At 48.3% G+C, this 144,179-nt stretch overlaps 1 protein-coding gene across 1 annotated transcript; it reads right to left on the reverse strand.

The window, feature by feature from the left end:
• Positions 1-45,080: 45,080 nt before the first annotated feature.
• On the reverse strand, positions 45,081-120,911 carry LOC144167282 (uncharacterized). Its single transcript, XM_077696604.1, has 5 exons — positions 120,716-120,911; positions 105,389-105,536; positions 86,930-87,190; positions 52,531-52,553; positions 45,081-45,314 (listed from the first exon to the last, which is right to left on the reverse strand). Exons 1-5 carry the CDS (start codon positions 120,724-120,726, stop codon positions 45,266-45,268), a joined length of 492 nt encoding a protein of 163 aa, XP_077552730.1. The 5' UTR covers positions 120,727-120,911; the 3' UTR covers positions 45,081-45,265.
• Between the last annotated feature and the right edge of the window lie 23,268 nt (positions 120,912-144,179).

Below are 144,179 nucleotides of genomic sequence, written 5' to 3' on the forward strand. Positions count from 1 at the left end.
CGCCGTGCGCGAAAGAGAGGCCGAAGCATCTCGTCTAGAAAGTCGCGCTTAAACCGCGCGTCGGCAGCTTCGGGCTGAGCTCACTTGATGCGTTTTGCAGCCGCCTCGCGAGCTCTCACTGCATCGGGGTTTGCCTGCCGATACGAGCGCTTGCTTGCAGCCTCACGAACCCTACAACAATAACAACAAACGAACAAGAACAAAATAAAAAAACAAAATAAAGTTGATTTGTACAATGTACGCACAGTCTTACGTCTTTCTTAATGATGTAATTGGCAAACTTTCACGGGAGAGTTACGGTTACCGATGATCTCCCCCTCTCGAGCTTCGCCCCACTTATCATCATTCATTCCGTGTATATGGCGTGACTTTTTTGTGAGAGGGTAGAGTTTATGAACACGCCCTCCAAGGAGACAGCTCAATGCTGGCTAAAATTACAGGCTAACTATTACTGCAGGCCTTACTTGGAGATGTACATGGGCAAAAACTATTTCACAGAGCACAATGGATTTCAACGACTGTACACAAAAATGAAATTTTCCTTAATTCAGATGGGGCAATTTGTGACTGACAGCATGCAAAAACAGGTGTGCAGCTGGTATCATTGCAGGCAGTTGCAATCTGGAAGTTCATGTCGTACGTCGACGAATACATGTCAATAAGTGAGGGAGAATTTTACACTTGCTCCTAGACTTTGTTGCAACCACCTCGGCATTTTATTCTAAACACAGTTGGCTCACCAGCAGATTCAAAGGCCAGCTGATGTGACGACCCAGGCCTCTACCTCTCCGGTGAGAACAACATTTGATACATGTAACTTGAGCGTGCTTTGAGAAGAACCTCCACACAGCCACTTGTGTGTTACTCAAAACGCAGATAATTCACCAGGAGAATCAAGGGTCAGCTGTTGTGATGACCCGTGCCTCTACCTCTAATGTAAGAAGTATGCGGGATCTGAACAGTTACATATAGATGGTGTATGTAGCTAGGAAAAACCATTAATATCGATGTTGTGTCACTTCATTAAAATACCACTTTTGTTTTATATTGCTACGCCGGCTCAGGTGCGGGTGATGCAAGTGCCTGGAGCAAGTGTGAGTGCCGCTGCAATCGGCCCTGCCAAGGTAAAAGCAGCTCCTCTGATGCCGCTAGCCTTACTGCCCTCAATGGTTTGTACCCCCGATCGTACCCTGCCCTTCATTTTTTGTTCAACGTACTCAATCTAGCATTTCATTTTCTTCGACTCCCAAGTTTCTGAAGTGTGTGCTGCTAAATGGAAGACAGTGTTCGGGGTGTGTACTAACTGCCCAGTGCCTTGTCAATCAGAGGGGAGCGCACATATGCCCATTGTTTTGGAGGGACCATTGCGGACATGCACATGCTTTGCCTAGAGGCGCAGTGTGGGCACCCAGACAACACCAGAGCGTCGATCCATCGGTAAGCTAAAAAGCGTAAGAAGCCTTATGGCAAAAAATGTCATATGGTGACGGAGAACTCTTACTTTGCATTACACAACAATAACAGCACCCATTAGTGCCCGTAATGGAATTTAAGAAGTAGCAGCATGACATTACAGAGATATTTCCTGGTTTGAACAAGCTTCTAGACACAAAGGAAGGAACAGCGCACATTTTGACGAAGGACAGGCAGAAACACATACCACAAGTGCTGACTATTAACCGATCGCTTTATTAGAAGTTGTGGATAATAAATATTACACTTACTGGGAAAGCTCCAACAAGCGCGTACAGAAGATAGAGAAGGTTGCCTAACCTGCCAAACCATTATGATATCACTGAATTTGACATATTGGCTTGACAGGTTAGGCAACCTCCTCTCTCTTCTGTACGCGCTTGTTGCATCTTTCCCAGTAAGTGTGCTATTTATTATCTGCACCTTGTAATAAAGCGATCGGTTGATAGTCAGTCAGCACTTGCGGTGTGTGTTTCTGCCTGTCCTTCGTCGAAATGCGCGCTGTTCCTTCCTTTGTGTCTGACCACCAACTAGCCCAACATGGTACCCTCTTCAAGATACAAAATATTCGCAGCTGAATGCAAGTGTTTGTGATGAGTTTGGTGACGCAATCTAATTCACCCCGTGTGGTAATGCACAACTGCTGAATATCTACGGGGACATTTTGCAGCCACACAGGCCAACACCACCTTGCAGCTTCTCGTGTCGGCCAAGACACAAACTGATGCCCCTGTTGTGGCGGCAGTTCCTGGAGAAGCTGAGCCCGATCTTGAACCTGCCAGAATTCCACGAGTGGTTGCGGCAGTGGCTGTCACCCTTCTGCCGGCGAACTTCAGGCCAGCCCGTTGTTCATCACCTCGATTAGTAGATGAGGCGACGCAAGGCACCAGAGGACAACACATGTCGGGCGACACTACGTTGGCATCTGAAGGCGATGAGATGTGCACACAGATGACCCAACGTACGACCCGTCGGATTTCTCCTTGGATGCCGACCTCCCCGTGGGTGCCACCTTCAGTAGGTATACAAGATTATGCGTTTATGGCTACTAACAGCGCACACAAATGAGGGAAGAACAAAGAAGCAACAGGGAAAGTGCTGATTCACAACCAACACTATTAAACAATACAATTGAATTTATACTACGGCAAACCAAACTCTGCGTGGGAGGCGAGTGCAAGCCAGCAGGAGCAGGACCTTGTTTCACCTCACTAATTTTTGTTGGCTCAGCTCAGTCGATGGTCAGTTTATGCACATTGTTCCCAGAATATGGAATGCCTCAACCACCTCATGCTTTGACCTGTCTCTGAGTGAAAACAGCACTTTAGTTTCATTAAGACGAGGATTGCAGTAACAGTTCTAAAAGTGCAGTGAGAAATGTTCCTGCATGCATTTCCCTAGGCCACTCCTGTGCTGCATAATGCGCACGTTCAAGCAACGGCCCATCTGGCCCACATATTGACCGCTACACATCAATGGAGCACTGTAAACCACACTTGTTCTGCACTGAAAATATCGCGCTTTGTGGCTTACGTCGCAGCCCTGACACCTGCTTTCTGCTGGAATCTTTTACACAGCCCAACAGACAACTTAGTTTAATGGGCACTTTTAGTCTGTGTGAAATTCTAGGCACATAGGGGACCACAGCTGGGTTTTTTCTTTCTGTAGTGGTTCTTGTTGTGGCTGCTTGCCACACGTGGCAGCTCCATCTATGTTCAAGGTGGTTCCATTCGATGTGGTCTGCAATAGGTTTTTGTTGTGAGTCAGTGCTTGTTCTGGTACTTCTTTCTTCAACCCGCATCTATGCAGGGATTTTAGTAGCCATGAACCAGTCCAAACTCACCCAGTTGTCCATTCTGATGCTGGTTTAGCTAGCATTGTGACTGTGGGCTGGTAGTAACAAAAATGTGTTAACAAAAAGATCATGCTTTTTATGCATGCCGAAATGCACTTGTCGCAGAAATTGCTGCTTTGCCACATTCTCAAAATTATGTCTTTTATGATGTCACTTGCACCCTTGATTAAACATCTGAAGGCTTTCTTCTGTTTGAGCACATTTTATTTCAACAGTACCAGTTTCCGTGGTTCCAGAACAGCTAAGGCAATGCAAAGTAACAGAGAAGTAGCGTTTTGTGTATTTTAGCATTTGCAGCAAAAATGAGAGTAGTACGTGTGAGATTGAAAGGCATTAAAGTTGGTGTGCATTTTCATGCAGCAGCCACCAGCCCCAGGCGCTTCCTGTGCACTCGGAACGAAAATTTCTGGTTTTCGAAAGGTACCTGCAGAAGCTTCTTGCACACTACCATGCCTGCTGCGAGAGCTGCACAGTCTGCCGGAAGAGCACACACAAGTTCACTGTCACTGGCACGCAGCTGGAGATCGTGAGCCTCTGCTCTGTGGCCCACTCGGCAACCTGGGAGAGCCAGACAAGTGTGGGTGGCAACCCCGCCGGAAACCTCCTTCTGGCGTCGGGCATCTTCTTCGCGGGCTGCCTCGCAGCCCCAGTGCTCCGCTTGCTGGCATCCATCAATATGCAGATTTTCGCGGAGAGCACGTTCTACAACTACCAGCGAGCATACTTGGTGCCTGCTGTGAATGAGGTGGGGCAATATTGCAACTTGTCTATCTCGGGCTTTTGTGTCTGGTGACATTAACTTTAAAGCAGTTTTGGGGCGAACCCCTTCGCTATGTGCGAGAAATACAAAATACACTAAAACCCCTTCATTCCAAATTTTTGTTAATTTAGCAAAGGCATCTGGTCTCATCCAGATTGTGCATTGCCCTACGGCTGAAAGCTCTCATTTATTTGGACAGATTCAGCAATAACTCAATTAATTTGAGCTTCACTCCGTTCGGCTAATAGGGATTCACAATTGAAATCAAAGACGCACCTAAAAATAATGAAACGGGATGCTATCAAGCTTGTGTACTTCTCGGAGGCACAAAAAAATGCGTGGCATCAGCCTAGCATCAGCCTAGCGGGCAACCATGGATTTCTTTTTTTCTTTTGTTTTGAACAATCTCGTGTCAATTTATACATCGTCACCTCCGCAAAGTAAACGACAGTCACTCTTATTTCAAAAGAGCAAAAGTTTGGTTATTTAACAGCTTTTTACAGTTGTTATGACAGTACTTGCGATAATTCGGACACTCAGGTAATCCAAACACTCGCGCCACTGCCCTGCATAATCCAAATAACCGGAGTTTTACTACATCTGCATACCTTTTTGGGCAGTTGCTTGATCCCTGCTCATGACACGAACAGTGGGTGGCAGCATGGGCGTCTACAGGATTTGGTCATGTGGGGGGCAAACCCATCGCATTGAGGGGTAAGAGGGAAAGGGCAAGGGGGCGGGGCATTGTGTTCTAGGGTGGCTTGGGGGGGGGGGCAAGTGCTCCTTTTGCACCCCCTGCCGATTCCCACGGGTGGCAGTAAATGTAGCTTCTGTCTGCATAAAAGCTAACTATTGGAGAACAGTATCAGTTCTGGCAGTCGCTGGCTCCGACGTGTGTGTGTGGTGCCCTTGAATGCAGGTTTTTCAAGAGCACGAGTCCAGGCTCATAGATGACCTGGCAGGGACTGAGGTGGAGCTGGCAGGTGACGGCCGCTGTGACTTTTCCGGCTTCAGTGCAACGAACATGACGTACAGTGTGCTGTTGTTCCTTTATTCTTCCTTATGTTTTCGTCGGTGCGTTTGGTTCGGGCTCAACTAACCTTACACCAGAGCTCGCCGTGTTCATGTTTCCAGAGTTCACGGAAACGAACATGGCAGACGTAGGAGGCAAAAGCGTGTCTTCGATAACCACGAACACTCCTCGAATGATTTCGGTAATATCATTGACGCAGGCAGGCATCCGCGCGTTGCGCACTCCAATACAATAAACTCAGTTCTGAAGGTGCCCCCACCAAGCATAAAGTTCTCCGGAACAATTACATCCTCCCGCAAATATACCTCTATGTTATTCTGAACAACAGAGCGAAAAAGACGTGGACGAAGGCAGCAGAGATGACGGCGCTTGTCTTGTCTCTTCCCTTTGTCTAGGCCTTTTTCGCTGTGTTGTACAGATTGACCCCATAACAACTCGCCCTGCTCATGATTCTATTATAGCTGTATTTTGAAGGCGATCTCTAGCCGACAGGCGCATTACTGGAACACCAACACAGCTGGGTTGACAGAGTCCAAACATATAGGTACCTTGTTCTTTACCATCATTACTGGCGGTATAGTTTAGTAAAATTGACCCTTCTGCGACTTCACTTCTCTCTATAAGGGGTGAAGACGCTGACGCTACTTTCCCCCTCTCGGACGCACCAGCTAGTTTCCCAGTGGAGGGGGGCAATGACCGGAAGTGAAATAATGGCGACCGGTCCTGTCACGGAGTTTCCGGCGTGATGCTACAGTCAGAGGCAGGTGAGAAGTTGCGTTTTGTGTGCGGAGCCGAGCGGTCGAAAAGTAGATCCTGGTGTCCTGCGCCGACTAGTCGGATGGTGAAGGAAGACCAAAGAACGCAGGATCCTGCTGTTGGAGGTTGCGACAGAAGCGAGCAATATCACTAGCGTGCGACATTGGTCGCACGTGGGACATTGCAACAGAATGTCCGGAATCGTTCCCATTGGCTTTAGGCAGGAAACACAAGCACACATAGTCCTTGTAACAATCTATTCTGTGTGCGCCCACCACATGTGCTGGTCAGTTTGAGCTGGCCCGGGGTCGTCGGTCCGGTTGTCTGCTCCTTGCTGCTGCCATCCTGGTTCCGCTGCCTGCGAGCTGTTCCGTCCGATTCCGCGCTACCGCTCCCGTGGGAGCAGTATTTATACCAGACGGGGCCGTTGTGAGCATGTTCAGGGCATGGTACGCACCACACGTGCTCCTTGTCTGCTCACTGTTTATCGCACGAACACGCACAGGGCTCATGACACATAGGGGTTGACGTGCACTTCTGTGTTCGTCCAGTAAAGCTTGATGTCGGGCTAGTTGGTGTAATATGGTTTTTGAAGGTACATTGCGCTTGCTGTGAACACAGAGACGTGCACGGAAAAAAACGTAGACTTTCACGGGAAGATGGAAAGTCTACGTTTATTTTCGTGCAAGTCTCTGTGTTCACAGCAAGCGCAACGTACCTTCAAAAACTGTGGAGTACGTTCACTGCGCTGTCACAAGAGCGTGCACTATGCGTCGTAGGTGTGTCCCTACAAACCTCTGAGATGTGCTCTGGCCATCCTTTTTAGCAGACGCGCAGTAGCCCAAGACAGATGCCGGCGTCTGTTTGGTGCTTGGTGATGAACCATGCGGGAGAACATGAAATTGGTAGCTGCTGGCACGACTTCCCGAACACATACCTCAATTGAGTCCGCCTCTCGTCTACTTCGCTCAGAGTCTTGTTCCTCAATAAGATCCCTCGAAAGGGTTTAGACAGCGAGAATCAGCCTACCTTTGACATAGACAACAGTGAACTAATAGCGCACGAGAGAGATTCGCAAGCGCTGAATTGTAGGCTGAAACATGTCAATATCTGCTAAAAGGACGATTACCTGTTAAGAGTTGAAATGCGATGCCCCTCAGAAACGGGTCGAACCTCTCGACAGCTGAAGTTATAGGCAAGGTTGCTTTTTCCGTTTGACGGTGGCTGATTGCAGTGTTCGTTAGAGATAGTGAGGCATAGGCAGCCGCCGGCTGTTCTTCACATTGTCGATCTTGAAGCAATACGGCTCCGAGACCGTATAAAATTCGCCGGCTGTCGCACCCGCGGGGTACGATGGGTGATATTTAGCAGTGCAGACCTTAGAACGGAGTTTTTGAGTTGGTTGGAAGCCGCTTGCTGTCACGGTTCACAATGCCACGAGTTTGTCTTTTGCAATAATGCCCTGAACGATACCGTGATGTCAGAATGATGGCAAATAAAGCGGCTCCGACACTTCGCCATTCCCAGCAATCTTCGGAAGAGGCGACATCCGACGGTGTTCGTAGCTTGGCCAAGACCTCTACCTGTTACCGGTCGGAACTGATGGCTTTCGCGCTAACCGTGACTCAAAGAATCTTCACTTGGTTTGCAGTGAACGTGTATTTTTGTGGTTCAGTTTCATTTCTGCTTTTTCAAGCACTGTAAGGCCTTGTTAACACGACGTTCGTGCCCTTCCTGTGATACTCCGATTGCAAAAATGTCGTTCATCATGCTCGCAACACCTTACCAGCTTCCTAGATTTATGCTCCTCTGTCATTCAAAATATTCTGCCACTGGGAAGATTTCAAAATGTAGCCATTAGAAACACAACTTTCCCATTAATATTCTCACGATAGTTCATAACGTTCCTCATATAGCTTCACCTGGTATAGGGTAGCAATACCATTGAGCTGAGAAAATATTTTGGCGGATCTAAGGCGGCCCAAGATGTTCTCGACTGAGGGCGGTATGTGACGTTCCCACACTACGACTTTGTTGAGTCGAGTGAGGTCAACGTATGTTTGGTTGCCTCCCCCAGGTTTTTGAACAGCTACCATACCAAAACACCATGCTGTGGGACGGTCCATCCTTCGGATAGCTCCCTGAGATTCGAACTTTCTGAGCTCCTTACAAACTGTTTGGTGATGTTGAAACGGTACTCTTCTCGGCATGCTGAGTGAGAACGATTTGTTCGGTGGTTTCCCACGTATCAGGTATTAGTCTTCCCGCTCGTCTAAGGCATGGAAGAGAAGGTTCTTCAAAGTGACAGTGGAGCATATTACACTGTCCACGAACCGTATAACTCCGAGAGCCTGTATAGCTGGATATCTAAGAAGCAGTGGGTCTTGCGAAGGCACAACATACATCGTTTGCATTGCAAACTTGCCTTTCTGGCTTTATTTCGCTTGGAATGTTTCGAAAACGATGAGACAGTAATTTTCGGGAAACGTAAGCTCACCTTCTGTGTTTTCCAGCTCTTTCGGTATGCCGGGAAACGAGTCCAGTATTACTGCCCCCTGCTACCCTAAGTCAACCGTGACACTGATGTTGTCGCAGTTGGCGGTCGCTCTAACGAACTTCGTAGCAGTTATGGCTGTCACAGAGTGAAGTATCAGAGCTCCCATTTTCTCCTTACCTATAGTTTCGCAGGCTGCTTCAAAAGGTTTCATTTATACACCCTTTGCACTTGGCCTGTCTAGTCAGGCATTATTCTCGAGAATTCGTCGGTCGACCGCAGTATCTGTAGCTCTTTTAGGGTCGCTTGTGTTGGAGTTGATAATATTCTTCGCAGACCTCCCCTGAGAATCCGAGCCGTGTCGCGGCTTTCGGAAGCAGTTTGGAACTTTGTACTCGGCGAAAACGTGAGCAGGAACCGGTTTTCTTGTGACACCGTGGTATGGGCGTTTAGGGCATCTTCGTTGATGCGACCTTGTAGCATTGCTTCTTGGGGTGGTGTTCGGCCAAGATTTTGTGCTTTTGTGTTTCAGTTTGTTCAGACCCGGAGACCCATGACGAAACTGCCTCGAACAAGTCGTTCTTTCACTTCCTCTGAGGCGTAGTTGCAGTTGTTGACAAGAGTATGCAGTGCAGTGTTTAAATCGTCCATGGGAAGACGAAGAAGACGAATCGGAATAGGCGGGCCCTACTCAACTCTGGTGATTTCCTTGTTCTTCACGAGTTCTAACGAACTGTCGTTGCTTCGAGATTTACAAGCGATCATCTGGCACCTAGACTTCACGTTCGGACGGCGCTGCGGCGCCCCCTGGCCTCTCCGGTGAGCATCTTGCCAAGTGCACGGCAGTTAGGCTTCGGCCGCCGCGACCGCCTCCATGCCCAACATCGGGCGAAGATTGAAGCCGGCGCAGCATCAACAGCATCTACGTCACTGCCAACGATTGGTATGTCAACTGCAGTGCCTGCACAAGTCACCTCTCTACTACTTGGAAGTGGTTAGATGGACACTATGGCGCAGTCCTCCGAACAGTGGCTAGCCTCGGCGCCCCAGGAGGTGTCTGTGCCGCCTCCTGATGATTGCCCGATGGACATAACAGTGCTGACACCACGGTCACCGTCAGAGCCTCGGACGTCAACCGCTTCCTAAAGGCTACCAGACCCTCCAATCTCAGGATGGCAAAAGCATCGCCATCTCACCCGGGGGGGGGAAACGACCTCGTACCAGTCCTCGTCCGCTGGAGTCCATGTCACCCCATTCATCATACAAAATGATAATCAAGCACAAGGGCACCTTCGACATGTCCAGGCTCCCTAATCGCATCATTCAGCGCACCTTGGACGCCTACCTTCATGTAAGTGAATTCAAGGACTGCCCTACACCGCTCCACGAACACAATTTCCGTCAGCGTGCATAGTATGGATGATGTCAGCCTTCTACAATCTCTGCAAACAATTGAGGTCTTTAAAGAGCTCACTGTACCGGTGCAGGCTACCTCTCCTCAGGCACAGACCTTGGACGGTGCGTTGTTTATGGTGTGGATGCTGGAGAAGACCCGGCCACCCTTTTACAAGACCTGAAGTGCTCTACGCACCGCGTGGTGGCTGCCCCTTACCTTGTAAAAGGGCGCTCTTATATTGTAACACTAAGTGGACCCTCCGATCAACCACCTCGCATGTAGTACTACGGATGCGTCTTTCACATTCGCCAATACCATCCATCTGCAGTGCACTGTTACAAATGCCTCGCTCTGGACAAATGAAGCCTTCATGCCCATACACTGCTGCAGAAGTGGCGGAGATAACGACATCGCAGTTCACTTGTAGACTTTGCAAGTCAAACGACCAGAAGATTACCTCTCCCCTTTGCCCCACCAAGCGGAGGGCTACGGAGCAGATGCGACAACGCCAGACCCTACAACTCGCTACTTAATGTCACCAACAGAATATCACAATTGCGGTATCAAATTGTTACGCAGCGCTGTCGACCGACATTACAGAAGAGCAATCGTATGAAATTGACGAACCTGACACACAGTTCAAACCGACTTACAGTGAAGTCACTCGTAGTAAGAGTCGCCCTTCGCGACCCGTTTGGACTCGACCCTGACCGAAGAGACTGAAACACTGGACGCGTTAGATCAGCGCCTGTCAAAATTGGAGGCCGAAATTCAGCGCATCCGGAGAAGACGTGCCATACTGTCTCAGCGACACAAGAAGCAGCGCTCACCGACTCCACCTGCCCCACAATCGTCTCTCACGACTTCACCTGCCACACCACCGTCTTTCCCGATGCACACAAGAGAGACGCCGATGACAGCACAGCAGCTCCTGATGTTCGTGTACAAGCAGCTACAGCATTTGCCTTCGGTGCTCGCGGCTCATCTCCCGTGATGACTAGCACCATAGGGCCTATACACCTGTCTTGTGTTCCCCAATAGAACTGTAGGGGCTCAACGAGTAACCTCGGTGAACTGAAATACCGCCTGCGGATTGGTCAATTATCTGCATGGGCCTTCCTGCTACAAGAAACAAACTGCGCTCCGCAAATATCGGAGTTCAGTGTACATACGTCGCCAAGCATTCGGAACCGCCAGGGTGTGCGTCTGGACATCTCCCCTGGCAAAGCAACCGTGTACGTACGTTCCCACTTGCCACAAGCCCAGGTCCCTCTTCCCGCGTGGTGCACCGCTTGGCAAGAGCTGGTAGCTGTGCGAGTTCGCCTATCCCACTCATGGTGATTCTTTTACCTTATAACCCTCGACCGAGCAGTGGTCATGCCAGTCGAATTCGGTTATGCTGGCTTTCACATCTCCGCCTAAACTTCCCAGGAGTCCCGATTCTGGTGTGTGGAGACTTTAATGCTCTGAATGGATCCTGGGGCCACCCGAGGAACAGCTCTACAGGTCAGCTGCTTGAAGCCACATTTAGGGGGACGAATTTTCTACTCCTAAATGATGTTCTTAGCCCCACTCGTCGGCAAACACACCCTCGTGCACCGTCTTACTCTCCGGACCTCACTTGGTGGCTTGGGCACGATGCGCAATTATGGCACTTGGAGCTCGACTGCAGGGCGAGTGATCACCATCCCATTTATATTAGGCTTGCTGCAGAACCGGTGCCGCGAATTCATCGACGCTGCCGGGTCATCGATTTTTGATGAGTTCAGATCACAGCTCTCCCCACTCGAACAAGAGACTGATACCCGATTTCTATCGTACAAAGCGCACTGCACGCATCAACGCACATCTCTTAGGTAGATGAAGCCGGACCTACGCCTGACCTTCATCTGCTCCGATTGTGGGCCGCAGGCCGTCGCGCGGAACTGACTGCGGCCCGCCAACCATCATCTGAGAGTGCCAAGATTTACCTCAATCACCTGACAGCCAAAGCGCGATTACATGAACGACGCGTTTTCAGGGCTGGCTGGATGGATTGGTGTGCTTCACTCGGTCCCTCAACAAACACAGCCTCGATATGGCGCACGTTTCAGGCAATGGAACGAGGCCGCGAGATACAGAACCCCTCGGACAATGTTTACCTTGCATCGGGTTTCTCCTTGGAAGAATTTGCGGAGGAAGCAATGAAGACTTTTTACCCAATTATGACACGCCTCCTCCGATCTTTGGTGGACCTTCACCCCTTCCCTATGAGGCAGGCCGACCCCTTACTATGCAATAAGCAGCTGGTATTGTTTCCCCTTCTGCAAGGCGGAACTGTTGGCAGCTGTCGATGCAGCGAGAACACATTAGGCACCGAGCTCCGATGGTATGCAGTACGAAGTGTATAAGAACTGCACAGAGAAGTTTCTTCAGGTCATACTGACCACTATAAACGAAGCTTGGGCCTCTGGATGCCTACCCACTTTCTGGAACCACGCAGAAATCATAGGCGTCCCGAAAGCAGGAAAACCACCGGATAGGCTCAGCAATCTACGGCCGATTGCTCTGACATGTACCTTATGCAAGCTGACTGAGCGTATGCTAACATCAAGGCTCACATGGTTGCTTGAGGGCATGGGTTGGTACCATCCCTCTCAGGTCGGCTTTCGGCCCCACATCGGCGCTGAAGACGGCCTTGAAGCGTTCTCTACTTCCGTACTCATAAGTGGACGCACTTGTAGTACTTGTTCTATTCTTGCCCTAGATGGGAAGAAAGCGTACGACAATGTGAGCCATCAAGCAATCCTACAGATACTACGCTGGCTTGGGTGCTCGGCGCCTGTGGTTTCGTTATAGAGTCGTTTTTAACACACCGCCCATTTTCATATAGAGTTTCAGGACAGGCGGTGGGCTCCTTTTCAACATGCCGCGGAGTACCACAAGGCTCGGTCCTGGCACCCATACTGTTCAACCTTGCTCTTCTCCCACTCGCTTGGACAGTAGGGGCATTAAAAGATCTAAAATGACTCATCTATGCGGATGACATCACGCTCTGGTCGACACTTCTAGACATTGCAAATCAAGGACACGCTCTTCAGAGTGCTTTAAATATGGTTGACACATGGTGCAAACGCGTGGGGCTCATGCTATCCCGAGATAAGACCGCATTACCTATCGTCGGCAATCGAAGGGCTCGAAAAAACTGCAAAACCAACCCATTTCACTAAATTTTGATGACGAGCCAGTGACGGAAGTGTCTTGTCACCGCATCCTTGGCCTGGGCGTTGCGGCCTCTGGCAAAGCTACGCCATGGCTCCGGGAAGCTCACGGGCGCCCTTCAACGGCTACATCTAGTTCGCCGGATTTCCATGAAATCGAGAGGAGCTCGCACAGAGATATCTCGGCTTCTGGTACGTGCAATCTTGCAGCCACGTGTCACATATAAGGCTCAGTTTCAGTACATTACAAACGGAGTGGGATCGTCCAGAGGCCATCAATAGAGAAGCCATGAGGACTATTCCCTGCCTTCCTCACTTAACGCCCATCTCTAAACTACAGGAAGAAGCTGGCGTTAACACGATAGATGAGTTGGTTCACCAGCAGCGACAGGCACGATTTCTTAAAGCGCAGGTGTACACATCTGTGGCTGCTTTAAGGTGGGATATGGGCCTCCAAACTAACAGGCCCCCAGATCGCTCTCCAGAACCCTCGCCTTGGACCCGAATATTAATTACTGACTGCAAGCCTATGGGCTGGGTAAGCCGTGTTGCGCCGCAACTCTCATCCAGTGCTGGCCAAGGTACGTTTTACGTAGACGCCAGTATTTCAGGAAGCCCTAATACCACAGCCATCGTAAACCCAGCCTTGCAGTTTTGTCAAACCTGCCATTACTACGCCCCTCAGAGGCCCCCGTCAACACTTGCTGAGCTCAAAGCGATTTTCGACGCATTGACGGATACAGAGCTGCTGAGGCCAGACCAATAACAACCTGTCAACATCTTGACAGATTCAATGAAAGCAGTCCAAATCTTCTAAAAGTACTTCATCAAGTGCCCATGTCCAAAACTATCCACGCGAAGACTACGACTCTTAGTTTCAGAGTGAAGATTACTTGGTCCTAAAGGACGTCGACCCCTGGACAGCAACAGGTGGATACGGCGACTCACACCTCCCACGACGCATACACTGCCTTTATTTGCAGTCGACGCAATGTCAAAGTTGGCCACCGACAAAGAAGACCTTCGGCACTCCACACGCACACTTATTCCACCGTGTGGATCAAACCTCACTGGTGGGCTCACCCGCCGTGAGGAGGTGGCGCTACGAAGGATTCGCGTCGGGGCTGCTCTTACACCAGCTGTCACCCACACCTGTCCCCCAGATCTACGGGCTGCGTTTGGCCGAACATGTCCCTTTTGCACCACGTCGGTATCGACCGCAGACATTCACCATCTTTTGTGGACTTTCCGTTGCCTCCAAGGTTCCCGACTGCAAGTACTACATAGCGTAGGAATCAACCCAGGCCGGCCGCCCGACTACAGACGCTGGCTCTTTGGGCCGTATGACCGGAGCCTTTTAGACTCTGAGTGAAAACTTCCTGTTCACGTACATATAAACACACTCGCCCCCACCGCTTTAGGCTGCGCAGCAAACTTTCGCAATAAAAAAAACTCGTCTATGGTATTGCCTTCGCTCTGTGTTGGATGGTAGATGCGGACACTTTCGTAGACCCCCTTGACCGGTGGATGCAGTAATTGGTGAAGTTCTTGTTGACCGCTTGAAGCCAGCTCCTGTGTTCGATGGCCAAAGTTACACTGTCGAGACCGATGCGGGCGTCTTGAAAGCTCATGGCGCAAAGCGTTCTGACCTGTACTTCTTCCAGCGCTTGGTGCATAGCACTAGTCGTCAGATGCATAGCAGTATAGTCGTCGAATTGACAGACCCATTCTTTGCATGAGCTGGGGTTCGGAAAATTGCAAAACCGGGGTTCGCGAAATCGTGGCAGTTGAAGCCCTTCGTCCCATACCTGTATACCAGGCTTGATGTGTTCGTTCGCCATAGCGTGTTTTCCACGGTACGCACCTTAAGACTTATCGCTTGCAAGAATTGATTGAGGTGCCGATCGCTCCATCCCACTTTAGACGCCAAGTATCGCCGTTTGGCTAGTGACGAATAAAGCTGGCACACCGATCGGTTACTGGGGCTCAATTCTTTATTAAGCAAAACGAACTGGCGAAAGCCCATCACGCGGCGGGCGCAGACGCAAAACAAAATAACTCACATCACACCCAGTGCGCTGCTACCCGAACCACCCAAACGCAGGTTGCAAAGTGCCCCTTCAGCGCGCGCCGTCAATAAGCGTGCGTCCACTGCTATTTTAACAGATTCGCGGGTGGCGCTTCAACAACTAGGGTCATTTTGGCGTGAACAACTGACCCAAAAATGCACGCTGTGCATACAAAGGAGGCCTGCTTGCCCAAGACGTAGTTTTTCAGTGGCTAGCTGCACATTCTGGGGTGATCTGAAATTTAGTGACCGATCTTGCGTGGCCCAGAGACAGTCAGTCTAGCTTCATCATCCCCTTTAAATTAACTGGACGTTATGCCCCGACGTTCCTATACTCTGTGGCGATGCAGTTGCAACTATCAATATGGGCGAACAGATCAAAACATTATCCCCCTCTGTATAGAAAGGATGCCGCCTGCGCCTTTTGGTCCCGACTCGCTGAATGGGAGCTTGTAATCGTGAGTCAGCCGCGTCGTTAACAGTTACGGAAAGTGCCGGGAGTCATGTCGCTCCATGGGAGGCTCAACATCTCCATCGCAGCCAATCAACATCTCGAACGCCGCTAGGAGACCATGCATTTGGGCGGAAATTCTAGGCACGCCGAGTTCGATATGTCAGATGTGAACTTCGTTAGAAGGAATACGTTTCGCGTGCATTTTTACAACTGATATTTCTTTGTTTGATGTATAGCATAATTCTCTCTCTCCGGATTCGTTATAATCGGGTTTCACTGTAACCCTGCACATAGTCAAACAAACTTTTGCAGCACAGATCGTGCGGGGCCGTACCCCTTCGGCCATAATCATTCCGCCGTACTCGACAACCGCCAGGCCGCCACCTACGGATCCTTACCACGGGCCCAAAACTGCTCCTTAGACGTTGCGATTGCCACCCAGTGTGCGATCTCGGCTCGTGCGCCAGAGCACGAGGCGTACGACCACCTCGCATATATGCATAAACCACGAGACCCCCTGAGGCCAGCATCGATTACGTGCAGTCATGAACGAATGGAACGCAAACACGAAAATATGGAGAACACACGAATATTATTCGCAAATGAAGCTCACTGTTCTCACCAGTGTCGTGAAGATGTCATCCCCTCTTTCATGCACCAAATAGGGCAGCAAAAGAGGAGCACTGACACCTTTTGCATCTCAAAGAGAACGACGAAAACTGAAGTGGTACAGTCAAACCCAACTGATAAAAACCATTTGCATCGAATTATCTTGTACGTCGAACTATTTCTGGCAGTAGTACATTGGAAGTGAGAATATATGGCAAAAACACTTCTATATCGAATAAAAATGCCAGCGAAACCCTATATCATCACCATTATCATCGTCACCAGCCTATCTACGCCCACTGTCGGACAAAGGCATCTCCCATTCATCTCCAATTATCCCGGTCCTGTGCCAACTGCGACCAATTTTTCACACGCACACGTCTTGATCTCATCTGCCCATCTAACGTTCTGCCGCCCCCTGCAACGCGTGCCTTCTCTAGGGATTCACTCTGTTACCCTTAACTACCAACGGTTATCTTGCCTTCGCATTAAATTACCTGCCAACGTCCATTTCTTCTTAATTTCTACTAAGATGTCCTTAACACACGTTTGTTCCCTGACCAACTCCGCTCTCTTCTCGTCCCTTAATGTTACACCTATCACCATCCTTTCCATTGCCCGCTCAGTCGTTCTCAAGTTGAACCCTCTTACTGATCCTCTATCTTTCTGCCCCGTAGGTGAGTACCGGTAGGATGCAGCTCTCATACACCTTCTTCAGGGACAATGGTGGGCTTCCATTCATTATCTGAGAATGTCTCCCGTATGCACTTCAACCTATTCTTATCCTTCTAATTATCTCTGCCTCATGGTTGGGATCCGGGGTGCCAACTTGCCCTAAGTAGATATATTCGCTCACCACTTCCACGGCCTCGCCACCTATCTCAAACCGCTTCGCTGTCCCGAGGTTATTGATCATTACCTTGGTTTTCTTCCTATCAATTTTCAGGCCCACAGTTCTACTCTGTTTTTCCAGTGCGGAAAGCATGCTCTGCAGCTCGTCCCCCGAGTACTTAGCAAGGCAACGTCATCAGCGTAATCTGAGGTTACTGAGGTATTCTCCATTAACCGTTACTCCCACCTGCTCTCAATCCAGTGTTCTTAATACTTCTTGTAAACATGCTGTCAATAACATTGGTGAGATTGTGTCTCCTGGTCTGACGCCCTTTCTTATAGGTATTTTACTGCTCTCCTTATGGAGGATGATGGTAGCTGTGGACCCATTGTAGATATCCTCTAGTATTCTTACGTAATGCTCCTCTACCGCATGGTTCCGTAATGACTGAATGACTGCTGAGGTTTCGACCGAGTGAAATGCTTTCTCACACTCTATGAAGGCTATATATATGGGTTCAGTATACTCAGCGCACTTCTCTAACACCTGATTGATCGTGTGAATATGGGTCATTGTTAAATAGCCTTTACGGAACCCAGCTTGTTCTTTAGGTTGACTGAAATTCAAGGTTGCAGCAATTCTGTTAATGATTACCTTCGTAAGTAGCCTGTAGACGATTGCAAGTAAGCTTATCGGCCGGTAATTTTTCAAGTCCTTCATGTAACCTTTCGTATAGATTAGGATGATGTATTGGGACGATATATATGAAAACCAATATATCAAACGGCAAATTACGCACGAGTCCCCCCCCCCCCCCCCCAAGTTGGCTTTTCCTTAAGGTGTCCGAGAAATTCCGCCGGCACACCCCTTAAAGTGATTCAGCCCGGCCGCTCATGGGCAGTTGGCGGCTCCTTCCTTCCTTCTCGTTCTCCCGGCCTATCGTGACGCCCTTGCGCGGTATGAGGCGAGCTGTCGCACCCCCGTGCAAAAAATGATCATGGTCCATCCGTCATGTGTTTTTTTTTCGTTCGTTGTGCTTGTACCGTTCACGCTTTGCAGACTTTTTTCCGAAGAGGAGCTGTGGTGGCTGGCGCTAGAAACGTTTATTTGACGGCTCTAGCTAGCGCCAAGCAGCCGACTTTGGTTTTCGCCGTGACGCTGGCAATCATAAATCGAGCTAAACGCGGAGTGGTGCAATAGCCCTACAAAGCAAATGTCATGTAGTGCAAGATAACGCTCTCGGTATACTTAGGTACAGCTGGATAAGGCTGGCACACACATTTTCTTGGCTGCTTCGTTTGTGTCTATTTTCCACGTACAACGTGTGCTCCTTGAAGAGGCGATTATCCGCCTTTTGCTCACGAATCTGGTCTTGCAAACGCTCCACCACCGCCCTAATGCATAATAAATGATTTACACTCAGGTTACCTCATTTGCACCACTGCCTCAAGTATTTTAGAATAGTTCAATCAAAAGCCCACACATTTTAATATACCTTTCGTTAGACTGGCGGCCTACGAACGAAACGCTTACGGTTTCGCCATGTCAGCGAGATCACAACGCGCGCGTCAAAATGTGCGCGGGGTGATCTCGGAGGCCATGGGTGGGCAAGCTGAAGCAGGATGGTGCGGCATAAGAAGGTTCTACAAAATAAAACATCTACGGGTTGCTGGGACAGGCAAGACCGCACTTGCGAGCCAAACATAGAAATGGTTTCATGAGGACCAGTTTCTACGCAAGAATCAGCCACAGGATTAGCATAAAAGCGTTCTGCGCACCACCTACCTCAAGCACCAGCCACCGCAAGCTTACCGACGTGTTATTCAGCCACGGTAACAATCACTTGGTGACATTGCTGGCACTTGTGTTGCGTTTGTACAGAACTGTACAGGTCGTAGCATGCCGAACCTCTCACACGTTATACTTAACTATTTCCAATGTTCAATTTAAAAATCACACCTCTCATAGGATGTGCGTAACGTTAAGTTATTTAGGAGAAACATCTGGTGGCATATACGTTACACAGTTGAAGGAAAAGCATGATACAACGTTTTGCTCAAACATCATAACAACAAATACTGCAACGATATTTTTACACAATTTATGTGGCCTTGATATTAGCTAAGAGACGAGGCTTATGTGAATAAATTTTGTATCTTTTGCGTATCTGTTAACCTGGAATTCATGAAAACTAAAAAAAATAAAATTCTGGAGCATTATGCGCACAAGAGCAGTGGGATATTTAAAACATGTAAATTCGTAAAAATTGCAACATTCGAATTTTTAAGCATTTTTTCTCTAACTATAAAATTCTGAATTTTTGTTTTTAGCACCACAGTGATACCTCGTACCATACTAAAGGAGTACAGGTAAATTTAAACCGCCTAAATGTTATTTACGGGCTACAATTTCGAGAGATGGTCGTTTTTGTTCTTCGCCTCCATTAGAAAATCTGCCGCGGCTGGTATAAAATCGGAATTACGCAGCAGAACGCCTCAGCCGCTGAGCTCCACCGACGGTCCTAGTATTACTCCCAGAGAATGTTTTCCCGGCCAAAAATCACAACTTAATTTTTTTAATGTTTTGAGACGCGGTGATTTGTGACCCAACATGAAGTCCGCTCTGAATATGATCCGAACGTAACCTGAGACGCAGCAACTGAATTGAAGCAACGAGCAAAGTTATGCAAAAAGCATTTCTTATTATAAGTGCATTCGTCGTCACCGACACTATTATTAAACATTTCTTCATTTTGGGAGGAAGATACAGAAGGCTACGTGCTTTTAGCTCACATCATGAACTAAAGGACTATTTCCCCTATTTCACAGCATCAACTTTGTCTGTCAGATCGCGTCATACTTACGAAACATGCTCGCAATGCTAAATGAAATTTTACCGAATAGAAATCCTCGCCGACTTCACCAAATTACTCAGGATGGGGAAGGATGGGAAAAGGCTCTTAACGAAAATGTCTGGCTTGTGAATACAAATCATCTGAAAGAACTCGACCACGGCTTACATATTGCCGCGAACTAGGCATTGGGTTTGTTTGTTTATGTTCTGTTTTTACTGCCCGGCCGCGCTGGCTGTGTTATCTGTGTCCCAAGCGAAGTGCGTGTTCCATTATTTTTATGCCGCACGGGTTATCTCATTTTGACACGGAGAGTGTTTAGCCCTAACTTCACTAGCCTCGAATAAACTTCTTTGATCTACAATGTTCTAGATGTAAATCAACGGTTCGAGAAACACTCGCACCGAAAGATAAAAGCCAGCAGAGCAGACGCCGCCGTATTCCGATCGCCGACGCCCGCTTGCGTACGTCACTTCGCTGACTGCTGCTGCGGCGCCTGTGTATTATTTCAGTTGTTAGGGGAGCACACGTTCGCTACAATCAACTTATTTTCGTTGAAGACAACTGCGTCGCCTTTGGCATCGTGACATCTGGTGGAGGTGCGGGGGACATGCACCCTAAACCCTCTTTGTCACAAACTCGAGTGTACGACGTCTAAAAGTATCGTATAAATTTTTCATTTTATTGTACAGCGCCTAACTCTTCTTCAGTCGTCCGATTCATCCAGTTGGGTTCTATTCGGCCCGAGAAAGGGCTGGAACTTTCTCGAACGAAGCGACAGTAACGCGATCGGCCGCCGGCTCGCCGGCAAGAAAACAACAAAAATAAAACCTCCGCCGCTCCGGTTTCGTCGAAGCTTCCAGTACTTTCGAGGAGGTGCGCGTGACCTTGCCAGTGCTAAAGAGCGGCGATGCTTCTAGAAGGGAGAAGAGTGAAGTTATTCGCTGACGGCGGCGGGCGCGTGGTGTGTTGTGCTCTCCCTCTCCGCGCCGGCGCGCCGGCGCGCCTATAAAAAGAGAAGCCGCACCTAGACCCACCAGCTACGTTTGGACGTCGTGATTGACAACTGCACCTGCCAGTTTGTACATCACACCATCGGCGACCCGCGCCCTGGAGGACTCCAACGTGCTCCCGGGCCTCGAATGACCGTGATCGTCTCGGACGGCCTGGCCTACAGCGAAGCCACGCTTCCCAGGTAGCCGAATCGCCTCCGACAGCGGTGCATCGTCCGGCTCGGTCGGTGAATATGCTGGGACTGTGTCTCTCATATGCATCGAACTGTTCGTTTCTTCTTAGTTAACTGCTCCGATTCGTAATATTCATTTGTGAACGCTCCTGTTTGTATCATTTGGTCTAATTGGACTGTTTCTTGTATTTGAATTCCATCTAAGTTGTCTGTAATTATCAATCCGTTACCTTGTGCTTGTATTTGTGACTTGCCTGTCTAAATATAAGTCTTTGTGTGGTTTTTTGTTCAAGGCTCTTGCTCATTCTTGCCGCTCTAGTCGGCGAAAGCCGCACATCAGACGGCCACCCCCTTTGTCACCTGTGCCCTGTAGATTCGGTGGGGTTTGTTGGCTCTCTTGAGTCGACTCCCCATATCTTCTGACAGTGCACCCTAATTTAAGGAAACGGGTGACAATTTCTGGCGTCCACGACAGGACGTCTGATGTGAGCGGTAGGGAGGAGAAAGAGCCTGGAACTTTTTTTGGCATAGGTTGCTACTATCTTTATAAGTGGGTGCTCTCGCTAACTCTCTCTGCGTAGACATACCTAGGTAGAGGCTAGAGTATTGTGGCTAGATTGCGATACATATGCAATCATGGATTCAGAGAAAATGGTAGCATTGGGCTGCAAGCTGGGCCTCTCAGGGGCCGAACTGCGGAACTGGGTTGCTCAGAAAGAAAAAAAAGAAAACGAGAAAGTTAAGAGAGCAAGACAGGCAGCACGAACAGAAGCTGAGAGGAAAAGAGAGAAACAATTTAGGAGACAACTTCGGTTGGAACGAGAGGAGAAAGCAAGCAAAGAGGAGCTAACAGGAGCAAATGTTGATGCTCAACGTTTGAAGCTCGACTGCTCATCAGCAGATCGGAGCATGACAGGAGATAATAGGCGCCGGTGTCTTAGTACAAACCTTGAAAAGGTTAAGGTAAATTTCGGAAACGCGGTAGCGGACCGAAGTAGGGCCAGCCAAAAACCCCCGCTGAAATGTTACTCTTGTAACAAGTTAGGGCACATTTCCAAGGACTGCTGGAGCAACTTTACGAGAAATAATGTTTCCAGGTGTTTTAAGTGCGGGCGGGCTGGACATAAGGCTGCGACATGCAGGAGCAGCAACGATGAAAGGCGCCAGGATTTGCGCAAATGCGCACCTCTCAGGGCACCTAAGCAGTACGATGCTACTGATAGCTCTGAGGAGCGGAAAAGGGGCAAGAAAATTCACGTCGTGGGTGCCGTTACGGCATTCGGGTCGAAGACAGTGCCGGTGGCTGAGGGAAAATTATCAGGCAAAACCATTACCGTTTTGCGCTCCACCGGCACCAGCACAGTTATTGTGCGAACGGACTTAGTCCGAGAGCAGGAGTTCTCTGGGGAAACAAACCCAGTGTTCTTTATGGATGGCTCAATGCGAGAGTTGCCGGTAGCTCAGATCGAGGTGGACACTCCCTACTACACGGGAAGCGTAACCGCCCTTTGCATGGAGAGGTCCATGTATGACCTCATCCTCGGCAACATCGATGGAGTCAGAGATCCCGAAGACCCGATAACTTTACCTGCCCCAGAAGAACCGCCACCCGTGGAGGTGGAAGAGCCACTTATTGAGGAGCCACACCCCGATAAGTCGGCTATAGAGGCAGCTGTGGCTGCCGTGTCTCAAGACATGAATAAGAGCACAGAGATTGTGCGAAATGAGTTCCATCGGAAAGATGAACTCAATGATAAAAATTCGATTTATGAGAATAGTGGCCAAAGTACTAACCGTGAGAAGGCAAGAGAATGCCAGGATAGCTCCGGAGGTGAAGAGGCGGAAGTATCCGCAATCAGCAAGGAGGAAACACCTCCAGAAGTGTGCGAAAGCGCACCACTTCAGACCTGGAAGGACGATGATCCTACAGGTGATGCGGAGCTTGAGGATGGAGATAACATCCCAGTTGTGGATGCCATCGCGACGTCGGGGCCGAACCCTCTAGACGAAGGGGTACCCGATATTGCGGGGAGAGTGCCCGAGGAAACCGTTGTCTTTCCGAAAGACACGGGTAGCATACTCATTGTGCAGAAAGACCCAGTTCGAGACTGCGAACTCTCTGGGCAGACTAGCGCCGCGTGCGTAACTGACAGCTCGAGGAGCAAAGAGACCGACTCTAAGATCAAGTTTGAAACCCCCGTGCGAAGTGGAGCCGCACTCCGCGGAGGGAACGCGCCGTACATAAGCGTCGGCGACGATCCTGTGACTTCAGCGGTGGGAGAGAAACCACCCGCTGTTTCGAAAGAAGAACCCCGATTCGATACCTCGGATCGAGGCGAAGCCGTGCCCGTCGCAACTCGAGCACCGGCAAAAGCGAAGCCAGCACGCTTCCGGCTCTCAAAATCTGCGGCCCCTGTGACGGTGCCGCTTAGAAAAGAAAGGAGTACCGAAGGGCCTGTGAAAAGCAAGTCAAGGAAAATCGGCCTCACAAAACTCGGCAAGCAGCTGAGCTGCCGAAACAAAGAATGCAGGTTTGGGCGCAAGCTTAGGAGTAAACGTGTGCGCCGGCATTGCAGACAGCGGACAGGTGTAAAGAAGCACCGGTCAGTTACTACACGAGGAAAGGCGAGGGAAGGCCAAGTCGCTAGACGCTCCAATGTTCGCCAGGTGAAGGTCCAGACACTGAAGCATTTTCGCAGGCCCGCTATCACAGCGGAATCGAAAGGGTTTGTCGCTTCGCGCGACATTTGGAAAGGATCTTCTCCTAAGAGAAGAATTCCGCAGGCGCAGTTACGCAAGCGCCCGATAGACACGGGCTAAGCATGAAGAATGCAAATTTAGGTATGCACGTGGGATATCAGTGGAAGTGTGTAAGACAGAGTTGTATTTTCCCGTCGAGTACTCTATACTCGAACGTTGTATTCATTGTTTCTCTGTCGTACTGTACGCGAAAGTTGTACTTATTTTGCCACTCTGGCTGTACAGTGTATATTCACGTACTAGTTGCGTTCTGCGTAAACTTTACTTTCTCTGTTATACAGTACATTTGCTGTGTATTATTGGCGTTACTAGTGGTGCCATTCGTGAACGTTGCGGTTGCATGTTATTGGTTGTGAACAGCATATTAGTTATGGTTCTTATAAGTTTCGTTGTACCAGTACATTGTATGTATTTCTGATTACGGACGTATACTCATTGTATTTGAGCCTACGAGACTTTCGCACTGGAGCGCACGCTGTATTTTCATGAGTTTCGCACTTGTAATGACTACTGGCCAGACATTTATTATGGGCACTGGCGTAATTCGAACGCTCGAACTTTATCCTCAAACTTATGAGTTGTCCCTATGTGTATTTGTTGAGAAATCTGCGCCAAACCGGTGTTCCCTACGCGAATTCTGTACCTGTCATTATTCTTACGAAGAACATTGGGCTGTACTTTATTTTGTGTTCGTAGGCACAGCCTCTTTTTGTTCACTAAGTGTGAACGACGCGTACGCACGACTTTGTGAGTTTTGGGAATATTATTGCATAATATTCTGAAACTGGGGGGCTGTGTCACAAACTCGAGCGTACGACGTCTAAAAGTATCGTATAAATTTTTCATTTTATTGTACAGCGCCTAACTCTTCTTCAGTCGTCCGATTCATCCAGTTGGGTTCTATTCGGCCCGAGAAAGGGCTGGAACTTTCTCGAACGAAGCGACAGTAACGCGATCGGCCGCCGGCTCGCCGGCAAGAAAACAACAAAAATAAAACCTCCGCCGCTCCGGTTTCGTCGAAGCTTCCAGTACTTTCGAGGAGGTGCGCGTGGCCTTGCCAGTGCTAAAGAGCGGCGATGATTCTAGAAGGGAGAAGAGTGAAGTTATTCGCTGACGGCGGCGGGAGCGTGGTGTGTTGTGCTCTCCCTCTCCGCGCCGGCGCGCCGGCGCGCCTATAAAAAGAGAAGCCGCACCTAAACCCACCAGCTACGTTTGGACGTCGTGATTGACAACTGCACCTGCCAGTTTGTACATCACACCATCGGCGACCCGCGCCCTGGAGGACTCCAACGTGCTCCCGGGCCTCGAATGACCGTGATCGTCTCGGACGGCCTGGCCTACAGCGAAGCCACGCTTCCCAGGTAGCCGAATCGCCTCCGACAGCGGTGCATCGTCCGGCTCGGTCGGTGAATATGCTGGGACTGTGTCTCTCATATGCATCGAACTGTTCGTTTCTTCTTAGTTAACTGCTCCGATTCGTAATATTCATTTGTGAACGCTCCTGTTTGTATCATTTGGTCTAATTGGACTGTTTCTTGTATTTGAATTCCATCTAAGTTGTCTGTAATTATCGATCCGTTACCTTGTGCTTGTATTTGTGACTTGCCTGTCTAAATATAAGTCTTTGTGTGGTTTTTTGTTCAAGGCTCTTGCTCATTCTTGCCGCTCTAGTCGGCGAAAGCCGCACATCAGACGGCCACCCCCTATTGTCACCTGTGCCCTGTAGATTCGGTGGGGTTTGTTGGCTCTCTTGAGTCGACTCCCCATATCTTCTGACAGTGCACCCTAATTTAAGGAAACGGGTGACACTCTTCAAGTCGTCAAGGAAGCCCAACTCGTGCCAGCCACCGGCAGCAAGAGCTAAAGCCGGAGTTTGAACTACTGACAGATAAATTGAAGGCGGAAGACGTCGCGGCCAGTGCCATGATCCACGCAACCACGATGACCAACGTATCGAGCCTCCCTGTAGTTCTGCAGCAACCCCGGAAACCACCATCATTTCATGGATTACCTACGGAAGATGCCGAGGAATGGCTAGAGCATCTTGAGATGGTTCAAACGTTCAACCGATGGGATAACGACGAAACACCCAGGCAAGTTTTTTTCTACCTTGAAAACTCCACACGGATTTGGTTCGAGAACCACGAACGTACGCTGACAAAATTGTATTTATTCAAGACAGAGCTTTCGAAAACGGTAACGACTCTCGAACGCAAGGAACGGGCCGAGCAGCTGCTGCAGACATGCACTCAGCATCCCAATGAAAAAGTCCTCGAGTTCGTTGGTGAGCTGAAGCGACGTTTTCGCCGTGCGGACCCAGAATTGAGCGAAGAAAGGAAACTAAGGTTTCTGATGCGACGGGTTAAGAAAGAGCTCTTCGCATGCCTTGTCTGCAACCCCCTGTAGACTGTGTCCGAATATGCGCTTGAGGCAGCCGCGTTGGACAAGACGCTTGAAATACGAACGAGGGAGTACGACCACCCAATCAATGCGCTGGTTTCGAAGACGATTGGTGGCGGTGCTATTAACTCCGACACACTAGGCGGCACCATCCGTGCAGTGGTGAGGGAGGAGCTACAGAAACTTTTCGCTACGACGCAACCACCTCAAGTCTCTTCTCTGACTGACGTGATCCGGGAAGAAGTCCATTACGCTTTGGGAACATCTATGCCGTCCGAAACCCCTCTTGAGCCACAGGCTATGACCTACTCCGCGGCTGTTCGTCGACCCCGCCCGGCTCCAACCCGTCGTCAAGAAGCCCCGCCGCACCGCCATACACTGTCACCCGCACACCCTCCAGCATCCCAAAACCAGACGCCGAGGAAGACGGACGTATGACGAACCCCCGATAATCGTCTGCTGTGCTACCACTGCAGTGAGGCCAACCCCATCTACCATCACTGTCCCTACAACAGGCTCGGTTTTCAAGGGTTCTTCGTCGACGCCCCAGGCCCCCGGCCCAGCCAGCACCCTACTGAGACTGAAGAATACCTCTCCAACACCAACCGAGGACCAGCCCGCTTCAACCGTTCACCGTCGCCCTACCCATACCATTCGCCGAACCGCCATAGCAATGCTGAGTTCGCACGTGGAAGGTTCCCCAGCCCACGCGCGGAAACTAAAAGCAGCAACTTCTGGAGGTAAAGTTGCACAACCGCAGAAAAATGAAAAGCCTTCAACTACGCAGCCACTCACTGAAGACATGCCCACAGGCCAACGACCCGACCTAACCCTGACGTGACTCCCAAAGACGACGACAGCAAAAGGGCGCGACGCGTACCCGACATGATCGAGCCCGTAGAACACGACGAATACGACTACGCACAGTGCCCGACCGTCAACACGCACAAGCCGAGGTACGACGCCACGACGCACCCGGAAGTCGAAGAAGGCAGCGTCCGACGTTCAGCTGTCCACCGACGGCTTTGAAGTAGTCGCCCTCATAGACACGAGAACCGACTACTCACTCATGAGCGGGCCATTTGCGTCTAAGCTGAAGAAAGATATGACCAGATGGGAGGGTCCGCACTTTCGCACAGCAGGAGGCCACCTCGTAACGCCAATTGAAACGTGCACATCACGCGTCACCATAGACGGCACAACGCACTATGCGGCGTTCGTAATTTTGCTTAACAGCTCCCGCGACGTAATCTTTGGAATGAACTTTTTCACAGACAACGGTGCAATAATTGCCCTACAGGCCCAGTCCATAACTTTTTCCTCCGATCAATCCATAACGCCGGATCGGAACCCCGAAAACGTGTTGCTGTAAGGGTCAACGCCGATCACGTCACCCTGTCCCCCGCGCAAGCTTGATGATAACCGTCTTCTGTGAAGATGCTGTTCCTGACGTCAACGCTACCGTAGAGTGACCAAAGGTTGCTCCTCGACCACGGTGTCTCCGTCGGAAGAGGCATTGCGCGGTTTAGGCAACGCCAATCCCAAGTTTTGGTCACTAATTTCCGCGAGGAGTACCAGCATTTAAACAGAGGTGCTGCAATTGCGTTCCTCGAAGAAACGCTAGAAGCAAGTGACGTGATCACGGTTGCCGACTTTAAACGCTCACCCGAAAATGCCTTCAAGCTTCCGAATCTCTTGGACGTGAATCCGGCGCTAGGGCAAGATGAACGGAAAAAATTACTGGATTTGTGGCGTCGCTTCACAGAGAGGTTTTTGTCGAAATCAAAACTACGTCAGACGCCTCTCGCCAAACACCGAATAATAACCGAAGATGGAGCCCGACCCACCCGACAGTCACCGCACCGCGTCTCTTCACACGACCGGGAAGCCATCCTGACTCAAGTCGACGACATGCACAGCGACGACATTATCCAGCCATTGAAAAGCCCCTGGGCTGCGCCGGTCGTACTCGTGAAGAAAAAAGACGGCACACTAAGGTTCTGCGTTGACTACCGGCGACTGAACAAAATAACTAAAAAGGACGTGTACCCCCTCCTACGAATCGACGACGCACTCGATCACCTCTGCCACGCGAATTACTTCTCATCGACAGATCTGAAGACCGGCTACAGGCAAATTGAAGTGGATGAAAGAGACCTAAAACAGACTGAATTTATAACCCGGATGGCGTATACGAGTTCAAGATGATGCCGTTTGGGTTGTGCACGGCGCCAGCAACGTTTCAAAGAGTCATGGACACAGTGCTAGCTGCCCTGAAGTGGCACACCTCCCTCGTATACCTCGACGACGTTGTGGTATTAGCCCGGACATTCCACGAACACCTTCCAAAGTTGGAGTCTGTACTCGAGGACATTCGTACGTCGGGGTTAACGCTGAAGCCTGAAAAGTGGCGTTTTGCGTATGAAGAGCTGCAGTTCTTGAGAAACGTCGTCAACGCCGCGGGAGTCCTACCTAACCCGGCAAAAACTTTAGCCATTGCTAGCTTCCCAAAGGCAAAAAACAAGAAGGGCGTGCGAAGATTTCTCGGACTGTGCGCATACTACCGGCGCTTCGTCGTAAACTTCGCATGCATTGCCGAGCCACGCACACGCTTGACGAAAGATAGCGCCCCTTTAAGCTCGGAAAAGGACCAAGAAAAAGTATTCTGCGAGCTGCAAAAACTCCTGCAAAGCCCCGTGTGCTCATTTATTTCGACGAAGACGCTGAAGCGGAAATGCACACGGACGCCAGTAATACAGGCTTGGTGCCGTCGTCGTCCAAAAACAAAGCCGTTGCGAAAAAGTAATCGCATTTTCTAGCCGTGGTCTCTCGAAGGAGAAGAAAAACTGCTCAGCGTCTGAAAAAGAGTCCCTTGCTATTATATGGGTGATTTCAAAATTTCGCCCATACGTGTATGGTAGATCATTCAAGGTTGTGACAGACCACCATGCGGTATGTTGGCTCGCCAATTTAAAGGACCCCTCAGGCCGTCTTGGGCGGTGGAGCTTTCACCTGGAAGAGTTCGAAGTTAAAAATGACTAGAAATCCTGCAGCAAACACTTCGACGCCAACTGCCTGTCTCGCTCTCCCGTCGACCCACCAGCACAACTCTGATGAAAACAGCGCGTTGTTGGGAGTCGTTACGGAGAGCCACCTAGCCACCCAGCAGCGTACTGACCGCGACTTACGCGTCATAATCGACTACCTCGAAGGATGCAACGTAGCCGTGCCTATGACCTTCAAACACAACCTACCAGAATTCAGCCTGAAAAACTCCGTTCTCGTGAAGAATTTCAGCGACAAAACCAGAACGAATTATCTTCTTTTCATCCCCGCACACCTTTGAGACGACATTTTGGAAGGGTACCACGACGACCCGACCTCCGGACATCTCAGAACAGCCCTCACAATTGGAAAAATCAAGGCGAAGTACTACTGGCCCGGCCTTACATCTGACGTCACCCACTACGTTCGGATCTCCCGTGACTGCCAGCGACAAAACACGCCACCGACGAGAACTGCCGGACTTCTGCAGCTGATCACCGTCCCATCGAGACCCTTCCAACAGATTGAAATGGGCCTTCTGGGCCTGTTCCCTACATCCTGATCTGAGAACGAGTGGATTGTCGTAGCGACAGACTACATGGCGCGCTACGCAGAGACCGCCGCTCTTCCGAGGGAGACTGCACAAGAAGTCGCAAAGTTCTTCATCAGAAAAGTTGTGCAGCAACATGGAGCCTCGGAAGTCATAATCACGGACCAGGAACGGCCTTTACTGCGGAGCTGATGCAAGCAATCTTATGCCACAGCAACACTAATCACCGAAAAATGACGGCGTACCACCCCCAAACAAACGGATTAACGGAACGTTTGAACAAGACGATTGCGGATATCCTGTGTATGTACGTCGACGTTGAACATAAGACCTGGGACGAAGTGCTCCCATATGTCACGTTTGCGTACAACATGGCAGTAAAGTTTTCCTTCGCACTCCTCCCCCAAAGGTGGCTCCGCTGGTACCGCCGTCAGCCGATGAGGACCAGACGAGATGTTCGCCAGTGCGGCCGACGATCTGTTAAGCCGCCGGAGGCGGCCGTCGAGGAGTCGATGGGTTCGGTGGTTGCTGGATTCCGGTAGCCATTAGACGCAGGCTTGGGTACGATATAACTTGGAGTTTATGGGCAGTACTATTTACAAGAGAAATTTACAATATTTACATAAAATGGGGTAACTCGTTACAACTCTCGGCATAGCCGAAGGTACAGGGTACCTACAAACGAGAATGGACCCAAGTGGTGGATCTTAGAAGAACGCTCGGCATAGCCGATGGCGCGAAGCGCCTGCAAGAAGTAAAATCCGACCCCCGGTAATGGGGTTCCTAGCATTTATAGGATTTGGGCAGCGCCCCTGCTGGTGCGAGAGTGCACATGATGTCAGGCGGATATCCGGGCTGACATCAGGGTGACATCAGCTCTCAAAGCTCCGATTGGTCCACTACAAACAAATAAAACACACACACACACAAAAAGAACTAACCAATCGTAAACATGTCACCCCCCGGGGTCACATGACCCGATAATCTCTCTCATGCAACTCCTAGTCAGCTTTCCGCGAACGTTATTGCCACCGCTAAGCCAAGGCTAGGCCTACACAAGTCTAGGCCTACACAAAGTCGCATACAGTGAGGAGCAGTCACCCCACTAGCTTGAACGGGCGGTAACTGCTCCAAAGCGAAAGCCGGACGGCTTAGAATGGTCTAGACTAACGCCTTACAGCAACGTCTTAACGTCTCGCCGCTTCGCCTTTGTCCACGGGCGCTCGCCGGCACAATGAGGAAGTCGGGGCTAATCCCCTCCCGAGGCCAAGGACGGCCGCCGCCCGACCCGCGGGAAGAGCTGACCGCATACCAGCGCAACGAAGGTTCTCGGGAAAAGCACCCCCTCCTCTCGCCGCACAAAAGGAAGGAACGCGAGGCATGCGCTCGCGGCTTCCAACTTCGCGTCTCGCCGGTAAACAAAACGAGAATTACGCAGCGGGCTTACACCCCCATGCCAAGATTCTGCAATAACTTGAACTCAGTATTAGCAGAACAAAAAAAAAACAAAAGTCAGCTGCATGTAGCTATTGTTTTTCACGCAGTTCAGGGCTTAGAACTGAAACTAAAAATGACACAATATAACGTGAGACACGCTACACCCTGACACAACAATACCGCAATGCTAGACAAAAGGAACAGAAAAAAAACACATACAAACACCACAGGTACACTGATTGCCACTGGCTAGACGATTGTTCATACGGCCACTTCTTCAGTGTTTCGTTTTCGTCTACGCGCACACACTCGCACACACACCGGCACCGGTGGCCTCCCCACGCTGTTCCCCGGCCAATGCGTATGTCAGAGCCGTTACTGCGCCTCATTCCAGCACTCGTTCGGAAGGCGGGACAGGGTATCCGCGTTGGCGTGTGCCTCGCCTTTCCGGTGTTTTACCACAATGTTATACCGCTGCAATGCCAAGGCCCAACGCGTGAGCTTTGCCCCTTGCGGTACTGTCTGGGTGAGGTAACTGAGTGGGTTGTGGTCGGACACGACTTGACTTGGGCGCCAAATACCCAAGTATCGAACTTCCTCAGACCCCAAATCACCGCGAATGCCTCGCGTTCAATGGTGGACCACCTCGATTGCGTGGGCGTGAAGCGGTGGCTGACAAATGCTATCGGCAGCTCCTTGCCGTCGTCGGTCAATTGAGCCAAACAGGCTCCCGCGGCAATGGCTGACGCGTCGGTGAACAGCCAAAAGGGTTTGGTGATATCGGGTGTTGTCAAGGAGGTGGCATCACAGAGAGCACGTTTTATCATTTTGAAGGAATGATCGGCTTCAGTAGACCATGGGATGCGAGAGGGAGTGCCTTTAGCCGTCAACTGAGTCCGAGGCTTCGCGATGGCGGCAAAGTTAGGTACATAGTCCCTGTAATATCCGCACAGGCCCAGCGCGCTCCTGAGCTCTTTCTTAGTCTGGGGTACCTTAAGCCCTTTGATCGCCTCCAGCTTTGCCGGGTCGGGGCCATGTTTCCCGGAACCCACCACGTGACCCAGGTAGCGGATGGAAGACTGCGCGATCTGACACCTCTCTAAGTTCGCAGAGAGGTCCACCGAGGCGAGCGTCGCAAACACGGCGTCTAACTGCCGCAGGTGCTCTGGCAGCGACTCGCTGAAAACGGCAATGTCGTCGAGGTAGGCGCAAGCATAATCCTCATGAGGTGCGAGCAGCTGGTTCATGATTCGCTGAAAGCTGGCGGCTGCATTTCGCAGACCAAAAGGCATCACCCGCCGCGCGAACTGTCCCATGTGCGATACGAACGCGGTAGCCAATTGAGAACTCTCCGCTAGTGGTACCTGCCAATACCCGCGTCGTAGGTCGATCAAGGTGATGAAATGTGCCTTGCCTACCTTCAAAACCAACTCCTGAGGGCAACCCATAGGAAAAGCATCGGGCTCGGTGATCGCGTGTAGGTTCCGATAATCGACGCACATTCTTATCGTGCCATCCTTCTTCGAAACGCACACCAACTGGTGGGCGGAAGGACTTTCGCACCTGTATATAAGGCCTAGCTCTAGCAGTTCGTTCACCTGCTTCGTCACCTCTCCCTTCAATGCCTCCGGCATGCGGTACGGACGGTTCCGCTTCGGTTCCGCGCCCTCGATGAGTTTAATCCTGTGCTCTCCCACCCTAGCGATTCTTAAATTTCCGGAAAACAGAGGGGCGTAGCGCTGAAACAATTCGCTTATGCTGACCCTATCCTCCGGGCGTAGGCGCAAGGTTTTCTCCTCAGGGATCACTGCGGCAAACTCAGCCGCAGCGATTTTCCTGGGCACGTATTCGACTTCTCCGAAGTCCTGGTCGTCATGAAATATGACGCCAATGTTCTGCACTCGGCAGGTGTAGGGTCGCAGTCGGTTACCGTGGACCAGCATGCGTGCTCCCTCCGGCTTCTCTACATAGTAGGAATGCTGCCTGTATTTCTCCCTGACTGTATACGGACCCAACCACTTAGGGTATAACTTTCCGGGTCGCTTATCATCGAACACTAGCACCTGGTCCCCGGGGTCGAAGGACTTCGGGGTAGTGCGTAGGTAGTAGTGGGTAGCGTATTCGCGCTGGCGCTTAGCGCTTGTCCCTTCTGCAGCTTCGGCCGCTTGTTGAAGTTTTCGCCTCAAGTTTAGCAAGTATTGCTCGGGACTCTCAGCTAGGGCGATCGGGAGCTCCTGTTCTCCTGTCCACGAGCGTTGGAGAATAGCTAGCGGGCCGACCGGGTCCCTACCATACAACAACCGAAATGGGGACACCCCGGTTGTGTCATGTGGCACCTCGCGGTAAGCCCAGAGCAAAAATGGGACGAACTTATCCCATTCGCCCACGTGTTCGCCTACCACATGGAAAAGCATATTTTTAAACAACCGGTTCCAACGCTCTACCGCTCCGTTGCTCTCAGGGTGGTCGGGTGTAGAGAACCGCGGGGAACACCCGAGCCGCGCCAGAAACTCGGTGGTGAGCTGCGCGGTAAAGTTTGTCCCGCAGTCTGAGTTAACTACTTCCGCGACTCCCGTCCTAGCGAACACCGTCAGCAGCGCGTCGCAGGTAGCCTTCGCGGTCAATGATCTTAGGCAGACCACCTCCGGCCAACGAGTACACAAGTCCACGACGCATAACGCGTATCGGTATCCGCGTCTCGAAGGTGGGTCTATCGGCCCTACCACGTCGATGTTCACTTTTTGGAATGGGTATTTTGGTCGGCTTAGCGGAGCTATCGGCATGCGGTCCGTTATTCGCCGGTCTGACCTCACCTGACAACCATGACAGCTGTTGCAACACTCCTGGATGTCCTTCTCCATGCCTGGCCAATAGAAGATGTACTTTATTCTAGCGCTCGTTTTTCGACAACCTAGGTGACCACCCCAGGGCGATTCGTGAGCCAGTCTGAGTACTTGGCGGCGACGCGCCACTGGCAAAACCAACTGCTTGATCGGCTCCCCCAGCACCTTGTCTCGGTGATAGAGCAAGCCGTCGATAACCAGCATGCCTCCCTTCCCGTCGGCTGCATCGCGCCACGCTTTTTCGAGGGTTGCGTCGCCCTTTTGCTCTGCTCTAAGCGCTTGGGTGTCACTCGCAACAGGCTCTCGCTCGTGAATGCCATCACCCGCGTCGCCGTCAACCTCACCGGTCACCGCTTCGTTCGCGTTTTCCTCAGCCTGTTCCAGGGTTTCTTGGGGAGCGTCAGCTTCGTTCAGCTCAAGCGCGGCTACCAGCTCATCGCGCTTCGTCGGTGGCGCGACCATCCCGGTTGCCTCCTGCTCCTGATCTCGGTTTTCCGTCAGAACGCCCCAATCCTCCGCGGATAGCAAACAGTCTGTACGCGATGTTAGCTTGTCGGTGAGTGCGCAAAGCACTGGAGTCCCTTCCCCGACGTTGGAGAAAATCGCCTGGCCCGCCCTTAGTGCAAGCGGGAGGACTACTAGCTTAGCCTCGAGAGAGAGAGAGATAACACTTTATTTAACAAAGGGTTAGCGCAGCTTGGTGGCCAAAGACCGTAGAGCTTCGGCTACTGTGGCTGCTCGACCCGTTAGTAACTTCTGGAGATCCAGGCTTGAGCATCCCAGTGCTGCTTCCCACTGGTCGAGGGAGGTTATGAGAGGGAAGGGATCGTAATTGCAGGCCCACATATGGTGATGTAATGTGGCCCGTTCTCCGCAGTACTGGCAGAGTGTTGTGGGGTACAGCGAGGGGTGAATGTGATGAAGGACGGCTAAACAGGGGAGGGATTCGGTTTGAAACTGACGCCAAAGGCGTTCCTCTTCCACTGATAGGGATGGGTGGGCGGGAGGGTATTTGCGGCGGGAGAGGCGGTGATGTTCCGTGATTTCTCTATACGTGAGTAAACTATCACGGGTTGATCTGGCTCCATGAGAGGCAGTGTTGGCATCACAGGCCCGGGAGACGAGAGCTCGGGCTGCGGTGTGTGCCACTTCATTTCCTCCAATACCCGTGTGGGCAGGGAACCAGATCAATTCTACAGGATCAGTAGGTGGTTTTTGATTAAGAATTTGGTGGGCCTGAGGCGAGATCTGGCCTCTGGCGTAGTTTACAATGGCCGTTTTCGAATCTGAGAATATGAATCGGGGTGTTGGCCTATGTGTGAGTGCAAGTGCTATCGCCGCCTCTTCCGCCACTTGAGGGTGACGGGTTCGGATAGTGAGGGTCGTGAGTGGGGGAGAATCGGGTGAGTTGATGACTGCCAGGGCAAAAGCGTCCACATGACGATACTCCGCTGCATCAACATACAGTGTGCTTGGGTCAATGGGGTATTTTGCTGTTAATGCACGGGCTCGTTGCGCCCTTCTTTGGGAATGATATTGGGGGTGCATGTTTCGAGGAAGGGGCCGAATAATGATGTTTTCTCTCGTAACGGTATCGATGGGTGATTTTATCTCGGGCTCTTGTAGGTAGCCAATGCGCAGGCTGTCTAGGAGGGCTCTAACGGCTACACTGCGCGTCAGGCGGCCAAGCTGCCCCGTGCGATGTCCTTCGATTAGCTCTGTGGCTGTATTGTACACGCCTGTGCTCTCCAGTCTGGCAGTGGAAGCTCCTGGCGGTATTTGTAGAGCGGCTCGATAAGCCTTCCGAATTAGGCAATCCACGTTTCGAATTTCCGCTTCCGTGAGGCTAAGATACGGGAGCGCATATGTAATCCTACTTATTAGGAATGCTTGTATTAGTTTTAGCCCATCGTTTTCGTTGAGGCCATGTCGTCGTGCTACAATTCGTCTAAGAAGCCCGATTATTTGCGCTACATGAGCCGATAATTTCCTGATGTACGCTGTGTTTCGTCGGTCCTGTTGTAGAGGCAGTCCAAGTATGTTTATTTGCATTACCCGTGGTACTGGTGTACCCCCCAGCTGTATCGCGATTGAGGGGTCTCGCGGAGCTCTAGATTTCTTGGGTGGGAAGACTAATAGTTCGGATTTGGCTGGTGAACAGTGAAGGCCAGCCAAGGCCGCGCCTTCTTCTACGGCTGTTGCTCCAGCCTGTAGGGTGGCTTCAAGTTGAGCATCACTACCTCCCTTTACCCAGAGCGTGATGTCGTCCGCGTAAAGGGTGTAATGCAATTCCGGTATCTGATCTAAGGTGGTTGGTATATGAGCCACTGCTAGGTTAAAGAGCAACGGGGAAATAACGGATCCCTGAGGAGTACCGCACGATGGAAGCTGTATATCGGGCAGTGTGAGATTTCCCAATCGGAGTGTGGCCGTTCTTTGTGTGAGGAACGCGCGCACGTAGTTATATACTCGAGCTCCTGGTCCTATGCGTTCCAGACCTCTCAGGATAGCATCGTGGGTAACTCTATCGAAGGCTTTGGTTAAATCCAGGGCTAAAAGAGCTGTGGCATCCGCTATGGGTGGGTTTTCCAGAATATCATGATGCATCCTCAAGTGTATATCATTTGGGGAAAGCCCTGCTCGAAAGCCGTACATATTGGGGGACAGAGATTGCGTGTTTTCGATGAAACGATTTAACCTAGCTAGAATTACCCGTTCTAGTAATTTGCCAATACATGAGGTTAGCGATATGGGTCTTAAATGATCCAGAGATAGTGGCTTGCCCGGCTTTGGTATGAATGTTACGTTCGCATGGCGAAACTCTTTAGGGAGCGTGCCCTCCTTCCAATGGTAATTGAATACCCAAACTAAGTAGGCTATGGAGGCGTCATCTAAATTTCGTAAAATTTTATTAGTAACTCTGTTTTCACCCGGGGCTGAGGTTGTACGAAGTTCATGCAAGGTTTCCCGCACCTCCGCCTCAGTAATGTCCTCATCCAGAGTAGGGTTGGGGGAGCCGGCATAATCGGGATGCTGGACCTGCTCACCTTCAGGGATGTACATAGTTCTCAGCTTTTCCAGCACTGCGTTCGGGGTCTCTGCCGCTTTATGGATCAAGAGAGTGATTCTGTTTGCCTGTTCGGTTTTGGAGTGATTAGCGTCAAGCAAGTGCCTAAGGAGAGACCATGTACGTTTCATTCCAAGCGCTCCTCGCAGCCGGTCACATAGCTCCTCCCATCCTGCCCTGGCTAGTTTTTGAGCGTATAATGTCGTCTCTTTTGAGAGATTAGCGATGCGCTTTATGAGGCTTCTATTGTGTTTTTGTGTCCGCCACCGTTTTTTAAGGCTGTTGAGAGCTCCCACATGTGTTGTAGCTTTGAGTCTACAGTTAGTGATGGGATTTCCGGGTCTATGACTTCTTGATGCTGCTGGACATCGGTGAGAAGCTGCCTGGTCCAGTCTGAAAGGTTAGGCCGGTCCGTCTGCTGACTGGTTGCCTCCTGTCTTATCTCTCGGAGTACGTGCCAATTTGTAATGGTTCTTTGTGTGCGCTTGAGTGGTGATGGGTGTTGTAGTGTTGTGGTGAGCTGCACTATACGATGATCACTACCAAGTGTATGTTCTAACCTGTCCCATAACGTTTCCCCGACTCTGTGGGTGAGAGTGAGGTCCGGGGTTGTGTCCCGCTGGGTACTCGTTCCCACCCGAGTGGGTAGGTCCGGCGGGGTTTCTAGTGTGAGGTGTTGTGTCTGGACCAACTCCCATAGCAGCCTTCCTTTTTTGTGTCTTTGTGATACCCCCATGCTGTGTGGGGCGCATTAAAATCGCCAACGATAATGAGTGGTTCCCCTGAAGCTGCTTGCTTGGCTGCCATGATAAGTGATTTGAAGTTGTGATTGTGTTCCTTAGGGCTACTATAGGTATTAACAATGTGTATTCTACGATGGGCGGGGTTTTTTGGGTATAGTGTAGTAAAATCGTGGGGGGTGTTAATATCATAAAGCTGTTTGTGTTGTGCTGGTATGTTTCGGTGGACTAGAATGGCAGTTTGATGGTTATCTTGTGTCTTAAATGTCTGATAACCAGTGCATTTCACTCGCTTTCCGGGTTCTTGCAGCGCGATGACATCGGGTGGAACCTCTGTCTGTTCTATTAGGAGTTGGAGCTCTGCCCTCTTACTCTGAAAACCGCGACAGTTCCACTGCCATACTACGAGCTATTTACGGGAGGTTCCCATTCGTAGTTCTTGGCCTCCTGGCTTTGCCATTGTCTCTGCTGTCGTGTGTGCAGCCCGTATTGTCGAATGGCCTGAAGAGGTGGAAAGTCGCTTGCGTTCGGAAATTGCTTCGAAAGGTCTTGTGCCTTGGCTGTCATTTGGGCGTACGTGGTGGGTCTTGGACGTGGTAGGAACCTTCGAGGGCAGTCCGCCGTGCCTGTGAGGTGGGGTACCTCACAGACTATGCATTTCGGGGAACATGGGTGCCCATCCGGAGCATTTGCCATGCCGCAAGCGGCACAGCGGGTGACCAGTGATTGCTGCGGACAGACGTCCTTGTGATGTCCAGGTTGCCAGCAGCTGGAACACGCTTCAGTTTTCCGTCTTCGACTTGTTCCCCAAACGCGGACGCAAGCTTCACGGTGCCGTGAGACTCCGTTAGCGCGTCGGGCACGATGCTCTCCCGCGCGACAGTGATTTCTGCTCCGGTATCCACTATTGCGCTTATCTCTTGGTTCCCACAGTGCATGGTTACGCTCGTTAAGCGATCCCCCACACCTGTAGGTCCCTCGGTGGCGACCCGCGCGATTAGCCTTTCTGTGCGTGCTGGCGCGTTTCTCGCTGCCGTCTGTCGCTCCCGGACACCTGGGCAGTTCGGGCGCCGGTGACCCTCCGCGCCGCATTCGAAGCATGCGTTAGGTTTCCCCTTGCTCTGTTGGTTAAACCTTGTCTTGGGCCCCTGCGGAAGTTTCCGTGCCCCCTTTGGGTTGTCACCGCTCGGCTTAGTCGCCGGTTTTTCCCCGCTGGTCACGTTAGCCTCAGCGCAAGCGTCTTTGTTTCCTGCGGCACCCTCAAAGGTCTGCAGCAGCTTCGCGGACTCTGATGCGTAAAACCAGCGGGCCCCCTCACGCAGCCTCACGTATTTCAAAGCCTCCTCGGTCAGCCCCGTCTTCAGCTGATCGGCCACGAGCAGGTCCAACAGCTTTTCGAAGGTTGACACACCTCTCACTTCCACGTAGAAATTTAGGTAGCTGCGAAGGCGGGTGGTGAAGCTTTTCCACGTCTCCGACTTACGCTTGCGGGCCCCGAGGAACCGCTTTTGGTACTCTAAGGGCGAAAGCCTCAGCTCCTCAAGTACCACCTCCTTCACCGATTCGTAGTCGCGGTGCTGAGCGGGAGTTAGTCTCGTTGAAAGGTACTCGACCCTCTCGGCGATAATGGGAAACACTATCTGCCCCCAGAACTCCTTAGGGACTTCGTATGCCAAGAGTGTGCTTTCAACCGATTCCAACCAAATCGGTACTTCCGCGCCCGTAGGGAATTTTGGGAATGCGCCTGCCAGCATTTTCGCATGGTACCGCAAACAATTGTTCCTACCACGCGGAGACGCACTGCCAGCTGGGCTGGGCTCACGCGATCGAGAGGCACTATTCGCAAGAGCAAGTTCCAGTTTTAGCGTTTTTCGGCGCTCCCTTGCCATTTTCAAGTTGTACTCCATCTGGCGCCCTGAGAGCACCTCACTTTGTACGTCGCTACCGCCACTTACACTCTCGTTATCCTCGTCGCCAGACATGTTAGCCCTTAAACCCGCTATCTCTGGCCCACACACAGCTCTGACACAACAGTGGCAGCGGGGACAGAAATGAGGAGACTCACGCACTTTAGCTGCGCAAAGTGTGGCTAGCGGCCTGTGGTCGCTCGAGGTTTCCGGAGTTACGCCAGGCTTCCTGGTGATGCTGTCGATCGGTAACTCCACCCAGGGTGGTTGTGGCTCTGTCGACGTTCGGCTGCTCCGCAGCCAGGGGCGACGATCCGAGATCTCGCCGCGGTGAAGTTATGCCAAGTTGTTTCGCCCGAGGCGAATCGCCAGAGGCGATGCAGGTGTCGTACCGTTGTTTCCGGATACCAGCCTGTCCGACTGCGCCAGTAAAGTTTTCCTTCGCACTCCTCCCCCAAAGGTAGCTCCGCTGGTACCGCCGTCAGCCGATGAGGACCAGACGAGATGTTCGCCAGTGCGGCCGACGATCTGTTAAGCCGCCGGAGGCGGCCGTCGAGGAGTCGATGGGTTCGGTGGTTGCTGGATTCCGGTAGCCATTAGACGCAGGCTTGGGTACGATATAACTTGGAGTTTATGGGCAGTACTATTTAAAAGAGAAATTTACAATATTTACATAAAATAGGGTAACTCGTTACAACTCTCGGCATAGCCGAAGGTACAGGGTACCTACAAACGAGAATGGACCTAAGTGGTGGATCTTAGAAGAACGCTCGGCATAGCCGATGGCGCGAAGTGCCTCAAGACGTAAAATCCGACCCCCGGTAATGAGGTTCCTAGCATTTATAGGATTTGGGCAGCGCCCCTGCTGGTGCGAGAGTGCACATGATGTCAGGCGGATATCCGGGCTGACATAAGGGTGACATCAGCTCTCAAAGCCCCGATTGGTCCACTACAAACAAATAAAACACACACACACAAAAAAAGAACTAACCAATCGTAAACATGTCACCCCCGCGGTCAAATGACCCGATAATCTCTCTCATGCAACTCCTAGTCAGCTTTCCGCGAACGTTATTGCCACCGCTAAGCCAAGGCAAGGCCTCGGCTACACAAAGTCGCATACCGTGAGGAGAAGTCACCCCACTAGGTTGAACGGGCGGTAACTGCTCCAAAGCGAAAGCCGGACGGCTTAGAACGGTCTAGACTAACGTCTTACAGCAACGTCTTAACGTCTCGCCGCTTCGCCTTTCTCCACGGGCGCTCGCCGGCACAATGAGGAAGTCGGGGCTAATCCCCTCCCGAGGCCAAGGACGGCCGCCGCCCGACCCGCGGGAAGAGCTGACCGCATACCAGCGCAACGAAGGTTCTCGGGAAAAGCACCCCCTCCTCTCGCCGCACAAAAGGAAGGAACGCGAGGCATGCGTTCGCGGCTTCCAACTTCGCGTCTCGCCGGTAAACAAAACGGGAATTACGCAGCGGGCTTACAATGGCTATCCAAGACACTACGCAGATGACACCGTTCGAGCTTGTCTACGAAAGACGGCTGACTACGATGCTTGACGCTATGCTTCCGCACGTAGATGACGGTGACCTCAACGCCCACGTCCAAAGATACCTTCAGCGTGCGGAGGAGGCCCGCCAGCTCGCTCAAGTTCGTAGAAAGACGCCAGCTTGTGGATGCTGGACGCTACAACCTCCGACGCCGAGACGCCGAGTACCACCCAGGGGATCGTCTGTGGGTTTGGGCTCCCACCTGATGATCGGACACAGTGAGAAGCTTCTGCGACGGTATTTCCGACCCTACCGGATTCTACGACGTGTTGGCCAAGTTACCTACGAAGTTTTCCCCGATAGTGATTCTGGCACATCACGACAATGCACGCGACCCGAAGTCGTCCACATGGTTCGCCTCAAGCCTTACTGGGCAAAATGACAAAATGTTTTTGTTGTTTTTTGTTCGGACTGTTGTTTTAAAGGGGTGCATCGACCCTATGCACCCCTCTAAGGGTGCATCGGGTCGATGCACCCTTAGAGGGGGAGTAATGCCGCTAACTAGGCATTGCGTTTGTTTTTTTAGGTTTTGTTCTTACTGCCCGGCCGCGCCCCGCGGTGTTATCGGTGTCCCAAGCGAAGCGTGTGTTCCATTATTTTTAGGCCACACGGGTTATCTCATTCTGACACGGAGAGCGTTTCGCCCTAACAGCACTAGCCTCGAATAATCTTCTTTGATATACAATTTTGTCGCTGTAAATCAACGGTTCAAGAAACACAAGCGCCGAAAGATAAAAGCCTCCAGAGCAGACGCCGCGCTTTTCTGATCGCCGGCGCTGGCTTGCTTACGTCGCTTCGCTGACTGCTGCTTCGCCGCCTGGGTATTCTTTGAGCTGTTAGGGGAGCACAAGGGCGCTCCAATAAACGTGTTTTCGTTGAAGACAACTGCGTCGTCTTTGCCATTGTGACAATATCCTAAAACTAGCTTAGTATACCCTTATGTTTAAACGCCAACTTTTTTTACCATATGCGAACAATGGTCACAGTATTCAAATATAAAAGTTGAAGTGCTTTATCGGGGCTCAGAAACTCAGGTATGGGGTCAATGGTACGCCCCTTGCCTTCCCCCTCGGGTGGGGTGAATTTAGCCATGTGCCTAGAAAAATGAAGATGATAGATTAACTACACATTCGATGAACTGCGGGACCTGGGTTTATGTAATGAACGCCAAACATTAAAGCGGTCCACTTCCTTATTGACGGGATATGCTTAACTGCTTAATCTTGATAAAATAACCAACTCTGCTTAGCTTCGCACATAGATAAAAAATTGGCTCGGGACCTTTGGTAATAGAATAGTGACGACCGTTCAGGCAACTGCGACTGCAGTACCAGCTTGTCAATTAGAATTGTGCACGTATATTTTCTTTTGTAATCTAGTAGTCTGTTAAGATCAGTTACGCAGGAAAAGGTTCAGAGAAACAAATAAAAATAACAGGAGTTATAAGAGCTTTAAGATGATACTGTAGTTTTCAAGAAGTCTGCGCAAAAGTAAAATGCGAGAGTTTTTACAGATGTAGTATGTGCATAAAACGAACGCGTAAAAAGCTGAAAAATAAAAACCACATTTCACTATGCCTCATCGTACCATTTAACCACAAAGCTACACCAGCTTCCTCGAGGTCCGTGTGTACGAGATTTCGGCCCCCGTTAAAGATCCCCAGGTGGCCAAAATAATCCGGAGCCCTCCTCTACCGCGCGCCTCATCGCCTGCGTTGCGTCGCCGCTTTAACCCTTCAATAAATCAAGCTTTCTCGACGCACCGGGCGTTTTCTTTGGTTCATGGCCACGGCAATGGAACAGTTGATACAGTTTCAACCGTTAGCAAACGGAACTTTTTGACACTCGTTCGTCTTCACAAACACTATAGTGAGAGTGAGGGCTGCCAGGTTGGTAACTCATATTCAACACGAGAATCCAGGATAAGTGGTAACTCTGCCTGCTTCATAGCAGTTGTGGTGATGCTGTCCTGTCCATCGACTGCAATGAACACCCACTGGGTATCACCAATCTTTGAGCCTGCATGGTGACAAAATTACTGCACCTGCGTACCAGTTGAATGGGCAATGCAACGATTTTGGGTTTCAACTTTACGTACTTTACGCAAGCACAACCACACGCGAAAACATAGTCTCGAAAAGTATACATGCATGTCAAAGCTGTACGTCCATCAGGTTTGCTCGCCTTCTGCTCTATCAGGACCAGATAACAGTCTGCACCACACCTCTCTCCGCCTAAGCACCATCATAAGCATTGGTACGCGCAAAATTATATTGCACCGATACATATGGGGCCCGCATTTGTACAAAATGACTGCTGCTCGGGCGCCGAAATAAGCCGCTGTCGAACACTGGCTCGTTTCTTTTCACATCGACATTTCGCCCCTCTGTCGGCCTGAGCCGAACTCATCAAAGCCCGCTCGGCGGCGGCTCGCGCCAACGGACTCATGGAGCCCTGTTCGCACACTCAGGCAATCAAAAACCTGCCACTCACGCAGAAATGCGGTTTGACGTTTCCGACCCGACTGTCCGCATAGTATTCAAGCAGCATATCTTACACACTTGAGTGTTCTTTGCAGGAATTGCGCACGAAGGTTTTTATGGGGGAAAATCTCTCGCCGCGGTGAATACTTCACTTACTTCTTTCAGATGCAATTGCTGTGTTGCCGCAGCTCCGTGTATATCTTCCATTATCGCGGGCGCTCCCTTCAAGTAGAGCATGGTAAAATCACTGTATGATGTGTCGCGACACTGACCAGAGAGGGCACGTAATTACGAAACCCACCCTAACGGCCACAACACAAAGCACGCTCCGCTGGCGGAGCACGCAGGCTGCTAAAAAAATTCCACTCCTTCTACATGTCGACGACACGACGCCTCCACACGGGGGACGCCTTACGCGGGATGTCACACCGCTGGCGACCAAAAAGAGCGGTATCTTTTTGTTTTGTTTTCTACACTCCTTGTACCAGCTACCCTCTCCCGCAAAGTCGAAAAAGAGTCGCCGAAACCACGACTCTGATCTGTGACTGTGCTAGACTCACCAAGCGTCGTGATGGCCGTGATGGAAGTCGTGGTGGACGGGACTCTCTTTTGACCACCTTTTTTCTTAGAGTGAGTGTAACGAAGATATTGTTCACCGCATTCACCTCAACGTCGATCTTACCAACCACTTCTCGCAGAATACGCGCGTGGCCTCACTGCCACTCTTGCAGTGTTCGTGAAGACAATAAATATCTGCTGTGTGTATCCTCGTTTCGATACTAACGACTAACCATATAGACAACTTTGGGACTGCGTGGTGAAGCATCACTGAAACTTAGCGGTGCCATGGATCCTTGGTACTTAATTGCCGTGGCAACTCGGTCTAGAAGAGCGTTCAAGTCATTTCTTCGTGCCTCCGAGCCGAATAAAACTGTGAACGTTTGTCTTACTTTGCTACGGTGCGCGTACTGTGGGTCCGTTCTTGCATCTGTCAGTTTCGCTGACCTTGGTGAGCGTTTTCCTGTCTTCATTCGTTTTGCTTAGTTTCGTCCCTCTCATGTACATACGGAGTAGCAAGCCACGCCCTCTACTAGGATGATTTTTCGTTACCACTAAAGCCCCCCTGCACCTCCCTCCTCATCTCAACAAGCTCATTTTCTCCTCTCCCCCCTCAGCCATGCAAACAGCAGAAAAACGTCCCACAATATTTACCACAAAATTACACTTTAGGCTGCACCAAAATAAACCCCTGCCGTAGCATCATTCCAGTAATTACATTCGCGCAGCTTTCGCAATGGTATGTTACGTATCAGTGGCACAGTACAAGTCCATAATTTTAAGTCTTTATTTCTCTAGGAACATAATTTTACCCGCAGCGCTCCTATGACTATACTTGAAACCACTGTGGATTTTTACATTTCCTTTGTTTCCAGCACAGGGACTTCCGCCATTCCGTCCTCGCAAGGCTCCACACGTGCACCGGACTCTTCAAAAACAGTCTTGAGCTTGGAGACAATTACTCTGGTTGCTTCAACCGCCGTTTTGCTCTTGAACACGTCGTAGATCTGAAATACAAAAGATCTTTATTTTTTGCTATGCACATCTGCATACGGCGCTATGGGACATTGTTATTTGTATTATGATGTATTGATTGTATTGAATACCCTAGTTCTAAGAGTGTTGATGGTGAGCAGTTAAGTTCACTTAAAAGTGACTGCGTGGGCGCTAGGCTCTGGAAAAGCTTTTGAGTATATCGGCTTTTCCCCAAGAGAGCCATGATGCGCCGCGAAGGTTATCGTTGGGAAATAACCAAGGCACGCATAAAGCATACGGAGTAATCTTGTGTACGCACTGAGAGAGCGAGAGAGAAAGAGAGAGAAAGAAACTTAAATCACAGTTTAAGTTAGCATATTGGTTGTCGGAGAGTTCAGTCTAAGACTCCGTCGGTACGGCCGGCTGTCTTCGGCCTTTCCGCTAGCAAAAGCTGCGCTTCAGGGCCGGTGCTGGCCAGCGTACTCTCCCACTGCTCGCTTGAGAGGTTGAGGATAAGGAGATCTGGGTTTAGTTGGCCTTACCAGAAGATATGGTAGTGTGTGCGTGGGGGCTCCAAATGAGTACATAGAGGATCATAAAGAGTAGGATGGATGGAGTGTAGTATTCTTGGGCGTAGATAACCTTTTGGGGATATTAATTGTGACTACTCCCAATTACCCGAGCATGCTAGCCCTCTGTCCCCGAGGGGCGAGCATAGCCCCTCGCGTTCTGTCCCTGTAAGGGGTACGGGTTGACCAATGTGCGCCGGTCCGTGGTGCACGTGGGGCGTGACACAGCGGCCCCGCCCAGGGGCTCGCGGCGGCGGGCGCGCGCTTCGGTCTGACCCAGGAGAGACTGGCCGGGTTCCGGCTCCGACGGGTACCGTGCTCGCGCGCATCTCGCTCGCTTCGGCTTGAGCGGCCGGTGTTTTCTCACTTGCGTGAGGTCTGAACGTTCAGGGAGTCGGATTTCCATGCACCCTCTGCTTTCGCTCTCCATGCTTGCGCAGGTGATTTGAGTTGTTATTGGTTGCTCGGTCAGTCTAGTGGTCGGTTGCGGTCCTATCCGGGGCCCATCACCCACAGCTCTTTGGTGGATTACGCCCCTGGATCAACAGCTGCCGATTACCGGAACTGCACGTCAGGCTCTGTGGCTTGAACCGTACAGTCGGCGGGTACCCCCTCTCTGTCCCAGGGCTAGGGGAGTCATACCAGGGCTGGTTGCTGTACCGCGGAAAACCCGGAATCTTTCCTTAGGAACTACTTCGTCTTCTCGGAGTGCACGCGCGTGGCGAGGACTGCCGGTGCCCTTAACGGCTTGGCTGTCTCGAACCCATGGTGGGCATCTTGGCAGGCTGCGCCGCATTGCACAGGTGAGGCCCACAACCTTAGGGTGGGAGACGAATCGTATGAGATTTTGACGGGCCACAAACACAAATAATTGACCGTGTTTGAGCAGTTCACAACGCACCTGGTTTTCTTGAGGGGATTGCGGCAAGACGACCCGTCTACGATGGATTGCCCGCGGGAAAAAAATGCATTTATTGAGTACAACTGGGGTTCGTAATGCGTTGCCACCAACCATGCCTTGACATTGGTTTGTGGACGTTGTGTTCCCAGGACATGCCTCGCCCACCTTTCCTACTGTGGTTCAAGCGGAGAGGACGTTTCCTTCTTCAGTAGCATGCCGCGACCGCATTCCTCAATGCATGAGAAGTGGTGTGTTGTTTTTGGTCACTAACCGAGACTGTTCCTTGTCCACAGTGTGAAAGAGAAAATTGGGAGGCTTCCAAAAAAGGAGAACAGCGAGCCTAATGCACGTAGGATCAACCCCGCCGCTTTTTATACGACAAAGATCGATTGCGGAAGCCACTTCCTTTTGCTAAAACATAAAATGCCTCTTTAATAAAACGTCAGCGCTTGCCGTAGCGATGGCGCCGGGGTCTGTAAAAGCGAAATCTCATTTGGGAAGCTTCCCATAGCAAAAGATTTTCACTATCGCAACCCTAAAGCTCCATCTAGTGGGAGGAAACAATCCACGACGCTGCACTGCAGATGAGGAAAGCTGAAGAATGATGCCCAACGAACCAACAGGCAGGCCGTGAATTTATCATTGTGAGCTCTCCCATTACGTGCGGGAAGGAAGGCACAGTGACTCAATTTGCAGGAGACAGATCGAATTCATTTGAAAGTGTTATGTTGGATTGTGGAGCAAGGCGTTTCCGGCGGCAACATTGCAACACCCTCCTAAAACCGTAAACAGCGTCTCAGGCGGTGCCCTGGATATTCGTCCCCAGCTTTACCGATAAAAATTACAGCCTCTCAGGAACCTAGTGAAACTATTTCACGAAAAAGATATTTGGCATGAAGCAAGAAGTCACCCGAAAGATGAAAACGATAAAAACACTTTCCAGGATTCAGAATATTCTTATGCAATTCGGCGACAAAATTTACTCCCCATGCATTTTTATAGTACAGTTTCCAAGGCCCTGGAGCTTGGTCGCGCAACATGCTGGGCTTGGAAGTGTGCGCAAAGGAATCTTTTGCCCCAAATAGTAGCTTCCCGAAAATATTTCCATTGCCGCCAAAGAACTACAAAGTAATCACAATTGAAAGGACTACAACGACCCGAACGCTGCACCTGCATGGTTTCTCAGTCACAACACGCGAGAGTGATTAGGTGTGCTAAGATTTCTTTGACTGCTTCTTTAATGTTTCCGGTCTACTTATAGATTTTTGTGGGGAACAAGTTCATGGCCCGATTACTACAGGAACCAGGAGTCGTTGTCATCTACGTAATGATCTGATCTCAAAAAGGGTCATCTAGGAACGTCACGTAGCTTCCCTAAGCCATGCTTGAAAATACAGCATCTACGAAGTGGTGTACAAAACGTTTCATGCATCAGTCGTGCTCACGTTAGACCGCATTTTCAGTTACACTTTAGCCATAGCCGTAAAATTTATGTTCGGTGCAACTTTCAACATTATAATCCTGTGTAAGATTTCCATGGGCGCAAAGCGTGGTTATCAAAGTTAAGCCATTGTGCTGGCAATGATGAAAATAAATTTCAACAGATCTGGCAAAACTGCTACACGAATAGATATCGAGAAGTCACAACATAAAAAGTATGAACGATCGCGATTGTTTTGCTAGGTAATATTTCAACCTACTCCATATTACATAATATAAAAATGTAAAATAGCTGCTTAGGTATCTAGCTATAGTGACAATTCCAATTTTCTACCAAAGCAGAATCTCTCGGATTAGCGTTTAGAAGCTTCACTGTACGATGTCTACGCTAAGAGGTATTTCGTGGTCTGGATACGAACACAAGTTACGGGGGCAATAAGGCAATCGCAACAAGTAGATTTTTTCGCCCGTCTAATTTCTCATATAAGAATTTTAACAATTTTGTTTATATAGCCTCAAGTTTGCAGCCAACTAAAAGGCAGCAGCTCGTGGCGCAGAACAGGTACAAGGCTACCTGCGCCAACCATAATCACCTGACGCCGCTTACTGGGGCAGCTGTTTTATTACGCGTGACAACCCGCGAATGCCGTCAAGCAGAGACATTATAAAGCTTCGTTCTGATACGAAGTATTTTCCAGCAAAAAATATCGGAAAAAAGCTGTGAATATCAACTTAAAACACCAAAAATACTTCAGTAAAAGACGATGAGAAAGTAGTAAAGGAATAGGTAGTAGCACGGCTAGGATCGGTGGGCACCTTACTCTTTTCTCTTTTGTTCCTGCCTTGTGCCTTTCTTAACATTTCGTGCTGAGACCAAACCCTGTGTGAAATGTCTTTTTTCTCTATTCCCGAATGGTGGGGCATTATCTCTAGTCTACTACGCCTCCTCGTGGTGCATGTGTAGGAGGAATCATGAGGAACATGTGGCCCTCAACGTAACGCACGAAGAGAAGAAAGACAGCAAGCCGCTGTTCCTAGCTGCTATTTCTTCTTGTTCTTGTTCTACATACTCCCCTTTTGACCCTTCCTCCAGCGCCGCCTAGACAGTGAATATGAATATTAAAGGGGCCCTGAAAGGCATTTTGAGCACACTAAATGAACTAGCGCAATCGTTAGATTGGGTCGTCAACGTCAGGTGTGCCAAGTATTACTCTTTTACGCGCAGCGGAAAGCTCACACTTTTGTTGCAAAGTTTGTCGCTTTTTTTCACACCCTTCCCTTCGTGTTTTTGGACGCCGCCATCTTCACATGTCTACATCATCGATTCCCATATGTTCGTCATGAGCTAGACATCCTGCTATTGGGCGGCTTTTTCACGCACTTCCGGCAAAGAGATGAGTCGTCTGCTCAGCGTCGGCTCGCCGGCTGATCTGCCAGCGGAGTGGAGTGCTTGGACATTTTACGACAAACGAAACAAGTGTAAACAAACGCTTAACCGTTCGTATTGAATGCAACACGGCCATAACACGACATGGATATTCTCTTACCTGAGTACGTTCCCTAAAGAAAGCGTTCAAGCCCCGTGGCACTTCTTTCGTTGAATCGCAGAGAACGCCCTGAGCCGAATGCCCGGGTTTGACGCATACATTTTATTCAACTTCAAAACAAACCAGACATGCGTTTCGAACGAACCAACGTCACAACATGCGTTGCAAGTCTGAACCGCGATTGACAGACGACCGGTTGCTTCCTCCTGCCCGTCGTAAATTCGGCACTCACCTCGCGCCTTGTTTGCGGGGACGAACAGCTAGTCACTGAACTCTGGCACGCAAGCGAGAAGGCTTTTAGCCAGGCACACTACACATACCCCATGCGAGGTTGAGTTGTTCGTCGTTCGAGAAAGATAATCCAGACCATGGGAAGCACTATCCACCCGCAGAAGTACAACTTCGCATTTCATCGCGAAACGAACGCTACACACAGGAGGCGATGCACACACACACACAGCTTCGGTCGCTGCATTGGCTTAGCTGCAAGCTTCGTTGGGACAGTCAGCGATGCTACGACGATACAGAGCTGCGTGTGGGCGACGTGCTAACCACTTCACGTATTTAAAAACACAGGGGCAAAGAACTTGGTTTATCGGAAGCAAAAGATCTTTCCTCCGTTACTGTGCCTAAAATATACTGTGCCGAGGGCGGGCCCCAGGCGGGCGCCGGGAGCGATGTACGCGGCCGGCTGCCGCTTGGGGCGCTGCCATGCGGGAGTGTGCGCGTTCGTCCGGCCCGAGCAGATCGCGCGGTTGCCTCCGCGCTGCGTAGCAGACGGCAGCGGCAGAACTTTCCAATCCCGCTTGCGACGAAAGCGAGCGAAAGCGACGGGAATTCTGTCGCGCGACGAAAATTTCTCCCGACAATTCGACACACACGATCGTCGCGCGACAAAGCGACGAAATTCCCATCGCTTTCGATCGCTTTCGTCGCAAGTGCGAACGGGCCTTTATGCGCAATCTCCGTCCCACATAAAATAAGCTCTTGCTTGTCGCCTGAGCATACGGTTGACATGTGACTACGTTACACTGTGCTTGCGAGTGTATTTAAACGATGTCACTATGTTTGAAACGTAAGCGCTCGGCGTGCAGCTTTGTAAACGGAAGCAGCCTCACGTACGCACGCTATTTTGCTGCTAATAGAGAGTTTTAGTACAGCGTTTGTGCCTTTGCATACGCTAAACGCTAAATTTTTGCGTCCCGCTACGTAAACATCGCGAGGGGAGTTTTAGTACAACGTCTCATCAGTTTTGCGTTGCGACATGCTAATGCATACGGCGCCATCTGTTAAATGTTTTCCGAAATGACTCGCCGGCTGATCTGCTAGCGGAGTGCCGGAGTGCCTGAACATTTTACGACTATCAAAACAAGTCAAAACAGTGCGCGGTGCACCAAAGGGAACGAGCGCACGATTCTCCCTGCGCGGCTGCGAGTTCGCCGCCGATACCAACTGCAGCTACGTACACCGCGAAAGGGCAAGGCCAGGCCGCACACATGCGGCCAGGTCTTTCGTTCGCTTTTCCAGCCTTTAGAGGAGTGTCCATGGTGTCAACAAAGATGAAAAAGCCGAAAGAGCTGGCCCGTAGCAGACGGCAGTCTGTGGGAGCGCAATAGCGGAAGTACGTCACCGCTGAGGAGCGAAGCATCATGGGAGGGGAGGCCAACAGAGAAGAAACAGTTGAAAGGAGGAGGAAATACGGCGCGACGATAATGCGCGGTTTTCGATTTACGATTTCTCAGCTAATACTCATCGCTTTAACAAATTTCTTGCAGGAGGAGATTGCTAATACATTGCTTTATTTGGTTACATGTACATCCATGCATTGGCGGAAGGCATTTCAGGACCCCTTTAATGTGAATGTTATTTCAGAAAACCGCAAAAAATTATAGGTGAGATTTTACCGATTAAACATCGGAAAGAACACATAACAAACAACACGGAAGCGGTTGTCTTCTGGGGACGCCGAAAAGGCAAACGAACTACCTGGCCCGCTTCCCACAGCAGTAGCAGCTCGGAGCGGCGGCCTCCTGCCTCTGTTCTCTTCCCCCGTCCCCTTCTTTAGAAATACATTTACAATTATGCTTTTTTGCTCCATCATGCAAGCCTTCGGTTTTGCTGTGGGTTTGTAGAAATTGAAAAACCAGCACCAGGCATTGTTATGGTACGGAGATTTATAAACATGAGAGTACAGGTGAAGCAATAAAATCAAACAACGCGTAATCAAGGTTTATGTGAACTTTATTGTGACTAAGTAGTCTTTGAAGATTAGCGCGCAACATCTAGTCATCTGCTAAGGCATTCTATACACCAGATCTTGGTGAACTTCACATGAGGACGCGCCAGCACTCGGAGACTTGTGCGGGCACTCCTAAAGGCAGCGGAAGAAAGAGACCTTTAAAAGGCCTCCAAGGCCAAATAACATCACTTCGTCTAATGTGGCCTTGCTCAGTCAGGAGCGCAGGAAATTGTCATACAAGTTGAAGGTTATTGGGGTCCGCTCGTGTCATGTGTTCGTAAACATAAAAAGACAAGTTACAAAATCGTTTTCGGTGAAACATTTGTGCATTCAAAAACACATCTTTCAGGCATTTTCAACTGCCAAAGTGTTACTTGATAATAGTTTTTTTCATCAAAACTTATTTGGTGAGCCAGGAAATTAAAAAAACATGCACGTTCTATTGGGCGCTTGTAATCGCGCGCAGTACAACTACCTTGATGCAGATTATGCCTCACAAGCTTTTCGATGTGTAGACGCGTAGCTTTGTAAAAATAACCAAGGAGCACTCACCTGTTGTGAAATTGTCTTGATGCCTGGAGGGAAGGGAATACACAGCAGTTCAAGGAGATTCACAACCCACGTTTGACAATTGTTGACCACTGGGTCGTACTTGTCACATACTTTCAGAGCCGTCCAAGCTTGATAGATTTGATCATTTCCCAACATGAAATATCCTAACACCACCTGTAATGTAAGATAGGTGTGTGCATTTCCCCATAAATGCATCAAAATAAGTGATCACTGGAAATGAAGCAGTAAAAAGAAGCTTACTTTTAAACTTCTTCCACCTAAACACTCACAGAGAGAGAGAGAGAGAGAGAGAGAGAGAGAGAGAGAGAGCGACGACAGTGCAATTTGCAGCTAGGAAGGTCAGCGCTACTAACGGAAAGGCTTTGTCAGGCTGCAGCAATTTATAAAACAAAAAAATACATTTAAAACATCTTCAAAAAATGCTCCAAACACAATGCAAACAGTAATATAAGAAAAAACACCAGAAATACGAAACCAAAGCAAAATGGAAAGTGAATACTGGAGACACAACATTTACCGCTGAAATAACAAAAACAAAATTGCGGTCAGGACAGCGTGCCTAGTAATATACTGTTGTCAGAAGAGGTAGCGTTAAGAGAGAAAGGTATCAGCTTATAAGCTGTGTCGCAGTTTACAATAGGGCCTAAGCTAGTCGGGTATATATTTTTGATAGGCTGCATTATCCAACTAGAGAAAGCCGCGTCGTGAGGAGCGACCGTGAGGCGCCGAAAGTTCACCGAGTGCCTCATTCAGATACACGTTAGGCTGGCAGCCGCGTTTTTACTGTTGTAATACCTTTGAAGACTCTACACCGAAAGCCTGCTGTAGCTCTTAGAGAAACAAACGAGTTTTTAAAGTTTGCAGCGGTATATAATCTGAGTGAAACTTTTGCCCCTGATGGGTTGATAGTTTCAATCAGAGTGAAACAGTTTAATTGAAGGCAAGCTACATTGAGACCGTTCTCGTAGTCATGTTACGTGCGCACGTTCGTAGAGGTAGACAAGGCTCCCATTTCATTGTTTCAAACAGTGAAATTGTAATCGAGCGATTTGTTTGGTTACTGTGTCGCGTGTGCACCGAGCAGGGGATGATTGCACTCCGCGCTTGAATTTCAGTGTGCATCAGTTGCGTCAATCAGCCAAGTGACATGGCCAATGCGTCCACGAGTACCAAGACAACATGAAACTTTTTTGTGAAGGTCCCGACAGGCCAGGAAGCTCAGTGTACGAAATTGCACGCTATTTTGAAGACGCCAATGGGGACTACAAGATATCAAACGACAACATGTTATCGACATGTTCTCAAGAACGATGTTCTGCGATTCATCATTTTCTGTGTGTGATGTAGCATTGTACTATTTTAATGAAGCGCTTGCTTCACTGCATGTGGAGCTGCTAGTGTATATGCCATTATTTTGTTTTTCCTTGAAGTACGTTACCAAAGAATATTCAGATGTTTTTTCTGTGTTTTAGCCTTGTAACTAGTAGAACGGAGTGCCTTCGTCACTGCATGGGGAGCTGCTAGCCTTTATGCCATTATTTTGTTACTTCTACCATTACTTTGTTACTGCAAACTTCTAAAGGAAATATTAAATGGTACCGAATGGTTTATGTGGTGTTTTATACATGAATGTGTTGTAAGTTGCTACTTATGCAGAAGGGCGCACACTTTTCTAGAACTAGTGTGTATACAAAATTTTTATGGGTGAAGACGTGTTATCATAGGATTCAATGTCATGCCTTTGTATGTTGTAACTTAAGAAATAATTTTTTTTTTGCATATACCAACGCTAAACTCTTCACGTTTGTTCTTCGTCAACTGGCAACTATTCTAATAAGCATCGAAAGTATTAGACCCTGAGGACTATTCGCTTCGAATTCGTTTCGAACTCAAATATTACTATTCGCACAGGCCTACTCTGGAGCCCTTTAAAAACCTGCTAAACCTTTCGTTGCTCGAAATCGAGCCCTGAAAGTATGTTCTCCGACCACGAACGCCGCCGACTGCTCTGAATATGAACTGGCAGCACCACTGAAATCTCAAGGCAAGCAGTCACGTCACACCAGCCACCATGCTGGTCTTACTCGGGCCGCCAATGTCGACAACTCCCGCACCTTCGCTGCCACAGCACCGGGCGCAACCAGCTGCTTGTCGTCGCAGTGTTTAGTACGATGTGGTGCTTTTGCGTTTAACGGAAGAACGCGCCACGCACACTGCGGAAGCAGTGACGCAGCCGCAGTTGCCACCTGCACGGTGCGGCGCTGGCGGCAGCATGAAGTCAGCTGCGAAGCAGCGCAGGTAGTTCGACCTACTGCTTGCTACCAGGTTCCAAAATGAATTGTAAGATGGAATTTAGGTTTCACTTAGGCGAGAGTAACCAATAACGTTGGTAAAATGACATTACCATTATATTTAGGGCTCTTTATAAAAGCGCGCATCAAATATGTCCCATGGTGTGAGCCGAACCATTGAGCGCTTTGTTCAATGTGTTTTCTAAAGAACTTGATCGGGTAATCTTCACTCTCGGTACTTTGTGTGGAGGTGAAATATTTACCTGTTGTGTAAAAGTAGCGAAAAATACCCGGAAGCTATCGGCCTTTCACGCTGCTCGTTATCACCGAGCAACCATGGCACTCAGGAGTATTTGAAAACAACTGAAACATCATGAATTGCCATTGTGGACACTTGCCCGCAATGATTCACTCATCTGGCCTTTCAGCAAAGGTGTGACACCTACTGGCAAAATCCTGCTGACTTCACCAATTCGGTTGAGCCACGTAATAGTCGTTTATGCTGCCATATAAACAAACTTCTTTTAATTCTTTCCCAGTCACGTACCACCCAACTGGCAACAGATAGACAACAGTCACTCTGGGCCCTCTTAAAAGCAAAATTTCTCACACATGTTATCACGGAGCGGCATGAGTAGTGCTCTACGTCGGCTGTTTCTTTCTGCTCCCATTGGGGAACCTATTTACGCAATAGAAACTATGCACAGATCCACATTCGGTTACCTTCTTCAAAACATAACCTCAATTAACGCTTTCATTGCATCTTCTCTGAGATAATTTTTTGTGCTCAATCGAACCATAAAAACTACGACAATATCACCGTAGTCATTACCTGCACGAACAATACTATGGTTCAATTAACCATAGAGTATTCGTTATCATTTTTCTTTAGAGGGACACTGAAGTGAATTTGTCAAGCTCCCGTGTTTTATTGCACTGCGTAAACTGACTCAAATTAACACAGTTTTCATTGTTTATCCGGTTGATAAGTCGGTAATTACTTTATAAAGTCCGAAATAAGAAAAACTACCATGCGCGGTGTGCGGCGGCCGCACCAACTAAACGCTGTGACGTCGGGAGGAGATGCACCGTGATTGGAAGATGTCTTAGATTAGCATTCAAACAAGTTTCGCTTTTCGTTCTGTAAAACAACGTGGTGGACATCCGACGTTATCGTTGAATGGGCATTGTCGATATCTCAATAATCATCATACCGACCTTCTGCCATATTGCCGGCTGTATAATGCCTAAGATAAGCCTCCCAGCATTGCTTGAAATCGTAGCAATCACAAGCCGAGGCCCACGCAGGCGATCAAACGCAATGCGCTTTTCCCCCCTAATCGGAGCTTGCCTTACTCGTGCCTGTATCTAAAAAGCGTGTTCGCACCAGGTGAAGGGCCTGCTGATTGGGGTCTGTGCCCACTCCCCGAAAGCAGTCCGTGCTTATGGCAACAGCACGCCAACGAGGATTCGCTAGCGCATCAGTGTCTTCGCGGGATCTGCGAACTCGTTCGTGGAGCAGTGAACGTTACGTCTTAAAAATGGTGAACTCAGTATAGAAAACATTGGCCGAAAATGAAAAAAATCAACTTACAAAAAAATAATGTATCCTCGGGGATTCGAACTAGCAACTTACAAAATAAGAAGCATAGCGTCCCGGACCACTCGGCCACAGACCTTTTTTTCTTTATTACATGGGAGAATACGCTCAGATGTGGCAGTACGAAGAATACAGATTCAAGCAAACAAAAAAAAATACACTGGAGTTCTGAGAAGCACACATACATCAAAATTCAGGCAAACACACAAAAGCGTTCAAAAGACGGAACCAATCAGGTGGTTGGTCAAGCGAACTATAGACACTATGCACAAATGCCACAGTTTCTCGGAAATATGACTTAGTTGATAGTGGTGGCTCAGCATGCCTACCACATAAGCGGCATCGCCACAGACTGTACAAACCAATCCACACAAACATGCCATAAGGCGGCTCAACGGGATAGTCGAATGACAAAAATCACATAGAGAAAGGCGCAATATATATGTCTTTTCGGAGCGTTGGCTGTAAAATGTCCCAGAGAAATAGAGCGTCTCTGCAATCTAGAAAGTAGTTATCAATTGTGTCTGGTCGAGAACAGAGCCGACACTCCGTCGACCAAGCTACAAACAGACCCCGACCTTTCATCCAAGTTTTAACAGGGAGCGTGCCAGTGTATAATTTAAAGAAAAATATTTTAACACGCTGCGAAACTCACATTTTACACAATCTATTGAGGACATCCTGGTACGGACACTGGTGGTACAGAACACGATATAAAGGTATGGGAAAAAGCCCAGAAACCAGGGCACCAGAAATCGACTCACGCGAAGCATTAAATGTTTGCTCAAGGGTAAACCGAGCCTGTAAGAAGCGAAACGTGTCAACCACTTCTTTGAGGAAACCTCGCGGGCTTCGGGCTGCTTCTACAGACAGCGAGTACACCACAATATCAGGGAAAAATATTTGAAAGATGTATGTGCGGTACAGCTTTCAAAAACGGATGTTGAACATCTCGAAAGTAGAATAAACGAGAAATAAAATGCCAAACAAAAAGATGAACAAGCCCCAATAACCCTCACCCGCCGTAAGAAAAGGTTATCGCGACGCAGTGGCTCACTGCGTGAACACCAAATGAAGGTTGTGAAAATCCGGGGAAAACCCTGCATTCCGAGTCGTGAGAATGTCACACCTGTACGACATAAACAAGTCGGGTCACAAGAAACCTGTTACACGCCCGAGCACAAGAAAAGATGCACAGCTGCCGTCCCCGCCAGTCATTCACTTGGCGCTGTGCTTTCACCGCCTCCTGCGACAAATGCGAGTCAGTATTGCGAAACTGCGAGAGGGGGACTCCTAAATACATCATCATCATCATCATCACCAGCCTATCTACGCCCACTGCAGGGCAAAGGCCTCTCCCATTATTCTCCAATTGCCTCGGTCCTGTGCCAACTGTGACCAATTTATCCCCGCAAACTTCTTTATCTCATCTGCCCATCTAACTTTCTGCCGCCCCCTGCAACGCTTGCCTTGTCTAGGGATCCACTCTGTTACCCTTAATGACCAGCGGTTATCTTGCCTTCGCATTACATGTCCTGCCCACGTCCATTTCTTCTTCTTAATTTCTACTAATATGTCTTTAACACCAGTTTGCTCCCTGACCCACTCCGCTCTCTTCCTGTCCCTTAATGTTACACCTATCATTTTCCGCTCCATTGCCCGCTGAGTTGTTCTCAATTTAAGTTGAACCCACTTAGTGAGCCTCCAAGTTTCTGCCCCGTAGGTGAGTACCGGTAAGATGCAGCTGTCATACACTTTCTTCTTCAGCGACAATGGTAGGCTGCTATTCATTATCTGAGAATGTCTGCCATATGCACCCCACCCCATTCTGATCCTTCTAATTATCTCTGCCTCATGGTTTGGATCTGGGGTCACAACTTGGCCTAAGTAGATATATTCGCTTACCACTTCCACTGCCTCGCCACCTATGTCAAACCGCTGTGCTGTCCCGAGGTTATTGATCATTACTTTAGTTTTCTGCATATTAATTTTCAGTCCCACGGTTCTACTCTGTTCGCCCAGTGCGGAAAGCATGCTTTGCAATTCGTCCCCCGAGTTACTCAGCAAGGCAACGTCATCAGCAAATCTGAGGTTACTGAGGTATTCTCCATTAACCCTTACACCCACCTGTTCCCAATCCAACGTTCTGAATACTTCTTGTAAACATGCTGTGAATAGCATTGGAGAGATTGTGTCTCCTTGTCTGACACCCTTTCTTATAGGTATTTTACTGCTCTCCCTATGGAGGATGATCGTAGCTGTAGACCCATTGTGGATATCTTCTAGTATTGTTACATAATGCTCATCTACCCCCTGGTTCCGTAATGCCTGAATGACTGCTAGGGTTTCGACCGAGTCAAATGCTTTCTCATAATCTATGAAGGCTATATATAGGGGTTCAGTATACTCAGCGCACTTCTCTATCACCTGATTGATCGTGTGAATATGGTCCATTGTTGAATAACCTTTACGGAACCCTGCTTGTTCTTTAGGTTGACTGAAATCTAAGGTTGCAGAAATTCGGTTAGCGATTACCTTGGTAAATACCTTGTAGACGACTGACAGTAAGCTGATCGGCCGGTAATTTTTCAAGTCCTTCATGTCGCCTTTCTTATGAATTAGGATGATGTTCGCGTTCTTCCAAGATTCCGGTACCATTGCGGTCATTAGGCATTGCGTATACAGGTTTGCCAGTTTTTCAAGGAGAATTTCTCCGCCATCCTTCAAGAGGTCTGCTGTTATCTGATCCTCACCAGGTGCTTTGCCCCCTTTCATTTCTTTCAAAACCTTCCTTACTTCTTCGGTCGTTACTGGTGGGATGTCTATCTCCTGTGAACTACTGTCTCGTTCGGCATTATCCTGTATGTCCTGGCTACTGTACAGATCCCTATAGAACTCCTCGGCCACTGTGACTATTTTATCCCTATTTGTGATGACATTGCCTTGCTTATCCTTAAGTGCATACATCTGATTTTTCCCCACGCCAAGACGTCTCTTCACTGCTTTCAGGCTACCTCCGTTCTTTACAGCGTATTCGATCCTCTCCATATTATACTTCCGTATGTCAGCTGTCTTACGCTTATTGATTAGCTTGGAGAGCTCCGCTAGTTCTATTCTGTCAGCTGCGGTGGAGATTCTCATGGTTTGCCGTTTCCTGATTAGATCTTTCGTCTCCTGTGAAAGTTTACCAGTATCCTGTCTAGCTATAGTGCCCCCGACTTCTACTGCACACTCCGTAATAATGCGTGTAAGGTTGTCGCTGGCTTCCTGCGTCGTAAACTCGGCTTCCTCGTTAAGAGCGGAATATCGGTTCTGCAGCGCGATCCTGAATTCTTCTACTTTACGTCTTACTGTTAGCTCATTTATCGGCTTCTTTCGTACTAGCTTGTTGCGGTCCCTCCTCAGATCTAGCCTAATCAGATCTCAGATATGCAGCGATGGCGTAGAGGTAGAACACCCGTCTCGCGTGCAGAAGGACCGTGGTTCGAATCCCGGTGCCGGACAATTCCCACCGGATTAAAAAAAAAAAAAAAAATCCGCGTATTGATGGAATTGCACAAAGGGGCTTGGGGTGCGGCCTGACCCCGGCGACCATTGCCGGTAATGCACTCCCTCACCAGAGCAGGATTGGCCACCCTGGTGTAGTAATGGCCACAACCTCCCATGAATACGCCAACTAACCCTCGGCCCTCAGTCCCCAGCGGCTGCGAAGCAACTGACCACGGCGGCAGTCAGACCTGTGACGCAGCAGAGGGTGCTAAGAATCACTGGATCCGGACAGGCCGCCAATGGAATCTGAACCTGGCAACGTTTAACGCGCGAACCTTATCTAGCGAAGCAAGTCTCGAGGTGTTGTTCGAGGAATTAAAGGGCATTAAATGGGGTGTAATAGGGCTTAGCGAGGTTAGGAGGGCAGGCGAAGCCCTTACGGTGCTGAAAAATGGACACGTCCTATGTTACCGTGGTCTAGAGGACAGAAGAGAACTGGGAGTGGGATTTCTAGTCAATAAAAGCATAGCTGGCAACATAGACGAATACTATAGCATTAACGAGAGGGCAGCAGGTCTTGTAATTAGGCTAAATAAGAGGTACAAGCTCAAGGTGGTGCAAGGCTACGCGCCCACATCCAGCCACGACGACCAAGTAGTGGAACGCTTCTATGAAGATGTGGAATCGGCAATGGCTAAAGTAAAAACACAGTATACCATAGTTATGGGGGACTTCAATGCTAAAGTAGGCAAGAATCAGGCTGGAGACAAGGCAGTTGGGAACTATGGTCTGGCCTGTAGAAATAGCAGGGGGGACCTACTAGTTGAGTTTGCAGAACGGAATAACCTACGCATAATGAATACCTTCTTCTGTAAACGGGAGAGTCGGAAGTGGACCTGGAGGAGCCCGAATGGGGAGCACAAAAATGAAATAGACTTCATATTATGCGATAACCCTGGCGTCGTGCAGGATGTGGAAGTGCTCGGAAGGGTAAGGTGTAGTGACCACCGTATGGTAAGATCCCGAATTAGGCTCCTAAATACGTTAGGTCACTATTCCAATTGATTCCGGCGAAACAAATGGGTGTGGTTCCTCATTCTCACTACAAATATCCGCAGCTTTCCTTAAAATTTAGGGCCGCGCCTGAAACCTCACAAAATTCTTGTGCAATGGCAAGAGCATTCTCGGAGAAGGCTCTGGCCATTACACAAGAATTTTTCTCCCCGCTTGCCTTGTCAGTTCAAAATAAAGAGACATCGTCGGTGTATACTAATATTTTTACTTCGAAGGACGATAGCATAAGCATTCTAACATTAATGTCCTGTATTATGCGCATACATAATGGTTCCAGGTATAAGCAAAACAGGAGTGGTGATAATGGGCACCCTTGACGAACCGATGAAAGAAGGTGAATTGGTTGGGTTAATCGATTGTTGGGACAGCACTGCCGGAGTCAGAAATATCAGGTATATAATGTAGAACTGTTCACACTCTTATTTAATTTTAGCATTTCGAACAGCTTAGGTGACTTTATGTTGTATAGCGCCCGTGCAGTAAACGTCTCCCAAATTTCCACAATATCTCATGTCTAGCAATTACGTCGTCGTGCAGATGCGTCGTCGTGCTGCTGACCAATCTGCTTGTTCACCCAGCGCAAAAAAACTGCTTCCTGATCCATAGTTTGACGTTGTACGGTACACGTTTCAGTTGATTTTATTAGCTGAGTACCCATATTGGCTTCGCTTACTTATCCCGCTTTCAAGTTGCCTTAGATTTTCCTACTAGCGTACCAGTCGGCGAAGCATCGCATGTGCGCTTGTGCAGCGCTTGTGTACACTGTACAAACTAACTTGATACAGTGTACAAACTACACTGTATGTAGCTTGATACAGCGTACAAACTAACAAACTAAAGAAACGCACATTCTATTTACAAACGTGTCGTGTCTTAGTTTCAACTCAGCGAAGGGATTGCGACGACCTTTACGCGGCCGGCGGACTAAACGCTGGGCTGACTGACTCTGTCTGAAGGTCGGCGAGCCGTGCAGTAGCGCGGACAAGTCAAGTCATCTCCTCCTGACGTTGCACGAAAACGGCCAAAAAATGGGCGACAGTGCAGACAGGAGGACAGCATTTTCGAATTGATTTTTCTACTAAACAAATTCGCGTAAACGCACTCAGTGGTCGAAACATGGCCTATGAACTCCAGACTACAATTTTCGCCAGTAATCCAGCAATGATTACAAATCACTTCAGTGTCCCTTTAAGTCCGTTCCTGTATTTATTCAAGATAATCATTTCGTCATGGTACCTGCGCCTCCTGCATAAAACTTCATAGGTTTACGTCACGGCTGACTTAAAGTGCCCATTCCGCTCGTATGAAGGCATGAGCCTCTCGGAAACACTGTGTGACAACTTAGGACGCAATGCCGCAGCGCAACGCATCTCATTGTCTTCTTTGAATCCGGCTCCAGGTTTTACTTTCTACTACATTTTGTGCCTGAAGAATGTGTGAGGAATTCTTATCCCGCTTGGCTGATTCGCCATGACACTACAGCTTTAACGGACAAATTACCGTGTGACAACTACCTCGAGTGTTAGTGACGGTCGTTATATTCTGAGACTGCACCCATTTTTATGTTGAAAGCTTTCAAATGCCAGGTTTCGGCTTTTTAGCGCCTGCCCCGACAACAACGGTCACAGGGAAACATTGAAGCATCCACAAGTGGCTAGGTGCGAAAGGCTATGTGCCACCTACTAGCAAGAGGTAACGTGCCAGTGCTGCGCTTCACTAGCTACGGACATTCCAGCAGTAAAAAATAGAAGGAACATTTATTGACAGGGGCGGTGTTAGCCTGCATGAAAAATAGGCGGTAGGATGAACATGCATAGCACGCAGTAATGGTTCCTCATAGAGACTTTTCGGCTTATGGGTGTTAGACTTCATCGTTGTTCAACATAGGGTGATCAGAGTCATCCCCCACCTATGTGAATGTTTCGGTCTCTGTACTTGTTCGTGCATGTGTAAGTTCAACTAATAGAACTGCCGTTTCACTATGATCAGTAATAAGAACCACAGTGAAATAACACTAAATAAATGTCAGCAGCCTAGAATGTCATACAAACCACTAGGAAAATAGTTATGCAGTTTTTTGGTAGCCAAGCAACTACTTTTTTGTTTTACAAAATAAGGTGAAGAAAACTCGCTCCCTCAGTGGAGGCTGAACAGACGACCTTCGGACACACGTCTGATATCTTACCTATTCAGCCATCTGAGTGATTTTCTGTATACCTGTGTCCCCACACAACACATACAGGAAATATTAAAACCGCCATTCTGACTGTCCCTCACAGGAAAACCCAAACAATAAAATTCAAACGTGCTCTGTTCTTCTAATAGGGGCAGCCATTCTAAGTCGAGTATTCCAAGTAGTGCAGTTCGATCAACAACGCCGAATCTTCGTGAGAAATATGTGGTCATAGTTTGTCGATCTGATTGTATGCATAACGTACCGCCATCTTCGACGTACAAATGGCACGTAGTCCTAGAGCAGCCGTAGTGGCATCAAAAGTCACTTTTGTCCCTAGGTTCAGTTTCGGACAAATCAAATACCAACCACGAAGAGCATCTACTGCAGCGGCCTTTGGAAACCCCAGGACACACGCATTGGAGATGTAGAGAGTGGAACTGGGTGTCCTGCAGCGCTCTGTTGCTCTGTCCTTGCTGGCATGCTTGCCTTGTCCTGATGCTGCGATAGCTCATCAAGTGCTACTGCTCTCTGAGCTGACGGTGTGGTTGGTCGTGCTGAGAGCAATACTGCGCGTGAATGGTTGCAGGATCGGCCTGTTCTTCCGTGACAAGCGCGGGGTCTGGTTGGGCATACTGTCGAGATCATCATGCTTCCTTCAAGAAAACCAGCGGACAGAAATTGAGACAATGAATCAAAGCATATCGCTTAATTCCTCACGGCCTTGCATTGGTTTGCATTCTTAACGCAGTGGTTGTTGCATTAAATAAAGATCTGGAATTACAGAACGCACCTTTGTTCGGCGCACTCATGTCTGAGTGGCTTCCCTTATCTGATGCTTGTAGCAAACCTTAAAGATACGAACAAAATGCATCAACATCGACGTTCTTTAAGAGCACGCAAGGTGTGTACTTGGAAAATTACAGTAAAAATTGTAGTATAACCTGAAAAAAATACTTAAGAAAGTTAGTAATATCCAACCATCAATTAACCAGTTGCTTTGTGCACACCCACGTTAGTATTCGTATCAATCTCACGAGCCAGCTGCACTGAAAATAGCTTCGGTCCTGACACAGGTAGCCATCCCCGTTTGCTTGATTAGCGGCTTCAAGCATGCAAAGCTATATCGGCTATGTGACGGCGGCACAGATCTGGAGCGGGAGGTTGTGTCCGTCGAGCACGCTGTGGCCGCAGTTGCCTACTTTTATGTGCCACGTCGCTAACAGTGGTGTTCAGCGTTCATGCGTACTGGTGACCAGGCAAGCAAATGAGCCAGAAGAGTGAGAAATATTGCAGTGCCACCCACACACTTTTCCCGGACATCTAAAGTGCGCATGTCCCTGCGATTGCAACGGTATCTGCCAGGTGGAGCCCCTACTATCACCGCAGGTGCGTGCGGCGGTGCTTACTTGATTTTTCCATGACTTTACGTAAACAAAACGTACTGCTGATGGTGACACCGGTACTTAATTCTTTATGTGCGGCACACTCAGCGAAGAAAACTGCCCAGCAGTCCGAAAAAACACACTCAATACTTTCCGGTTTGTTGCACAGAGTGCACTTTGTACAGTCATCCATAGGCTTAGCTGGAGCAACGCTTTACTCTATTATCATGTCGTCCTGCTTAGGTGTAAAGTAATTTGATCACAGCTGCTGCATTTCTTTCAAGTGTAAAGGGCTCTTAAGTCCTCCACATTCATTTAAACAGTTTTTGTTGTAACATTCTAAGATATTGAACACTGAAACCAGATGTGATGCTTCAGCTAACCCCGTGGACGAGTGCACGACCGACAATGAAGACGCATTTGTCATGTATAAACTTCCTACAACGCCGTTTACCGGCGTATAAACTGCAACAAAAACTGTCGTCGATGCGCGGTGGTTACCCTTCTAACTCTAAATTATACATCCTGGTCAGGAATGGAACTATACAATGAGCACTAATGTAGTAGACGTAAAGTTATTAAAAATATCAGCGAGTGTTTTGGCCTGAAAATATGAGGTAACATATTGAAGAGTTACTATGAGAAGCATTCGAAGCGGCAGTAAACTGATAACCACACTTTGCCAGAATACTTACCAGAATAAAGGCTGGTGTCCGTAGAGAACGTTTCGACCACTCTGTCTGCGTTTACGCTTTTTTTAGGTAGTAAAATCACACTTGAAATGCTGTCCCCTTCAGCATCCTTCATGTGCGCTTGCTATGCGTTTCCCATGACGCACAAAGTTCGGGTTGGCGTGACTGCGCTGACTACTCGGGTAACGTAACCACCGATTGGTCGTCACAAGGTAATAAGGAAGTGAAAACTGAAGCCTGACAAGATTTTCACTCAAAGTAATATGGCTCCATTTTGTTGTATTTTAGAGGGCATAGGGACAGCAAAGTCCGAGAAGTCGGCTACTAGCGCATACGCGATGCCCATATGTGCGGTAGGGCACTTCGCTTAGCTGTCTTCTCTCTATGTGCAACCAGCATACAAAGAAATTATGAGGGTGCGATTCAGGAGGGAAAAAAGGAAAGCCACTTATAGACTGAACGCAACACGTGTTGATTTTACATCTCTCGCGCACCTAGGTCCCTACATGGTGACAGCGTGTGTTCGAACCAAGGGACCGATGGAGGAAGAAAAAACGGCTTTATCCAGTTTTTAATGGAAGCCTCCGGAGGAATTCACTTTCACAGTCGAACGGAAAGACCGCAGATGAAGAGGCGATTTAAACACTCAGTCTACCCATTGGTTTACCTTATGCGCGACAAGGCAGAAGACATCCTTTCCCCACAAAATTGCCAGAGGGACAGAAGGGCAGACACAACGGTGTTTTGCAGGTGGTCGAGAACCACTTGTTGGTTCGCGGAAATATGTTTGAAAGAGCGATATTATTTAAAAGAGAATAACGGGAATTAAAACGTGTCGAAGAGTTTGTCACTGAGGTACCCAGAATGGCCAAGTTGTTCATTTTACAAGAATTGCATGGCGAGACGATCCGGGACCGGATAGCAGTGGCTATCAGAAACGGGAAGCTGTCGGAACGAATGCAGCTGTGCGGGTTGCTAACTCCCCAAAAGTCTACCGCCGTGGCGCGGCAGTCGGAAGTCGTGTGAGAACGAGCTGCAGCGCTCCACGGCAACGAGGAATGGAACGTGGATAGAGTTGACGAGGCTCCTAAAGCAAGTCTACCTCGAAGAAATCGAAAGAGGTCTGCAAAACAGGTTAAGAGTTCGCCTGAATCCAAAGAAAAGCAGTGGATGTTTTGTGGCTTTTCGCAGTACACTGCAGAGAACTGCCCTGCACAAAAAGGTGGTGTGCAACGAGTGCCACCAAAATGGATATGTTCCTGTTTCTGCAAAGGAATGGCACCAGCCTGCGAGATGGCCGGAAGCTACGGTGCACTCCTTAGAATCGTCTCATTCATCTGCGATGACAAGTGGAATACTACGGTGTGCATCAATAAGTCATCCATCACCTTCGAAGTGGACGCTTGAGCTGATGTAACGGTGATTCCTCTAAAAGCGTAGCGGAGATATTTCTAGGATCTGCATCTCCACAAGCCAGGGAAGATTTTCAAAGAACCCAATAAACAAGATGTTCCTGTTTCCGGCTTGATAACGGCAGACGCATCATGCCTGAAACACGCCATTGGAAGGAAACATCTACGTCGTAGATGGTCGTCAGATGACTGTATTATCCAGGAATGATGGCGAAAAACTGGACATTATAAAATGTCTTGACCATGTTTTCTTTCAGAAAAGCGAAGCCGTCAACCCAGACGGTGAGTTTCCAAAGTTTTTCTGCGGTCATAGTAAAATTAGGCTCGCATACAAGATAAATCCTAATCAAGATGCTGTACCGTTAGCGTTGACCACTCCTCGAAACGTTCCCATACCATAAACGTCGGAGGCCAAGGAGAAATGTCAAGAGATGGCTGAGCTTCATGTTGCCTAACCAGTTAAGGAGACAGCACAATGATTGTTTGGAATGGTCATTGTTTGAAAACTTGAAAATGTGTATGTATATTCCTTTGAATCCCGAATTTTTTATGGCCAACCAAAAAAATTGGTGGGGATTTTTTCTGGCTTCGAAGATGTCAGAATTCATGCAAAAAAATTATGAAGACACCACGTACAACAGATTACTCAGGAGAAGCATGTCCAGTGTACTGGACACTGTGACTAATTTATTGCCAAAGAAGTTGAATGTAATGTACAATGCTGATGGAAAAATATTGCTTTGGGCAATCTTGGGATCCCAGTTCGCTTTAAAATCCCAGAAACAGTTCCCGCCCGGCTTTAGAAAAAAAGATGAGGTTGCACTTGAGGCACCCAATTTGCTGCAAGGTCTTGTATCATGGTGTTTGTGCTCGTGAAAACATGCAAACTTTTGGTCATCTGTGGCATTCACTTGTCGTGGAAATCACGAAAACAGTTCTTGCCTGCCTTCAGGCAGAGAAACACCTTGCACTTAGAGCATTGAACTTGCGACTTGGCCTTGCAACCGGAAAGCCGGCACCTAGGCGAGTTGGTCATTACTTGCGGATCCGGCCAATGACCTTCTTGGTCACAACGAACGTCCGGTGCGGAAATTGGGACGGCAGCCCTGTGGTGGTGCTCAGAATGACCACTAGCATCCGCAGATGGCCTTCCACGGCGTTTTCTTTCTTGGGAGCCTCTGATAAGAGCTTCTGCTACCTGCATCCTGAAGTCTAGCAGATGCAGCACTTGGTTCTTTGTTTAGCCTGCCTGTTTGGTGTCTTCCTTGTAATTAAGCCAGCTGTTCACCAAAGCAACATCAGTGAAGTGAAAAATGACCTTAACAGAGCAAAAGTGTGTAAGCGTCTCTTTTGTCGTGCTGTCAGCAAACAAAATCACCTATCTAGACAGCGTGTAAGCACAAGGCGGTGTTGATGTCGGCACGGAATTGTTATTGTTTTCACGTGTTATGTGTCGGTTTTCATTGTTGCCTTGATTTGTGCTGTATTTATATACCGGACGTCACAGCAATAAACTTAATCACCCATATAGACGACTGTAAGCACATGGCTATCGACGCGAAATTGCTATGTTGTTTCCACGTGTTATGTGTCGGTTTGCATTGTTGCCTTGATTTCTGCTGTATTTTATACCAGACGTCACAGCAATAAACTTAATCACCGATCTAGACAACGTGTAAGCACATGGCGTAGTGATGTCGACGCGGAATTGTTATGTTGTTTTCACGTGTTATGTGTCGGTTTGCATTGTTGCCTTGATTTCTGCTGTACTTAGATCCGAGATGTCACAGCAAAAAATTTTGATTGTTAGTTGGCGTCTATGTGTCGTTCTCTCCCTATCCTCCTTGTTTCTTGTTTGCGCGCTGAACTCAAGACTACAGTCAGGGTGAGTCAGATTGGGTTAAAATTTCAGCTGATGCCGCTAGGGCGTGTTTGGTATAAAATCAAAGGTCTTGATGTAGGAAATTACGTTATATAAATCAAAGAATCCGCCCTGCTTATAGTCACGAAATATTGTGGTGATCATGTGATGCTGGGGAGGCCTGTGGCATATAAAAAAGGACTCGGTAAAAGAAATTACGCAGGATAAATGAAAAAAGTTGTTCTGCTAAACATCTCGATATAGTCATGGGTAGCCATAGACGGGGTTAACATTCAAAGTGATGCCGCTAGGGCGTGTGGGATACCAAAAAGACGTCTCCGTAGAAGCAGGTGGCTCGAACATTGTTCGCCTGACATGGTATCGTACATCGAACACATATCAGGGAGCGATATTTAGCCGCCGTGCACCATCTCGCGTCTGCGTTTCGTGTCGCCTATGCGTTGTCGTACGGGATGTACTTAGAGGAAAACTTCTCGCCGTAGTTCCAGAGGAAAGAACTGCCACGACTGCGAAGCAAAGAATCCCGTTATTTTTAAACCAATAGTGGCTCTTAGTCTTTTGGAAACTACTTACAACGTATCAGTTGTGAACTAAACGACCCGCTGCAAAATTGTAAATGGGTGGGCCATAGTTTCCTTTTTTATCTTTTTTATCTCGCGGCAGTCACAGCACAGCTGTGGTCTGGACACTGCTGCTATAATTTATCATTTCAATATCGCAAGACATCATATCGGGATGAGACTTCCTGCCCGGCCATCACGCAAATACAGATAACTCACGTGCAGATGTGAGTGAGTGGAAAACTTTATTAAACAAGAGGCCATGGGGCCCTGGGGGGAGCAAGAATAAGGGGAAAAGGGGAAGGTCACAACTCGCACAATGAACACGGTTGCAGTCTTGGGGTCCTAATCACAAAATGAACACATAGAAGTCAGCCAGTGGCACTAAAATGCACACCTCACACTTGAATGTACAGTTCACACTGTAGACAACGCGGTTCACACTGAAAACAGTGCAGGCTGCCGTCAGTTAACATTGTAGGTAGAACGGGGAAGTCTACCAGGCCGTTACACTAATTTGTAGAGTCCGTTTTCAAGGGCGTACTCGGTGATTGCTTCTAGGGTGGTGGGATCGTCACGGACCCGACTAACATGTTCCTGTTCAGTCGCAGGGGTGGGACCTAAAGTTAAAAGCTGGTGGCGATTATGGTCGAATAATGAACAATGCCCAATTAAGTGATAAAGATTTGGTGTGCCTTCACGACTACAGTGGGGGCATCGGCGCAATTCGGATCCTGCTGGAGCTGTCCATTTATAATTAATGTGGGGGTGTACGCTGCATTCGCATACACTTTATTGGCGAATACTTCTTCCGGAGGCAAGAAGCGCTTGAGAGGGGCAAGGATGCCAACAGGAGTTCCTGCCTGTAAGCGCTTGCAGCTTTCCTTTTTGAGGTGACGAAGCTGGAGTTGCCAGTCTGCCTGGAGAGGGGGGACGGGCGTGGCGGGCGCCGCGGGAGGTGATTGTAGCCTCTCCCTGACAGCGTCGTGTGCCATACGGTTGCCTTCTGCGCCTGTAGTGTGTCCTGGAGTCCAAACAATTCGAACTTTGAAGCCTCAAATTTGTAGGTCTCTTATCAAGGTGAGGATGTTTGTTGCCGTATTGTTCGGTGAAAACGGACGATTTAACTCTCGGTCAGCAACATAGGAATCTGTGATGATGCGAAATTTCTTCGTGGATAGATGGCCGGCATGGTAGTAAACTTGGTGCGCGACTCCCAGAATTCCTTGAAGTTTTACCTCTTCTACGAGGCCGTATGTGTTAGAAATGTGCCTGGATCCATTCAATTTCGGCAGGTCCGCATATGTCCAGGCAACGGCCGCCGTCGTTCCATTCAGAGCCGCGTATGTGTAGATGTCAGCTTCTTCGCCTTCCTTGTCATTTGCGAGAGTGCGAAAGTATTGTTCGGGTACTTTTCTTGTCCTTGAGGGATGGTCAACTGGAAGGCGCGTTGGTTCTCTGGGAAAACGTCGCCATCACGATAGATGCGAACATTCTGCCAAACTTTTCAGTGTTCGTGGTACTCGTGTCTTCTGCTTTCCTCACTTATTTAGATGTTATCCTTGACCAGAGAAAATTCTTTCCGATTGCGACATCGTCCCTCTGCAACCGTCATTTCTCGCCTTTAAATATGCAATATTTGTAATGGGAACCACAAATGCGCAAAACTATTATAGCAACCAAGCTGTATATAGCTACCCCCGACAGTGAGCAATGTCCGTCCGTCTGATCATAGAAAAGAAAAATCATCGTCGGCAGTTTCTCACAAAAACTGCGTAGCTTTTAATCTGATTCAGGTATCTTGGAAACAAACTCGCACTGAAATTCGCAGTTAAGAATACTATTCATCACCTCCAGTTTTATTACCTTGTAATTACCTCACATTCATAAATGGCCGCCTGCAGGGGAGCATGGTACAGAAAACAGCTGCCACTCTTTACGTCAAAAGTATCCCGAAACTAAATATATTGCAATTAGGCACAATGTAGACTTTAACATTAATGACCTACGAGTCATAATTACGATGTCCACTGCGAAGTTGGAAATGTTCTTAATTTGACGTCTGCTGTACACGTCTTGGTTTCGAGAAGGAAAGATTCAGAGAGTTCAATGTTTGTCCGTTAAAAAAACTCTAGTCCTTCATAGTTTAATGTAGCTCATTACCAGGAAGTATTTTTTCAGCTCATTAAGAAAGAAGTAAGACAAGCATGTTATATTTTGATCATACACGGGTCGATTAAGGTAAAACACAAAAAACTTCGCTGCTGGCTTTTCTTCACGGACTGGAAGGAGCAATCATATTTTTAGAACGTCGGGTATAGATTTCAACTAAAAGCTGTTAATAATAAATTGGCCTCTTTGTAAGGCCTAGGTCCCCAAAGCCCCGCACAAGTATAGGTTTATTTGCGCAGAAAGGCCCAACGAAAGAATGTTCACGCACTGTCTGACAATGCCCACCCAACGCTTCTTTAAACACAATAGCTTCAAATCAGCGGACCACACAGCTTTGTGCTTTTCATACACTGGGGAAGTAAAGCCAGACATCTCGTTCAGGAGTCCAGTGCTCTTTAATTAAAGCACTTATATGACGCCCTCAGCTTTCCTTAGAGGCTCTTCGAAGCTAATGGTTCCGTCACATGATTTGGCAGGCATGATGTCGGACATTTCTCAACACATCATATATTTAACACAGTGCCGAGGAGGCACGTTTCAGCTTATTCAGCCAGGACGGTGTGCTCGCCGAATTCGTCTTGATGGCGTACAGCCGGGACGCGTCTGCCCTGTGTGCTGATTCTATAAAAAAATTATGGTAATGCGAATACACCGATGATCTAAATCACTCATGAGGATATGCGTAAACTAGCCCATTTGTGTTTGCCACTACTTCCAAAAGTGAGTAGTTTAAGTTTCAACGCTCTCAGCGGATTATTTCCGAGCACTCATGCGTGTGAGGTGAGCAAATCCAAGAGCACTTTATGCGTAATTTATTTAGGTGTTGGAGGAGATGTAGAGTGTTAAATAGTTCTGCCTGTAAGACCTCTGCCGTGAATGTTAGAGGGCTAGCTTGGAGTCCATTACACTGGTAACATGGTGGACTCGAAATAATTTAATCTTCGTAAATTGCTTCCTTGGAGCTACGCTAAATGATATGCCACTCAGAGAGGCTACTCGAGTCCCGTTTCTAAGCATCTCCCTCACGTTCAGGCTATTCTGCCGGAGGCTGTTGAATCTCCCATTACACGATTTGTAACCCGCATAAATATGCTTCAAACAATCAATACAACACAGTGTGGGAGCTCCCTGCTATCTGTCTCGACGTCACTCACGACCCATTCTGAGTCATGTATTGTACCTCCTCTATTTACTCATGAGGGTCGCAGTGCTGTGGCGTGCAACCGCGGCTCAAAATTGGGTGAAACTATACCTTCGAGTCTTATCGGCGGTGCCAATTGAGAAGGTCCCCGAGGAGTCGCATATTTCTGTCCTCCAGCTGATGGCGTCAAAAAAGACACTCTTGCGTTTTATCTGCCAAAAAGGGTGCATTGCCAGGAAGCCTTTCCCGAGGTGTTAAAGAATAAAGTTCCGATTTAGAACAAAAGCGGCACCGAACAAACATTAGTCGTTGGCGTTCCTTACCCCAATCGCGAGAGAAGGGAAGACCCAGAAACCCGCTTGGGCTTTCGAAAGTTCAGTGTGCACCGGTCTTTTTCCAACTCTTTCAAAGCTAATTGCTCTAGAAGCCACGGCGCCGGTTCTAGAACGTGGGCTCTCTTCCGGGGGCGTACTGAGGCCTTATTCACTTGTTTACATATGACACTGTTGAAGTGCTGCTGAAAACCACCTCAGTGCCTTTGTGGTCCCCCAAGGGTATGCTTCCACTGCTGCTCATCCGGACTCTTAAGAAATTATTTTCAGCGGTGGGGTGTATCGGCATTGAGAAAAACGAAGAGGTTGGAGATAGAAAGCGGGTGTTTGTATGTATTCTTGGTATCCTTGTTTAGACGTCTTTACCGCGAGCTGTAAAACGACGTCGTAAAGGGTCTTGTGAGTTGTTGGAATTTCCCTACATGAACTTCAGTGCGTTATGCAATAGGTATAGTACGTAATTAAATACTGTTTTTAACGGAGGAACTGCTTAATTGTATTAGGGCGACTCGCGGTTCGGCCTCACTCTTGGCCACACGCCGGATCAGGAATGTGATTGTCATTGCGGCAGGTATTTGAGGTCGGTCACTGTGTCGTTCTTACCATAGAGGTATACGCCATACGTGACAGGATTTAGTGATGATTATAGCGTCGGAATTATTGCGGATAGAGACACGTTCCTGGTAGATCGTTGATGGTGTGCTTTGTCCAACGTATCTATAAACGTTGGCTTTGTCTGGTTATAGGCTCTGGAGCAGCCGCCGCTTCGGCACGTGCTTTTTTCGCCGCGCGCGTGCTGTATTTCTCGCGCTAGGAAGAGGGCTGGCTAAAATTTGCTTTCGTCTTATGAAAGCATACACATTAGCACGTGTCCAGCAAGTTCGGTTTACACGTAGAGTAGCTACTGGGTCGATTTTTGCCGGTGCTTGTCTTGTCGTCTGCTAGAGACGCGTCGTCTGCTACGCGCCAGTCGAACGGCCGAGCACCCCGGCGGTTTCACGGGATAAAGAGTGCTCTTGTAGGCGACCCTTCGCTGGTCTAACCACCGCAGTCATCGCGAAACGACTGCGTCTGGTGAACGGCTTTTCAGCGCCCTAAGCAGACGCCCCCCGCCCCGCTCCTCCCCGTCTGGCAAGTGCACGCGCAGCTCGTGCTGTCTCCCGCACCACCTGAGGCATCTAGCCTCCTACTCACGAATGCGAACAAAGCGACCGCTGGCTGCCCGAGCCACTTAAGCCAGCACGTACAAAGAGCGGCGGGAACACTCCTCATTAGCCCGAAACGAAAAGATAAAACTGAAAGCGAAGCAAACCCCTAATATTTTTCCATGGGCAGCTGCCACGACAGTAAAGAAGAGGATCCATTCGTTAAATTCTGCATATTTCCCGCGAAAGCGCACCAAAAGGATAGACGGTAAGCATGGATCACTGCGGTTCGAAAGGTGAAATACGTTGACACATTTTCGTTTGTATCTGTGTACTTTCAGTTTACATTACCAGGCTTTGAAAATGCGAATTAGTGTTCTAACGTGTCCAATGATTGTTCTCCGCTATAAAAAATGAACTTCGGAGTTGTTTAGCTGGTGCCGTTCGATATCGTCCATATATAACACAATAGGTTGACATTTTGCATGGGTTAAAAAATAGTTTCTAGCAATTTACCTGGCTGTACTAGCTCTGGTCCGTCTTGTCACTGTGACTTGTGTTCTGGACGGGATTGCTGCGTTGTTCATTTTTTTCCTACATTTACAAATACGGGTAATTAAAAGAGTTATACACCAAATTCTGCGTATTAATAGTAATTAAAAGTTATACGCCACAAGCTGTCCTCTTGTTTCCGCGAACTGTAACGCTAACCCATACTTGTACTCCAAGCGGGTGACAAACATTGCGAACAAAAATTTCTTCAAGGACAAGTAAAATGGAAATGCGGCGCTGTCAGCACACCCCTTAATTAGCGTGTACCTTTCTAATGCGTTTTTATAAGATGCAGCTGATTGTTTCAAGAGTAAGAAGTAAGCTATTAACCATAATCAATCACGTTTATCTTACATTTCTTGCAAGCCTCAGTGTTTCTGCAGTCCAGAAAGTCCGGATGCCCGAAGCGCGAGCACGCGAAGGGAGTAACAAACAGAAGAAAAGTACGCTCTGACAAGCTGAACAGCTGTCGCCTTGCAGAAGAAAAGAGCAACCGACGACCGCCGAACAACGCGTTTCCCCCCATAAAATCGTCGGGGCAGTCTGCCGGTAGAGCAGCGGGAAGCAGGCGGCGCGTCTGTAGCAGACGACAAGACAAACGTCGACAAAAATTAACTCGGTAACTACTCTACGTTTAAACTGAACTTGCTGGACACGTGCTGACGCGTATGGTTTCATAAATAAAAAAAAACGTTTGCCCAGCCCTCTTCCTAGCGCGAAAAATACAGCACGCGCGCAGCGGAAAAAGCACGTGCCAAAGCGGCAGCCGCCGCCGCGTACTCCCGCGGAGGGGAGAGTGCAGTGCCACCCGGCGATCGTTCCGGAGCCTATACTGGTAGTAGTCCAGAGTGATTTGGAGCTGGCTAAAGCCCTTCTTGCGAGAGAGATGATATAGGGACCGGAACCTGGAGTTTGCCGGCCGCCCCGGCGTACTCCCGCGGAGGGGAGAGTGCAGCGCCACCCGGCGATCGTTCCGGAGCCTATACTGGTAGTAGTCCAGAGTGATTTGAAGCTGGCTAAAAGGGGCCCGAACATGGGACAGGTGGCGCTGCTGGCGCCATTCAACAGCGCCACCCGCGGAAGGAAATCGCAAAACTGAACTGGGTATTCCCTGGCGTGTGAATGTGCAGCACGCGTGTGAATGTGTTGTTAAAAAGTGCAACCGCTCGTTACGCTGATAATATTAGTCATGTGACACACACATTTTTCTGTCAGCAATTAGGTGTGGGCGACGCCTGTGCATTTTATTAATAACCTAATTCATGTCACCTATTAATTATTCATTATTCATTGATTGGGTTAAAATTCAAATTAATCTCACTAAGGCTTGTGAGGTATCAAATTAAAGGTTTCGATAAAATCACATGGGACAAATTAAAAGTTGCCTCCTGGTTAGAGTCAAGAGAGATAGTCACGTGAGTCATGGATTCCGTTAAAAGTGAAAGTGATGCCACTACGGCTTGTGAGGCATAAAATTAAAGGTATCGATGAGGGGAATCATGGGGGACAAATTAAAAATAGCTTACTGGTTATAGAGATCCTGCGCTGGAGCATTGACTGACAGGTAGCGCCGCCCTAGTGGGAGCGCCATTTTATTTTTGGTAGTACCTGCAGCAGACGCTCAAAACTAAAGTCGCGACGTTCCCCGCAGAAATTCATGTAAAGTGAGGTATTCCTGTGTCTACCAGTGCCAAAATCAGGAAGGATTCGATGCGAATATTGCGTTCTACTCCTCTCCGTCGAAACCGCACGAGGTCTTGCGGCGATAGCGCTGGATTCAGGTGGTCCGACGGGCGAGGCAGGCAATCCGACTTCTCGTTGCAGCGAATCTTGACGTTGCGAGCTTCTGCGCGGCTGAGCGCGGAGAACAATGAGCTTAGGAATATTTATTACATCCACAGCCCAGACTGCCCACCATGGCAGCCCACATTGAAATGCAGTGCGCTTTTGGAGGACAACGCGAGGGGTAAAGGGGTGACCGCATGCGGCTGCGAGTGACATAAAAACCTCAACTCATCGGGTACAGCTAGCAGATAGTGTGTGCGACAGCGACAGGCTAAAAAATTATACACGGGCCCCCGGGGTCGACGACAGCGGCAGGCGACGGGCCGTTGCTGTCGCTCATTTTTTTTTGCCGCTAAGCAGCGGCCCACAAGCGAGCGGCAGTGACGAGCGATGATGACGGAGAGCATTGGCGGCAGTGTATGAACTTTTTTTCGCTTGAAACTTTCACCCACGCTATCTTTTTGTTGTACACATTGAGTTACGCACGTTTTTCACGTCGCTTGTCACCGTTGCTGCATGTGGTTACCCGTCAAAAACGTGCACCGTCCGGCATACGTTCCATTGTTTTCCTCATCAGCCTACCACTGTGTAAAGCCTTGTGATGCTTGATCGGCGGTGGAGCTATTCCAGAGGTCACCCCTTAGTGCGCTAAACGAAGTCGTTGTGTTAGTAATCTGCACGCCCTTTTTAGTGTACCACTGCTGTACGAAACCCCCTCTTCTTTTTTTTTTTTTTTACGGATCGCCCCGTCGTGACTACAAACTGTGGTGAGTGGCCGAACAATGGCGCTACCTGCGCGGAAGAATCAAAACCAGCCACGGCAGCTGCCATCACCGATCGCCTCAAAATGCAGTTATTGCCAAAATAAAGCTCAACATGCGGGAAAGGGGATGATAGTGTGGTAAAAAGTTGTGTTAGGGTTTGTCATTCGCAATTGTACAGATAGCGGGGATCAAATATCCGCCACAATGCTAAGCCTAAAGTTCCCAACACCAGAGCCGAACCGAGCAACGCAGGCTGGTGGCGGGTTGTTGGGGAAGCCCCTCTAAAACTCGCTGCGCGCAAGTCAGTTGTGTTTGGTTTTTTCTTGCATTTGAAGGAGCTTCTTTCTGTCTGCTTGCAGAGGTGGGCAAGACGAACTCGGAGCTGCGGAAGCCCAGCGGAGCTCCACGTCGTACACGTAGCTTGCTGTACATGGCTTCCGCCTTTCATCCGTCAAACGTTCTCGTAGAAAGTCTTAGTAACAATTCGCAGATCCGTACCGCGAAAAAACCGGCGGCATTCTCCCCTGGCAAACACGGCGCAAAATATGTTAAAATAGCTCATGCGCAACCCGCGCGCAGGCCGATACACGCACGGTAACGGGCTGATCGTCTGCTTCAGTACTACTAAAAGTTTCTGCGCCGCTCCTCTAGGCGGCGCTCAGCGTACGATGTTCGGAGCGCCTCCTACCCAGCTCAGATTCCCTATGGTCACGAGATAGTCACGTGAGTCATAAATTGGATTAAATTTCAAAGTGGCGCCACTAGGGCGTGCGAGGTATAAAATTTAAGGTCTCGATGAGGGGAATCACGGAGAACAAATTAAAAATTGCTTTCTGGTTATAGTCACGAGGTAGTCACGTGAGTCACAGATTGTGTTAAAAGTTAAAGTAATGCCAGTAGGGCCTGTGATCTATTAAATTAAAGGGCTCGATGAGGGGAATGACGTGGGACAAATTAAAAATAGATTTGTGGTTTAGTCACGTGAGTCATAGATTCACCTAAAAGTGAAAGTGGTGCCACTAGGCCTTGTGAGGTATCAAATTAAAGGTCTGGATGAGGGGTATTCGTGGGACAAATTAAAAATTGCTTTCTGGTTATGGTCCCGAGATTGTCACGTGAGTCACGAATTGGTTTGAAAGTCAAAGTGGTGCCACTATGTCTTGTGAGGTGTCAAATTATCAAATTAAAGGTGTCGATGAGGGGAATCACGGGGACAAATCAAAAATTGCTTTCTGGTGAGTCATAGGTTGGGTCACCAGATAGTCATGTGAGTCACGAATTGGGTTAAAAGTCAAAGTGGTGCCACTATGTCTTGTGAGGTATCAAATTAAAGGTCTCGATGAGGGGAATCACGCCCTAGTGGCACCAATTGAAATTTAATTCCCGTTTGAGTCAAAAATTGGGTAAAAGTCAAAGGGGTGCCACTAGGGCTCGTGAGGTATCAGAATAAAGGTCTCCATGAGGTGAATGATGGAAAATTAAAAGTCGCTTACGGGTTATAGTCATGAGATGGTAACGTGAGTCACAAATTGGGTTAAAAGTCAAAATGTTGCCACTATAGCTTGTGAGGTATCAAATTAAAGGGCTCGATGAGGGGAATCACGTGTGGCAGATTAAAAACTGCTTCCTAGTTATACTCATGACATTGTCACGTGAGTCATAGGTTGGGTGAAACGTGATTGTGACGCTACTGGGGCTTGGGGGAGATCAAATTAAAGGTCTCGATCTAGAATGTTTTCATACAATACACTTTTTGAAAAGATAACGAAGGAATATTTTAAATAAAGTTAGAAAGATCAGCAGTTTACGTGACATCCGTTGATATCACAAACCGACAAAAGTCCTCGAAAAATCCTTATTAGAGAAGAGCGCACATTGTGGGCGCGATTTTATCTTTACTTAGTAGTTATTTGCCTTTCTTTATTTTTAAAACAATGTGAAAGGGAAATACGTTTGCTGACACTTTTTAGAAACCGTATTTGTTTGCTGTATTACTCAACTTCCTTCACTGTTGATGGGGACTGCTGTCAAGGCCACTCTATTCGCTGCTAAATGAGCTCCCGAACCTCGGTTCGCTGCTAAATATCATTTACCTCAAACGTCTTTCGGTGTTGTCGTGTAGGACGGAACCATTGCCATTTAAAGAAAATGTCATTCGCTCGAAGAATAATTTGATCTGCCGTCTGGGAGTTGTATAACATATGCTACGCAGTTTCGATCGTAATTCATATTATTGCTCATAAAATAAAATAATATTTATAAGGTGAAGCATTTCTATGGCAGCCGCTTGTGTACCCAAGGTAATGCGGGCTTCGCAGAAGACTCCGTGCCAATACATGGCTTGCACACTGTTCGCGCTGGCCGCTTGCATAATGTAGTTGGCCCACGCGGGGCGCGATGGTGAAGTAACACAGGGGTGAGGAGGGAACGCAGTGAGACCATCACATGTGTTGCTGTCAGCCCACCCCGGAAAATCTTTGTACGGGGTTCTTTCTAAATACGGGCTCATTTTTCTGAGCTACTGCAAAAACCGTTACTCGGATTTGGGCATATATACTGTAACAGTCGAATGAAGTGAGCCTCAAAGCTAAGCTATGTGAAGAGGTACAAGATGTCCAGTGGAGCTGCAGAAGGACGATCGTTACAATGATAATCATAGCCACTTCTTTGTCTACGCCTCGAATTCATAAGGTATTGGAATGAAAGTGGGCGGATGAGTATTCATGTTCTGGAACCACACTTGTGGCAAAAATGGATCTATTGCCCTAAGCGTAAATGCAAGTAGGGTGCCATAAGCCCGCTCTATATGGTGCAAATTTACAAACGAATTCGCAGCTGCGACGTCGCTAGTGCGGCAATATGTCGATTTGCTCCACAAGATAAAACAATCCAAGCGATCGATTTTCGTTGCTGCCGAAGCTACAAAATTGCTTCCACAGGTTCAGAGGCACAGTTGGAGAAGACGAAGCGAGAAGCGACTTAAGGAGAACCAAAGGGAGAATGGGCTCGAAATACAAGAACAAGTGAACACTCATAAGATGGCGTTACTGGTTGCACGAAAGAGGTGGTAACAGCCTCTCCTAAACATTCCTTATTTTTATTGTGCAATAGTTTACAAAAGGTGGTACCAGCCAGTATTCAGATAGTTATATATATATAATCTTTCTGAATTTGTTTCTTCTTCCATACGGCTGTTCGCTGATGATTGCGTAATATATAGACAAATTACTAACCAGTCCTATGTCTCTTGCCTTCAATCTGACCTTAACAACATCTCTGCATGGTGTGACCGCTGGATGATGAAACCTAATACTTCCAAGCGCAAATCAGTGATAATTTCATGGAAGACTAATCTTCATGACCCCGCTTATTTTCTGAAGGACTTGCCTTTATACCCCATCAAGAGTTACAAACACCTTGTTCTCTACATTACTAATGACCTCACCTGGCACACTCACATTCAGCACATAACCAACAATGCCAACCGGATGCTTGGTTTTATTCGTCGAAACTTTTATCTCGCCCACACCGCACTAAAATTGTTGCTTTATAAAATGCTAGTGCGGTCAAAATTAGAATACGCATCATCAGTTTGGGATACACCAACTGACACGCTCATTTCCACACTCGAATCACTCCAGAATTGCGCAGAACGACCTATACTTTCAAATTATTCCCGTTTAGCTAGTGTCACGCAAATGAAATCTTCATTACATCTTCCAGATCTTTCGTGTCGCCGACAACTATCTCGTTTATCACTCTTTCATAAAATTTTTCATACCAATGCAATCCTAAAAGAAAGTCTTTTCACTCGTCCCAGCTACCTATCATCTCGCATGGACCACGATTTGAAAGTTGGCATACCCCAATGCAGGACTAACCTTTTTTATGATTCTTTTGTACACAGAACCAGCAGGGACTGAAACCACCTTCCGGCCTCTGTTGTATCAAGCACAGATCATTCCACTTTCAAAAACGCACTTCTTGGCTGTATAACTTGAGATTGTTTGCCATTTTCATCCATTTCTTGCTTGTTACTTGATTATTATTATTTTTGTACTTTGTACCCTGTCCTCTCTGTAACGCCTGAATGGCCCTGAGAGTAATAAATAAATAAATAAATAAATAAATAAATAAATAAATAAATAAATAAATAAATAAATAAATAAATAGTTGTACCGAGACGACACAAACAGGTATCTGTATATTGGAATACATGCATGTCGATTTATTCATTGCACTCTTAAGGAGCAGAAAAGACAGTATAGTGCTGTCACGTTAAAAGAGTAACCCTGCGAAACGTCTTGCAGGGCGCATCATGGCGCTGTTGCGCCGCGCATTCCCTAAGAAAACGGTGACGTCGACACGAGTATTCTTGGTGACAGTCATCCTGGACGGCGCATCACGTGACTGGCGTTAGTCGTTCCGTCGGTGGCTTGTAACATACTCTCTATAGCATGAAGTCGTTTATAACAAATTTCACTACAGGAAAGTCTGGCACTGCAATCAGGTGCCGTCATGGGACTGCTGGAAAACATATTTTTACTGCACCGGCCTTTGAAATTCCTCAGCTTCATGATTGACAACTCTTTTCCCGACGGTGGCTCGAGTTTCTTTTCCCCCTACCAGCACGACGTTCCCTATCCACTACTTTGGAGCAAGCACTGCTTGCTTTCTTGAGGCGCTGTGTGTTGATTTTTTTTTTTTGGGGGGGGGGGGACTGTTAATTCGCGGCAAAGAGACATAGAAAAAAGAGCTTTGAAGAGATGGAGCGAACGCAGGAAAGTCGGATCGAATTGAGCAAACTTCGACTGCATCTATGGTGGTGGAGGCGGAACGGAAGAGACCAAGGTGGGGGGGGGGGACACAAGGAGGTTTTACAGGCTCGGATGGCAGAAGACTACTGTCTTTCGATGGCAGTTGCAGCAAAGGACGGAGATATAGGGCTTTTTAAATTCAAATTATGGGAGTTTGCGCGCCGCGGCTGTGCACCTATGCCACGGATCTCTGGGTTACTTTGAGCACCTGGGCACCTTTAACGCGCGATGAAATCTGGACATACGATCATCTTTTAAGGGGCGAAGCTCGTAAAGCCATGGGTCTGTCCATTCCTTGTGTCTCGTGGTACGTGACCGCCGCATGCTTTCGGAGATGTCGCAAAGTGGGCCGCGTTGCACGCGCAAGAAACGGCTGCAACCGGCAGCGCAAACTCGGCACCGGGAGCGCGAGCTTGCCTGTGTTCGCCAACGGAGGCGCGAGCGCACGTGCACTGCGAGGGGGAGATCACGCAAGAGATCACGCCAGGAACGCAGGCAGTCGTTCTCGGAGATCGAACGAGACGCAAGGACTATTGCTCGTTTCCTCTCGTCTTGTTCGGGCACAAGTTCGCCCTAAATATCTCGTCTAGAAAGTCGCGCTTAAACCGCGCGTCGGCAGCTTCGGGCTGAGCTCGCTTGATGCGTTTTGCAGCCGCCTCGCGAGCTCTCACTGCATCGGGGTTTGCCTGCCGACACGAGCGCTTGCTTGCAGCCTCACGAACCCTACAACAACAACAACAAACGAACAAGAACAAAATAAAACAACAAAATCAAAGTTGATTTGTACAATGTCCGCACACATTCTTACGTCTTTCTTAATGATGTAATGGGCGAACTTTCACGGGAGAGTTACGGTTACCGATGATCTCCCCCTCTCGAGCTTCGCCCCACTTATCATCATTCATTCCGTGGATATGGTGTGATTTTTTTTTCTCCTCCACATGAAAAGCAGAGATCGCGAACGGGATCAAATCCACGTCCTTGGGCTCAGCAGCATAACTGAGCCACTGCAGCGGGTGCTATTTTCAGTTACTGCTGTAAGACTGACAGGGGACGTAAAACTGCTTCGGAAGCGCGCTGGTCCGTCATGTGTATATTTGTTTACTACCATAAAAACGTAAAGGACCATAGATATGTTTACCATCCTGGTACATTATTTTGTTGGTGCTACGTACGTTTCTCCCCACAGCATATCAGCCACAAGTAACAAAGTATTAATAACGAAAGAAAAAAATTAATATATTTTTATATATAAGACAAAAGGGTCATTTCGAATTGCAAGGAGATGCCACCTCAGTAGAGTTGTAAGTTTCCATCAATAGTGAAGGGAGTGAAAAAAATTTTCCTTTCATCTTTTTTTAGGGAAATATCAAAAATAGAAAAAACACGATTCCAAACATATTAAAAGCTCGACATGCTTTTAAAGGGCTGCCGAAGAGCTTTTAAAAACATTTGTTGGTGGCATTCGTTTATAGTTTTCTTGACACTTAATCAGAAAAAATTGTTTATTGCTTGCGAAAATACACCCAAAGAGCCTTTTTTTTCGCGAAAGCAAACGACCCCTGCCCATTGTGTGGTAAGAGCAGTGGCTGCCTTTCCCGATCGGGCCCCGGTAGATAACGTTCTATTCAGAAGCCCCGGAGCTGCGTCGACCACTCAGCCTGCAGAGCTCTTTCTGTTCTCATTCAGAAATGGGTCAGAAGTCCCCAGTAAAATTGAAGATGCACAAAATCTTCCCTTAGAATAGAGGAGCTTGAAGGAAGCACAAACTGAACAAGTCTGCTCGCGGCGAGCCTAAATAAGAACTTTCCCCGAACGACTCATGGCCGACTTTCAATTTTGGGATGCAGGGATCTTGTGCAAATATGGGATTGTCGCTTTCACTACCAGCACAAACACACATTCCTAGCACAATTTCCGACACACCATCAGCTCCTTTCTCGCACATGCAACTTTCTTTTTACATTCGGGAGGGCCATAAGAAGCTCCAGGGCATCACTTTGACTTTTAACCCAATCTATGACTCCGTCACTATCTCATGACTATAAGAATGAAGCAATATTTAATTTGTCCCACGTGATTCTCCTAATCGACACCTTTAATTTGATACTTCACAAGCCCTAGTGGCACTACTTTCACTTTTAACCCAACCTATGACTCACGTGACTAGCTCTGTGGCTATAACCAGGATGCAATTTCTAATTTCTCTCATGTGATTCCCCTCGCAAGACCTTTAATTTGAAACCTCGCAAGCCGAGTGGCATCAATTTGTCTTTTAACTCAATCTATGACTCACGTTACTATCTCATGACTATAACCAGGAAGCGATTATTAATTTGTCCACCATGATTTCCCCCATCGAGACCTTTAATTTGATACCTCACAAGCCCGAGTCGCATCACTTTGACTTTTATCCCAATCTATGACTCACGTGACTATGTCTTGATTATAACTAGGAAGCGATTTTTAATTTGTCTCCCATGATTCCACTCAGCGAGACCTTTAATTTGGTATCTCACAAGCCCTACTGGCATCACTCTCACTGCTAACCCAATGCATGACTCACTTGATTATCTCATGACTATTACCAGGAAGCAGTTTTTATTTTTCCCACGTGATTCCTCTAATCAAGACCTTTAATTGGATAGCTCACAAGCCCTAGTCGCATCACTTTGACATTTATCCCAAGCTATGACGCACGTGACTATCTCATGAGAATAACTAGGAAGCGATTTCTAGTTTGTCCCACATGATTCCCCTCATCGCGACCTTTAATTTGAGAGCTCACTAGCCCTAGTGGCATCACTGACTTTTAACCCAATCTATGACTCACGTGACTATCTCATGACTATAACGAGGAAGCGATTTCTAGTTTGTCTCCCATGATTCCCCTCATCGAGACCTTTAATTTGATACCTCACAATCCCTAGTTGCATCACTTTGACTTTTATCTCAATCTATAACTCACGTGACTATCTCATGGGTATTACCAGGAAGCGATTTTTAATTTGTCTCTCATGATTGCACTCATCGAGACTTTTAATTTGATACCTCACAAGCCCTAGTGGCATCACTTTCACTTTTAATCCAATTCGTGACCCACGCGACTATCTCATATTTAAAACCAGGAAGCGATTTTTAATTTATCATCCCATGATTTCCCTCCGCGAGAACTTTAATATGATACCTCACAAGCCCTAGTGGCATCACATTGACTTTTGACCCAATCTATGACTCACGTGACTATCTTATGACTATTACCAGGAAGCATTTTTTAATTTCTCCCACGTAATTCACCTCATCGAGACCTTTAATTTGATGCCTCACAAGCCCTAGTCACATGACTTTCAGTTTTAACCCAATCTATTCCTCACGTGACTATCTCATAACTATACCAGGAAGCGATTTCTAATTTGTCCCCCATCATTCCCCTGCGTGAGACCTTTAATTTGATACCTCAGAAGCCCTAGTGGCCTCACACTGACTTTTAACGTAATCATTGACTCACGTGACTATCCTATGACTATAACCAGGAAGCGATTTTCAATGTGTCCGCCATGATTGTCCTCATCGAGACTTTTAATTTGATAACTCACAAGCACTAGTGGCATCACTTTGACTTTTAACACAATCTATGACTCTCATGACTATCTCATAATTATAACCGGGAAGCGATTTTTAGTTTATACCCCATGATTCCCCTCCTCGAGACCTTTAATTTGATACCTCACCAGCCCGAGTCGCATTACTTTGACTTTTATCCCAATCTATGACTCACGTGACTATGTCATGACTATTACCAGGAAGCAATTTTTAATTTCTCCCACGTGATTCCCCTCATCGAGACCTTCAATTTGATACCTCACAACCCCTATTGACATCACTTCGACTTTTTAACCAATATGACTAATCAATAATTAACTAATTAACCTAAATTAGGTAATTAACGCTCGGGCCCTACTGCCTGGAGAAAAACTCGCGGCAAGAAGAGACAGCACTCGCGCTCAAAAAAAAAATAACAACGTGCCGCTGCTGTGGACATCGCTCCCAGAGCTGCGGCACCTTCTTTTTTTTCGTCCATAACTTACGTTTTCGGCCACTACTGCAAAAAAAGGGCGCTAGTGTCGCGCGGCAAACTCCACCTTCCGGTCCCTATATTCTGCCTCCTGGGAAAGAGAGATGGGTACACCAAAGCGTGATGTTGTCTGGAGAGATAATATGGAAATTGTAAACGGAGAGTTTCTATCCGACTCAGGGGCAAAACCTATGGTAAACCGAATAAACCATAACACTGCTACCTGTGGTGAACCTCTTGTGAGAATGATAGGCTAGTAGGGGTGTCGTGAAAGTGAAAATCTGCTCTTGGTCTTAAAGGAGCCATGAAGAGAAAATACAACTTGGTGTAATTTGAAAGAGCTAGGATACAGTATCTCACTCAGCTCCATTGCAGCCCCAAAAGATGTTTTTTTAACGAAAAAAAAGCAAGAAGTATTTAATAACTTTCAAATTTTGCGCCACAGTGACGTGTTATGAGCGAGATTGACGTCATACGGGCCAACAATAAAACATAATTTTCAGTCCGTTAACTGCACGTTAGCATTCAAGTGATGCGGTAAAATGGAACTAGAGGCCCTATTACAGACGTCCAGTCATGTGTCGTCGCGACAGGTCAGTTAGGGGGGCGCCAATTGCACAAACAAGGTTCCGTGACGTCATAGAAAAGTTGCGGGAAATTGGCTAGGGGGTCACTTCACACGTTTTCGTTAATATCTCCGTTATTTGTTCGAAGATTGCGATGATATTGGTATCATTGTTATCGGGACTAAGAAGTCTTTCTAATAAACCCAACTTGTATTTTCTCTTCATGGCTCCTTTAAATAGATGAGTTTACAACGCGGAAATTTTGACTGCATGTGTTGGCATCGTCGCCGCCATCATTGCCGCCACCCAGACAGACACACGCACACGCACTCACGCACTCACACACCCAGACACACATACACAGACGCGCGCAAACCAGCACACACAAATGTAAAGGTAAAGTTGTTTAGGTGGACTGTCAATGGCAGGCTTGTGACGTAGTCACAGTCAGTCTTATACAGCGGCACTCACCGTATGCTTGGCGGGGGGCAAATCAGTCTCCATAAAGAGGCTGCCCTTGAGCAACCCGTCTTTTTCACCAGCATCACACCGCGTCGTTTCAGAGTCAACTATGAAGTCCACTAGCCAGTGCATGAATGTGAGTTTTGAATAACGCGAATCTTGCCTCTGGCACGACGAAGAGCAAGAAGCCACACGGCGTAAAACCTTGAGTGATCCGAGCGGAGCAAATCCCAGTACCACTTTGTACATACGCTGGTCTGGGCGCAATTCCTGAAAAGAGAAAACATTCGGCGGAAATAGAGATAATTATCTAATAATTCTTAGCATTCTCAATCCGATTATGTTGAGTGCGAGTTTTTACACGCAAAGTTTTGTGTTTTTCTAAATTCTGTCCGACCAATTGTCTCCATTTACGGTATTATAGCGATTACAAGTAGAACATTCGAGAAACTTGCATTATTGTGGGAAATCAAGGCGTCATACGGTTTACCAAATCCGTAATTCCGTAATATTTTACTTATTTTTTAGTTTTTCGGAATGTCGTTCGACAAAATATCTTTATTTACGCTTTTTTAACGACTACATTTCAAACTTTTGTGAACTTTGCAATATTACAGAAACGCAGGCCGTTAAACAATCCCCCCTTTTCTGTAATTCTTATTTCTTTTTAAGGGTTTCAGAATTTTTTTAACAATTATCGCATTAACGCGAATATAGCGATCATAGGCGGAACTTCGCCAAAATGTACATTACTGCAGAAATGCAGGTAATCGTACGATTTATAATTGTCCGTATTTTTTCGTATTTTTGTTATTAATTATTTTTTCGAAATTTGTTCCCCCAATTGCCTCTATTTACGTTATTATTATGACTAGAGGGTGAACTTTCCCGGAATCTACATTATTGTGGAAATGCAGGGCGTTACGCGGTTCACCATATTGCGTAAATATTTCACATTTTTAATATTTTTTTAGTTTTTCAAAATTCCATTCGACCGACTATCTCAATTTACGCTATTATAACGATTAAAGGTAAACATCGGCAAAATCTGCATTATTGTGGACATGCAGGTCGTTAAACGGTTTTGCCATGTTTCCCAATTTTTTATTGTTTTACCTATTTTTTATAGTTTTTCACGATTTCGTCCAACTAATTATCTCCATTCTCGTTATTACAATGATTACAATTTTACCTTTCCAAAAAACTGCGTTATTCTGGAATTACAGGGCATTACACGGTCGCCAGTTTCTGCAATTATTTTATATTTTTCTCATTTTTCAGTTTTTCAAAAGTTTGTTCGACCATTTATCTCGAGTTACGCTATCATAACGATTACAGGTGAAACTTTCGCCAAATCTGCATTATTGTGGAAATGCCACAAGTAATAGGTTTCGCCATTTTCCGTAACTTTTTACTATTTTTCCTATTTTTTACATTCTCATATTTCGTCACACAAATTATCTCAATTTACGTTATTCTAACGATTACATTTGGAACTTTCGCGACATCTGCATTATTGTGGAAATGCAGAGCGTTACACTGCTGGAAATTTTACGTAATAATTTGATATTATTCTTATTTTTTAAGTGTTTAAAATATGGGTCCGACCAATTATATCCACTTACGTTATTACAACGATTACATTTGGAACTATGGCGATATATGCATTATTGCGGAAACGCATGGCGTTACACGGCTCGGCATTTTTCGGAATTTCTTGATGTTTTTTTATTTTTTTTATTTTCTAAATTTTGTTGGAGAGATTCTTCATTTACGGTATTATAACGATTACAGGTGAAACTGTCGCGATATCTGCGTTATTGTGGAAATGCAGGGTGTTGCACAATTCGCTATTTTCCGTATTTTTGTATATTTTTCTAATCTTCTAGTTTTTCAAAATTTAGTCCGACCAACTATTTCCATTTACGTTATTATAACCATTACATTTGGAAGTTTCGCGAAATCTGCATTATTGTGGAAACGCAGATTCTTACACGGTTCGGTATGTTCCGTTATTATAGGACACTTTTCTTATTTTTTGGCGTTCCAAAATTTTGTTCGATATATTATCTTCGTTTACGGTATTATAAGGATTACAAGTGGAACTGTCGCGGAATCTGCATAATTGTGGAAATGCAAGGCGTTGCAGAATTCGTAATTTTCCGTAATTCTTTATATTTTTCAGAATTTTTAGTTTTTAAAAATTTTGTGCGACCAGTTATCTTCATTTAAGCCACTGTAGCGATTATAGGTGAAACTTCTGCGATATCTGCATTTTTGTGGAAATGCAGGGCGTTACATGGTCCTGGATGTGGGGGTACTCGGCCGAGAATGCTGAGCATTAAAATTATTTAAATCATGCGACAACATCTTGGCCTATTGGAAAGAAGCTGTAGCCGCGTTTAGAATGCGACAGACTGCGACCGTAGCGCGTGACGTTTCCTAGCGCATCACAACTAATGCGATGCGCTCGCGTTTACATGTAGCGGATTACCCCTGGTGCGATGGTAGCGCCATACGGTGTCCCGCAACAAAGTCAAAGAAGCGTTTCTGGCGCTTTCGGTGCTTCCGGCGCTGCTGCTTCGCATTTTCTTTTCTCGACTCGCAAGGTTTGGCGCTTCACACCCGGTTAAGATGTTTTGAAATGCAAAGGTGCGTTTGCATGCCTTACTGTTGTTGTCGGCATAATTCCTAATGCGATGCACTCGCGTTTACATGCACTTCGAAAGTCGACTCACGTGGCTAAACCCGCCCCTGCCTGCCGCAATAATGTGACGCTCTCTCCTAGCCTATTAGCCCCGTTTACATGGGTGTGATGCGCCAAATGTTGATGCGACGCGATGCGAGACGCCAGTTGTCGCATTCATGTAAACGCGGCTTCTCGACCGTACGTTTCCATATTATATCTTCAACGGGTATGGCTTTTGCGCTGAGCCTCACCCCATTCTTGAAGGATAATTCGCATAGGTACGAAGTGCTAAGAAATATATATTTCGCATTAACGTTGCCGTTGATATCACTGTAAGAGGTTGGTTTTGAGGGTTTCCAATAAAATGAAAGCAAAAAGTTGTAACTTTTTGAGTTGAATCTGAGTGAGAAATAAACGTTCTTTTTATCCCTAGCCCTTTACGGCCCAGCCCACACTAACGTGTGGGTCAACAAATTCGTTTACTAAGTGGCACCTGTTTCGGTTTCGGTTTCAGAGCCCTGGGTAGTCACTGCGAACGCTTCAGAGACTTTATTGGTTTCGGTAGTTCACTCGTTTCGCCACTAGGGGGCGAGAAATGGCACATTAATAACGGCGCCCAAGCCGTCGCAATCACGCTAGCCGCCTTCGTGACGAAAGCTGGTATTTCTTCTTGCGATTCTCGTCATTTCTGAATAACAAGCGTAAGACGCGATTTTCAGGACTTGGGAAAACACGATCGGCTAAAAAACACACCCGTTCCCTTCGTGTGCGTACCGTCATCACGCTTGAAAAATGCACCCACACGTATGTGTGGGCTGGGCTTTCGTCGTCACGAAAATTTTGCTGGGCGGCACACGGTGGCGGGCTCGTGCACTGCAGCGCTAGCGATAAATAATTTGTTCTTGCCTTCTTGGTGTCTCATTTAATCGCGGTTTTGTTCTGGTTCATTGGTAATGTTTTCTTGCGTCTTAACCTTTAACTCGTTGCGTAATTACTTGTGATAATAGTATTAATTATAATTATTAATTATGTTACTTTAAACTACATTATTATTTATTTCCACAAAATCCTATTTATAATATAAATATTCCTGAAAACAATATAAAACCTATAAATAATACGTAAAAATGTAGTTTTTCTGCGCCTGATGCCGTTTTTAAGGTATTCTTACTACCCGCAGATCATACAAATAGAAGCCCAGCCCACACATATCTGTGGGTTTGTTTTCTGTGTGAAATACTCTGGGCTTTCCATTTTAACTTGTCGAAGCATCAATGGGAAGGGGTAAATACACAAAATTTAATTACTTGTGGCCATTTTTTCTAAAATCTTCATGTTGGGCAGGAAAGGGCTAGGGACATAAACTTTAGCGGTGGATGACCTGCATGGTTAAAGCGTTGATCATGCTCGGTGGGCACCGTTCGTTGTCCGCATTTCCGTGTGCTTCCCGTGATTGTGTTTCCCGGATTACCTGGTAGTGCAGGACAGCAGGGCCTGTCAATGCTACGTAAATACCAGCAGAACTTAAGAGGTCTTTGGGAGCCGTGCACTACCAGACCATGCGGTAGAAAGTGCTTGCGGCTTCGCACAACTTGCAGTTGAACCTGTAGCTACTGCGAATTGTGTGAAACGGTGTGGAGTGTGGAAATAGAATATTTGATGTATCCTTACCTGATGTGCTTACTGTTTTCCGATGTTAATTCGGATGAAAAATTCAGGAGTTGCTTCGGCTCAATCTCTAATAGTATTAGGTATTAATGTAATAGGTCCGGCATTCCTCTTTTTACGGGTGGGGCAGCGAATAGTAGGTTGATTTTCTGTGACTGAGGAAAGGCCAGCTGCTGTTGTCCGGTTGAAATGAGCAGAAAAAGTGTCATCAGCGGTCACGTTGTCACCCAAAAAATTGCGTGTATGGGTCCACACAATTTGGATGTCCGTAAGATTACTTTTTTTTGTCTTTTCATTAACGGAAGATATTTATGCCGCTGTGAAGATAAGAGCCTCGTGGAAATTTCTGCAGGCCGCCTGATAGACCGCGGCTTTGGTCATTCGATCTTGACTTTTCGTGATCGTTGTAGGGCCGGACAATTGCTGCTTCTGTGGAGTCTACCTTGTAAGTTTCCAGTTCTGTCCGCCTTAGATGTTGCTTAAAACCTGCTTAGATCTTGCTTAGATCTTAGAACCCCATGTCGCCAATGCGACATGGGGTTATCAGTGACCTTTTGGTCCAGCGTATCGCTTGAACTCCATATCCTGTGCTTGGATGTTTTGCGGTGTCCACATACCTTGTTCCGCTGTCATCACCACGAGCTTTATACACTGCCCTTACTATGGGCTCTCTACGTACTCTGTTATCTTAATGCATCTCAAGGGCTCCATCAGGCGCAGGCGGACGTGCCTCTTCTGGTGTTGCGAATCCAGGTGTGCATCATAGCCGCGGCGACGTAATGTGCCGTCACCTGTTTCCATTATTCTGGCACTATATAGCTGAGCTTCTGTACTTTCACGATTTACTGTAATCAGGTGTGCATCCATAGTAGAAGTAGCTTTTGTGTCGTTGTTTGGGCTGGTAGAACTAGTGCCAAGTTAGATTCTCTTCATGAGAATGGTGTTTTTCTCTTCGGAATTTTAGCCGTAAAATAGTCTACATATGTATCTCATATCGGGAGCATGTACTAGCCCTTCGAGCCCGTATCGTGTTCCCAGTAAAAATGTTTTCCATGTGTTAGACAAAATTTTAGGGCTCCCATGACCGCACATACGAAACATAGAGCTGCTAGTGCAACTAGTAAGTGATTTAATATTACGGCAAATAAACAGGAAAACTGGAAATTAAAAAAAAATTGGGCAATATAGACTATTGTGAAACCTGGGGAGGGGTGAAGGCTGGATTGTATGAGTGTATTCCTCGGCGGCTTGGCGTTTTTTCCAACGGAGATGAAACCATCGAGGGGTAAAGGTATACTGCTTTGCTGTAAAAGTCTCTTGTCATTGAAGCACGAAGTTCTCTAGGGCGAAGCGCGAACGAGTGTCCAGGTGTTTTTTTATACGCGTTATGATATATCCCGAGGCATAAAAAACGTGCCGGTGTCTTAGTACCGTGACTACATGATACGACGATTACGACGACGACGACGACGGCAGGAGGCGCAAAAGCTCCAGCCCATAAGGGGATTCGCCCATAAAATGTAATGTTTGGCCGAAAAATACTTCTTGCGCGTTTTCCGGAATTGTAAGACCACACAAGCCTACAAACTAAAAATGAGTTTTAATCCACATATTTATAGATTTACAAGCCTGCGAATAACACTAGGACCTCTTTTTTGGCCTTAGCGTCGTAACATTGTATTCACTTAAGCTTTTTCTCCTTCGTAGCATCCAGTTCTGCTACAACGCAACAATGGCGATGTCGATCTCAATAGGCATCCTTACGAGACAGTACCACAAAAAACTAGCAGTGTTTTGTATGTTGTTTATGATCTGGGCGAATTTTTCAAAGGTGAAATATGCTGACAGCCTCAGGGGTGAAAGGGAGAGGACATTTTCTTCGGGGCACCTTGTGTCTGCTGGTCGTGGCTTTGGACATAGTGTGAAGGTGAGTGACTTCAAGATAGTCCACATTTTTCGGGTAATGAACCTTCCTTGTGATGAATGGCATACTGGGTTACAGTTATGCTTGCCTAGCTGGCTGGCATGCTTTTCGGCTAGCTATGAAGACAGGCAATTCAATTTTTCAGCTTCTTTCTCTACTTACGTTTTTCCGACGTCCAGACAAAGGCTCGTGAGCTTCGCAAATGTGTTTGCGAGGAAGACCGACTTTTGGGGTTGGAGGTTTTCATTGAATATCTTTAGAACATTTGTTGGCCAGTTCGACCAGCAGCCTCGTCCATTCCTCAAGGTCCATGTCTAGATCTATTAGTTGGTGGCTGTTTTTTTTGGAGGCTGTGCGATATGCACGTCTTGCCTCCCTCTCTTTAGATGTTGTCCACGATTGTCAATTTTTTCTACAATGTACTGATCCCTACCAAGACCCTCGTTAAGCCTTTGCCGAGCGGCATGGCTGATGGTACCTTAAAAGTGAGGTCAGGGACTGTGTTTCTCGACACGCTTTGGCATTTCCAGGTGGATGCAGAAACTAATTCAACAGAGTTTCATGGTTTCCTTGAGCTACGTTATCTCCAGATTCTCTTTCCGTAATACCATCCATCCGCCAATGCGACATGAGGTTATCAGTCACCTACCGCTAGCATCTTATGACCTGTGGCCGCTTTTAAGGCTGCCCGAAAAGGCTGCCCGAAAAGGCTGCCCAATCCTTGAGGTCGCCTGGTACTGAGCTACAAATCCTTAATACTGCAACTGTCTGCAACATTATAATTTCGTAGTATTATCTGCGGCGCTGGCGCAGAAATAAATCTAACCGCCATCTTCGGCGCCAGCATAAGCCTACTCACTAAGGAGGCAGAAGAATATGCTAATCGACTGGCCAGCACGAACTGGTAAACACTCTGCGATTCACTAAACTCCCATATGAGCACAAAGCGCGCTTGGTCCCTTCTTAAAACTCTCATTCAGCCAACACAACGCATGAATCTGATTCCGAAGCTCTCACTTACCACACAGGAGTCCCCTACCGACCTCGCCAACTCTATCCGCAGCTTACTGTTCCCCAATAGTGCAGACCACCCGAAAAGCAGACTTCGTGAGCAGTCGTTTCCAGCGTCGCCCATGGACACCGCCTTCACGTTTCAGGAACTACAACGAGAACTGGACTCCCTACACATCAACACCACCCCCGGCCCGAATAAAATCACGTACAAAATCCTGAGAAATCTTAGCTCAGACTCTCAACAATCTCTCCTGACTCTTTTTAACCATTTCTGGGAGACTGGCCCAATCCGTTCATCCTGGAAACATTCTGACGTCGTTCTTATCCACAAACCCGGAAAACCTGCATCTAAAGACCATCTTAGACCCATTTCCCTTACCTCATGCGTAGGCAAACTTCTCGAACGCATGGTGCTTACCCACCTCGAATGGCACATGGAACACCACTGCTCCCTCCCCTACACCCGAACCGGCTTCCGTCACGACATTTCGACACAGGGCACACTGCTCCGCATCTCTCAAGATCTTTACGAATTCCCAAGCTCCTCCCAACTTCGCGGCCTCCTAGCCCTCGACATTCACAAATCATTTGACACAGTTTCACACCAGGCCATCCTCGCTAACCTTGCCCGAACAAACTCCGGGAGCCGAATGTATAACTATATCAAATCCTTTCTCTCAGACCACACAGCCTCTTTAAGAATCCCGGGATCGTCGGCTCCATCTTTTTATTTAACCTCTGGTACCCCACAGGCCTCAATCCTGTCTCCAACTCTTTTCAACCTGGCACTAGCCCAACTGCCTCCCCTCCTAGACCCTATCCCCCACCTCTCCCACTCCGTCTATGCCGATGATATTTCCCTCTGGTCCTCCCATGGTAGCCCAGCCCAACTAGAAGAAACCCTTCAAGAAGCACGTGTTGTAATAAACAACCATGTTCGCATCTTAGGTCTCTCTATCTCCCCTTCCAAATCTGCCCTCATGATCATAATGAACAAGAAAGGCAGAGCCCCTGATCGTGACCTCATCAACATCTCCATTGATAACACCCCAATTCCCAAAATCGACTCACTAAAAATTCTCGGTCTTACTTATCACTGCTCCGGTAGTTCCTACCCTACACTTCGAACTGTACACTCTCAGATCGAGCAAACGATTCATCTGCTGCACCACGTCACAAATCGCCATTCTGGCTTACACGAACCACACCTCCTACGTATTATAGATGCTTTTACCATGTCCCACATACTGTACACAGTGCCATACCTGCATCCCACGCCCACCCAACTAACCAAACTAGAGGCAGCTCTCCGTAAGCTGTACCGCATAGCCCTCGGCGTGCCCCGCTACGCTCCTACTAACAACCTTATTGCGGCCGGCACATATAACACTACGGAAGAACGTATTCAAATACACAAACAAGCACAACTTCAGAGCCTTCAGACATCTCACCAGGGTCGGGCACTGTTGCAGACGATGGCCTACCCTACTTCTTCGCTTCCTCCAGTCCCCACAACTTCCCCTCCTTGGGCCACGTTCCCTCGTATCCGCATAGAACCCCTGCCTAAGAATACGAACCCCTTCAGGCATGCCACCCGCCGCTTTCGACGCTGTAAAGCCCTCACCCAACGTGTCTCCTTTCTAGAAAAGCAAGAATTAGCGGTATCTTTTACAGACGCCCGTCATTTTTCCTCTACGCAAATAGGAACCGCAGCCTTTTTACGCCACTCGTCGCTGGTTTCCGCACAAACGCCTTTTTTCTGCCCGCGAGATGCCACCTCCCTAGAAGAGCACTCCATCGCTCTTTCCATAGAGCATGCTGCTTTCACAACCTCCCCCGAGCACCCCACTTATATCTTCACAGATTCTGAATCCGCCATCCGAAATAATTTGTGCTATACCATCAACCCCTTTCCTTCTAACCTAGTGACTGACACTCTCGACAGACATCCTTCTCACCTCTTTATCCTGGTATGGCACCTGGCCACGCTAACAAGGACGGCAACGCAAGAGTAAACGCGCTTTCCCGAGATCTATCCCCGGGTCCGTCTATGGTCTGGCCAACCTGATACCATCCTCCTTCCACTCGTCTTCATGATCGTGATACCTGTAAATTCACTTTACTTTCCAATCGCCTAGCCCGCCAAGTCTACCCTTCTCCAGACCCGCACCTCACTCGCGCCCAAACCGTTCTTCTCCGCCATGCTCATACCCGCTCCCTCCCATCTCACCACATTCTACATCGCATTCGCAAGTGCTCCGGTCCCCCGACCTGCCCTTCTTGCGGCGCATACCCCTCTATTCCGGACTCCTACTGGGACTGCCACCCCCCGAAGCTTCCCCCCTCCCTCTCCCGCATCACCTCGTGGGACACTTGGCTGGCTCACCCGCCCGGAACAGACGTTCGGGCCGCCCAGGAGGCTCTCTGCCTTCATATCCAGAAGATCTCCAAGGACATTCTGGACTACTATGAAAACAGTGACGCCTCAGGATCCATCGTTTAGCTGACCTGGACTTAGGTCGGTGACTGGGCAATAAATGTTTTACCTCTCTCTCTAGAATAGTGTGGTCGATATTGTGTTGGATGTGGTGCTCTATTGCGGTCACCGTGTCAGAGTAATAATGGCTGTTCGGGTATTCCTCTCGTCTGTATGCTAGCAGTAGCCCCAGGGCTAGTGCTCCGATTGCTTTTTTTGAAAAGCAACGACGTCTTGTTGCGCTCTTGCACTGAATTCGAGTAAATGATGTCGTTTGGGTGTGATCATTCTGAGGTTCCATGGCCAACTTTTTGGTTTGGTAATTGCCGCAATGATGGCTTTTGGTTACATGGGCTCTCGTAATTACTTTTTGATAATTTCCCCCTGCTAGCTTCACTACCCTGATAATCATTGTGTTTGATGTAAGCCTTGTCATTTTCCTCTAGAGTAGAGTTCGGCAACCACTTGAGGCCGAGGCCGAGTTGCATGAATAGGACACCAAAGGGCAGTATGGCAAATGAGGGGGGGGGGCGGCTTTCGAGAAAAATACAAAAATATGGCGAATTGACAAGAATGCGCATAACTTGAATGTGAGATATGTGTATTTCCAAGTTTTTATTTTGATGTTCGAAGTTTGAGGCATGACTCCCTTTTTGAACCTGTGTACGGAAAGAGAGTGAAGGTGTTATCTGGGGTAAGTGTGTAGATTGCGGGCAATGGCAACCGGAACCGATCTTTCCTTGTTCCTTTGTAACCCTATTTAGGTTCAGAACTGAAATTTCATCAACAAAGGGAGGGGTATAACGTCGTTCCGGAGCCGCAAAATACTTTCCCACTGTCACCATGTGGCCATGCGGGCCGCAGGTTGCCGACCCCTAAAGCATTTAGCCTTTTGTCATGGACGTTGATTTCATTAAGAATGACCTTATTTTTCTTTAATTCTCTCTTGGGTTCTGCCGGTATTCTGGGCCTGCTTATCAACCTATCGTAATAGCTGTAGTGCTGTTAAAATTGATCTGACCCAGTTTAATTTTGGCCGCATTCTGTTTGAGTTGCACAAGTTGTTCATCTTCTTTCAAATATTATATGATATTATTTATCTCCTGCTGCCAGCTTATTTGGTGAAATCTTTGAGTTCGCGCATATTTCTTTTACGTTTTCCTTGGGGGCCTCAGTAATCTAGTCTGGGGCGCCTCTTTGGGGCAGGAAACAGCGGTAAAAACTGATAATTCGAAACTGATAATTGTTCATTGCCCACACTAGTGTATAGCTGTGGTTCGAGAATTAGCATACATGCTCCCCATATCCCTGCCTTCCCTACAAAACTGGAATGATTTGTTTAATTGACGGCATTGCCTAGAGCCCATAGTCTTTTAAAGTACTTGAAAGAAAATTACATAAAGTTCCTTGAAATGAAGCATTGATCTAGTAATGAGCAATGAGAAACGCAGAAATAAAATTTCTAGCCGTATCTCCGGGTAGTACTCTGTATCGTCTGATAGTATTATGTTTGTGATTTTACCTTGTGTTACCCAGTCGGTGATTCCAGCCACTACTCGCGCGGTCGTTTTTGGCAAATTCTTGAATATTGAGCAAACTTGTATTCCTTTGAGCCTACTTGAAGCAGAATAATTGCGGTTGTTGGTCACTGTACTAGCGAACATTAGGCTTTGCGTGCACTTTCTTTGAGTTGCGACCTCATAGAGATGTTTTGTTTATGGCATGTTTATTACCCATCCCATAGTGACCTCCTACAATGTCCACATTGCCAGTTCCAGTTCAGGTGGTGGCTTTTACAAGATCTCGTTGTCTGCTATAGAAAATTCGAGTTGGTGCACGTAGTCTTTATCCCAGGCTTTAGGTTTTTCGTCGCCAAAGGCAGTAGCTTTTTCTAACCTTAGGTTACTTGTTCGAGCTCTATGACGAACGAGTAAGTGTTTTTTATTACCAGAAGAATCTTCGGCGTCGAGGTCACTCAGCCAGTTGTTCATTTGGTTCACCTGCCTACGGCAATTGTAATCCCGTAAGAAAAGCCTTAAACCGGCAAGAAACAATAACCTACACACTTGTTTTAGAATCTCCAAGGGATCTCCGAACGTTGTAACCGTAGCAGAGGCATGTTGTTTGCCTTTACAAGTGAGTCGGCAACACGAGATACTTACAGTGCACTTGAGGCATCGTCTACACGTAAGAAATCGCTTCATAAATCGTGCCGCCTCAAAGTGCAGCAGCTCTGGATTCACCCAGACGATTGATAGCATAGCGCTGGCTGTTCCAACCCAGCCCGCACAAGTAATACCACCGCATCTCCCTCCCTGGAGCCTTGCTCCCCTACAAATTGAATATGGCTTCCCAGGAATTGGCCCCAAAGAGACTATGCCCCAGTCAGAAATCCTCCACATCGTTCTAGAATACATGTATAGACCTCATCTAGGAAGAACATTTATATTCACCGATGGTTCATCAACCATCAAAAAATTTTCCTATGGACTATACATACCAATAACTGGTGAAATCCTTTCATTTCGTCTGCAGCGACAAACATCTTCGACAGCGGCTGAACTCTGTGCTCTGAAGGAGGCAATCGCTTACATCCTGCGCCACGTCTCAGGCCAATGAACCAACTTTCCCGACTCAAAGGCAGCTCTGCAAATTCTATCTAGGAGGAGCAGATTTTCGTCCCACCAAATAGCAGCCGGCGAGATCACATACCTTCACCCCCTTGCCCTCTCTGCTGGGCACAACATTAAATTGTAGTGTATACTTAGACACAGCGGCATCATAGGGAACCAAAAAGCCAACGAAGTGGCCCCCGTAAAACCCTTCTGCACCGGAAATACCGTAAGATGTATTTTACGAAAACAGACCCTTCGGTTATGGCTCACCACTTCATGGTGACTCAAAGAAACTGTCTATGGAGTAACTTTCAAAATACTCGGTGCTTTTTGCGCAATATTGCCGCAGACTTAAATCGACACTTCCGAGGCAGATTCCTCGTATCTGGAAACGTTAATCCATCGTCTACGGCTGAACTTGAAAATTATCTTTGAAAAATCGCTAGCCGAGTCCTCAATCCCAGACGAGTGGATGCTTAACAGTAAATCCCAATTCATACATTACGTCCTCGAGACAATGTTGAGAATTATCGACCGGTATCTTTGACGTGCGTCACCTCTAAAATTATTGAGCATATCTTATATTAGAACATATTAGAGCACCTAAAGGATAACTCCCTGCTTATTCCTGCGCAACATGTTTTGCGCGAAGGTTTCTGCTAAGTAACCTAACTTACCAAAATCGCTCACGGTATACCTCAAGCTTTAGAAAATACATCAACTGGAGACTGCGTGTTCTTAGACTTAAGGAAAGCTTTCAAAAGTTTTCCACAGTTTGCTTATTGACAAAATGACTACTTATACCAATAATCCGGAGATAGTAAACTGGATAAAAGCGTATCTTGACTCGAAGAGGCAATTTGTCGTATGAATAGAGTACTGTGAAACTTGGCGGACGCTACATCAGGCGTGCAACAGGATTCAGCTTTTGCTCCGCTCTTTTTCTTTATTTTTATAAATGATATTACCTTCGAAATTAATACTAGAATAAGAGTTTTTGCAGACGACTGCGTGCTGTACAGAAAAATCAAAGCGGGTGAAGATTTACATTCCCTTGAATGCGATCTTGACAAAATCATTCAGTGGTGTTTAAAATGGAACATGACTTTGAATTTACGTAAAACACTTTATATGAGGTTTACAAGAAAACAAAGCCTAAATGAAATCTCCTATGTTATGTCAAGTAACGGACTAAAAATAATTAGGTGTTTATTAGACGCGACGCCGAGAGGAGCACTCTTGCCGGCGGCCCTGTCCTGGGTCCGTCGTCGTCGGCGTCTGCGTCCGCACATCTGCGTCTCTCCTCCGCTCGCCCCCTCTCCTCTCTCCGATAACGAACACTGCCGCCCATCATCTGCGGGCGCGTGGCGCAGCGCATTCTCACTCCGCCGGTGGGCGGCACTGCACGCGGCGCAAGCGCGCTGTGCGCATGTGCAGCGCCCTCTCTCTCCGCGGTCTCCTCTCCTTCGGGCGCGCTCCGCATATAAGCGGAGTGCCGCGCTCCGGCCGGTCTCTCAGACGACGGTCGTCGACGGTCGACGGCCTCTCAAGCTTGGACGTTCCTTGGTTTCCCTATAGGCGGCGTAAAAATCGACACCAACCTACAGCGGCAGTTTTCGAAATCAAGTCCACCAGACGGCGCAACTGAGAGGTTACTTTTGGTAGAGAATACAAAACATTCAATCCGTGACTCAGAGAGCCAAAAAAGTGCCAACAAAGTTCGCTTACAATGTGTTGTTTAAAAAGATTATTAACAAGTTCCGCATCAAACATCTGTTGAGCAAAATGTACGCAACTTTTTACGAACAGCCGACTGGTGCACCACCTCGCTTGTGAATTCGCAACCACAAAGCCGCCAATTCGCAACCACAAAGCCTAGCTAAGCCAAGCTGGATTGCGGTTAACTTATTCTCTGTGGACTTGTCAGATCTAGTTTTCTTGAGTATTTCTGCGCTGTGAACATGCAGTAAGTGTGATACGTGCCACCGGGAAGGCTCAGCGACCCGCGTGAGCCTGTTGGAGCCCGTGTTAGCGGGGCCGCTATACCGCCGCATCAACTTGTTGTGATGGCGCATCTAGGCCTATAGCCAGGCTGCGACTCCTCTTGCTATTGGCATCATTCTTCGTTTTACGGACTCGCCTCAGTCCAGACCTCGCCAAACGTACGTGTTGCTCCTCACGACGGATGCGCCCGTCTGAGCGTGCTCGCCACTACAAGTCTGTCTGACGCGCTGTGCACGGAGTTGGTTCCCACCACCTCGCTGAAGCATCGCCCCAAGGTATGCCGCCACATGTGCGCACCCCTTCCTGGCCGCCCGACAGTCACGTTGTGCCTCTTGCTCGCTGGAGACATTGCGATCAATCCCGGCCCCAAGCGCACGTCGTCACGTCCTACTTGCAGCCGCTGCGAAAAGGTTGTGTATGACAACGTCACCGCTCTCCAATGTGATGGATGCGGAAGGTGGGCACATCGCACGTGCGAACTGATGACGCTCGCTGTATACCGCCGCCTTTCATCGTCGACTGAGTGCTGGTTGTGTGCCCTTCGTTCGAAATCTTACCGCAAGTGAACGAGTTGTTATGGCAAAAAAAAATGTCACGAAAGCGACGTACAATTGCAGCGATCGAAATGAAATGATGTCCTGGCCCCTGTAAACTTGCGGATGTCAATAAACGATTTGTTCTCACTTGCTGCTCACTGTGGTCTGTGCCAGTCGAGGCCATCTGGTCACCTGGCGTAACATCACTTCACTAGCGCGGCGCAAGTACACACGCGGCCAGCGTGCCAGCCAGCAACCAGCAGGAGCAGCGAGCCGGCGGCTGCCGTGCGAGAGCAGCCATGTTATTAAGGAGCTCAAGCGGCCTGTGCAAAAAGCATCCGCCATGTTTACAAAGCCTTGTTTCAGCGGCACGAAGCGGGCTCCCTCGGTAGTTCACGACGCCGCCGCTACGATTTTTCTGGCACTACAGGCAAAGCTAGACCTTTGCTTCTCTAAAATCCTCCCTGTTCTGTGCGGTCGTCCGCGCTATGCTTGCTCTCTCTCTCTCTCTCTCTCTCTCTCTCTCTCTCTCTCTCTCTCTCTCTCTCTCTCTCTCTCTCTCTCTCGCATTACCCGACGATTGCTCACGCAATTCGAGTAATCGACCCAACGGAAACGCACAATGGAACCCCCTTCAGCTTCGCATGACACCAGGGTTCCCGCGAGTGGAGGTGGGCGTAATTTTTTTTTACGTGCAACCTCGACTGGCAGAGCCAGGTTGACTATGTGGCAGCTTGGGCGGGTAGGGCATTGGGTTTCCTTCGTAGGAATGCAAAATAATTCCCCTTAGATTCTAAAGACTTATTCTACAAGGCAAGCGTAAGGTCCATCATGGAGTATGCACGCACGGTATGGGATCCGCCGACAGTCCACGATAAATAGAAATTGGAAAGGTTACAAAATATAGCTGCGCGCTTTCTTTCTTGCAGATGGGGTGTTGAATTTTGTGCGACCGTAGCGAAAGAACAGCTGAAATGGGATTTGTTGGAAACCCACCGGAAAAGATTAGATTAAAACTATTTCATGCAATATATCATTTTCAAGCTGGCATAGTACGAGAAAACTATCTTTTGCTTCCTCATTATACATCAAAACGTACCAATCACGCATTTAAGGTCAGGGAATGCTTTTACAAAACTCAATCGTTTCGGTTGTTTTTCCCCCAGGCTGTTCGCGACTGGAACAACGTTCCCTGTGACATTGTATCGGCTATATCAAATGATTCGTTCTTTTTCAAGTTGGTGTAGCGCGTTTGGTTGTTTTGAGTATTTTTATGTGCGTCCCAAGAACTTATTTGTGGTATTTATGGGTGCTTATTTGTGGTGTATATCTGCATTGTACAGATGTTTTGTAGGCTTGCAATGCTGTAAGGCTGGTGTGCGGCTGACTGCAACCCCGTGTTATTTTGTTTTGTTATTCCCCCAATCCACTGTAATGCCCCTGGCTCTGTGGGTAATAAATAAATAAATAGATAAATAAATAACTATGCCTACGCAAACACTACCGATTTCGTCTTGGAGCGGCGCCAAATCCCAACTCTGATAATTGTGCTTGTGTGGAAACATTTGAACACATTTTATCAGAATGCGCGGCCTACACGAAACCGAGGTCCCAATTCCTTGGAAACATTGAACGTCTAGAAGAGGGACAAATAACTCTCCGAAATATTTTAGGGCCACGGACTTGTACCTCGAAGCTGTGCCAAAATCGACGGAGTTTGTTCTCTTATTTGGATGACAGTTCCCTAATTTTGAAATTGCAGACTCTTGTGGCCCCAGCTCAGAACAAAAACCTAATGCGTGTACGTCCGTTATCTCGCCAAGTCCGCGACGGTCTTTTTCTTTCCTGCCCAGGACTTTATTGGGCCTTTTCTTACTCACTTCGCAAACCACAGCAGACAAGCGTGTAGGCGACTGTAAATGCCGGCAAACGTATTTCCTTTTCCAGAAAAGAGCCTTCTCTCTATCTCTTATTTCGGTGCCGCTGCATTCGGATCGCTCGCTTATGCTCTGTGGGTATTTTTTTCTAACTGTCTCGTCATACTGATCGGTTGCCGATCTTAACGCTGACCGCCGGCGAACATCCAGCGGTGTGACGCAAAATCAAGAATGTCAGGCACTGAGGAGTGGCGGCCGGGTGTTATCTTGTTCAGCGTAAACTCTTGCGTCCCATTCTCGCTCCTACAAATGTCCTCGAAAGTCCACGTAGCACTCAAAGTGCGATGTCCGGGGTCCAATTCAGTTCGTTATTCGGATGACGTCTCGGTCTCGGAAATTCCAGGTCAATAACCGGAACACCGGCATCAAACGCAAGAGCCCGCTCCAAGCGCTCTAGCACACACCACTCCCCTCTAACGGAAATCCCTTTTGGGTTAGAGCTTCGGAAATACAAAATATTATGAAAAGGTTTCGTTCCACGGCTACAAATACTACAGCCCTCTTGTACTCGACATTTTGGTTTGGTAAAAAGTTCTTGCACAGTTCATTGAGTGTTTAGTGTTACAGACAACTGTGTCTTCTGCTTATAAACTTCTAAAGAGCGGTTATATATTGGGTTCACCTGTTTGCTCCAAACGCCATTTAGTTTATTATGGCTCAAGACGAAGCTCACCGAGAGAATGACATGAGAATACCAAGACGTAAGTGGCACTAGACTGAGAGAAATGCAGTATACAATGATTTGTCTCAATTAGGATTTCTCGTATCAGTACAAATATTTAAGTAAACGTGTCCTGCGAGAGCGAGACTGCCAAGAAACAGATGCAGCATCGCACATACAAATGCATGACTCGCATAACATGCGTGTGTAGCGGAATTAAGTCATCAAGACAGAAGTGACGCCTCAATCCCCTGCAACGTAAGTCAATATACTACCATTTACGGCAGTTGCAACAGACGTCAAGGTATGTAAAGCGTGTTTGCATTAGACCATTTCCTGTATACTTCTTAGCAGGATTTCACAAAAATTTCCAAGGGTCATTAATGGAATTTACCCCACAGTAACCTTCAGCATTACCTTTCCTCTGTCGGGCGCTTTTTGCGATTTCTTAATTCGGGAAAAACTATCAGACTGTCACAAAATGCCGGTTTGAAACAAATATTCCTTCATTAGCATTAGAAAATACTGTTTTTTCTTTGTGAGTTTTGGCTGCACGCCTTTGTATTGCGAAGTATCGGCAATACTTTCCATTCGACGCTTTCATACAGAATAACTCATACCTTTTTAGACGTCCCGTAGTTCATTGTTACTTTTAACAATAAAATACACAACCCAAACTCAGCCAGTTACACGGTGATCGGAAAGCCTCACGATGGCCACAGTTGCTTGGAATCAAAGCGCACATGCTGATGCTGAGCTGTGATTTTGCCAGCTCTATGCACAACGGCTCATATGCTTTCCTTAGCTTCCCTTTAGAAGTGGACAATATCCTCCAGGACTGTCTTCATGTGAAAACCGGAGGTATTTTACTCGAGTGTTTGAATAACTACGTAATAAAACGCCCTCCGGACAAAAAGGAGTATATTGTATGAATGAGTACTCACTTTTAGGCAGTAAAGTACTGCTGCGGAGCTCTGTGCACTAAACTTGAACATACGTGACTTGCTACGCTTGGGATCTCTGACGAGGCGTTCATCGATGTCATCAAAATCATCCATAGTTGGACGACAAATCCAGTTTGTCGGCGGGACCCTAGAAGAAGGCAACAAAGCCTTAATTTATAGAAATTAGAGTAATCACAAAACTACAGCTCATCGTAACACACATCCTTATTCCAAAACTATCATGCGGAATTTCAGGTAACACACATGCGTTGCACAACGAATAACAACTACACGAAGGGACGATCAGTGAAGTAAAAAAAAGGTGGATACATATTGCCGTTGCTCATTTGGCAGCCTTGGCAACATGTAAATATGTTGCTGAATAAAAAAAAGAACTTTGCTCTTAGTGGGCATATAAAGAGAAATTACTGAATGAGCGTTTCAGGCTAACGGCTGGAGGGTTCACCAGTGCCTCACGAAACACTTCTACTCCGGTTGCCCGCCCCCGTATAATATGTACGTACACGAAAATTATGTTTTTCTGATACCAAAGCTACCAGCATCCAAATGTGGGTACCTCCTATTCGAATACGAACCAGGTTTAATCCTTCTTACTTTCGGTTTTCATTTCAACCGCAACACATCCGCGTGAATGGTGCCGAATGCTTCAACTTCTGTGTCAGTGGTCGCATTGCGATGTTCCGCGAAATCAGAGGCGGTGGCAAGGCTCCCTAAACGATAGAGGTCCTTAGTAAGTATACTAGGGAGGAAACGGCGGCCGGGAATGCATACCGGTGTTGAGGGTTATGGGAACAGCGCAACTGTTGGTTTGGCGTGTAGATCGGACTCTTAATCGTCTTCTTGGTTTTCCGTTATCACTATGCATTAAAATGGCTACTAGGTAGCCGAAATGGCAAAAACCTGCTTCGCTTCCTCTTTTTCGCTTGAAAACTCTGAATTCGCAGTAGCTTGATGCTAATTTACTTCATTATTAGCAAGATGGAGGAGTAGTGCCGGCGAGTGACTATCGTTACACATTTATTTATTTTTTGTTTATTTATTTATTTATTTATTTATTATACCCTCAGATACAAAGACATTACAAAGGGGACTGGGGGTGGAATACAAGTAAAAAAACAAGAAAAAATTGAAATCCATTGTTAGCTAATTATACAATACTAGCTAAGACACCGAGAAAAAAACTGATGAACGTACGAAAACAGACGCTGCAGGGCTCCTATGTATAACAATTCTAATTAAGAAATTTCGGAACTCTTCGCTATGAGTAATAGATACAGCACCCGAAGGAAGGCGATTACATTCCGCACTTGTCCTAGACAAGAAAGAGCGACAAAAATGCTGGGTGTTGCACGTGTGAATTCCTACATCGTGGTTGTGGTCGATGCGATGGGATCGTTCGTCGGTGGTAGCGATAAACCGGTCATATAGAACAGGGTGATGCTACAGTTGGTGAAAAAGAGTTAGTCGGGACATTTGACGCGTGCCGGAAGAGATGGGAGGGCAATGTTAGATTTAATGTCTGTAATACTGGCCGGTTTTCGACTGTAGTTGGACAGAGGAAATATAACGGAGTTATTTTGAAAAAGTTCGAAGGCATTTGCAAGTTTATCCTGACTTGGGTCCCATTCCCAGCCTGCGTAGTCCAGTTTGGAAGGTATTAGGGTTTTTTAGACCATAAGTTTAAGGTGTTCTACCTAAGGTCTACCTGCTTAAATAAAGAGAAAGCCAGAATGTAGATAGGTTTGTTTGGGTTCAGGAGAGTTCACTTCACGGTTCTTCTTTTCCAGTAGCATTACATATCGTATGAGCACCTGGACATCCTGAATTAGGAGGTAATTACCCGCCGCAAAAAATCTAGCGGGCAATCTGTGCGCCAGTTCACCGCGGAGGTGATGTTTTCATGGTACGCGCATAAAACCTTTCTGACCTTTTCAAACAATTTATTCTTTGAAATATTGGCAAAATAAGAAACTTTGGGAGTTTCTCCCAAAATGTTACGTTATTGTTAAGTACCAGCTTGGTCTCGAGAATAGTAGCCACAACCGCCCCGCCAGACTCTCAGCAAAAGGTATACGCTTTGCTTTCAATTTACTTATCTTTCAAACGGATTGTTTTATTTTATAGTTATAAAATTACAAAGTCTTCCTTGCGTTTTTCTGGCACACCATTTACATTTACGGCGAAATAAAAGTTTAAAGTTAAGCCAATGTAGAGGCTAAGGTGAGCGTGTGGTATCATGTAAGCCAATGACGAGAGCGACCACCTTGATATGCGCCGTATAGACGCTAGCACCAGATTCCTCTCTAGTGTGAAAATTAAAAAACTCAACGCCGTAAACGAGGACAGTGGCCATTCTCGCAATCCTTCCTACAGGGACGGTATGGACATGATTTCAAGACTTGGAAAGATTTAGCTGTAATTATTGTACTATTCGTTAAAGGAATGGTATGTCCAAGGTTGTGATCCAGCTTTTGGCGTTCTCTGAACCGAACGGCTCGGTCATTCTGTCTCCGACGCTAGCGTCAAGCGCTTGGCATTCCTCGAGTGACGGAGCTCGTCTTGCGATATCCGAGGGGCTGCCGACGCCGCTTGCCGACGTAGGCTCAAAGCCTCCAGCTCTCGCTCTACCCGCGTAATGCTGAGGGAAGAGAAGACGCCCTGGCACCGCTGTCATTTTGTTGTTGTTGTTGTTCCTGATGACTTGGCACATATCCGCGTGGGGGATTGGCCAGGAATCCGGCGTTAGTAGGGCTAATGCGCCCGCTTAAAACACCGGAAAATTATAAATCTAACGATTTATACGCAGAAATAGAGAAAATAGAATTGGTGGAAACTTGTAAGTAGAGTTTTGGATAGAACAACTGAGATTTTTGGACCGTAAAAAGTACATCCAAGAATCAAAGCTAATAGGGCAGGCGCCTGGTCTCGGAAACGTAAGCATGAATGGCTGCAGCCACTCTTGGTGACAATATCCCAATAATGTGGCCCCAAAAGCTAGCAGTACGAGCATGGGAATAGGCAGACCAATTCGTCTGCCTATTTCCATGCCCGCACTACTATGGCTAAGCTTTCGTGCCTGTCACGTGTCATGTGACGAGTCACGTGGCCACGTGGCGTGCCATGTGGCTACGTGCCCACAAGCTGGCCACGTGGCGAGTCACGTTGCCAGGCGGCGGACCATCTGCGTTGAGCGCATGCGGCAAGCCTGTGTAGCGGCGCGTGTCCACCGCGCCGAGGCGACGACGACGACGAAGGCGGAACCACGAGGCGCACGCTCACGTGCGCTCGTGCTGGAGGAATAAAAATCAGTTCGAGCCCAAACGCTGTCGTGGCTGGTTGTCTCTGCGCCGGTCGCGACATGATTTGGTGACCCGGACCGAACTCGCCTCTTCTGACCGCGCCATGTCGGACCCTTCGGCTTCGCCGGATTCTGCGGGCCAACTACAACCCGGCGCAGCTACGCCCGCCCACGAAGCAGCTCCGCCTGCTCACGCTACAACCGCGGCTGTGCACAGCGCTACTCTACCCCCGTTTTGGACTCGGAACCCGCGGACATGGTTCACGCAAGTCGAAGCGCGCTTCCGTCTGCATCGCATCACCAGCCAGGAGACGAAATATAACAGCGTCGTGACCTCCTTGCCAGGCCGCATCGCGGACGAGCTAGCCGACATCCTCGGCGCCCCACATCCTGAAGCGCCGTACGACCACCTAAAGGCAGCGATCACCCAACGCAAGTCGGAGTCGGAGCGCAGCAGGCTACAGCAGCTTCTGAGCACCGAGGAGCTCGGTGACAGGCGACCCTCGCAGTTGCTACATCGCATGCGGCAGCTATTGGGCGATCATGGCCAGAACCTCAACAATCCACTTCTTCGGGAGCTCTTCCTTCAACGCCTCCCCCAGAACATGGTATTGGTACTTGCGGCAGCCGCTGACATGCCACTCGACCAACTCGCGGAACTGGCTGACCGCATCGCGGACTACTCCCGGTCCCCAAGCATCGCCGCAGTCGTCGATACGCCCTCCACCTCAAGGGACGACTCCAGGCTTGGTCGACTTGAGAGCCGCATTGATGAACTGAGCCATCAGCTGTCATCCCTCGCACCCCTCTTGCACCGACGCCGACGTGCATCCCGCGACCGACGGTACTCCCCATCCCCGTCCCGTTCTCAACATGGCTCCTCCGCAACGCGCGGTGAGCCTGGCCCTTCGGGCGTCTGTTGGTATCATCGTACCTTCGGCACTGCCGCCCGCAAGTGCAGCCAGCCTTGCTCATGGACGGGAAACTAGGAGACCGGACACTGGCGGCGGCAAGTGAACCCGGTCATGCAGTCAGCCGCCTCTTCTACGTCACCGACAAGGTTGCCGGCCACCGCTTCTTGGTCGATACGGGAGCAGAGGTCAGCGTTATACCGGCCTCTTCGCTAGACCGACGACGCCGAGAAATGACCTCCCCGTTAATCGCCGTCAACAACTCGCCGATCAACACCTACGGCCAGCGGTCGCTCACAGTCAATTTTGGCCTACGTCGCACCTTCCGGTGGCTTTTCACAATTGCTGACATCAAGCAGCCCATTCTCGGTGCTGATTTCCTGGCTTTCTACAACCTGGCCGTGGACGTGCACTCTCGACGCCTCGTGGACATGACGACGAGCCTTTCAGTACATGGCATTCTCTCCTCTACCACGGCGACCGGACTTCGAGCCTTTGTGCCATCTTCCGTGTACGAGAAGATACTTGCAGATTTTCCCGCGATCACAAGACCCCACACGGGAGAGTCCCCGGTGAAGCACACCATCACCCACCACATCGTCACGAAGGGACCCCCTGTCTTCGCTCGAGCGCGTCGTCTCGCCGGATCGCGTTATGCCATTGCTCGTCGAGAGTTCGAGCTCATGCTGGAACTGGGAATTGTCCGTCCATCCTCGAGCAACTACGCGTCAGCCCTGCATATGGTACCCAAAAAGGACCCCGGTGACTGGAGGCCATGCGGTGACTACCGTGCCCTCAATGCGATCACCGTGCCGGACCGATACCCGCTCCCTCATTTGCAGGACTTCACCGCGAATCTGCCAGGCTGCAAGATATTCAGCAAGGTGGACTTGGTCAAAGCTTATCACCAGATACCTGTGGAGCCAGCAGACATACCGAAGACTGCCATCATTACACCATTTGGTCTCTTCGAATATGTCCGCATGCCCTTCGGCCTGCGTAACGCCGCCCAGACCTTTCAACGTGCCATCGACGAGGTTACCCGCGGTTTAGACTTTGTTTTTGCCTACCTCGACGACCTCTTGATCGCAAGCTCATCACCATCCGAGCACGAAGTGCACTTGCGAGCCCTTTTCACTCGGCTTGACGAATATGGCTTCGTCATCAACCCCAAAAAGTGTGTCTTCGGCGTGCAGACCATCGAGTTCCTGGGCCACTTGGTCACTCCACAGGGCATCAGACCTCTTGACACCAAGGTGAAGGCCATCCAGGACTTTCCACAGCCCACCTCAATTAAGAAGCTTAGAGAGTTCTTGGGCCTGCTGAACTTCTATCGGCGGTTCATTCCCAACTGTGCCGAACTAGTCCAGCCCCTCACTGATCTGCTGGCCACCAAGACAGGCCCTGCAGAGCACTTCGAGTGGAGCGAGCAAGCAGCGTCCGCCTTTTCTGCTGCGAAGAAGGCCCTCTCCGACGCTGCCATGCTTATACACCCCGTTCCTGATGCTCAACTTCGTCTTATAACCGACGCCTCCAGCGTGGCTGTCGGTGCTGTGGTTGAGCAGTTCGTCTCCGGTTGGCAGCCACTTGGTTTCTACTCCCAGAGGCTGAAACCTGCCGAGACGAGGTACAGCACCTTCGGGCGCGAGCTACTGGCTGTCTACCCTGCCATCAAACATTTCCGGCATTTCCTGGAAGGCAGGGACTTCTACGTCCTTACGGATCACAAGCCCCTGACGTTCGCTTTCCAGCGCAACCACAGCTCGTACTCGTCGCGTGAGATCCGTCACCTCTCCTTCGTCTCGGAGTTTACTGTCGATCTCCGCCATGTCAGCGGCCTGATCAACACTGCTGCTGACGCGCTGTCTCGCGTCGAAGCACTTTCGTCTACACCCCAACCAATTTCCATGGAAGAACTTGCTTCTGCACAGTGACAAGACCCTGAGCTCCAGCAACGCCGCTCTGACACCTCCACGCTGACTTTCACGGATGTGCCGTTGCCGTTTACCGAAGGCACAATCACATGTGAGACATCAGCCGGCGTCTCCCGACCTTATGTTCCACCGGCGTTTCGTCGAGCCGTTTTTGACACCCTGCACGGCAAGAGTCACCCCGGCATCCGAGCAACTCAACACCTCGTCACAGCTCGATGGTTCTGGCCCTCCATGAATGCAGATGTCCGCCGGTGGGCACGCACCTGCCTCCAGTGCCAACGTGTCAAAGTAACCAGGCACACGGTCACTCCTGCCTCGCCATTCCATCCACCGGACAGCCGTTTCGCGCACGTGCACATTGACCTGGTCGGTCCCCTACCACCGTCGCGATGCGCCACCTACTTGTTGACGTGCGTCGACCGCTTCACGCGCTGGCCAGAGGCAATCCCGATACCTGATATTACGGCGGAAACAGTCGCCAAAGCATTTGTTGGTGGTTGGGTGTCCCGTTTCGGCTGCCCCGCTGTTGTCACCACTGATCGCGGGCGTCAATTCCAATCAGCCCTGTTCAACGCTCTCGCTGCCATCTTGGGAGTACGCCACATACACACCACCTCCTACCATCCGTCTGCCAACGGGATGGTGGAGCGTTTACACCGCCAACTCAAGGCAGCTCTCACCACCTACGAGCCAAGGGAACACTGGGCCGACCACCTTCCCCTCGTCTTGCTCGGACTACGCTCGGCTTTTAAGGCAGACCTGCATTGGACATCTGCCGAGCTGGTGTATGGCTGCCCTCTTCGTCTCCCGGGCGACCTCCTCACACCTCCGCCTGCCGATGGTCCTTCGGACCCCGCCGGTTACGTGGCTGACCTTCGTCGCCTTTTCGAGCAAATCCGGCCTGTCCTTCCTCGACAACGCAGCGACCACTCCGTCTTCGTGAGCCAGGACCTTTCTTCCTGCACTCACGTGTTCGTGCGCCACGACTCTGCCCGTCGACCCCTCACTCCCGCTTTCGATGGCCCATACCGCGTCATCGAGCGGCACCCCAAGACTTTCATCCTCGACATCAACGGCCGCCAAGACGTCGTCGCCGCTGACCGCGTAAAGCCTGCATACCTCGCCTCTCTTCGACCCAATTAGACCTTCCCCGTCTCTACAACCATGCCCAGAACTTTGCACCATCAACCGTCGAAAACTGTCACGTGGTCTTCAACAACGGCCTCCGGCTCTACGGGGGGGAGCCCTGTAGCGGCGCGTGTCCACCGCGCCGAGGCGACGACGACGACGAAGGCGGAACCACGAGGCGCACGCTCACGTGCGCTCGTGCTGGAGGAATAAAAATCAGTTCGAGCCCAAACGCTGTCGTGGCTGGTTGTCTCTGCGCCGGTCGCGACACCTGCATTGGCGGCTGCGCGAGCGGCTCACACATGGGCCAGAAGCCGGAGCGCGGGCCACCGAATCACATGATGCTTTCCCAACGGTGCGCGCAGCTGCGGTCAAATGAATGTCAAATTCTTCAGGACGGCGAAACCGCTCGACGACGTTACTAGAACTTTGATTTTAAAACTAGTTCCCTTTCTTCATGCTTTCATCACGTGCTATTGCCTAGCTACCCTGGCAGAGTGGTCTGGACTGCGCAAGGCAACGATTTCCAGCCAACTAAGCCAGGCACGAACATTCCAGCACTCATATCCCGGGGAGCCGTAAGCTGATGTCTGAGGGTCTGCTTCTGCCGATCGATACTGTTGACAAATTCTCAGTAGAACAGGGAAAAGTACTAGCGTACATTTAAGAATGCACTATAATATACATTTCAAAAATGTACTACAAATGTACACTTTAAAAGGTGCTTCCAGCACAGTGCACGCTACATTGTCATTGAAAGTCCATCTGCATCATCTCGTGTGAGGCATTGTTTCATTGCACAACGGCCGGCTGAAAACCGCCACAATGGGCATTGAGGCCATTTGCTTCCGCCTGGAAACTTCAGGGGCGGGAAAACCCAACCTAGGCGCCTACGCGTTTTGTCGCTTGTAAGGCGACTGACCTTGGTGCGCTTTTCTACCAAAGAACTGCAAAAAACCGTCTTCCTTGTTCTCTAGTAAAGAGTGCGGCCGCAGCTGAGAGCCAATAAAAAATGTAGTGTCCTTGCATTCTGTGAACCAAGATGGCCAGCGAAGCTGTGTGAAGTGCGAGCACACGACGGGACAAAACACGCTTGTTTGTAGTAAGCGATTACGCATACTTCGCAGCGAAGAAGCTAGCTATTGGCTAATACAAATTGTACTTCTCAGAGACGAACAGAATAACATTACGCACAACATGACGGGAAATCAACGGAGCGGAACTACACCAAGCATTACGCCAGCTACGTTACACCGGGCGAAGCTACTGCGCCTGCAAGATTAGCTTACCATGCCCTATACAGTCCATAGAGTTTCATACTAATATACACTAGAGGGAAATGTGGCGCCACCGTCTAGGGGAGCCGCGCTTCGGTGAGCGTGCCGTCATGTACCGGGCAGGCACGTTCCACTTGTCCTTGGCATGGCTCACGAACAGGCTGAAAAGTTGGCTTTGGCTGCAAAAATGCAACAATAATACTGCAGAAAATTAATCGAATTTGTTCTGTTATTAAAAAATAAAAGCTCCATAAAGATTTATTTGCCAGGGATTATTTAGAAGCTTCATGGAAGATGAACAGAACAACAATGTTACCCCTTTTGGCTTCAAGACGAAAAAGAAGCCATGTGGCTAACCAAGCCAAGGAGGCGAGGAACGTCGCTAGCTGCAATGGCGCCGCCCACGGCGGCACGCGAATGCAGCGCCAGATTTTCCTCTAGTATATATTAGTATGAAACTCTATGATACAGTCGAATCTCGTTACTACTAACGCCACAACAACGCATTACTGAAATTTTTTGATATTTTAAGAATCCGGATCAGACTTCCTATATTTTTAATGTAAGAGTATTTCATAACTGCGAATTTCAACTTATAGCATAATTATGAACAACGCACGTAATTTATTTTCCCCATTATAATCGAGAAACATCACTATAACCAATTCCGCTAAAGTAGCAGCGTCGGAAGTCTCTCGTGAAACAGAAACAGATGTTGCTCTGTCGATACTCTGGGTGCAGTAGCTATCATCATCACCATGTCGAGTGCCAACACCTAGCGGTACCACAAAGCTGTGGCTTAACGTGCAGTGACACGGCCGCTGGATGAGAGCGCATGCAAGGTGCGGCCTGCCGCGTCGCCCGGATTTCAACGGGCGAGGGCGTGAGTGGCGGTGTTTACGTTTGCCGTCGCTTGACTCCCTCGCGGCGCTAGCGTTCGGGGACTGGTTTCGGGACGGAGCGGGGCGGTCCCCGTAGGCGAGCGCTTGCGCCGACTGAGACACTCAGCCAGCGCACGGGTTTTAAAGCTGTTGTCCTTCTTGGGCTACTCAACCGCGAAAACTGTCTAGTCTGTCGCTCGATCCAGCCGCCCGGCCGTGACTGAAGCAGCCAGAAGTTCAAATAATTCTTGAATGAAATATAGGCAATACATTTTCCGTGTAACAAATCTAAAAAGATGCTCCATATTCGATAACATTGTTAAAAAAAATAATATTCGACAAAAAGATAATAAACCACCGGTTAGCTTTGTCTCAAAACTTCTCACACACAGCACGTAAACCGCGTTGCACAGTTTAAAGCCGCAAGTTGATTAGTTACAGTTCAAGCGGCAGGTATTTGGTGGGACTTTATACGTCCTAAATTTCAAAAATGTCACCTTTTCTCGGGAAACGCGGTGTCGACACACGGGAGAGCGATGATTATTTGCCGACGACTGATTAAAGATTGCCTTAAAGACAGTTGTTTGCAAAAGCATGTTGGCCGACCTCATAAAACGAAGACACGCGATAGGATGGTTGAAAAAGGATTTGAAAAGACTAGACATTTTGCTATGCGTGTCGTTTGATACTCTTATTCTGGCTCGATCATGTCTTGCCGCGCATAGAGATTTTGATTGTTTCATTTTCGCAGGCACGGCAATGCCTTTAAACTCGCTACTCAAAACATGATTGCAGAGGTTGTATAGGAAGAAAAATAAATGCACCGTGCTGTGTTCAAGAGACAGTTCGTACGGTCCACTCTCCTAGCTGCTAAGCATTTTTCAAACTTTGCGATGAGAACTAGCGCTAGGTACATTTCCTCCGTTATTTCATCGCCGATTTAAGCCGATATGCATTTATCCCTGAAGCTAACGACTCGGCTCCTGGAGCAGCACCAGTGTGTGCTGAAATTAGTGCGCCCTAAAGACTATGGGGTAATTTTGCTCTGCGAACATACTGCGCTTCAATTCGAAATAATTTTCGTAGTGTAGGGAAATGTTCACATACGTTATTAATACGTCAGCTTTCTTTTTTTCTAGATGTAGATCGTTGGTGTACAATAACAAAGAAAAGAAAATAATGTGACATGGAAAAGCGGTGTTTGAATGCTTACGAATAATTAGGCGATTTTTGGAATTACTGTGCAATTTCGCTTTTTTCTTTTGTGTCCGGGCAAAAATTCAGCTTGCTGAGCTCACCAAATATTTGTTTTTATTTTTGTCGACCCGGACATCCCATCTGCTCTCCTTAATTTTTTTCGAGGCTACAGGGAACAAGTAAAAATATCAGGTAGAAACTGGAAGCGCTTTTCATTCAACTGTATATACAGTCAAAATAAAAAAGGGCCGACATAGCTATGATAGTAGTATTACTTCATAACTAAACGTGTAATCAAGTCATATGTGCCGTGAGATTAATACGAATTGTGGTGTTTTATTTAGTGCACGAGGATAACCTACATAAAAGTTCGTTATGCCTCAAACATTTAGAAGTGTTGGCACTCATAAATAACAAGCGCCCTCACAAAAACATTGTTTCTGTTTGTCCGGAATTTTAATATATTATCTGCAGTTGCAGCTTGCCGACAAAACGTAAATCTCTGTCGGGCGTGAGGTCACAAAGAGCATGCCGGGCGATGTAAGACACAACGACACAGCAATGCGAGACAGAAGGCACACTATCAACGCGTAATGCTGCTGCTGCGAACGGAATTTAACTTCCATCTTGACCAAATTAAGCTCGGCCGCCGCTAATCGTGTTTATTTTTTAACAGGCGTAACATTATTGCTGGTAAATGCCTTATGTGGAGCGTGGAACGCCGATGATAAGCCCACACTTCGAAATAAGCGGCCCGAAAGCCGGCGTCCCGCGGGCCGCGCTCACAACAACCACTCCCGGAACGGTGGCGCCATGGTGGCAGTATTTGGTTCTAGGCGCACTCACGCCTCTTTGGAGGCACGCGGCAGGACGCACGTCAGTGCGCCTTTCATCCAGCGGCCGTGGCAGTGACCTCGCAGGCCTAGCCGCGTTTGCCTCGTTTCTCTCTCCTATTGTTTGGGGACGGTGGACGTTCGGTCATTCTTCCCGCTAATCACGAGTGGTGGCAGGTATTTCATTGTTGAGGGGGATCTTGCTGCGAAGTTACTGCGATACTTATAGACGAATGGAGCTACCGACAAAGCAAAGAGGAATCTAGAGCAGTGATAATCTTTAGTAACGGTGACGACACGAAGGAAGACGACGGTGGTACGCCGAACACAGAAGGTGAAAGCATGTTGAATACTGATGTTTTGGTGCGCATGAAAAAAATTCCGCGCTTTCATTGCTCGGCGCAATGATGTATCCGATAAGGTGTTGTGCAAGGGGAAAAATGTAGAGGCATTCATAATCGGTTGTGCGTGCTGTGCGCGCGAAAAGAAAACGGCTGATTTCTTTAAATAAATTTGCGGAAGTGAGCGCAACATTTTTATTGCAGAGTTTGCCTTTCTGCACACGCGTCTACTGCTAACGTACGTAGTTTTCATTCCTAGGTTTGAGCACTGGCTTGCAACCACCAGTGTTTATTACAACAATTTTTCAAAATAACGAATCATTTACGGTGGTCCCGCGTGATTCGTTATATCAAGATTTGGGTGTAGTAGCTAAAGAGGAAGAGTAAAGGCCCCTGATGGGCATGACAAGAGGAAACGCTGCAGCTGAAGACGGCATAATCGTGGATCATTGAATAGCGGGAGGAGATGTTTTGCTGCAAAAACAAATGCCAACCTAGTTCCCAAATCTCTCACTTGCAAGAAAGCAGATGCCAAAAGATCTGAAGAATTAAATACCTATCAGCCTAATGTCAGTTGTATAAAAGCTGTTTCCTGAGACAAAAGGTAACTTAATAGGCGACAGCTTAGATTTTCAACCTCTGGAAAAGGCTAGATTGGAAAAGGCTACACTACAATAGATCACATTCATGTAATCAAACAAGTAACACAAATATTTGTGGAGCATAATAGTATTTGTAGACGAAGAAAAAGGCGTTTGATTTATAAAGCGCTGCAGTAGAGCTGGAAGATTCGGAAAATGAAGAAATAGAGGAGACCTCTCTGGGCCTGCAACACCACATACATGACTGATGTACCGCAGGAACAACCATTCACAAGAAACGCAGTCAGAAAAGAGGTACAAGAGGGAGATTCTATCCCGCTGAAAGGGTTCACAGCAGGTATGGAGGGGTATTCAGCAAGGTTCAGTTGACAATGGAAGAAAACGTATCCACCAAGAATACTTCACCCATTTCAGGTTTTTATATGACATTCGCTTACTCAGTGAGTCAGCAAAGCACGCCCACAAATGCTTAAAGAACCACAGCCAGAAAACTTGCCCGGGGGGCTACAAAGAAATATCATTAATCCAAATTAATCGCAAATAAGTATGGTGAAAGCGTTCTCTTCAGTTAGGTGTACGCAACGCTAAAACAAATATTGATTGATTGTAGGGTTTAACGCGCCGACGCAACGAAGGCGATGAAGCGCGCCGTAGTGGAGGGATCCGGATTAATTTTGACCATCTGGGGTTTTGAACGTGCGCTGAAATCTGGTACACACAGCGTGTTTGCTGCTAAAACAAATAGAAGAGTGTAAGTACCCACGAAAAATAGTCGATGTTGATCCAAACGACGAGAAGGAAATACGGCGAAGAATTGGTATGAGCTGGGCTATATTGGAAAGTAAGCTACCTCCACCACTATAAAAACCTCCGTCACAAAAAAAACATACTAGGCAAGGAATGCATCGTCCCAGTGATGATTTATGTAGAAGAAACGCGGCGCCTCACTAAACAAGAGATAGCGGCTCAAGGGGCCATAAAACCAGGATTCATTGAAACGAATTATGATTGAAGTTACCACCCGGGACAGGAAATAAGTCTCTTGATTCAGGGGCGGAACTGGAGATCCCATGGATGGCTATAAAATCCGCGTTCGAAGGAGGCTAAATGGCTTTGCTGCTCTAACACGTCTGCGCTCGACAGAAAATCCACGGCCATCTCCACTATCGTGAAACCTGAGGAGGTGCGAAGCATGTAGTCTATAAGTGTATTCTTGGCGCCTTGGTGTTTCTGACCACGGAGATGAAACCATTGGGAGGTAGAGCTATACAGCTGTGCTGTAAAGATATCTTGTCTTTGAAGCACCGAGCTCTCTTCTCTACCGCGAGGTGTAAATGAGTGTCCCGGTGTTTTTTTCAGTATTCGTTACGAAGCGCTCCAGCGCGATGCGTGACCGAGTGTCCCGGCGTTTTTAAATGGCAGAGCACTAAATAAACTCGCCTTGTTGTCGTAGCTCGCTAACGGTCGATGCGACCGCCCGAATCAGGCGGCACAGTGATATAAGAGACCCAAGTAGAGCCTTATGCACCGTAGTCAGCAAGTCACGCTGAGGCTTTTAAAATAAAGCGGAATAAATGGTGATAACCGTTCGAACCTCGTAATCCGCTGGCGCTTGTCATACATCTCCCTGTTGTTTAGCGCAAAGAAAATTGCAGGTACATTTCAGGCAAAATCTACGTATATAACCGGCAGCCCTCGCGTTTATGTAGTTACGCACGCTCGTTGGGTTGGTTTTTACCATAGTAAGCGAGAAAAGCGGCCACGCAAGAGAAAAGTGGCGCATTCGTAATGACCCAGAAAGGCTCCAGCCGCGCAAGAACAGAAATTGTGCGTTCGAAATGCCGCAGAAAGGCTCCAGCCACGCAAGAAAAAAATGGCGTGTTCGAAATGACGCAGAAAGGCTCCAGCCGCGCAAGAAAGAATTTACACCTTCGAAATGACGCAAAACCGCTCCAGCATTCGAAATTAAAGCAAGCACAAAAATACCAGATCTCCTGCTCACGCAGTTTCAGGCAGGGGGCGCGCGAGCACTGCGAAGGCGGGAATTGAAAAATAATTGGGTGGCAGCAGTCAGCGGATAACGGCGCTGCAGCCCATTATGCCGAATCACTGCTCTGCTTTTCTGGCAGCTTTCACATTGAGCGGAACGGCTTTAATTTTTCTAGAACGCATTACGTTCTATCCCGATGCGTAAACAAGTTTCCCGGTGTTTTAGTACCGTGACTACAATAGACGACGATTACCACGGGGGTTGCGAAGACAAAAGTAGACACCAACAGCCCCAGGCCGTTTGGGGCTTCAGCTCTAAAAGGAAGCAAAAGAGCTACCATGAACGAAATTGCCGCCACGAGCGGAGTAACCTCTATAGATTCGGTTTATGCGCACGTTGTTAGTGTTCCGATCAAGAATGTCATTATAATTTTTATGCTTACGGGCAGTTTGAGATTTGTTAGAGGATTTGGGTCCAAAATCTTTAGCGTAATAACGGAGCCAATCTAATACAAAGTATTGTAGGATGACAAGCTTGGCAGTGTCTTCGGCGGAGTCGTAAAATCACCCTCTACCTGAGCGTCAATATTACCACCCAGCTTATCCCCCTTTCCTCCCAACGTAACGGTCGTTCGCTGCAGTGGCGACCCGTTGTGGCGACATTCTGCTTATTGCTGCAGCGGCTGCTGTGCCGTGTTTTCAAAAGGTTTATATCAAACTATTCAGCACTGTTTACTTTAAATGTTGTTCACTAGTGACTTTACGGGAGCATACGACACGTTGAAACAGAATTTTCTGGAAGTAAATTTTAATTCCAGTTGGCCGCAAGTAAAAGAAAAAAAAATCTAGGTCTAAGGTAGGCGTAACAGTCAATGTCTGGCCCCAACCACAATGTAAACTAATCGAGCCACTTACTTGTCCGTCATCTCAGCTACAAGTTGAATACAATCAAGGTGATTTTTCAGGGTCAATTCGCAGGCAAGACGAAACGAAGGAGTGTCGTTTAGGAACAAGGTCTAGGCACCGGACAGCTGTCACGTCGGCAACAAATCGAAAGCCCTTCTGTTGCGGCGAATGAAGAGCCAAAACGGAATGGCATCAAGCCTAGCTCTACGGTAAGTGCTGTTCTGTTCAACATCAGACGTTATCTCTGCTAAGTGGACCCTGTACTGCTCACACTACTCCATAAAATTGTTGATAAGCCGCGTTCTTCGAAGATATGACCGATGCGTTATCGCACATGGAGGATCAAGTGCTCCAGTGAAGTGTTTGGGAGTGAACCGTATAAAAGTCCTTGTCTAGTTCGGGCGCCAAAATAATGTGGCCTAGCAACTGGATATCGTTCATTAGGTATAACGTGTTTACCTTTATTGTGTTTTTTTTTCACGCCGGGCGAATTGACTTGGCGCGAGGGGCATGGGCAGAAACCACGGAAGATTCTTTTTTGTTCGCGCTATTATGTTTATCCGCCGAGCCCCTGGAGCAGGCTCATACAAATGCGTCTGTCACCCCAAAATAGCTTAAAGCTGTATTAACTTTCGAAGGAGGATTTCCTTTCGTTCGTTTGAAAAACTGGCGGACGGGGACCAATGAAATATAAACGAACGTGATTGCTGCCATGGGAATGCCCGAACCGGACGGGAGCTGGAGGTCAGTCAAGGGGTAAAAGATACGGAGACGGCACCAGACGTTCTGTCTACGATGGTTGCACTGCTCAAAGCTTTTGCACCAAGTTTCCGTTCGTCACACGCCTGACCCTGGCGGCTCGGCGGCTGGGATGCGTCCATGTATAGGCGACCAGGCATTGTTATGCGCTTGACGTGTTTACGAAGCAAATGAATTTTGGCGCGCGGGGCACAATCATAGGCGTGCACGGTATTGACAATGCTTCAAGACGAGCCGCCGGCAACCAATGACCAGCGCCAGGTTTGCTTTTGGTTAATTTTAATATGTGTTGTATTTGTGTTTTGTGGAATACCTTTGCGGAACGAGGGGGAGAGAGGTGTCACGTTACTATTTGGCATTCTCCTAAGTTTGGTTTTCACTGTGCCCAATCAATGGCATAGGTTGGAGTAATCACTGAGCCATCCTCACTCTCAAATTGTGACGCCCCGTTTGTGGGCGGGGTTTTGGCGGTAAAACCAAGTTTGATGTTTTGGCACTGACACAGGAGAGGAGAGCAGCGAGCCCCGCTCGACGCTCTTGTTCGACGCCCGACCTCTTGTACGCGACTATGAGCCTTGTGAGTGTTAAATACGTAGGGTAAATAAACTGTACATATGATTAGGATGGAAATGAGGCGTATTTGCGATATTTACACAATTTGCAATGGTTGCATTCAGCAGCGCATAAACGAGCGGTTCGCAAGGTGGCATATCAACCTCCTCCTTTTCTTTCGGGAACCAAGCACCGTCCAGTGTCTCTTGTCGTCGTCGTCGTTTGCCTATATTTGGAGCGTCACGTAAATGACCCCGGCGGCGAAAGCACCGTCCCGATGTTGGCTATGAGTCACTATCGGCAGGCGTCCGATAGGCCTTGAGGCGAGATGCGTCCGACGAAGGATACGCGTGGGATGTGGAGGGCTGTAAAGAAGAAACTTTGCACGTGATATCCGTCACCTGTCGCAGCACCTGATAAGGTCCGGCGTAACGAGCCATCAACTTTGGCGAAAGGCCAACACGGCGAAGAGGCGTCCACAGGAGCACCAGAGAGCCAGGTGGTAAAGACACAGGGGCGGTGCTTATCGTCATAACGGGACTTTTGGGCCAACTAGGAATCGCACAACCGCACGCGAGCGACGTTACGTGCCAGCGCAGCCCGCGTGATGGCATCATGAGCATAGTCTGTCAGTGAAGAAACGAGAACAGGCAGTGAAGTATCCATTGGCAAAGCTGGTTCTCGACCGTACAACAGATAAAACGGGGAATGGCCGGTGGTATTATGGCGTGAAGAGTTATAAGCGAATGTGACACATGGAAGCACGGCGCACCAGTCTATCACCGCTTCCTTAATTGGGTGCGCTGTTAGAAGATGTGGGGAGTCGACTCAAGCGAGCAAACAACCCCACCGAATCTACAGGACACACGTGGCGAAGGGGATGGCCGTTTGATGTGCGGCTTTCGCCGAGCAGAGCGGTAAGAACGAGTCAGAGCCTTGAACAAATCAACAAACGAAAGATTTATATTTGGACAGGCAAAACACTGTACAGGCAAAACAGGCAAAACACTGTACAAGCACGAGGACATGTAACGTAAACGAGAGGGAACTTAGAACGAATACAAATGCGAGCAACTGTTCAAAATTAGACAAAATGATACAATCAGGAGCGTCAACAATTAGATATTACGAATTAGCGTAGTTAGCTACAAAGAAAACGAACAGTTGGATACACATGAGAGAGAGAGCGCGCCACAATAATTACCGACCGACCGGGCCGGACGATGCACCGCTGTCGGAGGCGATTCAGCTACCTGTGAAGCGTGGCTTCGTCGTAGGCACACCGTCAGAGATTAGAGAGTTTTAGCTGACCGTTTCTGACGGTCCGCTCCGCTCCGATAGCAAGCGGGAGCGCCATTGCGCATGCGTGGCACGCTAGCGCGCTACCGGCGATACCGGAGCGGCGCCCCGCTCCGCTAACCGGGGCCTCTTAGCGGACCGTCGCGGCAGCTTACGCTACCGTGCGGAACAACAACATGGCTGCCCCCGCGATGCGAGCGCGCTAGGGCGAACTTCGTTTTTTCAGTTGAAACACGACCAACGAAGCCACGAAAGCGCTTCCGAATAGGCAAAAGTGCCACACACCTCAAAGATCTTTAGAAGGGAAGCGAAAAACATCGACCGAAGCGCGGGGCTGCTTCTACGCAGCGCCGAGAAAGACAGCCTTGGCTTGGCTATTCCAAGGTTTATCGGCTTGTTTATTGATATTTAGAAAAATTATACCGTGTCAGCGACTACATAATACAAAAAAAGGTTAAATGAGGCCAAGAAACACAGTATTTTGGTGTGCTTGAACGACCAAATACAAATTCTTATGTTTCCTGTAGGATGAAGTTTCGGTTTACACGCGCGCGCGAAACGACCAGTCACGCGAATCATTCCCCATCGAGGGAGATACGGTTATCGCTTAGCTAAAAGCCTTTCGGCTGCTGACGCTCCGGTTGCGCTGAGCGTACGTCGGGAGCATAGCGGAGCGTCAAAAACGGTCAGCTAAAACTCTCTATTATCACGGTGATTCGAGGCCCGGGAGTATGTTGGATTCCTCCAGGGCGCGGGTCGCCGATGGTGTTTAGCACAAACTGGCAGAAGCCGTTGTCACATCACGACGTCCAAACGTAGCTAATATGATTCGGCGCGGATTCTCTTTTTATAACTCCCGGCGCGGAAAGAGGGGGCACGACACACAACGCGCCAGCCGCTGTCGAGCGCACAACTTCCCTCTTTCTCCCTTCTGGAATCATCGGAGCGCCTTAGCACTGGCAAAGCTTCGCGCCCCCCTCGAAAGAACTCGAAGCTTCAGTGAAAGCTGAGCGGCGGAGATTTTATTTTGGTATTTTCTTGCCAGCGAGCCACTGAGCGGTCCCGTTACTGCCGCTTCATTTGAGATAGTTCCAGTGCTTTCTCGGTGCGAATGGAACCGATCTGAATTAATCGGACGACTGTAACAAGAATTAGGCACTGTACATGAATATGAAAAAGCAATACGGTGCTTTTGGACATCGTACGCTCGAGTTTGTGACACAGTCTTTGTGGCCAGATGAGACATACATGGCCAGCATTTCGGGGAGTGTGCGATTAAAGTGCTCGGTCAGACCATTGGTCTGGGGATGGTATGGTGTGGTCAACTTGTGTCGGGTGGAGCAAGAGCGAAGCAGGTCGGCGGTGAGTTTGGAAAGAAAGGAACGACAATGGTCTGTGAGGAAACCCCGCGCAGCACCGTGCTGAAAACTGACGTTTTCTAGGAGGAATTCGGCAACATCAGTGGCACAGCTTGTTGACAGGGCATGGGTAATGGCATACCGGATCGCGTAATCGGTAGCAACCGGAATCCACCTATTGCTGTATACCGATGAACTGGCCAAGGAGGTACAAGGCGACGTGGAAGTATTGTTCGGTCGTGATTTCTACGGGCTGAAGGGGACCTGCGGGAGCACTGACAATTTCTTGTGGTGTTGGCCCAAGTCGCAAGCATTGACGTATTGTTTGACTGTCTTATAAAGACCAAGCCAGAAGAATCGGTGGCGGGCACGGACATGAGTGCGCGCAACACCGAGATGGCCAGCCAAGGTGGCTTCGTGAAGCTCTTGAAGGCCATCTAGGCGCAAGTGTTCAGGTACCACAAGGAGGACGTGAAGCCCATCCGAGCGGTAGTGGCGACGGGAGAGGACTTCCTCACGCATGAGGAAGGCTGGTAGCGATGGGTCAGAGGGGTTCGCATTCGAGGCGTTCGATGATTGCGCGCAATGAAGAGTCACGCCTTTGCTATTGGCCCATCTGGAGGGAATCGGATATTGTAAAGAGGTAGGCATCGTCAGCGCTGTCAGTGGTGTCAGGCGTACAGACGGGGTAACGGGATAGACAGTCGGCGCCTTTGTGCAAATATCCAGACTTGTGAACGACGTTGAAGGTGTATTCTTGTCGTCGTAGTGCCGAACGATCAAGCCGCCCGTTGGGGTCTTTTAGATACGATAGCCAGCAGAGCGCATGCTGGTGTGTTACTACGGTGGAGTCGCAACCATACAAGTACGGTCAAAATGTTCCGGCAGCCCAAACAAGCGCAGGGCACTCGCGTTCCGTGATGGAATAGCTGCGTTCTGCCGGTGGCAAGAGGCGGCTCGCGTACGCAATCACCCGCTCGTGACTACACTGGACTTGGGTGAGTACAGCACCTATGTCATGGCCACTGACGTCAGTGCGCACTTGCGAGGGAGCAGAAGGGTCGAAGTGGCCCAAGATTGGTAAGCTGGTCAGAGTGTCGACGAGGAGAGAAACATCTGCGGCTTTCTCAGGGCGCCAAGCAAATGGTGCATCGTTCATGAGAAGTTCGGTAAGTGGTTTGGGGATCTCGGCGAAATTTCACGCAAACCGGTGGAAATGAGAGCACAAAGCGACAAAACCGCGCACTTCTGTTGCTGAGCGTGGAACAGGAAATTTTCGCACAGCGTCAGTCTTGTCGGGGTCAGGTTCCACGCCTTTAGTATCGACCAGGTTCCCGAGGGTGGTGATGTGCCGTCGTCCAAAGTTGCATTTGGAAGACTTAAGCTGAAGTCCTGCTCGGCGAAAAACGGCCAGAACGTCCAACAGGCTATGCAGGTGGGTCGGAAACATTGTATAAAAGACAATAACGTCATTAAGATAGCATCGGTAAGTCGACCATTTAAAGGCGTGCAGGAGAGAGTCCTTCATTCGCTCGAACGTAGCTGAGGCATTAGAAAGACCAAATGGCATTACTTTGAATTTGGGGATTGCGTCAGGTGTGATAAAAGCCATCTTTTCATGGTCCATGTCTTCTACAGTGACCTTCCAGTAGCCGTAGCGGTGATCAATAGAAGAAAAGTACGCGGCACCATGAAGGCAATTGAGTGCATTGTAGATTCTTGGAAGGAGATAGAGGTCCTTGTTTATGATTTTATGAAGGTGCCGGTAGCCCACGCAGAATGGCCAGGTTCCATCTTTCCCAAGGACTTGAGGATGGCTCAATGATGTCTCTGTTAAGCAGTTTGTCCACCTCTTTTTGTATAACAAGTCGGTCAGCCTGGGACACACGATACGACCGTTTGTTCATAGGGCTGACGTCTTCGGTGGTAATACCATCACAGATGATGCATGTCTGGTCCAAAGGACGATCACCGAAATCGAAGTGTCGCCGTATGACTCCACAATGCAACGCAGTTCTTGAGCTTGCGTTGGCGTTATAGCTGCTGCAATCATCTGAGAAAGTTCACAATCGTCCCTCGGAGGAGTCGGGCATGGTGTTTCAACATCAATTGGAGGTTCGCTAATGGTTGCTGCGGAAACGTCGTAATCACAAACCGGCGCCAACGTGGCTAGTGTCATACCGTGCGGAAGAACCTGTGGATAGAAGCTGAAATTCAGCAAGGGCATCGTGACTTCATTGTTGATAACAGTCACTACGGTATGAGGTAGGCTCACGCTGTGCGTAAGCAGCACATCAATGATCGGTGACACTACGTAGTGACCGTCGAGAACTTGGGAGCTGCACGACAGGGGAACATACGTTATTGCTCTCGGTGCCAAGCGAATGTGCTGTTTGGAGGAACGCCTCTCGTCGGGCGCGTCGTCGGGGGTCGGTAAAATCGGCATCTCTAGGCGAAGGACACTGGTACAACAGTCAATGGGGGCGGCCTGCTCAGATAAAATGCCAAGGACAAGGATCAGGTCTTGCGAGCAACGCTGAGGCACCCTGAACAACACAGTCGTTTGACGACCAGCTACAGTCACACGAGCAGAGCACATTCCCATCACGGCAGGTGTCCCTCCACCAGCGTGATGTGTTGTTGGAGGTGTCACAACTGCGTAAAAAGCGGCGAAGATGAGCACTCATAACACATAAATGCGCTCCTATAGCGATGAGGTTACTGACAGGAACGCTGTCAACTTTAACGTCCAGTAAACTGTTCCGTGTAGCCAAGGTCAAGAGCGGATTTTTAGGCGTGGTCTACAATGCAATGTCACCTCCAGGAGCTGAATTACCTAGTTTTTCAAAGGAGGTCGAACGTAGTCGGACGTAGGGTATTGGCGGCGATGCTGTGGTGAGCGGGACTCGTGGCGTTGGGGAGTCGGCGAAAGGTTGAATCTAGTGGGGGACTGTTAAAGTTGGTCGTATTCAGATCAGGACGGGAAGAGAAGCAGTTCTGGCGGTCATCAGAGTAGCCAAAGGGTGGTGGAGGACTATAGTCGGAGGAACTGTTGCGAAAGAACTAGACACGGCAGCTGCGACAGTACCGGGCAATGTGGCCAACTCTGGACTAATTGAAACAAATTGGTTTATCGTCCGGGGTACGCCACTCAGCGGGGTTACTGCGTGGGTAGCGTGAAGGACGTTCGTTGGGGGGACCGGGCGACATGAACCCTTCTCCGAACGGAGACCTAATCGTGCAGACAGGGTGAAGGCCCTTGTTGGCTATTTGGTCGCGGAAAACGGCATGGATGACGAAAACGGGGTGGACGTCATTCCGATCGGGCATGTATGGCACCGCAGTAGTAGGGGCCATAGCCTCCAGCTCTCGGCGTACTATTTTGGTGATCTTCGACGACGACGGAACGCGATCTTGAAGGCGGGGAAGGCGTGCATGTAGGTTGCCATCGTCACACGAAGAGGTCGCTGGTGTGTGTGGAAGTCGTGTGAAGTTGTCGGCTATACGGCGTCCTTTGGCCTCCTCGAATCGGCGACATTACTAAATGATGGAATCTACAGTGGCACAGTCTTTGCATATAAGAAAGTGGAATGCGTCGTCCGCAATGCCCTTCAGTATGTGGCCCAGATTATCGGCCTCCGGCATTGTGCTGGAAGCCTTCGAGCACTGGGCCAAGACACCCTGGATTTATGCGACGTACGATTCGGTAGTCGTCTGGGGCGCGATGCCAGCTCCTTGCGGGCCGCAACCTCGCAACCAAGAGGCTTTCCGAACACTTCTCTCAGCTTTGTTTTGAAGACTTCCAAGCTGGTCAGCTCAGTCTCGTTCGTCTCAAACCACTTGCGTGCAGGAATCTCCTCTATTAGGTAAGGAGATGACATTCGCGAGCGTGATGGCGCGATCCCATCTGTTGTGAGCGCTAACACGAACGAAGAGGATGAGCTTGTCGTCCACATCAGTGTCGTCCGTCCTGGTGAATATGCCAGGCTCTCGGGGATAATACACGATGATGAAGGGGGTCGTCGACGCGGTCGCTCCACCACCAGGCATTGTTACGAGAGGAACAGAGCGGAGCGTCCACTCCGAAGCTTCGTGGTGGGTGGAGTACCCCCGGGCAAGCGGTACGGGATTAGGTGTTGATACCAACTCCGCGACCTCCACCACAATGTTGGGATGAAAATGAGGCATATGTGCAATATTTACACAATTTATAATGGTTGCATGGAGCAGCGCATAAATGAACGGTTCGCAAGCTGGCCGATGAGCCTTCTCCTCTTCTTTATCCAACCGAGCACCACCCAGTGTCTCTCATCGTCTTCGTCGTTTGCCTGTATTGCGGGCGTCATGTAACAATATTATATATTTTGCGTTTGCTGGAGTATCTCATCGTTTCCCATGTGCGGTCGATCACGAGCCATCGTTTCATTGGATCATCATTTCGATCATTTACTTCGGCGACCGATCCAACAGAGGATCACATCCCGTATTTTAACTGTCCTCCCACCAGATAAGGAGTCAGCACAATCTTTGTAACCGGCCTTGATTCCTTTCCAGGTAGATAATCGTACCTTTGCCAGTAACGTGATATTAACTCTCGTTGGTAATATCCAATACATTTAGAGAAAAATAATGAAAGTTCTGGTTCTCGTCAGTGTCATATTCAAGTAGAAAGATATTTTTTGAAGGTTGCACGAAAATAAATACAGCATCAAATGCCTGCTGAGGTTTTCTAATTTGGACGCAGTTATTCTGGTTCTTTCTTCGGCAGCCTGGTTTCGTTAAGCATTGGAGGAAGTCTGGAGGAAAACTGAAGCAATAAATATAAAAGATGAAAGTACAAGTTTTCTGAGCTCAAGCTCCATCCCCGGCCTATAAGCGAGAAATTTTGCAAGGCTCCACGTTAATCTAATTCGCCTCCGTTGCGTTTACCCCCACTGGCATCTTGCGTTTACCCCCACTGGCATCTCAGGCACCGATGAACAGGATTTCTTTCGCGACCTCGGGTTGTGCAGCACATTGCATAGTTTATGGGTGCATCCCCGCATGGGGCACCTTGAGTAATCATGGTGACGGTATTGGCAACACCACGGACCCCTAGCTGCCATACTTAAGTTGTGACCTACATAGGCGATGTGTTTAAAGGTGGAGGGTTAGAATCCACAAACGGGGCCGGCAGAGCCCAGGTCAAGCTCTGGCAGATGGGCTCCCTGTCTGTTTACCAGGCAGGTAGCTCCGGGACCTCTCTCGGTAGCAGGGTAACCCTAGCGAAGAAAGTACCCCGGTTTCCTGCTTTTTCCTGTGCCGTATAGATAAATCAAACGCCCCCTCAAAACGTGATCGGTCCCTCAAAATGGGCTGCACCGAAGTTTCCTTCCCATCCCTACCAAACATCAACATTCCGAAACCTGACAGCTATCGCCGTTTTCAGTCCTTGAATCAGTAGATAAATCGAAACCCGTCTCCTCCCTGTCCGTATTCCTCGTATCCAATTTTCTTGAAGGAATCATTGGCAAATGTTTCCAGGTAAAAAACTACGAAATGGCGAAGTGTTGGTTGAAGTCAAAACGCAGCAGCGAGCCACAAATCTCCTGATCCAAATCCGCGTGGCAGATCTGGACAGCAGAGTCACACCCCACCGGAGCCTCAACAGATCGCAGGGTTTGATATCTGATCCAGATCTGCTGAGTAAAACAGAGGCCGACCTTCTGGAAGTTCTGAAGGATCAGGGCGTTACAGCTGTTAGGAGAATCATCATGCTTCGTGACAATATTAAAACACCAACAAAGCACACAATCTTGACATTCAGCAGATCAAAACTTTCTGAGCACATCAATGCTGGTTTCGTTAGCTGTGGAGTACGTCCATACATAGCTATCGCGCGCCGCAGCTTCAAGCACCAGCGGTTCGGGAACGACACAACTTCCTGCGCGGCAAAACGAATAGCGCGAAATTCACGGTACATGATCACCCCACTGAAAACTGTGACTCCACCACCTTCACCTGTGCAAACTGTCGGGGTCCGCACTCGGCATGATCCCGAGGCTGTGAAAAGTTCCAACAGGAAAAGAGGAGCATCAATGTGAAAGGTACTCAGAACATCTCTTTCCCAGAGGCGCGGAAAAGGTTGGCAACTTTCCCTCTGGGGACGTACACCGACGCAGTTCGCTGGAGGGCGGAGCGGCGTCTGGTTTCGGCGGGTACCCAGTACCGCGAATCCCGCCCCCGCTCCCCACCGGATTGCCAAAGGCAGCCCAACCCGCCTCCGCACCGCTCACGGAGCCAGCACGGGCTGTGGAGGCAACCACATCGGTTGGGGATGCCGCTGCATACACAGTTTCCTCTCCACGAGCCCAAAGCGTACGTGAGGGTACGGAGATGGACAAGGAGGCAGCCGCAGTGACCCCCCCCACCGCCTAACTGTCTGTGCCATCTGTGGTGCTCCCTATGCCCTCGGCCCTGGCGGCGCAGGCAAAGAACACCCGAAAGGGCACCAAGTCTAGGAGGCCCAGTCCGTTGTGGACCCCCTTGCCTTCAGATGACGACATGGATGTCGAGCCGTTCAGGGTAGCATTACACCGGAAGGAATAGGCTGCAGCATTCAGGTCTGTAGAGATGATGAAAAAACCCTTCCAAGAGTGCAAGCCCTGAACGTCGACACAAACACGCGCATATTCCAGCAGCTCTAAACTTAAATAATGGGAAGAGAAAATATGTAATGAAACTGCAGAGGGCTTAAAGTCTTGACGATATCAATGAGTTATTAGATTCCAATCAGCCAAGTGGGGTGGGTCTCCGAGAAACCCATTTAAACTCCAGGCACAAAAATTGCTGAATCGCTACATTGTATTTAGGAAGGACAGACATGGTGGTGGCACATGCTCGAGTGGTACGGCCATCATTGCCCGAAACTCCTTCACGTGCCACACTGTCCAACTACACACCATCCTAGAGGCTGTGGTCATTCGAACGTTAATCTTTAATTGGCTTATACCACTATGCCCTCTTTACATCCCTCCTGACGACTAGCTCTAGAGCGCAGATTTTAAAGGTCTGGTAGATCAGTTACCCGAACCCTTCGTTGTAATAGGCGTCGTTAATGCGCACAATTCTCTTTGGGGCTCTTCTCGCACGCATTCCCGTGGTCGCCTGATAGAGAAGTTCCTAACATCTTCGGGAGCATGCCTTTGCCACAAAAAACAGCCTACATACCATAACTTAGACACATCATTATCATCATCATCACCAGCCTATCTACGCCCACTGCAGGGCAAAGGCCTCTCCCATTATTCTCCAATTATCTGGGTCCTGTGTCAACTGTCACCAATTTACCCCCGCAAACTTCTTCATCTCATCTGCCCATCTAACTTTCTGCCGCCCCCTGCAACGCTTGCCTTCTCTAGGGATCCACTCTGTTACCCTTAATGACCAGCGGTTATCTTGCCTTCGCAGTACATGCCCTGCCCACGTCCATTTCTTCTTCTTAATTTCTACTAATATGTCTTTAACACCAGTTTGCTCCTGACCCACTCCGCTCTCTTCTTGTCCCAAGCTTAAGCTCCTGCACCCCACCATCCTTTCAAACCTTTGTTTGTGATACACCCATATTCCAACTTCTAAATCGTCTATCTGTCTCTGCTCCGTTCTCACATACATTGGGACAGGACGCGTCAGAATTATCTGTCACCATATCGGACACCTACACATCAACCCTTTTTGACTATGTACCACCATGGCAGCTACGCCCCGTGTTGTGCGACGTGTCTTCCGTAGCAGTTGATCAAAAACAAGTGCCCACAACTGCAATTCTGCAGCACTTCTTGTTTCTTCAGAGAAATACAAGTATGCAGAATTCTTTAGCGACGCGTCTAAAACAGACCCTACCGTGTCTTGTGCTGCGCATGGATTTACTTTTAGGGTATCTAATGCCTCAACTCGAAAAGCAGCATTTTCACGGCTGAAGCATATGGCATGCTTCTGGTTTTAAAACACATAGTCCATCCTATTATTCCCAAGTCCATCAACCCCACAGAATCCTTGAGCGCAGTATTTGCATGGGCATCTATACCGTTTTGTGAAAATTATGTTATTCATTTAGTTCATAAAACCGTTATGTCAGCATATGCGCCGTCTTGAATTGACCGTTTTCTGGGTGCCAGGTCACTTGGGGATCGCGGGAAACGAGACAGCAGATCAAATGGCCGCTGCTGCTGCACTTACAACAGTTGACATAACAACACCTTACAATGATTTTATGTCGCACATCAGACAATACATTCGCAAAACATGGCAAGCCCACTGGAATGAGCAGACAGGCAACAAACTACACGTTATAAAGACACTGTTGGGAGCATACACCACTGAAACACACAACAGACACAATGAAGTTACCCTGGCTCGATTGCGGATGGGCCACACGCATGCAACACACTCGTACCTGCTCAGAGGATCTCCAAGACCCCTTTGTACAAGGTGTGTAGATGGCTTATCCTTGATCCATGTGCTACTTCACTGCAAAGCATTCCACACAACCCGACACGAACCCTTCGCCGACCTCTACAGGCTATAAATTCTACTACACCCAGCATTGTTTTTAGTGGATGATCCCATCATTCCTCTCAACGCGCCTTTAAATTTCTTAGCGACATCAAGTTTTTTCAATAACTCATACTTTATTCCAGTTCTATGGTACAGGGGTGAAAAAACTGAGGGCGGCAAGAAAAAAGCAGTACTAAAGACCGCTTGAAAAGCCTCGCCACAATTAGAACTCACGCCAGTGGCCCTGTACAAGTTGAAACAGAAACTAACAGCAATTTATGCACATAAACGAAAAGCTACACTTCTACATACAATTGAATATTATTTGGCACAACAGAAGGCTGTATACAGGAATTCACGTACACAAGTGCATGTAAAAACATACATATACAAAATGTATACAAAGGTATATACATACTTACGTATATACATATATACAAAGGTATACTACATATACATACATGAATCTCAATTAAACTTAAAAATTCTTTTCGGAGAGCAGCGAAAGAAATACAAGGAAGTTTTGCATATAATGGTCTATTAAGGAGTTCGGGCAAAGTGTATTTCAACATAGCAAAACCGTAGTTCGTTCTACATTGCGTAAGTCTAAAAGTAGTGGTTGTTGTGGTCGCATACGGTGCTTTGTAGACGACAAGCGCAGTAATTTTATTAAGAATATGATCGTTCCTTTGTAATATTTGCTTTAAAAAGTTCGCAAATTTGTAGTCAAATTTTGTTTACCGGGATTCTTTTATGTTGCGTGTATAAAGTAGTAGTCGGAGCATCGTATTTGACGTTAGAAATAGCCGGAGAGCGTTTTGTGCAAAATGTGAAGTTTTTGAATATTTGTTATAGAGGTGTTTCCCCAAGCAAGAAAACAATGGCTTAGATAGGAATAAAAGAATGCATAGTAACTGGTGAGTTTGTTTTTAAGTGGAAGAATATGCCTGTTACGCCAGAGAATACCGAAAAATCTAGAAACCATGATGCAGGTTTTACTAATGTGGGCATCCCAGGACAGCGTTGGCGTAAGGACTGTACCTAGTGATGTAAATGACACTACAAACTCAATAACTGTGCCAGTAATATGAGTGGGTCCAGACATCGTTTTGACGTCCCTTTCACGTGAAATATCATAGCCATAGTTTTCTCTTTGTTTATGCTCAATGCTTTTACTCGGGGCCACTGATCTAATCGGTCTAGAACTTTGTTTTCTGTGTTAGTTAAATGTGTGATATCATTAGAGGAGAAGAATAGGCTGGTATCGACCGCATAAATAACGTATTTTGCGAGGTTGCTTGGTTTAAATACGTCGTTTATATAGACAATGAATAATAAGGCCCAAGTAGACTTCCCTGAGCTACACCATATTTGATTTGAACAGGATCACAGGAGTAGTAATTAATTGTCACATTGAAATCGAGAGCCCTGATATGATTTAAAAAGATTAAGAGCATGTCCGCTAACGCCATAATGGTCAAGTTTAGCAAAAGGAACGTCGCGATTCAGCGTATCAAAGCTTTGCTAAAATCGATAATACACCCACAGTTAGTAAACAGTTCAAACTTATTTAGTATATATTCTTTCTAGTCTAACAAGGCATGTTCGGTGGATCTATATTCAGTAAACCCATACTGGTAGTCGTTCGTTACAGAATGCTTTCGAAAAAAAGTTTTGGAGACGCCGATAAATAATTCGTTCCAAACCTGCCGCCTTTTTTGTAGATTACTTCCACTCGCGCTACCTGCATATCGACAGGAAACTCTGGTGTAGTGAGGGCGGTATTATATAGGTACGTTAAGCCGGGCGTTATTATGGGTGGAACATACTTAACCGGTCTACTCTGCATGTTGCACGAATCAAGTGATGTGGTATTCTTTAACGTCTGACAAACGGCGAAGTCTTCCCTCTCATCGGTTGGCTCGAGGAACACTGATTCGCCTAACCTTGTTCCCAAGAACATTTGATTGATTGATTGATTGATTGATTGATTGATTGATTGATTGATTGATTGATTGATTGATTGATTGATTGATTGATTGATTGATTGATTGATTGATTGATTGATTGATTGATTGATTGTAGGGTTTAACGCGCCGACGCAACGCAGGCGATGAGGCGCGCCGTAGTGGAGGGCTCCGGATTAACTTTGACCACCTGGGAATCTTTATTGTGCCCCGAAATCTCGAACACACCGGCGTTTGGTTCCCAAGAACAGAAAAATTCCCTTATTATAAACACTACGAGAAAATCCAGAAAAGAACTCGTTAAATGTTGTGGGCAGGATTGACCCTGTGAGATCATTGCCATAAATGGTATGGCTTGTTAATTTTTCCTGTTTGGTAGTCCTCTTCCGAAGATTATTTAAACCTCTCCATTTTTCTAGGAGTACCTGACAGTTGTTGATCCAGCAAATGATTGTAATATGCTACCCTGGCTTACCTAAATTCCCTATTCAACCGATTTCGCAGAGATTTGCAGCGGATGAATAAATCTTGCTGCTTATTTCTAATGCCGGCGGCGAAGAGCTTGTGCTTTTTTTGGCATGCCTAATGAGCCGAAGAACCATCCACGGCTTGCACGCTTCATTGGATGGCCTTATATCAATAAAAGAAAAACTATCAGTGTATATTGGCAAAAACAGCTCAAGAAACACAGCGTATGCCTAATCAGCACTAGCTTCGTTTAGAAGAGGGGTCCTGCCAATCGTGGCAATGCGATCCTAAAATGTTTCAAGCCGACTCTGGGTAGTAAACTGTCGCCATACTTGTGCAGTACGCCAAGCTTTTTTCGAATGCACAAAAAAAGGGAAATGATCGTTGATGTAAACTGCGATACGATCAGAGTGGCATAAACCGTTGTTAGTAATAATTACTAAATCGAGGACCGAGGACGAAGTAGATGTGATGCGTGTTGGTTTACTGATTACGTTTCGGAAGTTCGCACTTTGAATAGAAACCAACATTTGTTGCTGTGCACAGCTGGCTGTGCCCATATCTATGTTGAAATCTCCTGCTATAAGACCCGCGCGGTGGCTCAGTGGCTAAGGCGTTGCGCTGCTGAGCACAAGGTCGCGGGTTCGATTCCCGGCCGTGGCGGCCGCTTTTCTGATGGAGGCGAAAAGCAAAAACGCCCGTGTGTACGAGATTTCGGCGCACGTTAAAGATCCCCAGGTGGTCAAAATTAATCCGGAGCCCTCCACTACGGCGCGCCTCATCGCCTGCGCTGCGTCGGCGCGTTAAACCCTACAATCAATCAAATCCTGCTATAAGCGATAGATAATCTTCATATAAAAAAAGTATTTCGCGTTCTAAGGTAGCAAAAAACTCGTTCACAGCGCCTTGAGGTGGGCGATAAATGACAGAAAAAACTTTTCGACCAGATTGTATTGTAAGTAATTCTATGTTGTCATTGCTCAGACTGTGCGTAGATAACAACTCACTTGTAAGCCTTTCGTTTACTAGCATGGCAATGCCCCCACCACGCTTGTGCGGTCGATTGAGAAAAAATGCTTTGTACCCAGGCATGCGAATGACGTCACCATTAGAGAGATAAGTTTCAGTAAGAAAGATCACATCAAAGGAACAGACTAGGCTATCGAGAATGTTTTATAACATGTCACCTTTTTAATGACAGACTGCATGTTAAAATGTATCATACGAACACACTTCTTTTTTTATTTTCCCAATTGATGCAACAAATTCCGAAGGTGTGCGAAGGGGGACGACGTTCATTTACCGGTTGGCGGTTGTTTCACAGTACCCTAAAACCATTACGTCATTCTCAATAGGTCATTATGCGAGTAGATTCGAATAATGTCAGAATCGTCGGTCTTCCGAGCTAGGACAACACCGTTTTTCGTCCACACATGTTTCCAGAAAACCTACCTCTTTTTTGCTTCCGCGGCCCCAAGAAGCCTTTTGCTGCTGGGGGTCAGGTGCTTGTTTCTGTAGATGGATGCCTGGCTACGTTTGGGTTTGTCCTACGTTTGAGTCCTACGTTTGGGTTCGTGGTTCACGTTTATTTTGCTTCTTAGAGCGTTACATCGCGCGTTATCCGGGACTTGAAGTGCACAACGATGTTGCTTTGGCCAGGGTGGCGTGTTGGCATCCGATGGCAAACTTCAATGTCCGATTCTAGAACCTGCTTTTTGATGTCGCTTCCAATCGTTATTACTAGGTCGGTAACATTCTCTTCCTCAAACTCTACAACACCCCGAATCTCGAGATGCGCATTGCGTGAGTACTGCTCAACAAGGGTTAGTCGTCTCCCGAGCTCTGTAGCGCTTTGTTCAAGCCCCGTGCACTTTTCCCGCAGTGATTCGTTTTCCTTTAGCAGTTTTAGGTTGTTAGCGATTTCATTCTCTAGTTTTACCTTCATCTCCTTGATGTCGCAGTACTTCGGTTACCTCGCTTTGCAACTCCCTAATTTCATTGCATAGCCTCTGTTCAATGAATTCTCGAAATGTTTTGAGTTCCTTTTCGATGTCATCTTTCACCTCATTTAGCTTTTAACGTTTTTCTTCCTTGATTTTAGACCACTCCTTCGCCATAGTCTCCAAGCCGGGACATACACTTTACAGCAATAACTTGGCAGATGTGACGCTCAACGTTACGGCAATTAGGCCAAAAAACAGAAAAAGTATTTGCAAAAACTTGCAGAAACGCAAAGCAGGCAGTTATCGTCGCTGTCCGCTCGTCGTCATCACCCCTGCCAAGTGAGGCCGGGCAGTTGGCGCGGGTTCTTTTTGTAGCTTCTGGTGCGTCGTTGTGGTGCGCCGCTGCTGAGCGAGGCTGCAGGGCCCAGGCGCTCTGATAGTCGCCCCTCCTTGTTCGGGTTCCTTGAACGTCGGCCGTGGGCAACGTTGTCGCTGGACCGAGCCGTTATGGTGATCTTGACAGCATGCGCCGATTCTGCGAAAACGCAAAGCAGGCAGTTATCGTCACTGTCCGCTCGTCGTGGTGACGACGCCTCATTTGCTATCACGCGTAGTTTTTAAAACCTGATGTAATGCCGCGCACCATCACAACCTGGCCATTTACACCAGCCATCGTCATTGTCTTTTACAAATTTTACTTTTATTTTTGTTGTACGATTTTAGAGTTAACGTTTACATCCCTCATCCGTCACCACCGTTTTGGCGCTCGTTTTCCTAGTTGGCCTTGCGCCATAAACATCCAACCATCATAATGAGGTTCTCGGTGGAGCGACCGGTATGTAATAAATACATTTTCTATATTGTGCTTCCGGAAGATCCGACACAGAAATATTTGTCAATCCGTACGCTTCGTAAAATATCAGACAATTATGTATAGCGGATGAAGCAGTTTCTACAAAAAAGATTAAGAGCTTGCACTAGGTTTGGTTCTGTGCAGGAAACAAAATGGTGTGCTTACCTAAATTATGTATTTTTCGCAGCAGAGCTGTTTAGGCCAAGCTTTTTCTATCCCTCGCACAAGAAAACCTAGAAGCCTCAAGAAAAAAATGTGGTTAGGGAGGTCCCAGCATTCCAATCCGGGGCCTCTACGTAGTGAAACCTGCAACGTAACCACTGGGCCACCCCTTAGGCCGAAGGGGTACGGAGTTAGCAGCTGCGCGGCACAGTAACGTCTGCAGCCAACTTCAGAGGAAAAATTAAAGGCGTTACACCTAAGGTGAAATCTGTCACAAGTGCACAACCGTCATTCGCCTGCAATTTCGTTATCCTCTACTTTCGTTATTGCCTGTGGTGCCATTATCCGCTCATTGGTACCACCCATTACAGTATTCGCCTCCTTTTCGCACTCCTCTCTTTACGAACTGAACAGAGGTCTGTCCAATGCAATTAAATTGTCCTCTCTTCTCAGTTCTCGCCCCTCCTTTGCCCGAAACAGAACGACGGGAGCTCTGTTCTTTTAGATGCAAAGGATCTCTTGCTCAGAGCTATGTCCGGCGTCCGTCCGTTGTCCGCACCTCTCCGACTACACTATAAAAAAAAGAAATAGTTAGAGGCGCCTGGTTTCGATCCCACGACTCTCTGGCCGCAACGGGAGGTACGCGGCGCTCTTCCCACTGCGCTACAAAACCGGGACAGGAGCAAGTGCTACGAACGCGCCTTATGTCCTTGACTCATTCAAACTACGCCAAGGAGCTACTGATAGAACGAAGGCACGCGAAGCTGAAAGTCAACGGAAACAACGAACTGAAAACTTTGGAGGAGTATGTTGAATTTTCCGTGGGAAAGCTCTGGCGGGAAGCGCCACGCGCTTTGTAGCTAAACCAGCCCCGTCCGCAGTGCCTCTGATGCTGATTGTGGCAGGATGTCCCTAGGGATTGGCCAACCAAAGAATCCATCACGAGATAGCTTCGAGTTCAACCACCGTCGTCATCTTCCCGTAGGGGAACCGATGAAGATGGAGAAGAATACAAATCTGCGAAGAGGAGGGCGTGTACGTTGCTCTCGCCCCGTCCGCAGCACCTCTGAGAATGATTGTGGCAGGATGCCCCTAGGGATTGGCCAAACAAAGAATCCATCACGAGATAGCTGCGTGTTCAACCACCGTCGTCATCTTCCCGTAAGGGAACCGCCGAAGAAGAATAAGGAGAAGACAAAGCTGCGAAGACGAGGGCGTGTACATTGCTCTCAGCCGGTGCACCAATGTCAACAACCTTTACCTCACCAACGCTGACGGAGACTACCGATGCTACCACAGAGACGACAACATCGACAAGAACATGACGGACGATTTTCGGCGCCTCGAGAACCACCGCCTACTCAGCGTAACACAACAGTTCTTGCGTGCCTTTGCCCCCGGTGTGGACCCGGACGCGGAATTCCCTCTGGCGCTAGTAAACACCAGATCACTCAACATAACGGAAACACAATGAAACCACGCGGAACCACCACGATGCTTCGCATCCTCATCAGGGTTCCCCACAGTAAGATGGTGTAATTTTTCTATGCTTGTTTTCATTTCGCACGTGCTGGAGCCTTACTGCGTTATTCTGAACGCGTCGTGCTTTCTTCTTCCGGGGCCACTTCTTTTTCGCTTACTATCGTAAACACAAACCCAACGAGCATTACTAGCTAAATTAACACGGGGGCTGCCGGTTAAGTACATGTTTTTTGTCCCAAATGTACTTTCAGTTGTTTTGAAATATATAACGAGGACATGTATAACCAGTGCCGGCCGTTCAAGGAATATCGAACGGTTCTATTTATATAAAACCCTTGCTCAAAGATTCACATAGCTCTTAACTGGAAATCTGAACCGAGGACAAACTGTGTAGTGGTGAGTCGATTGAGTCAGTTTGATTCGTTTTCTTGTGGGGTGATTCTACGGTTTGCGTATGGTAGCCGCGCCCTTCTGTGTATTTGAACGCTATCCGCCATATCTGAGTGTTTGTCACCGTCACCTCGCCGTCCAAGATGGCCTCTACCAACCCGCCACCATGAAATACTGGACTCCAATCCCAAAGTCTCAATGCTTGAAGCTTGACACCCCCCAGTGTGCTTCTTTTGGCGACATCATTGTTACAATCAAAGAAGTAGTGAGTCAACACGGCTTCAAGGTCCTCGAGCTCAAAGGAAGCATTAAGATTTGTTACGTGGTTTCGTCCTCTGCTGCAGCTAAAACCATCAACAAGCGTGGTGCCATCGTGGACAATGGCACTTCGTGCCCCAGATCACTTACGCCAACGTGTACAGTTTCAAAGTGTACACACAGCAGCATAACAAGCAGGGGCACGTGAGCGCGTGGCAAAAGGCATCACCGCGTCATCAGACGTTGCACTTCTGGTGTCGAGAAACCAATGTGCGCGTGCGCGTCCAACCCCTGTGTACTAACCTGAGTTTTCTTTCGCCTCAAGTGGCAACGCCGATAGCTTTGTGCGCTCGGCGCTAGGGGTCACTTTTGTGCTCAGCATTCTCTAAGGCCCAAGTCTCGGTGGCGGACATCAAGGGTGAAGGGAGTTTTGCTTTAACTGCCTCAATGTGAGAATGGACTCACTGCAACGAGACTTTAACATCCTAGTTTTAATTGTGCTAGCGCTTATTCAACTGTCTAAAAGCGAAAATTTTGGTCTGGGTCTGTGACAATCCATCCAACACGTATTGCAACCTAATGTAATTCTTATTCTTTTAGCCAAACGCACCACTGCACCAATCTGTGCTTGCGTTTTTTCCATGTCTACACCTGTTTTAGTATGTTGTCAAGGCGAGCTGTCATCAACTTAAATAAAATAAACCATTTCTCGCCCACATTCCTTCCGGTATTCGTGTTATTATTTTTATTACCAATGAAAGGAATGTTTTAGGCAAAAAACCAAATTACGCCCACCTCCCCTCGCGGGAACCCTCTGTAGATGCGCCGCATCGTGGGTTTCCCTCGATGTTTCCGTTTAGTTGATTCTCCCATCGCGTGAAACGTGCCAGGAACGCGTACGATGCATTTCCGTCTACTACGGGGTTCCCGCATCCCTTGCACGTCGCTTTGCAGCCTCATCGTCGGTGGTGCTAGCAGTTCTGTTATTGGGCTGGCCGATGCTTGTTGCGGTTGCGCCGACCATCGCGATAGCAGGCTTGTTAGTCTCCATTCAAAGCAGCGTTGGACGTCGGAGCACCGGCGCTGGAACGACGGAGCGGAGCGGCGCAGGTACCGTGTTGTATACCGCCGCATAACGGGGAGGGGAATGAGAGAGAGCAGCGCATGCGCATGCGTTAACCGAGCGCTAGTGCGCGCCGACGCACAGCTGGCATTGCGAGGAGCGAGCGCTAACCCGCAGATAACGCTGCGGTGAGAGCGGCGGAGAGCGCATGCGCAGCTGGCGCGGACAACGACGACACCGGATGGATGGAGGGATGCGTGCATGCATGGACAAGGCGGGTGAGTGAGATGCGTTGCATCTAAAATACAAAGACGCGATGCAACATATGTGGCACAAGTTCCTCACCGAGGCTGGCAAGGCCAACGCATGGTACCTGTTTGATGGGGGCACAGCAAGTAACGCAAACTTCACTCTCGGCTTTCGACGCCCAAGCACGTTCCGGCGAGGTACGTCAGCAAATAAACTGACCCCTGTTGCCAAATGCGGAATGTTCTAAGCTTTGTGGCTTGAAGTGAAGGAAACGACAGGATGGGGAGCGTCGTTGGACGCGCACGCGCACGCGCACATGTACGTCTCGACAACAGAACTACAACGTCCGATGGCGCGGCGATGCATCTTCACACGCGCTGACATGCCCCCGCATATTTTGGTGCCGGGTGTACATAAACGATCAAGTCATGGGTGCAGCCATTTTGCCTTACAGTAGAGTCCTCAGCGTTCATTACCCGCACTTCAACTGTCGACCGCGCATTGAGAACGGCGTGCGTTTCGTACAAACCGAGATAAGTCTCCCGTCCCAAATACCCCGTCGGTAGGAGGATACAAGGCTCAGTGCGGGTACCGGGGCGTGATGAAAATGGGCTCTCGGTGAGGACGAGAGCACCACAACCACTCAGACTGAAGACACCATATTATCCTCAGTGCGACACCTTTGGACACTAGTTCGACAGGTGCTCAGCCGCATGTCTCCGCTGCCACGCCACGGTGGACTACCTGCGACCTCGTTCGTAAGCGGACGTAGCGAGCGAATTCCCTGAACTCTTTCAAAACAGCAACGACAATCTGCAGCTAATTTAGGCCCGCCGACAGACTTCACCAGATGACATCCCCTGTAGCGCTTCGTCTTCCAGTGATGACGATTCGCAGGCCACGCTAAATATCGACGAGATGCTGATGGAAGATATGACAACCACGCCTTCGCCTGTGAAAGACACGTCCTTATCGGACGAGCTTACTAGTCATGCCAATGAAGCGACGGTGGGCAGCTCATGAAGAGGGCAGCTCAATGAAGCGACGGTGAGCAGCTCAATGAAGCGACGGTGGGACGCTCCAACGAAGCGTCGCTTTCGCCGCACAGCTCTACAGACGTCCACACGAGCGAAGGTGGCTCAGCGGATCCCCGTAGGAAGCTCCCATCGTACCAGCCAGTACATCCTGCTTGGGTTCCAGAGGAGAATTCCCAAGGTGCCCGCAGGCGCGGTCACCACGCACCTCCATCGAGGAAGGCGCCAAGCCCCTCCGCCGAGAGACATCCAAACCCTATGTCTGTGACGCGACGGCGGCAGGCCTCCCAGGCGGGCCCTCATGACACCTGGACGACGCCTCGCTCCCTGCCAACCTACTGAAATCGAATGACCCTGCCTGTTAGGTGGCTGAACATGCAATTCACACTCTGGTTTCCCAACACGTAGAAAGGAAAAAGCTATTTCCCACAATATGGTAGGATTTTTACCTACACTATCCACGCAGGACGTCATGATCCTTCTCAAGAAACAAATTATTGACAACTACACCAGGGATACTAGAGGCCTCCTCGCGATAGACCTGGCTAACGATTTTGACAATATCCCTCACACATTTGTGCTTGAGCCAGTCTCAGATATGGGCCTGGGGCAATGTTTCCCCGCATACGTTAGCTCTTTTCTCACGAATCGAAAGGCTACCATCCAAATCGGTCACACTAAATTTGAGGAATTCCTCTTGGGAACGACAGGCACCCTGTGGGGTGCCGTAATCTCTCCTCTGCTCTACAATATTTTCATGAAGGGCCTTTTCGGAGCGACTGGCCACGGTACGCGGGGCCAACCTTGCTCTCTACGCGGGCAATATCACCGTGTGGTGCATGGGATGGTCCGACGCTGATGTAGAGCAGGCGCTTGAACAGGCACTAGACATCACAGAAAACTTTCTAGTCGATTCGGCACTGAGCCTGTCACCGGCCAAGTCCGAGTTATTACTATACAGACCAACTGGAGAGTGGATGAGGAGCCTCACTACTTTAGAGCAGATTCTCATTGCTATATACACACGGGATGGGCAGAGAATCGCCAGGGTACAGTCCATCAGGGTCCTCGGACTTCTTCTCGAGTCAAAGAGGCGCAACT

This window comes from Haemaphysalis longicornis, unplaced genomic scaffold, assembly GCF_048455015.1.
Source record: "Haemaphysalis longicornis isolate Haplotype H1 unplaced genomic scaffold, Haemaphysalis longicornis Haplotype H1 scaffold_2, whole genome shotgun sequence".
Lineage (NCBI taxonomy): Eukaryota > Metazoa > Arthropoda > Arachnida > Ixodida > Ixodidae > Haemaphysalis > Haemaphysalis longicornis.

Bases quoted from the DNA above. Each gene is read 5' to 3' on its own strand.
- LOC144167282 (XM_077696604.1), bottom strand. The intron at 87,191-105,388 runs GTGAGTACTCAT...TTCTCTTTTCAG, and splicing joins CAGTACTTTACTGCCTAAAA to GAATTGCGCCCAGACCAGCG. The intron at 52,554-86,929 runs GTGAGTGCCGCT...CCTTCCCTCCAG, and splicing joins TGCCCCCCGCCAAGCATACG to GCATCAAGACAATTTCACAA.